This window comes from Physella acuta, unplaced genomic scaffold, assembly GCF_028476545.2.
Source record: "Physella acuta isolate Inbredline_101_S28 unplaced genomic scaffold, ASM2847654v3 ptg001100l, whole genome shotgun sequence".
Classification (NCBI taxonomy): Eukaryota; Metazoa; Mollusca; class Gastropoda; family Physidae; genus Physella; species Physella acuta.
In genome coordinates, this window is record NW_026732617.1 from 996 (window position 1) to 125,828 (window position 124,833).

Below are 124,833 nucleotides of genomic sequence, written 5' to 3' on the forward strand. Positions count from 1 at the left end.
GATTTGTTTTATTGTACTTTTTTGGGGCTCAATGTATCCTAAAATTTTTTTTTTTTACCTTGAAGGCAATAAATCTAGTTTTTAATAAAAGTAAAGTTAAAAACAAAAGTCTAGTCCTCAAGTTTGTTTTTCAAATATTGCAGTTTTCGTTGTTCAATCCATCGCCTGTCCAGTTATATAAACTGTCGCGGCAATTCCTCCACAAATTCCTTCGTATATGAGCTAGCATACAGTTCCTCAAAGTTGCAAGATGGCTGGTAAACAACAACAAAATGATAATATATTCTACAAAGTTTGAGCTTAATGTTGTATAAAGCAGTAAATGTTAAGTTTTATGTTGTAGGCCTACATTAAAGTGGGAGTGATCTCCCCTAAATGCATACGCATACATGTATTTTTCAATTCGTAAGGGGGGGGGGCGGCACTTTCAGTGCAACCGGGCTATAGAAATAGAAAGGTTTGTGACATTACATCTCGTTTGTAGATAGAAAATTTCTTAGAATGTTCTTTTAGGAGAACATTATATAGAACTATCAAATTCTAGTGGTCTTTGAATTGCCCCAGTGTAGATACACAACAGCGGTGGACCAAAAATGTGAAGTCGATTTCAGGAAGATGTAAACTTGACCAAACTATACTTTAGAGGACGAATTTATGTGAATGCTGCTTATGTTCATCTTTTATGTCAAAACCTTGATGCTAAATATAATCTTAGTCATACCACTAACCCTGGAGAAAAGTCGCATTCAGATTTTCTTGCAGGCAACTCTTTGGAAGGAGTGGGGTGGGCTGAGCTGAGCCCCCCCCCCCGACAACGTCTACCACACACTCGAACGAAATAGCATTTATATAGAAAATATATCTTTCTCCCCGGTGACAAAAGTCTGATAGAAACACAGCTTGCACAGAATAAAGATACACCCAAATCAATAATCTAAACCAGTATTCTACTTTTGACAGCTTAACCTAATTCATGCAGACAGTGTTCTTTCAGAATTACTACCTACGGGGGAGGGGGGGGGGTATGGCGCTTGAAATTTTCGAGGGAGCGGATTTAATTCTCAGGGAGATGGGGGGGGGGAGCTGACACTATTAAAAGTATATATTTTTTTAATTATATATTTCTTATATAAATTATATTTCGTAAGATGGGGTGGGGGTGGCGAAAAATGCCTGAAAGAAACTCTTGCATGCAGACAACGATTAGACAAATAAATTAGGCACTATCATGTATCTATAACGTCATTATTATTGAGTATTTTTTCGGAATTGGAATTTTAATTTTTGTTTTTACTCTACAATCAATAACGGCATTTTATGTGTGCTTTTTTCCGACTTTGGAACATTACATATTTCGTTTCGTTTTTAAAATTTCATATTTTTTCCATATGGTTAAATTTCCTCGTGCTTTCTGTAGAGCGTTCCAGGCAGACAGACAGATTAGCGAAACTATTATTTTAGACGAGAAAAATGGCCCGTTGAGGAAGGATACAACGGGCGCTAGGTTGATAGTGCTATTTTCTCTAAACTAAAACCAAAACTAAAATCACCACCTTAACTCAATTTAACCGGAAACGAAAAATGACATTGAAAACGGATTTTTATCCAGAATCGGTATTTAATGTATACGAAATATAGTCATCGGCATATCCCTAAACCATGCACCTAATCTCATTCGTGACAAAAGTCGCATTTAGAGTTTCTTTCAGGCACCTCTACTTGGGAGGAGGGGACTTCGCCCCCCCCCCCACACACACACCAAAACATGTCTACCGAACAAATTCAACGAAATATAATTATATACTTGTTCCAGTGTCCGCCCCCTCCCAGAAAATTCTACCCCCGCCCCCCAAAAAATTCAAGTCCCCCAACCCCTCGCCGGAGAGGAAAAAGTCTGAAAGAAACACGGGTCGCATTTGTAGATTATACAAACTAAAGGAAGAACCTGGGCGGGAAAGAGATGCATGAAAAAAAAACTGTGCACGCTAAACACTTTTTAGATTAGAAAAAGTTCCCCCCTCCGGGGAGGAAAAAGTCTGAAAGAAACACTGGTGTCGCGCTTAGCCACTACCCGAAAAACTACATGAAAGAAACTGCAAGCAAACCACTTTTTAGATTAGACACATTAATTAGGCGGTAATTTTATTATAGAGTATCGATGAAGAAATTTCTTTTCAGTTGGGGGGGGGGGGGGGGGGGGGCTTAGACGTTCTTTCGCGAGGGTGGGGCTTCGCCCCTACCCGAAACTTTGTATGAATGAAACTCTTCACGTAAACCACTTAGATTAGACAAAATTGCCTTTTTATTCAATGTTTACTCGAGAATCAATGACGTCATATTACTGTGTGCACTCTCCGGCTTGATACTATTTTCTACTATATGCTAAATGTGACGTCATATTTCGTTTCCGTTTTACTATGCATGTTTTTATTTTGCTTGTGTTTTCTCTAGAGCGTTCTTGTCAGATAGATACACAGACAGATAGATACATACACAGACAGCGAAACTATTAGTATTGATAAGATATAGATAAACCATTACATAAAAAAGGCGGTTTTTTTTCGAAGGAAATCAAAAGTGTGTGTGTTGCGTTTCTTGTTGTCTTTTGTATTTTGTTGTGTTTTGTGTATATTTTGTGTTGTATTTTGTGTTGTTTTGTGTGATAAATTGTTTTGTGTCGCACAGTAGTTGTGCTTTTTCATTTGTATTCTTCAAAAACTACTTTTTGAATGTACTTTATACCGTATCAAAGAAATGACATAAAGGTAGTATATATATATATATATATATATATATATATATATATATATATATATATATATATATATATATATATATATACATATATATATATATATATATATATATATATATATATATATATATATAATATGGCGCATTTTATCAAAGAAATGACATAAAGGTTTTTATCGACTTGTCCGCCCCTAACCCAAAAACTGGCATACGCCTCTGACTCAGTGACACCCTACGTTTGAGGTACACATTAATATTGGGTAGACTGTTGGAAGTTCAACTGATACCAAAAAACATTTTATTTACTGGTTGGCAATCGAATGGTGTGTTCTATCATATATTGATACGTGTTACAGAGCCTACATCAAAAGGTTCATCCAGCAAGCATACATTTTACTGAAATGTGTGTATGGGAGAATATTGAAATAAGATCATGCTTGATTAACAATAAAAGACTAGCTGTTGCAAATAGATATTTTTTTTTCAACCAACTTAGATGTAATTGATCGTTTCAATTGAGGTAAACAATGCTCGTTTACGTAAGCAGGTGGTCGGGCTAGCTGGCTGGCTAGCTGGCTAGCTGGGTAGGGCTATCTGGCTAGGACTACTGAATAGGGCGATTTGGTAATGGCAAGCTGGCTAGGATTAACTGGCTTGGGATAGCTGACTAAGGCTAGCTGACTGAGGCTAATTGGCTAGCGCTAGAGGGCTATGATAAGCTGGCAAGCTTGCTAGAGATAGCTGGCTAGCTGATATTTTGAATCTTAATATATAAAAGCCCATGTGCGCACTTCTCTCAGTCTGCAATATTTTTGGCAACGTCGCCAACATGTTCAGCGATATATGGAGAACTTAAAGATACGGACTTTTGTTGAAAATAATATGATGGACGGTATAAATGTATAAATTAAATTTTCTTTAAAGAAGGGAAATAAAAAAGATATTCGAATGTAGAAACAGATTTCTAACTAAAGCGTTTATTGTCGTGACAAGAGCGCATTAAACAATGACATCACATGTCATTTGTTTACACTAAAGAAAGAACACAAAACTAATGGCGTCATCTTCCAATTTTAGAATATAAAGAAATGAACTATTTCATTCAAATTTGATTAGATCTACGTACGCTATGAAATGTATACAATCCTTAATTATTTTATATATAAATATTTGTTGGCTTAACTATGGAATTGGTTAATTTAGGATAAAATTTAATTTGAAATAATAGGGTCTATTCGCGTAACTTAAGCGGACTCTATATGTAAACTACACCACTTACTTTATAACTATTAGGAACTTACCAGATAGCTGAGTTGCTAGCGTAATAGTTACCATGTGGTTGGTACGGGTTTGAGACACATCATGTAAATGTAATTTTTTTTTTCTCATTTTTTTTAGATATGAATGATAAAGTTGCTCATCGGGATTTGGCGGGACACGGGGCAGGTGAAGTAAAGTTCACCCGTATCTGTCTTCTCAGCATATGAAGCGATAGTGTGGTCAGACCCATGCTCAGCTGAAATAGGTGTTTTTAAAAGGCAAAAGCAACAAACCTACCATTGAACAGCCGGGATTTTAACAAAATTATTTTAAGCCTCTTAATCAGCGTGTGCATTTAATATGGTGTTGACTAATAATGTATATAATTTGATTTTAATTTTTCTAATAGGTATTGGTAGTCTATGTTAAACAAGTATAAACATAGATCGTACATTCACCGCTCTTCTCCCCCCTCCAGATTGTAGACTCACTAGATGACCTTAGATTGTAGACTCACTAGATGACCTCAGATTGTAGACTCACTAGATGACCTCAGATTGTAGACTCACTAGATGACCTCAGATTGTAGACTCACTAGATGACCTCAGATTGTAGACTCACTAGATGACCTCAGATTGTAGACTCACTAGATGACCTTAGATTGTAGACTCACTAAATGACCTCACATTGTAGACTCACTAGATGACTTCAGATTGCAGACTCACTAGATGACTTCGGATTGTAGACTCACTAGATGACCTTAGATTTTAGACTAACTAGATGACTTCAGATTGTAGACTCACTAGATGACTTCAGATTGTAGACTCACTAGATGACTTCAGATTGCAGACTCACTAGATGAACTCAGATTGCAGACTCGTTAGATATTTGTAGACTCACTTCCTTTCTTCCTTATACGGAAACCGGCTCAGAAGGTTTCCCACACATCGGTCGCTACTTCCGTCGGCTCTCACCGGGCTTTCCTTCCCCACCCACCAGACGCGGGATGTCGTCCTACCGCCTGGTACCCAGCTTGATCGAGGGGGGCGTTCGGTCGTTCTTTGAGCCTTGCGCATACAGCAGCTCTACTCGGTCAGATCAAAAACCTCTAGCTGCTGTTGGCTACCACAAGCCATTCCGCACTCACTATGGGGGGGGGGGGGGGGGGTCATGAGCTTGGTCCGACTAGTGGCACTCTTCCGAAGCCACGTGAAGGCCGCAACTTAAAGTCAAGATATCTGTTTAGGGTCGAGAGCAAACCCTTCTTGGTTCCCGGCAGTCTTGCACCTCTCCTCCCCCACGCTGTTACGTAGGGGACTTGGGAGTCCGACGTACCAGGATCTTCGGAATGTAGACTCACTAAATGACCTCAGATTGTAGACATCACTAAATGACCTCAGATTGTAGACTCACTAAATGACCTCTGATTGTAGACTCATTAGACTGTTTTCTCCTCAGAAACGACTACAATGCACGTTTTACAGGTGATTACAGGTGATTTAAAGTTAAAAGGAACCGAATAGTTTGCCTCGTGATGTGATGTTACAATGTAAAATAACAATTGAATATTCAATTGTCATCCAAAACAAAGCTTCCCTGAAAATTTCAGCGCGCTAGCTAACTGGGAAGTGCCAGAAATTTCGATAGCAAGATTTGATTGGAAAGACAAACAAACAGAGACGAAAGCAAGTTAAAGAAAACGTGGGAATATAGAGGCCGTGGTTTAAGGCCAACCAAACAACAGGCGAAGAGTTATGAATCACATCACGTTATCAGTCTATAGCCATAGCTTCAGTGCAAGGTTGGCTTTGACATATTTCAGTGTACAGTTTAAATAAGAATATAAAGATAGTAAACTAAAATATGTAGACCAAACTAGAATAAACAGAGAATGTCAGCACAATTATACTTTAGGGTGGGGTGAAGGTGAAGGTGACTCGCATGTTGCGTGGTTGTCACGTATTTCTACTGACCTGTATTTTTTTAAATTTCGTATCTTCTAGGAACTAATGTTTATAAATTTAAATTTGTATTTGATTCTGCCAGATTACGTGACACATAACTTTGCTTCAAAGATTAATTTGTCCACCAACCTTGGAACTCCGGCATTCTAACTAGACATACCAGCGATGAAAAGTAATGCAACATACCTTTAATTTCTAAACTATTCGTTTTTGTTTTACTCTGAAACATATAGATTAATTGACAACGTCAAACTGTTTCTGTTTTTACGTGTTTTATTGTGTTGCAGCAAGCAATAATTTGTAAACTAATCGCATTCAGTCATTTTTTCTTTCAGACTTTTATCCGGAGAGGGGGGGGGGGGGTGGGGGGGGGGGCATTTGAATTTTTTTTGGGGGGCGACTAATTTTTCTGGGGTGGGGGGCGTATACTGTGAAAAACATAAATAATTTCCAATATCATTTTTTTTTCGTTCGTGGGAGGGGTGGGGGGTAGCCTTTCTTTCCTACCCCCCCCCCCCCTTTACTCCGACGAGAGGCCTGAATTGAAATCTGCTCCCAAATAATTTGATTGTTTTCTCGTCGCAAGTTGTAGTACTCAGATTAGTCCTACTAACAAACTTAGACTAGTCCTACCTAGCCTACAAACTTAGACTAGTCCTACTTACAAACTCAGGCTAGTCCTACTTACAAAGGTATACGCGTTCATATTCATTCACCTTCTGTTTAGTGAAAATGACTAACATTTAAACACGCATTGACACGTCGCTTTGTATTTTATGGGACCTAATTTAGATTATGATTCCTATAACGCAATACACATTTTTCCGTATGACGTACTGTTTAGTATAAGTTTTAAATGGGCCTAAATCCGGTCACCTGATATTTTATTACAACATAATCCAACCTTGACCTTTGATTTTCTCACCTGACTGCCTTATCTTTCTAATCTACCCTCCCATCTTACACACAATTCCCCCCCCCCCCCCCATAAACTTCAAACCTATTTAAACAAAAAAAAAAACTAGCCATTCTACTTCTAAATATTGATCACCGTTGAAACGTAAGTAGTGAGTTTTTTTTAATAGTGAATATGGTTTAAAGAACATATTAAAATTCAATTTTTAGGGTTTCGGAAAACAAAATTCAGTATTATACATTTCCATACTATGGAATTCCATAAACGGGATTTCATTAAAACGAATAATTTTAATGCATTGAAATGTCTCAATTGAAAATTATTTCATTTTAAGTTGTTTCCACTCTGAATTTTTTGATGCTGTGACTTTTCACACAATTAAGCCACCAATTTTCCTCATTAATTATCTTAATTTTATTTTCGGTCTCTGAAACATTCGCCAGAGTAATAAACTATTCACATCAGTTGATGTGTTGTTATATTAAGTTATCTGTTCAACTTTCACATAATTCACAACAATTGTTGTTTTGTTATGTTGTCTTCATTGTTAAACTTTCACATAATTCACAACAAGTGTTGTTTTGTTATGTTGTCTTTACTGTTAAACTTTCACATAATTCACAACAAGTGTTGTTTTGTTATGTTGTCTTTACTGTTAAACTTTCACATAATTCACAACAAGTGTTGTTTTGTTATGTTGTCTTTACTGTTAAACTTTCACATAATTCACAACAAGTGTTGTTTTGTTATGTTGTCTTTACTGTTAAACTTTCACATAATTCACAACAAGTGTTGTTTTGTTATGTTGTCTTTACTGTTAAACTTTCAGTAAGAAATGTTATCCTGTGTATTGTTGATCATCCCTTTTATGGCGTCATGTGATGGGCTGTACGTACCCCCGGCCCCCGCCACTGATGGTAAGTAAATAACAGCCAAGAAGAAAAACACTTCAAAGATATCGAAGACTTAATTATGCGATCACTTGTGCATGTTTGACCAATGTCTAAGATATCACCCTCGAGTCAACTATCTCACCGCCATTACCACCCTCTCCATCATAAAACATCTGTCTATTACTACACAGGCGATTTCTCCTCCCCTTGTAGAATATGTATTATACCTATAAGTATATTAGTCATTATATATCTCAGTATCCAACTCCCTAATATAAACCTTACGCTTATCCATAACCTCCACATTAAATCCTATTCTCTAAAATCCTAAGACTAACCCTATCTCTAACGTAAAACCTATGCCTTTTCTTTACCTAGCCCTAACTTTAGCCCAATCCCAAACTTATCCTTAACCTATCCCTGTTTTTATCCTGATCACTCAATGACTTAGAGGTGGGTACATTGACCGGTTTTTCGGGAATAATATCCTGCTCCTGTTTGATAAGACAAGAAAACATATATAGCTGTTATATTGACCAACAAACTGTCAGAAAATGCTATAAGACATAGTTTAAAGCTACTTATGTGAAGAAATGTAGTTCTCAAACTCTTAGAGCTTTAAATGTGATTGACAGGACCGCTGGCGACAGACACATACAACTACCACGAAGTTCTAGACGACAACTACAATCTGTACTGGAACTTCAACTCTACACACATCTTGTTCAAGGTCCAGGTCAGGACTAATGGTAGGTTCTAATGGTAGGTTGTAATGGTAGGTTGTAATGGTAGGTTCTAATTGTAGGTTCTAATGGTAGGTTCTAATGGTAGGTTGTAATGGTAGGTTGTAATGGTAGGTTCTAATTGTAGGTTCTAATGGTAGGTTCTAATGGTAGGTTGTAATGGTAGGTTGTAATGGTAGGTTCTAATTGTAGGTTCTAATGGTAGGTTCTAATGGTAGGTTCTAATGGTAGGTTGTAATGGTAAGTTTTCTTGTCAGGACTAATGGTAGTTTTTCTTGTCAAGACTAATGGTAGTTTAATGGTAAGTTTTTGTTTTGTTTACTGCTGGTACAATGGGAACAATTATTTTAAAAAAAATTAAATAACTTTAGACTTACAAATATTAAAATAAGTTTTAACAAAAACATATTCACAGTTATTATTTGTAATAAAGTATTAATATGAAAAACTGTCTTTAAACAATAATTTACAAGATAACAACATAAGAACAGTCATATGCAACTTTATGTTGACACTTTTATATTCGCTTTCTCAGGCTACATTGGTTTCGGGATTTCCCCAAACGGCGCAATGACACACTCAGACGTTGTCATTGGCTGGGTGAAAGATGGACAATCCCATTTTTCTGTAGGTTTATTTATATTTTTTATATGTGCAGCATGGAGATACATACTTTTTTTTTATCTTTATGAATCTCTAACTTATGGCATGAGTGTGAAAGTAAAACTTTTGTATTCGTGTCCCAGGACCGTCACGCCGAAGGAAACTTCTTGCCTGCTATTGATGCCATCCAGGACTGGAGTCTGGTCTCAGCTGCTGAATCTGGGGAATACACGACCTTGATCTTTGTCAGGAAACTCGTGACATGTGACTCTGATGACTTGCCCATCACTGTACGTACTTGAGTAATTTATCTAATCCTAGTCGGTTGTCGCTTTTCATGACTATACTCTTCAATGTGCGTTCTGTTACTCTAAGATGTCTGTGAGTTTGCACTTTTACCAATACTTTCTAGTTATTGCTCTCTCTTTTCCCTCTCATCATATCCTTCAAATTAACTGTGATATCATCTCTACAAAATAATGTGAAAAATGTATCCGTGGCACAACATCCACAGAACGGCACGACCCGTGTTATTTTTAGCTACAACCCGAACGACCCAACCTCCGATACCACGGTCATGTACCACGGGTCGTCCAGACGAGGCGTCAAGTCCATTTTGATGCTGGACCCGCCTTCAAGCGAGGCCAACCAGAAACCACTGCCCGATGACGTTGTGACCTTTGACTTCATGAATGTAAACGTAAGTGTTGGCTTGTTGTGAGCCGACATTGTATACATTTCTCTTACAAAGTTCTAAATAGTAGCACAGTTACGTAATTAGATGGTCCATTAAACAATGTGTTGACACATACATTAAGAACTCTGGCTATTTTAACGTAAGTTTTTATTGAGAAAAGACTAGGTAGTATCCTTGCTGTATTTGTTTTTCTTCTTCTTCTGCGTTCTTAATATTTAGTGTTGGAAGAGATTCCCGAAAAAGATTCCTTACAGACCGCTGACTCCGATTTCAGCCTGCTTTTCTTTTTGGATTTGCTCCTTTTTGTTTTTGTTTTAATAACTTATGTTTTTGTGTTTTTTGTGGAAAAGTTTTAACACCAACACGTTGAAATATGTGAAAGGCTTTTTAAAATCTATGTCGCATGATATAACTACAATAATATTTTCATCCAGTGAACTGGCTCTGATCCCTGCCCTTATTGTACTTTCTCTCACCTTTAGTTTACCGTGCCGGCCATGGGCACATACTACAGGTGTACGATTGTCAAACTTCCTGACCTCGGCCAAAAACATCACATGTTCAAGGTAAGAACATCTCAGTTAATCCATTTCAACTGCAACCACAATATTCACTTGTCCTAATTATCTGTCCAAGTTAATTATTGGTCCATAATGATTTAGACTTCTAAACGATAGTATTGATCGTATAAAACTTGGCAAAGAAATTACAAGAAAACATGTTTCTTTTGAGAACAACTTGTAATTTCTTTTGTTTCTTTTGTGAACGACTTAACTACATAGTAGTCTTTCTACTCCAACTACTAACAAACTCACAAAGGTACAAAAAGCACTAGCAGTATACAATAACAGATTATTTTTTAAAGTTGCTAGTGGTTTGATAAAAACTTGATGTGCACTGAAGTAAACTAAAAATTGCAAGTGATAAGAACTTGATGTTGTGTGTCCAGTACGAGCCCATTGTCCAGCCAGGCCACGAGGAGCTGGTCCACCATCTTGTGGTCTACTACTGCCCCATAAAGGTGGATGACAAGTTCCTAAACACGTCATACATGTGTTACGATGAGACGCCGAGCCAGGAGCTCAATCAATGTGAACACGTCATCATTTCATGGGCCATCGGCGGGAGGGTGAGTCTTTATCAAATTTTCGTCATTTTGGCCACCGTTGGCCAGGTAAATCTTTATACAGTTTGTCCTTTTTGGCCATCGACGGTCAAGTAAATCTGTATACAGTCTGCTATTGATGGCCATCTGCGATACAAGGTTTTTTAACATTGTAAATAACATACTGTTTATGACCTTACCTATAGGCTATACATGTTTTCACCAACCACAGATAATTCAACACCAGCCCACACTAGTGTAACACACAACATCCATAAGATGTTAAAGAAGCATAGCCAACACGGAGGTACAATAATAGGAAAAAAGAAAATCTATAAATTATACTCAAGTTTAAGTTGTTTTTATGTTTGTATATTAATTTATGTTTTTACTTTTTTGTTTGTCTGTTCCATTACATGAGAGCATCTGCACAATGTGTAGAAATGTAAAATACGTATTTATGTAAAGAATAATGTTATTTTTCCCCAAACTGTTATTCACAAATCTATTCATAGAAGTTAATTAATTTATTGATATACTCATTTATAGAAACACCCGTTTAATTATAAAAGTTCAGACCAAGAACCTTATTTTAAGGAAAAAACAACTTTCACTTGATTGATTTACTTATTTTCACAACAAATATGGCGGCTTTCATGGCTTTCAAAAATTTAACGAATTATAAAGCTACATGCACAGTGCAAAAACGCAATACACGTAATTGGTTCTAATTCATTAATACTAATATTAGTTTGACGTCAGCTTTAATAATTTATTCATTTATTATTCAAATGCTCAGAAAATATTATCGAGATAAATCGATGTTTTTAAAAGACAAAAACATATAAACTGAGGTGTGACCTTTAGATGTGAATAATAAAGTTGCCTATCGTGACTTGGCTGGACACTGGGCTGGTGAGGTGGAATTCGGCAAGTGAGGTAGAGTTCACCTGTGACCTTAGCATATGAAGGGATAGTGTGGTCAGACCCATGTTCCGCCGAAATCGGTGTTTTTAAAAGACAAAAACATGTTGTCTGAGGTGTGACGTCTTTTTTTAATGTGGGTTCTAGCTTTTTGTGTCGATGTGTGAGAGTATGGAGGGTGAAACAAAGATAAAAATCGTCAAATAAAGGTGAAGTCTTTAATGGATGACCCCCGAAACCCATAGTTATCAAAAGATAACGGGTAGTCTAGTACAATACAAAATTCATAAAACAAATCTTTCTAAAATAACAAACATTAAATACTTTTACAAATAGACTTATAACTATGATTAGATTTATCCTGTTGGAATATTACACGTCAAATGATGCTCATAAGTCAGGCAACATACCTAAAGTCATTCACCACCCTGACCAGAAACATAAACCTACGGATGTCTTCAGCGTTTAGTGTAACATTACACTAAATCCACACTACATTCCTTTAGCGTTTAAGTAACATAGCACTACAACCACATTACATTCCCCAGACTTTCAACTTCCCAGAGAATGTAGGTTACTCCCTTGGTGCACCCAACGACCCCGTCTATTTTAGAATAGAAACCCACTACAACAACCCCGATCTCAGATCAGGTTAGTTATCATTTTTTTTTCTTTGATTGATCTTAAGATATGTTGTATGTGCCTTGTAGCATTGTCCAGTCCTGTGGTATTTAATGTAGAGGCTTATTTTAAAAGTGATGTCATTTTTTCCAAGATAAAACATTGATGCTAATAAGAGTTAATTTAAGTTTAAGTAAATTACCAGCTTTAATTATCGCAATATCTGTTTCAAATTTTGTTATAAACTAATCTATGTATTAAAAGCATTATGGATGACTGAACATGCACTTGACATTGTGTGTTGGATTAAAGTAATAATTGGACGTCGTGTTTTCCAGATTTTGTGGACAACTCTGGCATAAGGATCTACTTGACCAAACACCTGAGACAGTACGACGCTGGGCAGCTTACAACAGGGGTCAGTGTTGACCCCTTTCAGATGATTCCACCTTTTGAGCCCAGTTTTATCTCCGCTGGTTACTGTACTGCAGACTGCATAGCTAAGGTATTTTATGATTGGTTCTAAAGATTGTAATATCCATTCATGTTTTTTTTTTCTTTAATGTCCCATTGCTGCTACATTTTCCGACACTTTTCATTTGAAACAACAAAACTAAATATGTGTTTAACCTGGTTTCGATCCCAGGGTGTTGGAGATACAGAGATAAAAGTTTTTGCCAATTTCCTACACGCTCACCTACTGGGGAGGAAGATGCGGACACGTCACTTCCGGAATAACGTGGAGTTACCTCCCATCATGGAAGACAACAGCTACGATTTTAACTACCAGGAGACCCGGATGTTAAAAGAAGAGCGAGTGGTCAAGAAGGTCAGTCTAAAGTTATAAAGTAAATAAAGTTTTACGATATATGCATTTACTTCCTTTATGATTAAATCAAAGATATTTGAAGCATTTTAGAACAGGTTTTTCAGTGACAATATTTCAGTTAAATCATTGGGGTAAACTAAACATCTGTTATTTCCTTAAATTTCTCTAGGGCGACATGATTCTTGTCGAGTGCGACTATGAATCCACTGGTCGAACTGACGTCACGTTTGTAAGTTGTTTGTAGGTTGTAGTACGTAGGTTGTTGATCGTATGTTCTTGCACTTTAGTAATTCATTCTATCATTAGTATCATGTATGTATGGTTGACTGCAAGGATGCATATAATCATAAAACCAAATGCATATGTATATAAATATAATTATAATTACAGTTTTAAAATGCTAATCTATTGCTGCATTTTAAGCACTTTACATTTACACATATATACACGTATAAATAAATAAATATATATATATATATATATATATATATATATATATATATATATATACACGTATATTTTGCATACTATTTGATGACGTCTAGGGAGGACTAAAGACCACCGATGAGATGTGCCTCTCGTTCCTGCTCTACTACCCTCGGGTACCTCTCGCCAGGTGTCTGACCAGGTAGGGACATCAACCTCACACTGTAGACTCTAGATATTTGTAGACTTTAACTACTAGGTAATTGTAGACTCACTAGATATTTGTAGGCTCTCTAGATAACCTCAGATTGTAGACTCACTAGAGATTTGTAAGTTTTCTAGATGACCTCACATTGTAGGCTCACTAGATATTTGTAGACTCACTAAATATTTGTAGACTCATTAGATAACCTCAGATTGTAGACTCTCTAGATCAATGACCGCTTCACTATCAAAAACATTTGAAGACACTAGTTGAGAACATAAATCATGCAACTGTCCAAGCTATAGACAGGCATTAGTTAGTAAGATTTTCTAGTTAATATCTAAAGACCTTTGACTCGTTGAGCTTTTTTCCCCCATAGAAACGACTACCAGGCACCTTTTACAGGGGACAACTACTTTAACCTTGTTCAGCAACTGGACTGGTCTAACGACTCAGTTAGGGCTGATTTCAAGCAAGTGTCCGAAAATTCTGGAATCTTCGACGAATGCCTGATCCACACCAGGGTAAGTATAAGTGTATTTTGTAATATGTATTTTCATAGTCTTTATGTAATGTATTATCGTGTGTATAGTGCCCTATGTTTTGTGTGAGTTTTTTGAGTAATTATTTGGTGTAAAAAAGTTATGTAGTATGTTAATTGCATATAGGGCCTATGAGAAGTTCCTTGCCCAATAGTGAAATGTTAGTTAAATTATTTGGTTGCAATATTAGATATAAAGTATTATTTAAACTAACAAGACACATCTATAGATCAATAAACAGAAATACCAGATCCATGTCTACATTTCTACCTATGTCTTTTAGGCGATGGCGTAGGTCGAATACTTTGTCTATCACTACTGGCTCGATAAGAACGCCTTTTAAGTTCTTTTTTTGTTGAAATTTGATTCTTGACAATCATTAATTTATCTTACACTTCACATGGTATAAACAAAACAGCCTGATGGTGTAGAATTTACTGTTTCAATCTGCGCGTTCTGTCATTTCATTCCCATGCCAGAGAACATCTTTAATTTTTTTTTTCCATTGATCTCCAGTTTACTGTAGACCAAAGACAGAAGCCGACCTTGACCCAAGAATATCAACCGCCTAAACAGTGTGGCGTCTAGTGCCTATCCCTCATAGAGACCTCAAATTGTTCATAATTAAGTAATTACATATAGCGTATAATGCCTATCCCGCAAGGGGACTTAAATTGTTCATAATTAACTAATTACATGTAGCGTATTATTCTATTTACACGTAACTTAAATGTTTTGTTCAAATCAGTTTTTTACATGGAAACTTTTCAACAACTTGTTCAAATCTGATGCATAGCGAATGTTATTACTTTGTTTAATAGAGACTTTGTATTTTTCGACATTTTGTGCTATTATGATTTAAACGACAAAATTCTCTCAATACAATAAAAGAACAGAAACTCCAAGTTGTGTATTGATTTGTCTAGTGCTAAAGTAATTTGTTTCAAAAGGACAAAAATATCTCAACACAATAAAAGAACCTCAAGTTGTGTATTGATTTGTCTAGTGCTAAAGTAATTTGTTTTAAAATAACAAAACTCAACACAATGAAAGAACATGAAGTTTGTGTATTGATTCATCTAGTGCTAAAGTAATTTTTTTTTAAATGACAAAACTCCAAGTTGTGTATTGATGTATCCAGTGCTAAAGTAATTTATTTTAAAATGACAATAATCTCTCAACACAATAAAAGAACATACAGTTTGTGTATTGATTGATCTAGTGCTAATGTAATTTGTTTTAATATGACTAAACTCTCTCAATACAATAAACGAACATGAAGTTTGTGTATTGATTCATCTAGTGCTAAAGTAATTTGTTTTAAAATGACAAAACTCAACACAATCAAAGAACATAAAGTTTGTGTATTGATTTGTCTAGTACTAAAGTAATTTGTTTTAAAATGACAAAACTCAACACAATAAAAAAAACATAAAGTTTGTGTATTGATTGATCTAGTGCTAAATTAATGTGTTTTAAAATGACAAAACTCAACACAATAAAATAACAGGAAGTTTGTGTATTGATTCATCTAGTGCTAAAGTAATTTGTTTTAAAATGACAAAACTCAACACAATAAAAGAACATAAGGTGTGTGTATTGATTGATCAAGTGCTAAAGTAATTTGTTTTAAAATGACAAAACTCAACACAATAAAATAACAGGAAGTTTGTGTATTGATTCATCTAGTGCTAAAGTAATTTGTTTTAAAATGACAAAACTGTCATATTACAATTAAAGAACAGAAAGTTGTGTATTGATTGATCCAGTGCTAAAGTAATTTGTTTTAAAATGACAAAACTCAACACAATAAAATAACAGGAAGTTTGTGTATTGATTCATCTAGTGCTAAAGTAATTTGTTTTAAAATGACAAAACTGTCATATTACAATTAAAGAACAGAAAGTTGTGTATTGATTGATCCAGTGCTAAAGTAATTTGTTTTAAAATGACAAAACTCAACACAATAAAATAACAGGAAGTTTGTGTATTGATTCATCTAGTGCTAAAGTAATTTGTTTTAAAATGACAAAACTCAACACAATAAAAGAACAGAAAGTTTGTGTATTGTCTAGTGCTAAAGTAATTTGTTTTAAAATGACTTCCTCTGGGCCGGAGAGCAGGCGAACCAGAAGAGACGGACGTCGAAGGGCAGATAACCGGATAACGTTACCCGGATGTTGAACCCGCTGGTGGTGACATCTGTTGGCTCTACTTGCACGTTGGTCCCCAAAACAAAGTTGTTTCCTGGGGATCACACAATTTATTAACTTAATGATCCCAGGTCACATCCCAATTCGAATTAGTTTCCAGGGGATCACAAAATGTATTAACTTAATGACCCCAGACCCCCAACTTAGCCTATTAGCCTAATGACTCCAGACCACAACAGTTTTATGACGACCCCAAAACATCTAATTAACATAGGTTTGATTAAAAAATAAGTAATTATATGGGGATCACAATATTTCTTATCTCTAGTAATAATCCCGTGGGGTCACACCTAGTATAGATATATTGCCTGAGGTAACTCATTAGAGCATTTCTTACGCTTTAATAGTCTACAGCAGGGGTCTCCAAACTACGGCCCGCGGGCCGGATGCGGCCCGCGAAGTCCTCTCATCCGGCCCGCGGAGATTTTTTTGTCCGAGGAAAAATCGTTTGTTGGTGATGGCTGAGGAACTCTACCCTGAAAAATCAAAGTCATGCCTGAAAGAAACTGGCCCCCGAACTAAAATTTGATAGTTAATGCGGCCCTCATACTGAAAAGTTTGGAGACCCCTGGTCTACAGTTTCATTCATTTCATTATCCGCCCCTTCCCCACCACCCTACGTCCCGCGAATCATTTCCTTCGCCCCCCCCCCCCCCCCCCCCTAAAAAATAAAAATAAATGGTTAATAATTAAGAAAACAAATACTTTAACTAGTGTCAGCGTTATCGCAATTTTCCCTTGCCATTCAGGTGAAAATGTCTGGAAGAAACCCTGCACTTAAATGTTCACAAGTACTTTATAGTCGTGACACAAATGATAACATTACCCTGAAGTTGTTTACAACCACTTAATAGTTATAACACAAATGATAACATTACGCTGAAGCTGTTCACAAGTACTTTACAGTCGTGAAACAAATGATAACATTACGCTGAAATTTTTCACAAGCAGTAATTCAGCCATGACTTACCGTTCAACCCGGAAGTAACAACCGGAACGTCTCTAAAAACGGCGCGAAAGAGAACCGGAACATTATACACTTCCGTTTTGGTTGTGTTGACGACCTTCACATTGCACTCGTTGTAGGCCAGTGGGTCCCCCATGTCGAAGCAGACAGTAATGTTGAGCAGTCCGGCATCGCAGCCGCGGGCCTCTACAGACGACAGCTTGTTGTCCAGATAGTTGAGGTAGTTGTAGATGTAGAGGTTTGGGTCCGTCATCTTGAGAGGGTTGGTGTCTGCCCAAAAGAAACGGTGTGTGTGTGTGCTTACATGTAGATCTATGTGCTGTGAGGGAGAGCGGTAGAGCGCTAGAACGTCCCCGAGTACACCCAGCTCTGATGGGTTCCTAACTCAAGTTAGGGAAAGTAAAGGCGGCTGGGCATAGTGCTGACCACACTATCCCTTTATATGCCAAGGTCACAGAAAGAAGGTGAGCTTTACTTCACTTGCCCCATGGACCGTCAGGTTCGAGAAGGGAACTTGATTTTTATGCTTAGCTTTACGATTAGAGACTGGTACGGATAGGGAAATACCTGGGATTATAATACATCTATGTGAAAAAATTTAGCGATTTCCAAAAGTAGCACATTAAGGGAAATCCTGAAATACGGATAACGAACGTGGTTTGTGCACGAATTGGCATTTTCGAATATTAAAATTCCTTTTTTTTTCCTATCAGAAAAAATATTCAAGCGTTTTCAGCGTTAATGATGGGTAGGTCTTTTTACTTGGTTTAGCAATAAGACACTCAGATAAATTTACCGATGATAAAGTTGTTTTTACGTTATCGTTCTGTGTGTGGACCTGAAAATTCACCGATATGTTTGTATAATGATTGTATAATGATTGTAGATAGTTGATGAGAAGACCGATCTACGATACGACAGCTCAGGGTCCTGACACATGCGAAGATAGAAGAGTGGAAGGAGGTGGTGTAGCAGACAGCCTATAGACGGTAGAGCAACATCGACGACAGCCCACGAAAGTAATCTGTGAATGTTAGGTGGATCTACTTACACTGGTTCGCCCATTTAGAGCTCACTGAAATAATCTGTGAAAGTTAGGTGGATCTACTTACACTGGTTCGCCCTTTGAGAGTAGACTGAAATAATCTGTGAAAGTTAGGTGGATCTACTTACACTGGTTCGCCCTTTGAGAGTAGACTGAAATAATCTGTGAATGTTAGGTGGATCTACTTACACTGGTTCGCCCATTGAGATTTCACTGAAATAATCTGTGAATGTTAGGTGGAGCTACTTACACTGGTTCGCCCATTGAGATTTCACTGAAATAATCTGTGAATGTTAGGTGGAACTACTTACACTGGTTCGCCCTTTGAGAGTTAACTGAAATAATCTGTGAATGTTAGGTGGAACTACTTACACTGGTTCGCCCTTTGAGAGTTAACTGAAATAATCTGTGAATGTTAGGTGGAACTACTTACACTGGTTCGAATGGATGACACCCCACTGAAATAATCTGTGAATGTTAGGTGGATCTACTTACACTGGTTCGACCTTTGAGAGTTCACTGTCCCCAGTAATGTGCAGGCAAAAAACAGATTCCACAATAAACTCATATTTCACGTTGTGTTTGCGTTTGGTTGGTTAGACCTATAAAAAAAAATATATACATATATATATTTATGTAATACCCAACAGAACACATATACAGAACATATAAGTATATTTTATTTTGGACCAAGCTGAACTTCTGTCTAGGCTTAATATGTTTAAGTTTTTAACGACGGAGGATATTCGCAGTATTGTGTGTGCTTATTAATGCCTTTAAGTAAAATAAGAGAATAAAATGCCAAAACCCAATATATAAAAAAAAGCACTGAATTTTAACACTTCAGTGCTGAAACTATTCATTATAATGAGAAAAGATAGGTCTACAAACCCTGTAGATCTAACTAATTGAAGCAGCGAAACAACACAATGTCCTTAACACCAAGCACGCTACTATTTTTTTTTAAGAATATTATCCTTGACATTATTCTTGAACAGCTCTTTCTTCTTCTTCTTCTTCTTCTTCTTCGTTCTTAATTATTAGTGTTGAAGGGGATCGAGATTTATCTGCCAGTGGGTTTGAACTCGAGACTTTTGTTCGAATTTATCAACCATGAGCTTTTGCCGACTCGACCACGCCTCCAACACAATTAAGCGTTACGTGTCAACTGGTTATGCGCCATTGAGGCCATTGACTCCGATTTCAGCCTGCTTTTCTTTTTGGATTTGCTTCCATAGCCTTTGTCCAACCAAGAACAAACTACAAGGAAGCAGTTGTTTAATTTTGGAGTTGTCTCTCCTAGAAGAGTGGCTGTCCCCAGCTAACGAGCCTCATCTGCCCGAGGGTTCGAACTCGAGACTTTTCGGTTTAGCAACCATGAGCTTTACCGACTCGACCACGCCGACATTAGTAATTTTCTTTATTAGTAATTTTCTTAAAAGTAAATTGTTTTATGTTCAAAAGTTATCAGTTGCTTTAATTACTTAAAAAGTAAGATACACTCGTACACCAAAATCGAAGAATTTTGTTTGTAAAGAAAGGCAGTAATAAACAAAAATTGTCTTCGTTTGTAATACTCATACTTTAAATAGAGTAATTAATTTCACCACAATGAATTGTATAGGCAAAAATTTCCATGTGGTATTATTTGTATTATCTAACATACAATACAAGCTTTTATCTTACATACAATACAGAAAAAAAAAGTTACCTTACAGTATGCAGTCACGAGTCAGACGTCGACTTGTTGGCCTTATGAGCGTGTGTCGGTAAAATATCTAACCAATAACTTGACGACTTGCTATGAGATTTAATCTTAAAGATTATAGAATCTACTATAGATCCTAATTAAGACCAATCTCATTTTGTGTTGGGAAGCTAGGTGTAATTATAAGTGATCCGCGGATTTTCACTTCGTTGGTTTGGACGGAAATTAATTGCAGTGCTAGATTTGTATTCTTTTAATAATGAATTGTAGTGTGGGCATTTTTGACAAGAGACAGGATAATTTATGTAGGAGTGAATACAGGAGTGGGGTGTAGGAATTGATGCAGCTGTGTTGATGAAAGAAGGGGTGTAGGAATGGATGCAGCTTTGTTGATGGGAGTGGGGGTCGGGGTGTAGGAATGGATGGAGCTCTGTTCATGAGAATGCAATTGTGCCTATGCATTAAATACACTTTTTTCTAGTTCAACTATCTTGGGGGTCTGCCAAAAAAAAAAATTACCAGCGACAGGCAAAAGTGGAAAGAGCTTTCTGTTTCGGCCCAATGTGACGCTATTGAGGTTAAAGTTTAAAGGTTGGTTCGTTGGCGTCACTTGGTCTGGTGACACACTGTTCGCTAACCCAAGGTGTCACCCGTCATACCCACTCACCTCACCTTACGGATGGTGTCACTCTATTTCTAACAATTTATACTAAACTATTAAACTAACTCGAAAAGTATAATTTCTCATTTAAATTAGTTATATTTCGTTTGGCTAATAATTTTGATAATCACCCACTATATTAAATTATATAATATCTCATACTTTTGTAGATATTTATATCATTCTTTTATAACTTAATTTTTTTTTGTCTACGTTGCTAAGACGAGCTTCCTAAAAAACTATTGAAATAGACGATTTGAAAAAAGATCTGATAGGTGTACTAAAATTAAAATCGGAACAACAGCCATTTGCTGCGACTCTGTCATCTGTCGGGATAGAACGGAAGTAGAAAAATAACAGAAAGTGCAGTTAGTCTAAAATAAGAAGTAAAAAAAATGTTCTTGTGATATGCGCTTTGAACAGTCTCAAATTCTGTTATTTTAATAACCGTATGTTGTTATTTTTCTTTTCTTTATGCTAGGTTTGGTTTATCGTTTATAGAAATAATCTTTTACGGTCATGAAACGTCTTTCATTTTCACTCCCCCAGCAGTGCCACTGGACGTAGTGGTGTTCGCATTTTCAAATTTGCAAGTCAAGCATTTGATTTTGAAGCTATGATTAGGCCCTACCCTACTTGTAACTTGTATGTTTTTAAGAATTCTGATTCATAGATCTATAATCAAGTATAGGGATGTAAAATTGTAAATTTTCCCTTTCAAACCTGGCGGTCTATGGGGCAAGCGAAGTAGAGTTCACTTGGCCCGGGTAATCTATCGTTTTGGGTACGTAAAATCGCCCGCGACTAGTAATGTGAAAAACAGGTGACTCCTTAAATTTTAATAATTATTTCACATTTTGAGGAGGATTTATGTTTTTTAAAATACAAAAATGTTTCCTTGTTTCATTTATGTAGGCCTACCCGTTTTTAAACAATTGAATTAAAACTTTTCCGTAATAAATGAAGACTAGCGATGTTTCCTACAGATGCATCCATGCTCATTTACTATAGCAGCCATCTTGTTTAAGTTTTATTTTTATAAGCTTATAGCGCAGATTCAGGGGGAAGCCACTCTATTTTACAAATGGCTGCTGTTTATATAGAATATATAGCAAATCTTGCTCTCAGACACTGCTGTTTAAAGTTAATTTCTGGCCTATAGGCCTATCGATATATTTAGCCATTGATTTAGGTTTATTATTCATTTATCTATAATATTTGACACAAATATATGACAATAAACTCTTATTAAAGCCTTGACAATGAGGTAACGTTTTCGTACATTAATAGCCGCGGGCGATTTTACGTACCCAAAACGATAGATTACCTTCACTTGTTTCTGTGACCTCAGCATATAGATCTATGACGAGTATGACGAGATAGTGTGGTCAGCACTATCAGTGACTATGCCCAGCCGCCTTTACTTTCCCTAACGTGAGTTAGGTACCCATCAGAGTTGGGTGGACTCAGGGACGGTCTACTGACTTGAACCCGGATTCGAACTCGAGACTTACGGGTTAGCAGTCCAGCTATCTACCGCTAGACCACTCCGTGGTAGTAAATTTGATTTATCTGGATAGTTAATATTTTATTAGTAGGCCCTACATCTTAAAAAAAAGTCACAGGAAAAAAAATAAAAAAAGTCAGTTTTTGCTAGATCTAGGAGTCACAGAAAAGTCACTAAGCAAAAATTTTATTGGAAATAAAGTCACAGAAATCTTCAGTAATCTATTGTTTTAGGTACGTAAAATCGTCAGAGTCTAGTAATGTGCGACAAAGTTGCCTCACTGTTAAGGCTTTAATAGAAGTATATTGTGATATATTGTCAAATATTATAGATAATTGAATAATAAACCAAAACCAATGGCTAAATATATCAATATAGGTCAGAAATCAACTTTGAACAGCAGTGTTTGCGATCAATATTTGCTATATAAACTGCAGCTGTTTGTAAAATAGAATGTCTTCCCCTGATTTTCCCGCTATAAGTTTACAAAAAAAACTTAAACAGGATGGCTGCTGAAGTAAACGAGCTTTGCTGCATCTGATGGAAACATCGGTAGTCTTTATTTATTACTGAAAAGTTTTAGGCCTAATGCAATGGACACCAGCAAGTTGACGAGATTCCTTCCATAATGTTGTTGACATGGAATAAAAACATGCTTTTTAGATTTAGACCGTAAAAGAAAATAAAAAATAAAAACTTAAGCCTAAAATTAATTTAGAAATTTTATATTTTTAGAATAAATGCTATAAAAGTTGCAAATCCAGAGAACTTGAAAATAATTTGTTGAGTTTAAGGCTACATTTCTATTTATTTTCATCAAGCCTAAGTTATAACCTGATGTTTCAGTGACTTTCGTAAGACATATTGATTGGCTGTACAGTAACTTAGTGATTGATAACTATATGTTTACAAAACTTTGCAGATCAAGTTTTTAAATAACAATGCAAATTTAAACCCATGACCTAGTTTTCTTTTTTAGCTTACAATGTGTACAATAAAATTTATGGCGGCCTATCCAATAGCAGGATGCCATTGTTTATGTCGCCATTACATGTGAAAACCAAATTGTTTTTGCTTTTTTTTTAAAATTTTTATTTAGTTACTGAAAATATTAAAAACATCAAATACACCCAATCTTTAGTAAAGTCAGAAAAAAACCAGATAGGCAGGATTTTGTAACCATATTAATTGTAACTACGCCGTGCATGATTTTTAAATTAATTTATGGACCTCTCAAATACCTTTGAGACTTTTCTCGCTGGTGTCCATTGTTTATATAAACAGGTAGGTCTAGATGAATGAAACTTTGAAACATTTTTGTAACTTTCAAAACATAAATCTTCCTTAAAATGTGAAATAATTACTAAAATATAATGAGGCACCTTCTTTCACATTACTAGCCTTGGCCGATTTTACGTACCTAAAGTGATAGATTACCAAATCTTCTAAGAAATATTTTGATTTAGCCTAATTGTAGAGAATTATAATATTTTGAGTAGGCTTAAATTGTAGAGAATTGTAACATTTTGTGTAGGCCTATCTATTTATTAATAAGGGGTCATCCATTTATGACATTCACAATTTTTTTGGATTTTGGACCCCCTCCCCCTGTCCACAAAAATCCACTTATTTTCCTTATATAAGTCCATACGCGTCCGCAATAGTCAATTTTTTTGGAAACACCCCCCCCCCCCCACGTGTGGACGTCATAAATGGATGACCCCTAATGTGGGTGGTTTTTTTTTTGGTAGCATAATCATAAAAAATAGGCCTATGTAAAAATACTATATAATATTTTGCACAGCAATCTCCACGTTTGTTACATATTTAGTTGAATACGCTGTAAAAATTTATTATAAAACAAAATATAGGCACATAATTGTGTTTTGCATGAATTTTTGCTGTAGGCCTTTCTTTTGTTGGCTTCTCCTCAGTCGGCCTTGTCCATTCATATTGTTCTCACTCAACATATTGATTTTAAATTAAGATTTTGTAAAGTTATTTTTCTTCCTAATTTTACCAATTTTTTTGCAACGTTTAAACTATATCAATTAGCCTAAGTTAATAAAAACAAAATTTAGGGTCCACTTAACAGAGTTGATCCTGTTCCGTTTTACAAAATTCAATTTATTGCAAATGAAATTCATTTTCATTAAAACAAATATTGTAAAGTCTGTAATGGCAGCAGGCTAGGGATTGTTGAGTGGTATTGGTTGTGGCTGGAATTGAGGCCCTCACTGAGATGAAAAATTTGCTAATCTCACTAAATCTTAATTATTTTTATGCAGGACCATATCAAAATGGCTGCTTTGTCCAATCTTTGTCAAAGAAAATTGAGTTTTTTCTGTTTAAATTCAATAAAAAAAAATGTTCTTGTCCAGCAAAAATCAATTGCATGTGAACACGAAAGAAGTGTAACACTGCCTCAATGGGGATGATATCACTCACTGAGGTGTAGTGTTAAGAAGGGCCGACCCTGAGAGATAACACAACGAAATGACGCTTTTGTTGTTGTTATTGTCTTGGCTCGATTGCAAATCCGTATACAGCTAATTCATGGCTCTATTGCAAATCCGTATACAGCTAATTCATGAACATCAAAGCCATAAACGGTATATAGCCCTAAAACAAATGTAAACAACAATAGGTTATATCGCTGAATTACACTACAAAGTGTAGGCTACGGCCAGAGTATACAATGATGCCAACAAGTATTACAATTACAAATACTTACCCTAACTAGTCCGCAACATGCAGCACTAGTAGGAATAATATAAACAAGTAATCTAAATAAGATACTTCCCCTACTTAGTCTGCAACATGCAGCACTAATATGATAAACAGTAATATAAAATATAATGTACAATACCTTCATTAATAGGTCTACATGACCAAGTTAACCAAAGCAACTGCACCATTTGTTTCATTAGCAGCCTGGGGTTTTTGCTGCTGACACAGATACAACTAGAGGTCACATGGCATGGGAACACTGGGAACATCGCTCACATAAGAGCATAAAAAATACATCTACAGTTGCGGTCCCACATGGGGCTGCAACCAAGTAAATTATAAATTATCCCCCTTGACTGATAACCATGTTATGTGTTACAGAAGAGTAAATTACTAAGACATCTACTAGAAAACAAAATCTTAAAAATATACCCGCCGCAGGTCAAGTTGAATCAATGTGTTTAAAAAATGTATCTTTAGCAACATGAATGACTAACAACGAAAATTATGGAAGTGCTTAATTAAGTCATGTAAGCCATTTTGGTCAAGGGCTGTCCATATTTAGATTTATTTCTAGGCATACATATTTTTAGAAATTTTAACAGAAAGTTTGATTGCATTTATATGCTGCTGTATTTTGGTTTTTGTTTTTTTCAAGTGTAGACAGAACCAAGAAGGTGTTAGATTCTGAACCAAGTAGAGCTGGGATGTTTTTATTTTGTTTTTAGTGCATATGGTGGGAGAAATTAAATCTAAGCATGGTATTGAGCTGCCACATAGGTAGAATTAACACAAATATTTTCTGTCATACAAAATCAAATTAAATGTCTATTTGCTTTTAGAAAAATGTCAAACGCAGAAGGTTCAACTTGTAGCACACCTCAGCGGAGTGCGTCTGGAGAAGATTCGGACTCTGATTATGAAAATGAAAATGTTAGACCAAGAGGTTAGAACTCATTAATTTTTTTACCATTATCTTGTATTTTCAATAACACTGTTTACAGTTTAAAAATTTTGAGCTTTCATTTTATTAAATTTGTATGGATTTTTCTGACATTCTTTTAACTGTAAACAGTTCCTTTTGATGTTCTTAGAAAAGCTTGAAATCACATTACATTTATTTCATATACTACAAAAGTATTTTAGAAATTACATATTACCTTTCTCACAAACTCATATACTTGACTTTTAAATGTTTAACTAGCATATACTTATTTGTACTGATTTGAATTAGTAAAAAGACTTAAAAAGTCTAATGTTTAAATACCTTCTTAAAATGATTGTTTAGGTTTGACAGGCCTACAAAATCTAGGCAACACATGCTACCTGAATTCAGCCTTACAGAGTCTCTCTAACTGGTAATGATTACCAAAAGATTTTAGTTTTTATTATAGTCCAATCACAAAATAATGAGATACATTTCTAATTTGTAACTTGGTATTTTTCTCCAGTCCTCCACTTACCAGGTACTTCTTAGATTGTCCACAACTTATCTTGCCTGACAAGACTCCCATGCTTTCTCGCAGTTACTTAAAACTAATAACAGAACTTTGGCACAAGAAAAGGTAACAAGAATATTTTTTTCTAATACATTTTTTTAAGCTTTTATAATCTGTTCAAGTACAAAAAGCACATAACAAACATTCAGAACAATCCATGTTTTTAAGTTACTGCTGTCTATTCGTTGATAACCAAACTGGACATTATAAGCATATTCTGTTAACAGATTTACGGCAGCACGTTTTCTTCAGTAATTTTGGTCTTAGCAAATAAGATTCTTTAAATGGTTTTCTAATGATATTAGTGATTATTGTTTAGTTCACCTTAAAAAAATTGTATTAGTTTCCTTGTTATTTATATCGTTCAATGTTCCACAATCAGACCAAGCTATGTCGTACCCAGTGGAGTAGTGACAGGAATAAAAGCTGTGCATCCAATGTTTAGAGGCTACACCCAACAGGTTCATAAAAATACTTTCAGATTTTACTATTTATTTAATTTTGTTAAAATCCTTCAGGTTGCTATTTTTAAAAACACATTTTGCAGTTAGAGTAATAATACTATTTATTTTAAAATATTTACCAGCTTAACATTTTTAGAGCTAGATTTTCATGTTCCCGTAGTTACTTTATGTATAGTGCCTGTGTAGTAATGTTTGTTGTATTTTTTGTAGGATGCTCAAGAATTTCTGCGTTGCTTAATGGATCAGCTGCATGAAGAGTTGAAGGTTCCCTACTCTGATGATAGTGAAAGTGAAGATGAAGATGCTGGTGGGGGTGGGAGAGATGATGATGGTTCCAATAATGCTACTAGTGCTGGTAGTGCGTCAAATGAACAGAAAGTGAGTTTTGTGCTGATCTCCGCTGATTTTTACTAGCTTTTATTTATATAAACAGGAGAGCAAAATTTCAGGCAATACTAACTGATCAATTTCTCTGAAATTGGGTATGTGGGTCAAGACCCGATGTCAATGCAATATGACAATAAATTTGACTTAATTCGATGACTAAATTAATTTTTTATGAATTAACTATTTTATTAAATTAGTAGGTAGTATTATCTAACTATTCCACACTATTATATGCGCATTATCATGTTCATTATGTGCGCAATAGTTTTTAGTCATGCAACCCTATTACATTAAAAATTGTTAAGTACTGAAATTTTTTTAGTAAAAGTATCCAATACATATTATAGCGGCCCACGCTTTTCTTTATAGTTATTTAAATAGTAGAGTATTATAATATATTTAAAGAAAATCATTTATTTTCTCCTTTTTAGGCATTACTACATTCAAGTTTGTTATTAAAACGTTTTTATGCATTTTTTTTTACACTAAAGCCACGTGAAATCACAGTAAAATTAATATTAAATAAAATGCTAAATACTTCCATTTCTAGTCAACCCATTACTGTTGTGGTATAAAACTATTTTGCTTCATGTGCAGCCAAGCACAACACATTTTTCAACCACAACTCAAAATTTTGTACAATATATGTGGTGTATTTAGAAAATCTGATTAACAGCTATAATTCAGTGATCTTATTCCAGGGGAGTAAGGAAGGGCTTCAGCCACAGCTCTCCACCTACTTGGCTCTCCTTCAGGATTGCTCTGGCCTGTCTACTTTTCCCCCTGGGGATTCCAGACGAACACTTGCCTTGCCTCTTCCCTTCTCAGGGCTTGCAGATAAACCCCTATTTGCAGGCTTTAATGTCCCTGTCAATCTTTAGACATCTTGTCTGGGCATCTTAAGGATTTGTCGTAAACATGTTTGTATACGACTGTAGCCTGTATTGGACTTGGTAACACACTAGGTCTCAGAGCTATATTGCAGTATTGCCTTAACAAATTATGTTAAAGATTCTTTGAACATTTCTCCTATTTATTGTAGGTATTGTCAGGTGAAGGTATCAACAGAAGGCCCTCCTTTGATTCCATTAGTAGCCAATCAGAGCTGGACTATGAGACATGTGACTCTGGCCTAAGCAGTGAAAGAAGTTCAAACGGTGGACGGGATGCTGGCTCTAGTGATGAGAACAACAGTGACACCAATGACGGCTCTAGGCCAAAGAAAGTTGAGAGGGCAAGAAAGTCTAGTGCTGCTACCTCCCAGGTTCAGGATGGCACAGATTGTGTAAGATATCCTCTTGGTTTTGTAGTATCATACACTTTATTTGCACATGCTGGAACTATTTTTTTTTGTAACTGGTTACATTTGACTAAGCCAGAAAAAAAAAACTAAGGGAAATAATAAGCGGACATCATTTTACAATGTTTTCTCAGTCCAATTTTTTCATGCTTATTATTTCTCCATACTAATAACTTTTTCTATCAAGCTCCCATATATTATTTTGGTTATCTTTTTTCCATAAAGTAGTTTAAATAGCAATTGAATTTTATATTTGATCCTATAGTTGTGTTTTTAATGAAAAATTCCATTATCAGGTTGCCAATACAAAGGAAATGAAAGAAACAGCAAATTTATTAGAAAAGAAAAGTGAATCTGACACCCATGGTCGGCGCCATTCACGCAACAGACCTGTAATGGAAGGAGGTGATTCACGTGAACAAGGGAGCACATCCTATCTGTCAGTACCAGTTAAAGATGTTGAATCTCCAACCTCGCCTCAGCCACAACAAACTCAGCCTCTTTCTTCCCCATCAAAACCCCGTAAGTCTCAATTTTTTCCCAGGAGTTGTTCCAAAAATTATTTGTAATTAACTCACCAAAGTGTGCTAGTTGTCATGGTAACATTTGATCTGTTTCAGGTAAAGTGAAAAATACAAGATTTGAAAGCATAATCTCTCAAACATTTGATGGCAAAATTCTTAGTTCTGTCCGGTGCCTCAATTGTAACACAGTAAGCTCAAATGTTTTTTCCCTAAATATATTTAGAACTGTATTACATGATCTTATTTCTTACAAAGTATTATTGAATATAGTTTATAATTTAAAATAATAAAACTTAGTTATGTTTGAGTAGTTATTGTAGCTTGTTATAATTATTTTGAAAGAGGAAATTAAAATTTATCTCATTATTATTGTAAGGTATGAAACATTTTTTTAAAAATGTTTCAATAGCTTAAAGAACTTTTTATGATGCTCCATTTGAAAAGTGATTTTAATTTCTATTTCTGCTTAATTTGATGCTAGCCGAGAAACTTAAACAAGAAGTCACTTTTGTTTACCTTAGGTGTCCACGACCAAAGAGACATTTCAAGATCTAAGCCTCCCTATCCCTAGCAAGGATCACCTCCATATGCTTCACTCTGGTTACCCAGCAGGGGGTGTGGTACCACCTAAAGGAGGAACATGTGGAGAGGTGCATCAAGGCTGGCTGGCCTGGATGTATACATGGATGAAAAGGTTCTTTATACTCTCACTTTCATAGTACTTAAGGAAGTGTATCCTCTTCTGCTAGAGGAGTTTAAAATGTGTTAAATGACAGAAAGTGTTTGTTTTTCACCACTAACAGTTGGTTTATTGGCCCTACCATCACACTGCAAGATTGTTTGTTGGCCTTTTTCTCCGCTGATGAACTCAAGGGAGACAACATGTACAGCTGTGAAAAATGTAAAAAGTAGGTGGCATGTCATCTTAGATTTTTTTTTTTACTTAATGTATTAAATTTAGATTTTTTAAGTTAGTTATTAACCTTGGCATTACACCTATCTATTAGTTTTCTTAATGTGAATACTGTACATACAGGTTGCGAAATGGATTGAAATACTCGAAAGTACTCCAGTTGCCAGAGGTATGTTTTTTTAATACCAAAGATTTTTTTTTCTTTATCCATTCATCTGACATTTTAAAGTCATTTTTTCATCGTCCTCACCTGTTTTTTTATTGTTTGTTTTGTAGATTCTATCCATTCATCTGAAGCGTTTCAGACATGAGTTTTATTCATCTAAGATCAGCACTTATATCTCATTTCCTTTAGAAGGCTTGGATATGGAGCCCTATCTTTACAGAGGTTTGTTTTTAACTGCTAAGCATATTATTGTTGAATTAAAGATACAAACGAATTATAGTTGTGTAAATACATTTTTAGGATGCAAATTAATATTTATTTTTAATTATTGAAATTATGGTATCTAATTTGCGCTTATCAAAATTACATATAGGCTCATTCAATGTTTCATTGTGATATAAAATATAATTTATAAACATAAAATAACAGCTAAATTATATATTTAAACAAATAAAAAAAATATTTAAAAAAATTGAAATATTTCTTTAAGGAGTTTCTTTTTCATCTTTTTGTGAATGTTATTTCCATGTATACAACTAACCCTGAGTTTTGTCACTGTGTGTTTGGTTGCCCCCCACTTGCCTTATGTTGTGTACAATGCTTGTTGTAGTCAGTCAATTCTGCATTCATTTTAATTCTTTAGTTTTAAAAAATGGAGTTTGTTGAATCACCATTTTTCTTTCCTAGGAAACATCAGTGAATCAAAGTTCCACAAAGGTAGTTTTACTACTATTCTTTGTATAGAATGGAATTGTTTTATTTTTGTCCTTTCCGTTTTTTTTTTATTTTTTTTTAGTGTTTGATTGGCATGTGTATTTTTTTGTTTTGCCCTCTGTTTATTTTTTTTCATACTAACCTTTGTTGGATTGTATTTTTTATTCTTTCCACATTGATTACACTCCACAAAGCAATTAACTCAATCTTTTAACCTTCCCAACAGCCTGTAAAGACGAGGTAACTTTGTATGATCTTGTTGCTATCATTTGCCACCATGGAACTGCAGGAGGTGTGTGCTATACTTCTTAAAATTATTTACACTCAGTTATTTAAACTAATCTTAAGGGGTAAAATAATTTACCTACTTTGAAACAAATTATATTAAGAGTATATTTTTTTAAATGATTGGAAATAATATGTAAACAGTTTGTGTATAACATACTTTCTTTAATTGGAATAGAAGCTTTTTTTTAGATATAGTTTTTTTTATCTATCTTGCCTGGATGAGGTGAGATGACAAGACACCAAGATGTAATAGTTATTTTATTGACCTCCAGGTGGCCACTACACAGCCTACTGTCTGAACCACCTGAATGAGCAGTGGTACGAGTTTGATGACCAGTACGTCACAGAAGTTGACATCAGTCAGGTCCAGAATTGTGAGGCCTATGTGTTGTTCTACAGGTCAGTTGGCTATCGGCAATCATTTTATCTGATAAAGTATTAAATATTTTACACACTTAAAATTTGTTAAAAGTTTTGTAAAAAAACAAAATCAAACTTAAAGTAACTAAAACACTAATCTGTATAATGTCCATTAATATCACATTATATGAACCAAAGCCTTTAATATGTACATATAAAATGGGATTAATACCTTGTTTAATCTAAAGCCACTTAATATATATCTATAATGTGAATATAATTAAACAAAATTAAACTTATATGTACTAAAACCTTTATCGATATTTTGTAAAAGGAAAAGCAATAAAGCTATTGAGAACGTACGCCAAAAGGTTATGGATATGGAGCACAATGAGGTAACTATTGACCTTAGAGCACTCAATAATTTAACTTTTAAAGAAAATCCAGTGTTTTTTGAATTGTGCTGCAACTTTATTGTTTCAGACAAGTATTCTCCGGTTCTACATCAGTAAACAATGGATGAGCCGGTTTAACACTTTTGCTGAACCTGGACCCATCACCAACAAAGATTTCTTGTGTAAACATGGAGGTAATATATACCCTGTTTTATGTCTGCATGCTCCAAGTAGGTTCAATTGAGATTAATAATTTAAACAAATTGTGATTGTAGCAGAACTTGTGCCATAAGATACTTGACAATATTAGCTCAAGACTTTCTTCAATAATTTAAAGATTGGTATGATATACGCTGAAACTAGGTTTTATTAACTGTACCTAATTCTGTGGTGTGCAGGAGTCCCCCCAGGAAAAGTCAGCCTGATTTATGACTTGACAGAGGAAGTCCCACAGTCAACCTGGGAGCTACTCTACAACAGGTAGCCATTTGCCTCTCAGTAAACAACACTAAAATGATCTCATACATCGCTAAGATTAATCAAATCTATACCCCACATTTAATTTCCTGCTGAAATAAGTTTTACCTTTGATCAGGAAGATAAGTGTTGTGTGACATTTTTGTTTATTATTGTATTTTATTTTGTGCATGTTATTCCATGATATAAAGAGCATTTATTTCTCTGTTCAGGTTTGGGGGTGGCCCAGTGTGCAATCACCTGTACACCTGTAAAATTTGTCACAGTGAACAAGAGAAGCTCAGGCAGAGGCAAAAGATGGAGAAGGAGACCTTTATTCAAGTAAGTCACTCAGAGTAGCTTTTAAAATTTGTGCTCTTATTATTTTTTCAATGTAATTAGTAGTTATAGCAAAAAACTTAAGTAGTACTCATAATAAAGTTTAAAAACTAGTTGTTGGTTGTCAATTAACACCTTTACTTTCTCTTGTAGTTAAATGAAGATTTCCAAGAGGAGCACACAGATACTGTCTATGCTATCAGCATGGCATGGTTTAAGGAGTGGGAAGCTTTTGTTAAAGAAAAAACTGATTGTAAGTTTTTGTATAGCCTTGTTAATGAAATCTAACATCTATGTAAGAGAAAAGCTAAGTTTTGTATAGCCTTGTTAAATGAAAGTTAACATCTATGTAAGAGAGAAAACTAAGTTTTTTACAGCCTTGTTAAATAAAAGCTAACATCTATGTAAAAGAAAAAACTAATTGTAAGTTTTTGTATTGCCTTGTTAAATTAAAGCTAACATCTATGCATCAGGTTAAAATCATGTTGAAAATACAAATACATGTAAAGCAAACTAATGTGGTAATTTGTGATAAATTTCAGTACCGCCTGGCCCAATAGAAAACAGCAGGATCATTGTCTTTAAAAATGCTCAGCCGACTCTAAGACAAACCTCAGATTATGGACAGTTATCCAAGGATATGTGGCTGTTCCTGCATAGAATCTATGGTGGGGGCCCGGAGCTAATCATCAGACAGTCAGCAGGGACTTCAGTCAAGCCTACGTCATCTTCACCCACTCCCACTACTGCGGTGACCCAGCCTGTGACGTCCCCACCAGTCCTGTCATCCTCGCCCTCAGGCTCAGCGCTGTCTCAAAGCCCTCAGTCACCGGCTGTCACCACATCACCAGCGACATCATTTGAGACCACAGCATCACAAACTGCATCAGTTTCATCTGTGTCCACATCAACCTCCACTCACCCTCCCTCCTCCAGTACCTCCAGGTCATGTGACTCTGGGTCACCTGTGAGTAATGAGGTTAGAGACTCCTCCTCCACCACACTGGAGAGCCACGTAGAACCAGACACAACAACCACTGCTCTAGGGGAGTCACATGCCCACACCCCTCTGTACAAAGACTTGGAGCCAGACAGCTCTAGTATCCCTTCAGCTCATAGACCTGCACCAAATGAAGACGTTGAGAAAGCTCTTGATCCCAATGACACTGCTGGAGCAGTCTCCACATCCAGTGCAGCCAAAACTCATTCTACCCCATCCTGCACTCTTCAAGCAAATAAAAATGAAAAAAAGTCGCCAGATAAACATGAAACCAAACCAGCCAGAGATACTTCAGCTCAGCCCAAATTATCCCCTCCATCACAAAAGAACACTAACCCTAGAGGACATTCCAAGCATCCACCAAAAGCTGAAGCTGAGAGCGGGGAAATTGTTTCTTCAAGCATATGTAGATCAGCAGAATGTATCAGGCAGTCAGACTCTAGTACATCACTGTTCAAGTCTAAAGCAGCTTCCAGCGACAGCCTACCAGACAGTGGCTTTGGCACAGACCTCAGCTGCAATGATCTGCTGTCTGTTGTATCAGAGACCTGCAAGGCTGGCGGCAGGGAGAAAGTGTCTGCTAAAGAAAGTCTAAGCGATGTTACTAATTTGGACCTACCTTGCAACACCTCTGAAGAATCATCTTTGCTGCCCACTTCGGCAGGTTCTGAGATATCCCAGGAATCAAAGCTCTGTCCCCCCGCGGAGGCTGCTTCAGCTAAAGGTGCTGCACCATATGTTGCAACTTTTGGGAAAGGTAAACGAAGGAACAAAAAAGGCAAGCATATGGATGTAACAAAGATATGATCTGACTGTAAATTCCAGTTGGATGTGCAGTCACTCCCATCTGTGATTTCACTCGTGTAGAAACGTGTACATAGACTTTAGCTAGACACCCTGTTGATAGTGTTGTTCAAATTAAATGACCTCTTCAAAAATGGTTTCATTAGAAATAATACAAGTCTTGTTTTAATCTGACATTATTCTTTTTCCATTTATTGTATTGTTAACTCTGCATTGTTAACATTATAATTTTTATTTCTCCTCTGCCTTTTAAAAAAAACTAAGTCATGTTGTTAAAATTATCTGAAATTTTAAATGTTAAATACATTTTTAGTACTATTGATTTTTTTATTGCTTTCAATTATTGCATTCAAGTTAAACAATCACTCATTGTAATTAATATTTAAAAAATTTGTTTTAGAGTCACACTTTTTAAAATATTTATTGAAGTTTGTTTCTAATCATGTCTATGATAGCTATTCATTAATCCATACATTCATTTATACATACCTATAGCTCATTGTACTTGGTTAGGTCCAATATATTTTGCCATCAATGCTTATATTTTGCATTTTGTTTGTTATGCTATTGTTTTATTGCTTTACCATTTGCTATTTGGAGAACTTCTTTAAATCTGTTGGACAATTTTACAAAATGTGTAATATTTTTGAGACAAAACTTGATGTTTTTTCTAATTTTGATAAACTAAATTAAAATATCTTGTTTAAGGTTAGCTGATGTTCAAATATATTCTAATAAAAGTCCTAAGTGAAGTTTTGTTATTAGAATTCTTCTAATTTAGTTAAGTGAGAGTTAACCTGAGATTGAGCTATGGTAACATTGGCACTAATATAGTTGAAATGTGAATTGTAAAAAAAAACTAAAGATTAATATTCTTAGCCATACTCTTTTTAATAAATGTATAACTTATTTATTAAAGTGAAGTTTTTCTATAATGTATATAATTTTCAGAGCTTGCTTATTATTTTTGTTCTGTTTTCTAGCATTGCAATTTACAATTTTGATGCAATATTTCTTCAATTATCATGTTATTTCTTGATTATCCAAATATGAAGGAAACTGAATCCTTAAATCTTCATATTTTTTCTTTCTTAACTTATACTAATGCTTTTTTGAGGAGGTAGCATAATTAAAATTAATGTGTAACGATTGCGTCAATTTAATAACAATAAGATTTAAAACATTTGCACATAAAAGAGCTAGAAGTCACTTTGGAATGTTTAATGTACAGGTTGATTTGGCTGTTCACAATAAATCGTTAATGCCAAGCCATAATCTTTACATGAGCTCACTCTTGATAATGCTCAAATTTCGATTCTCGTTTCATTTTGTAGCACAATATTCCAGATATAATCTAGTGCCAGTTCATTTTAAAGAAATCCTTGAATATGTACTTCCTTATTCTAAATTATTTAACCAATTTTGTTTTGCCAGTTTTGTTATTTTGTTTTCCTTTAATACTTATTTCATTTAGCAGTAAAATGATAACTTAAGCTGTATGAAGCTACCCTTTATCAGTATAGTTAACTTGTATTATCAATCATAGAAAAACCGTAACTTATTCTAGATGTAGACAATAAAACTTATCAATCATAGAAAAACCATAACTTATTCTAGATGTGGACAATAAAACTTATCAATCATAGAAAAATAACTTATTCTAGATGTGGACAATAAAACTTATCAATCATAGAAAAACCATAACTTATTCTAGATGTGGACAATAAAACTTATCAATCATAGAAAAATAACTTATTCTAGATGTGGACAATAAAACTTATCAATCATAGAAAAACCATAACTTACTCTAGATGTGGACAATAAAACCTGCCTTATTAATGTCTTCTACTACAGTATTGGTTATTTTTTTTATAACAGTCATCATGCATTTAAAAACAAAGTAGCTAGTAATATCTTATATTTTAGTAACATTAAATAAATGAATTTACAAGTACATATGAGTAACCTTTGATAATCTAATTTAAATGACCCTAATTAAGCTAATTAAAAATTGTTTGAATTGTTCTAAGAGGCTGTGTAAATATTGTTGTGATTTGGACACAATCTCCTAAGTGGTATATTATTCTTTTCAATATTTATATATTTATTTCTCTTTACTATAAAACATCCATCTAGTTGTATTTTTTGTTGTGTTTATTTAAATTATAAAAAAAGGATTCATTTTCCCAGCTGATTGGTATAAAATTCAAATCCTAGTTGTACAATTTCAAAAATCTAAAGCTTTCCAATTGAACTTGAGCTTACATCAAATAATAGATCATCTCTATTTCCTACATTCCAGCCCCCAATGAAATGTGTACAATCAAATTTTTTAATTTAGATTTCCCATTGAATCTGTTCAATCGAATTTTGTGTGGTTCCTCCCAAGTTAGAAACTTTTTTCCAATTGTTATAAGCATGTTCTGTCCAAGTATTTTATTTCAATAATCTTACTGTTGGATTCTCTGATGGGTGTGCCATCTGCCCTCTTGAACTATGGTGGGATGGGAAGGCTGAGGTAAAAGTTAAACCTAAAATTGTTTGTTATATTTACATAATAAATCTTGTAGAAAGTTGCTTATTTTTTTCAATTTTGATCCTAATTTTATTTATTGCATAAAGAATTATATTTTTATACTGTTTATGACAAGTAATTTAATTTATATTTAGCTTTATAGGCTGTTGTTTTATTTTGATAATTTCTGTTAAAAATTATGTTGGTACTTAAAAATAAGTTGTACTTTTATTTTTAAAAATATTACACAAGGAAACAGAAAAAGTTTTTTTTTTGAAAATTTGGATTTTTCAAAATAACCTCTCTTCACTTATATTTTTGTTAGAGCTTTTCAATAACTATTAAGCATGTGATTTATTGAAACTTACCTCCACTTAAAAGTTTTTTTGTAATGTTTCATTTTAAACCATCCTGCTCTAGACATATATATATATATATATATATATATATATATATATATATATATATATATATATATACACGCACATGCACATGCAAGACAAAGTGCTAAAGCAGCGGGTGGAATATGTTGTTAAGAAAACTTTGCTCTTAGTTTTATCTGTAAAAGAAACATAACATGCCTCAAATACTTTAGTTTGTATTTGTATAAGTTTGATTCATGAACTTGTATCTTAGAAAGAATTGTCCTGTATGTCACATGTCTTACTATTGTCAGCGTTAAAGAAAAAACTAAATTATCTGAGGCTGATGACTGCAGGGTAGAGGTATACAGATTAGATGTGTTGTAAACATTCTTAATAAATAGAAAACAGCTGGTGAAGAAAATGTTGATTAGACTACATTGTTCTGAAGATCTGTTGTTATAATTTTTTTTTCACAAGCCTAGCCTAGAGATAAAAATAATAGCTTTAATTTAACATTAATTTTTTATCTGTTGTTTGATATGTAAACACTATAAAGTTATATTTTGTTAACTGTGAATTTTCCTCCTGTGATTTTGTTTACTGTATATATATTTTTTTCTTGCTCTAATTTTTAAAAACCTGATTTTACACTGTTTGGTTGGCTTTAATGACGATAGGGTTGGATTGGTTAGGTGATTCTAGGGGTTTGATGGGACAGGTGACCCTAGTGTTGAGATGGGTCATGTGACCCTAGTGTTTGGATGGGTCAGGTGACCCTAGGGGTTTGGGTTGGTTAGGTGACCCTAGTGTTTGGATGGGTCATGTGACCCTAGTGTTGAGATATGTCATGTGACCCTAGGGGTTGGATGGGTTAGGTGACCCTAGTGTTTGGATGGGTGAGGTGACCCTAGGGGTTTGGGTTGGTTAGGTGACCCTAGTGTTTGGATGGGTCATGTGACCCTTGGGGGTTGGGTGGGTTAGGTGACCCTAGGGGTTGAATGGGTTAGGTGACCCTTGTGGTTGGATGGGTTAGGTCTAGGGGTTGGATTGTTTGCTACTGGTGTATTTCTTTTACAAAGTGATAATCTGTAATTGTAATAAATCTATTTATTTCATAAGTATCTGATATCAAGGAAACCTCCTTGCCCAATGTGTAGTGCCTTGTTTTTATTCTGTAGGGTCAACCTCAGAACTTGTTTCATTACTGATGCTAGTCCTGGCGGAATATCTATGCTGTGGGGTGGAAAGGAGGGTGGGGGGTCACGGGATTTGTGTATAATAAATTGCATCCTTATTTGGGGTTTGGTTATGTTATGTAGAGTTAAAGTTGCTTTGAGAAAATGTAAAGTTACTAGTAATGAATATAAAATGTTTTAGAATTCATGTAACATTTACACTTCAGTCTGTATCATGCAATCTTTTTGAGTATTAAGGAACCAAGGCCACAGGTTGGTTATCTTCACTTGGTAGCTCATGTGCTTCATGTTGTGCTACACACTGTTGCCACACATACTTTTGTAAAGTCAACTACATTTTTAAAGCTGCATTTAACTTCCTCAACAGAGAATGTATTTTGTTTATAAATATTTATCTTAAAATCTTAGTACAGTGACAGCTTTGTTAATTTAGCACAACTGGGTAACCTACACCACTCCTGATACTCAGTGTTGGCATCTGTAAGTCATATGTATGCTATTTTATGCTGTTTTCAACTTCACTTGTTATGTTCTTCAGCACTGTATGCCATCGTTTGGTTTGTTTGGTTGTTTTTTTAAAAGAAACCAGAAATCATCTTAAGACTTTTGAAGGAGTTGGTTGTTTTTTTGTGTGTACCACATCATGCTTTCCTTGCTGATTTAAAAAAAAATATAAACCACCCCTCCCCATGAATACATATCCAACTATTGTAAGTGCCACACGTCACTAGTCTGATCCTCTTAACTAGCACTATACAATTTATATATAGGTGTTCATTCTTAGGGTAAAGGTTATTGCAGTATTCGTACATCTATTCATTCATATAGACTTGTACATACATAGATTCATATAGCAACGTACACATTCACACGTACGTAATTTATACATGTGTGTTTCTAGTGACTCTAGACAAGGCCTCTAACGTGTAGCCTACAGTGTATAATTTGTAGGGATCAATTGATATTTTTACTGCCGGTTGACTGAAGTACCAGTGGTACAACACAATGAGAATGTAATTTCATTCGTTGGTGGATACATTGGTAAGGGTGAGGACGGGCGTGTGTCTATCAGGGTGACACACAATGAAGGAAACACTAACTTTTAAGTCATCAGGAAGTTAATACATATACATCGATACAGGTTTTTTTTTTGCTCTTATTTCTTATTATACCGGATGAATTTTTTCTGTGTTTATAGTAATGTAGTTGAAGTATAAAAAAACATTCATCATTGCGATATGCTCTTAATGGTTTAAGTTTTACAAGTAACTATTAAACATTCAAATTTTATAACTGATAAAACGTTAGTAAAAATTCGAAATTGATCATTTCAATTTTTTTATAATGCAAATGTATACAAATTATTTCCTTTTTTATTTGTATTCAGGTTCAATAGTTCACGAAAAATAAAATAACTGATAAAAATGTACACATTACTTCCCTTTAGTTTAAGGTGAGATTAAAAAAGTAGGAGACTAGTTGGAATTTCCATGTATTTGATAAAATGCAGACTTACAAATAAAGCACGAGTAACACAAAAAATTGAAAGCTGCGCGAAAAAAAAATGCACAAATACAAACTAGATATAATTCTGTACTCATACGCTTAAATTGTGTTTTATTTCGTGGAAAAAATGTTTTACCAATGATTTTAATCTATAATGTTTTTTTGCAATACAGATGTTCTTTAACTTTTATATTTAAAAAAGCAAACATTTGTAAAAGTTTTTAGATGTAATCTACTTCTAACCTTTACTTTTGTCTTTAGAAATAAAATGCTACGTCATTCTTACTAGCGCCTCACCCACACACACAGGTAACTTGTCACAAATTTGAACCATTTTATATGAGGTGTATGACACCTTTTATGAATACCCTCCTAATACAAGATGTCTGTGTAGAGATCTCACATTGTAATGGAGTAGACAGGTAGCAGTTCCTGAAGGTAGACAGGTAGCCCCTCCTGATAATTGAGTAGACAGGTAGCCCCTCCTGACAGAATAGAGTAGACAGGTAGCCCCTCCTGACAGAATGGAGTAGACAGGTAGCCGTTCCTGACAATGGAGTAGACAGGTAGCCCCTCCTGAGACAATCGAGTAGACAGGTAGCACTTCCTGAAAGACCTTGCTACAATACGTATCATACGCTGCTTTCATCTCCCTCGCTGTCGTCATGGTAACGACATGTCAGACCGTTCTCTGCGTAGAGGTCAAGTAAATATGAACTTTGACCCGACGACTCCAGACTATTTAAACAACCGCTCGTGCTCTGGTAAACCCCGTCACTACTGTAACAGTTGGCAGTGACAGGTGTTGGTGTCACCCATGTGTCAGTGTCACTTCCTAATGTCGCACAGTTGGTAGTGACAGGTCCTTGCATGTCAAGCTGGTGACTCGCCTCGGTGTCATTGTTGAGGTCACTGAACTCCTGGCCTGAGATTTTTTGTGCCTTTTTGTGACCAACGCCTCCGAATTCAGACAATGCTTCAACGTTAGAGCCTTCTGTCAAACTATTTGTCAAGACACTGTTGTGGGGTACCATTGGGTCTTTGATGTCAGGTTTGGTCGAGTCATTGGAGCCCGTCGTGCAGAATCTGCTGGAGTCTTGGCATATTTGGTGTGGAGCATCAACATTTTGTAGTGGCAAGATACAAAGAGTTGAGTCCCTGTAATAAGCTGACCACTGGTCGCCGTCCTTAGATTTATCAGGCTGTTGATGTTTCTGTAAGATTGAAATAAAGAATTATTTTTTTTTGCAGATAAAAATTCTTTCATTAATTGTCATATAAATTAATATAAAAGCAAATGTTTTCTTTAGGGAAACAAAAAAGTTTGCCTCTATTGTAAAAGAAGCGATTTTTTTTCACATACCATCACATCTGTGCCCCATACCATCACAGCTGTGCCCCATACCATCACAGCTGTGCCCCATACCATCACAGCTGTGCCCCATACCATCACAGCTGTGCCCCATACCATCACAGCTGTGCCCCATACCATCACAGCTGTGCCCCATACCATCACAGCTGTGCCCCATACCATCACAGCTGTGCCCCATACCATCACAGCTGTGCCCCATACCATCACAGCTGTGCCCCATACCATCACAGCTGTGCCCCATACCATCCCAGCTTTACACATACCATCACAGTCGTGCCCCATACCATCACAGCTGTGCCCCATACCATCCCAGCTTTACACATACCATCACAGTCGTGCCCCATACCATCACAGCTGTGCCCCATACCATCACAGCTGTGCCCCATACCATCACAGCTGTGCCCCATACCATCCCAGCTTTACACATACCATCACAGCCATGTCCCATACCATCACAGCCGTGCCCCATACCATCACAGCTGTGCCCCATACCATCACAGCCGTGCCTCATACCATCCCAGCTTTACACATACCATCACAGCCATGCCCCATACCATCCCAGCCATGTCCCATACCATCCCAGCTTTACACATACCATCACAGTCGTGCCCCATACCGTCACTGCTGCACTACAGACCATACCCCAACAAGTCTTACCTTGACATCTCTGGAAACTGCTGTGATCTTTCTGCTCTGTGTCGCCAACACCTTGTAGAACTGGCCACGTTTTTGAAATCTTCGTGCAAACCATCTGGACAATAGATATAGCAGCACTTAGAATAGGCCGTTACAATATTTGAAGCAATATACAAGGGGTGAAACCATGGTGTACTTACAGGGTAAGGGATGAAACCATGGAGTACTTACAAGACAGGAGCTGCGATCAAAAGCAAGACGGTAATCGATACAGCTGATACAATGATTACACTTTTATTAGTTCGATCATTATTTAGATCATCTGTGAAATCATGTCCATGGGTATAGTACAGTAAATAAAGTAAAAGGACATTATAAACATACTTAAAGTTAACTGACCCACGCCACACATAAACTGACCCACGCCACACATAAACTGACCCACGCCACACATAAACTGACAGACGCCACACATAAACTGACCCACGACACACATAAACTGACCCACGCGACACATAAACTGACCCACGCCACACAAACTGACCCATGTGGCACGTTAACTGACCCACGCCACACATAAACTGGCCCACGCCAGACATAAACTGACCCACGTCTCACATAAACTGACCCACGCCACACATAAACTGACCCACGACACACATAAACTGACCCACGCGACACATAAACTGACCCACGCCACATAAACTGACCCACGCCACGCATAAACTGACCCACGCCACACATAAACTGACCCACGCCACACATAAACTGACCCACGCCACACATAAACTGACCCACGCCACACATAAACTGACCCACGCCACACATAAACTGACCCACGCCACACATAAACTGACCCACGCCACACATAAACTGACCCACGCCACACATAAACTGACCCACGTCACATATAAACTGACCCACGTCACACATAAACTGACCGACGCCACACATAAACTGACCCACGCCACACATAAACTGACCCACGCCACACATAAACTGACCCACGCCACACATAAACTGACCCACGCCACACAAACTGACCCATGTGGCACGTTAACTGACCCACGCCACACATAAACTGACCCACGCGACACATAAACTGACCCACGCCACACATAAACTGGCCCACGCCACACATAAACTGACCCACGCCACACATAAACTGACCCACGCCACACATAAACTGACCCACGCCACACATAAACTGACCGACGCCACACATAAACTGACCCACGTCACACATAAACTGACCCACGCCACACATAAACTGACCCACGCCACACATAAACTGACCCACGCCACACATTAACTGATCCACGCCACACATAAACTCACCCACGCCACACATAAACTGACCCACGCACATAAACTGACCGACGCCACACATAAACTGACCCACGCCACACAAACTGACCCATGTGGCACGTTAACTGACCCACGCCACACATAAACTGACCCACGCCACACAAACTGACCCATGTGGCACGTTAACTGACCCACGCCACACATAAACTGACCCACGCCACACATAAACTGACCCACGCCACACATAAACTGACCCACGCCACACACAAACTGACCCACGCCACACATTAACTGACCCACGCCACACACAAACTGACCCATGTAACACATAAACTGACCCACGCCACACACAAACTGACCCACGCCACACATTAACTGACCCACGCCACACACAAACTGACCCATGTAACACATAAACTGACCCACGCCACACATAAACTGACCCACGCCACACATTAACTGACCCACGCCACACATTAACTGACCCACGCCACACATTAGCTGACCCACGGCAGACATAAACTGACCCACGCCACACATAAACTGACCCACGCCACACATAAACTGACCCACGCCACACAAACTGACCCATGTGGCACGTTAACTGACCCACGCCACACATTAACTGACCCACGCCACACATAAACTGACCCACGCCAGACATAAACGGACCCACGCCACACATAAACTGACCCACGCCACACATAAACTGACCCACGCCACACATAAACTGACCCACGCCACACATAAACTGACCCACGCCACACATAAACTGACCCACGCCACACATAAACTGACCCACGCCACACATAAACTGACCCACGCCACACATAAACTGACCCACGCCACACATAAACTAACCTGACCCACGCCACACATAAACTGACCGACGCCACACATAAACTGACCCACGCATCACATAAACTGACCTGACCCACGCCACACATAAACTGACCCACGCCACACATAAACTGACCCACGCCACACATAAACTGACCCACGCCACACATTAACTGACCCACGCATCACATAAACTGACCTGACCCACGCCACACATAAACTGACCCACGCCACACATAAACTGACCCACGCCACACATAAACTGACCCACGCCACACATTAACTGACCCACGCCACACATAAACTGACCCACGCCACACATTAACTGACCCACGCATCACATAAACTGACCTGACCCACGCCACACATAAACTGACCCACGCCACACATAAACTGACCCACGCCACACATAAACTGACCCACGCCACACATTAACTGACCCACGCATCACATAAACTGACCTGACCCACGCTACACATAAACTGACCCACGCCACACATAAACTGACCCACGCCACACATAAACTGACCCACGCCACACATAAACTGACCCACGCCACACATTAACTGACCCACGCCACACATAAACTGACCCACGCCACACATAAACTGACCCACGCCACACATAAACTGACCTGACCCACGCCACACATAAACTGACCCACGCCACACATAAACTGACCCACGCCACACATAAACTGACCCACGCCACACATAAACTGACCCACGCCACACATAAACTGACCCACGCCACACATAAACTGACCCACGTCACACATTAACTGACCCATGTGACACGTTCACTGACCCACCTTTGTACCCATCTACATGGATGACCTTGACATCTGACTGAACCTTCTCACTGCTGCCAACAGCCCTAACACAGACATAAGGGACATCACCCGGAACCTCAACCTCAACGTCAGCAACAGCAAACACGTCATGGATGACCTTCTGGGTCATGACCTCTGTCAGTGGAAGGTCAGCAGGTAAACAATGCGCAAGTGTTTCAGAGATTAACACGGTAGTCCACACAGTGGTTCAGATGGTGTAAGGGTGGGTTGTTATTGGTAATTAGAATCAATAAATGTTTAATCAATAAAAATTGATGAAGAACAGGTAGATCAAGTTTTATCTAAAAAGTTAATAACTCGATTATGTATATTTACTAGCCTATGTATATTTACTAGCCTGTGTATATTTACTAGCCTACACAATATGAAGAAACAACTTACTTGTTACTCTACAGTGCATGTCAGTTGTTGAATATACGGTAAAATATTCAGCAAGAAACTGTGTTGGGTTACTTGTCTCGCATTCTTGTTTAATTTTGAAAACATGTCTGCTGTTCTCTACATGTTGGGTGATGTTCAAGATAGCTCGGTGCACGGCTAGAGAACAAGAAATATGGCAAACACTTTTTTTTATTGGTTAGGTTCTTTGATGATCAAGAAATGTTATCAAAATCATTAGCATGCTTGCAGGTTTTAATTTATAACACAGCATGGATAATACCTCAACTGGATATAAAAGCTGATCCTGACCTACATAAAGGGTAACGGACTGTTTACAAACAACGTCACACTCGGATAGATAAGGTCAAGAAATTGTCACGCTTATGAATTTATAAAATTTATAACAAACTTTGTTTTTAAGTCAATTTAGCTAAAAAAAAACATTAAATAGTAATTACCCCCTTACCCACCCCTAGAAAAAATCAACCTAAAGTTATGTGTACAAAGGGATAAAACATTTGTTGCAAAGGGGGTGGGGGTTGGTAAAACTTATTGTGACGATGTGTGACAACAATGGTAGGTAAAAATAATCTGCAAATTTTAAGTAACGTTGAGGCCGAGGTGAAAGGGTGGAGCTATCTCTCCAAAAACCCGCCCCATCTACGTCAGAAATTAGCATAATCAATACTCGTCAGGTAAAATAAAGCAGTAATGTGTAGAAGACTGACCTGGATAACTTGTAAAATAACATTCTGATGGTATCATCCCCGTCCACCTGCCGTCTACCAGCAGTGAAAAGAACACATTGAGATTACTCGTGCCCGTTCTCACTGAGCTGCTGTCCGTTCTAGAACTTGGCGCCATGTTTACTTGCCGCAGGTCAGTGACCTCTGACTGACCACCCAGGAACATACACAAGCAGAGGCGTGTCCATGTGTGGAGACATGAGGCTTCAACATACTGGGCACAGTCGAACACATCTTCCTCTGTGACGCTTTCTACACGAGCACTGTTTGATACAGGGGCGATAACACCTTGATTGTTTACATCAATTTCCTGCCAGTCAACATAAACAGGGTTTTGTCCCTTGTATACACCACTGCTTTCATTCCGAGAAACATTCACCAAAAAATTAGTGTCCAAATTTGTCCGCTTCGTTTCTGTTATAGATGTTCTGGTATAATCCTGGAAATTGAGATTCAATGATCTAGGGTACATACTTTGTCTTGTGCAAATTTACGTAATTTGAAAAAAAAGAATGGTAAAATTTATGTTGCGTTACCATATATATATATATATATATATATATATATATATATATATATATATATATATATATATATATATATATATATATATATATATATATATATATGTATATATATATATGTATATATACTAACCGAACATAAAAGTCCCCTAAAGCCTCCTCTGTTGCACCAGAGGATGGCAACTTTGGTCAGATTTCTTTGACCCCTCAGTCGCAAGTGTGCGACCATTGTCTGGGTGTCCAAATAGTTTACTACCATCCTGGCTGGCGACGCCCCTGAAAATAAAATGTGCGGATAGTTAAACATGTGATTGAATGTTTATAACCAATACTATAACAGGATCGTTACAGTAGCTAACTAAAAGCTCCGATTCCTTAGAAGACATTACCGATGAGATTTAAATTTTTTTTTCTTAAGAACATAATTTTAAAAATCTTATTTTTTAAAACAATAATTATCTTAAAACAATAATTATCTAAAAAAAAAAAAAAAACAGCACCTTTTGTAGTGTGTAAGGTTATTTCAGTAAAATTTAGAGATTTTCCTATTTCATTAGCTGACCAGATTCGGAATGTGAGTGGTTTATTTGGCAAGTGTTCGAACACTTTGCGAACGTGACTATTATTTGTAGTAATGGGTGCCTCGTTGTTGAAGCTAATGACGTAAGAAATGTTGCTGCCCCCAATAGCGGATTGTGGTAAAGGCTGAAATGGAAATAATATTATTTCTTGATACATTTACCTAAGGTATGGTAAGATTTTTTAAAGATATTTGAAAGAAAATGTAACTTTCCTGAAACAACAGTTAAGTCAACTTTTATTATAGAGAATCGGTTAACAAAACAATCTGTAGGAACGTACAGCACACAGTATAGCCCCTGTAATGTACTTTTCTACAACGGCGAAACATTGACTCTACTTCCCCTGCTACCAACCTGCCACAAGATCCAAAGTGAAACCTGTCCCTGTCGACTGTGGTTGCTCCACATCCACATGTGGTTGAACACGTCCAGTTTGGGTGGCGATGCTGGAACTGATAGAGACATGTTTTGGAACAGTTAATTAATGGGGGTCTCTAAAACATAAGGGGGCTGGCTGGAACAATATATAATATATATATATATATATATATATATATATATATATATATATATATATATATATATATATATATATATATATAAATGAAACAATTTGTATTGGATAAATGTACTAAAAGCGATGTTCGTCTTTACCAACTGTAGTGAAACAAGAACAACTATAGTTTATGACACTCACCTGCCTTGCTGGTCGTAAAGTGGAGGGTGCTGGTCATCCCACCCCCTCCCGCGGCCACACCTGTCACAACAACTCTGTAGTCAGTGAATGCTGTCAGGTGTTGGAGTCTGACTACGGTCAGTGTTCCAGGGTGAGTCTTCGTGATCTTCAGCTGAAATATTCAGGTCAGTCTAATTTAGTTGTCCGCCAGCTGTCATCACAGAGAGCAACCACCTCCAATCGTACACATAAAAAACATCTTGTCACTATCAAAGGGCGACCACTCACATTCAAAGGGCGACAACTCACGCGCAAAGGTCGACAAATAACGTGCAAAGGTCGACAACTCACGTGCAAAGTTCGACAACTCACATGCAAAGGTTGACAACTCACTTTCTAAAGGCGACAACTCACGTGCAAAGGTCGACAACTCACTTTCTAAGGGCGACAACTCACGGACAAAGGGTGACAACTCACGTGCAAAGGGCGACAACTGAACCCTAACGATCTGTAACGAACTTCAACTCACCTGTACAGATTTCCCACGATCGCTCATGTTTTCCAGCACTATTCTATAGGTGAGCGGAACTCCGTACCCAGCCAACGTTTCAACGAGCTTATCCGTATCCTTGTCCACCCCAAACGTGACCGTGGCCTCGCTATCAGACACATCGGTCAAGGTCAAATTCACCACGCGGGATGGGACAACTACAAAAATTAAAACACAACAGGTAATTAAGTAATCACATTATTTCACGTTATTTTGAAAACGAAACCTACCAAAAGAAATAAATAGTTCTATTCTGAATCTATATGTAGTCTTTAGCTCAAGACTGCTTAACAATGTGTAGAGGAGTTAAAACGATATGTAACCGTGATTAAGAAGGCTACAACGATACCTACTCGGAACCAGACGATACTAAAAACTAAGTATCGAGGATAAAACGATACTTAACTGTGAGTAGCGTGGTTGAAACGGTACATGTAAACCAGGTTAACACGATACAAAATTCTGAGTATCGAGGATAAAACGATACTTAACTGTGCGTAACAGGGTTGTAACGATACATATGAACCAAGAGCAGTGTTTCTTCCAAATTTTTTTCTCCGGGGGGGGGGGGGGGCATTTGAAATTTTCAGGGGGAGGGGGGCGGTCTAAAATCCCCCCCCCCCCATGAAGAGATGCCTGGAAGAAACTGACCAAGAGGTTAACACGATACACAATTCTGAGTATCGAGTATAAAACGCTACTTACCTGTGAGGTTGAGAGTTCGATTGGTCTCAAGGTGGTACACACGTCTGCTCAGTGACGGTCGAAACAGTTCAAGTCTGATTGTGACGTCAGCAACATTGACCAACTCAGCTTGACCAGAGGTCATGCAATAGCACAGGCGTGTGGAGCAGGTCATCTGACATAGGTGAGTGACATGTCTGTAGAGAGATTATACACAGGTGAGTGGCACAGGTGAGTGACACAGGTGAGTGACACAGGTGAGTGAAACAGGTGAGTGACATGTTTGTAGAGAGATAATACATAGGTGAGTGACACAGGTGAGTGACACAGGTGAGTGACATGTCTGTAGAGAGATAATACATAGGTGAGTGACACAGGTGAGTGACACAGGTGAGTGACATGTTTGTAGAGAGATAATACATAGGTGAGTGACACAGGTGAGTGACACAGGTGAGTGACATGTCTGTAGAGAGATAATACATAGGTGAGTGACACAGGTGAGTGACACAGGTGAGTGACATGTCTGTAGAGAGATAATACATAGGTGAGTGACACAGGTGAGTGACACAGGTGAGTGACATGTCTGTAGAGAGATCATACACAGGTGAGTGACACAGGTGAGTGGCACAGGTGACTGACACAGGTGAGTGACACAGGTGAGTGACACAGGTGAGTGACATGTCTGTAGAGAGATTATACACAGGTGAGTGACATGTCTGTAGAGTGATAATACACAGGTGAGTCACACAGGTGAGTGACATGTCTGTAGAGAGATCATACACAGGTGAGTGACACAGGTGAGTGGCACAGGTGACTGACACAGGTGAGTGACACAGGTGAGTGAAACAGGTGAGTGACACAGGTGAGTGACACAGGTGAGTGACACAGGTGAGTGACATGTCTGTAGAGAGATTATACACAGGTGAGTGACATGTCTGTAGAGAGATTATACACAGGTGAGTGACACATGTGAGTGACACAGGTGAGTGACACAGGTGAGTGACACAGGTGAGTGACACAGGTGAGTGACACAGGTGAGTGACACAGGTGAGTGACACAGGTGAGTGACACAGGTGAGTGACACAGGTGAGTGACACAGGTGAGTGACACAGGTGAGTGGCACAGGTGAGTGACATGTCTGTAGAGAGATCATACACAGGTGAGTGACACAGGTGAGTGGCACAGGTGAGTGACACAGGTGAGTGACACAGGTGAGTGAAACAGGTGAGTGACACAGGTGAGTGACACAGGTGAGTGACACAGGTGAGTGACATGTCTGTAGAGAGATTATACACAGGTGAGTGACATGTCTGTAGAGTGATAATACACAGGTGAGTCACACAGGTGAGTGACATGTCTGTAGAGAGATCATACACAGGTGAGTGACACAGGTGAGTGACATGTCTGTAGAGAGATCATACACAGGTGAGTGACACAGGTGAGTGACACAGGTGAGTGACACAGGTGAGTGACATGTCTGTAGAGAGATCATAAACAGGTGAGTGACACAGGTGAGTGACACAGGTGAGTGACACAGGTGAGTGACACAGGTGAGTGACACAGGTGAGTGACACAGGTGAGTGGCACAGGTGAGTGACACAGGTGAGTGACACAGGTGAGTGACACAGGTGAGTGGCACAGGTGAGTGACACAGGTGAGTGACATGTCTGTAGAGAGATCATACACAGGTGAGTGACACAGGTGAGTGACACAGTGAGTGACACAGGTGAGTGACACAGGTGAGTGACATGTCTGTAGAGAGATCAAACACAGGTGAGTGACATATCTGCTGACAGACAAAAACTGACTTAGGTGACATGTTATAAACAGGTGAACTGATACAGTAGAGTGACATGTATGAATGATAAAGTGACAGTACTGTAGACCATTCTGTGGTCAAGCTGCGGCTATGTAATCCTAATGTTACATGCACAGCTTGGACTTGATTGGGTGATTTTTATTACATTAAGTCTGGCTCAATGTCAATTTGACTCGAGCGCCATAGTTAAGATACAAAGAGGGTAGGAGAGGGGAATCGGTCTTCCCCCGCCCACCCCAACACACACTCATACACCAAGACAAAAGCAACAGGCCGTGAATATCTAGTTCACAAATATTCAGGGAAAATTGAAATCGCCTTTATTCCTAAGAAAAAAAAAAAGTTACTTATGAATGAAACCAATGGTCCCGGATTGATGGTAACTTTACTGTTGACTATCTAATACACATACCTAAACACACATCAGAACCCCCCTCTCATGTTCATAGGTTAACACACACACAATCAGCACATATCACACTCACCCACACACCAGATTAGACCCATTGTTCGTCGGTTAACACACACATAAACACACACATCAGACCCAAACCCCCTCCCCATATTCATCGGTTAACACACACATAAACACACACATAAACACATATACTTCACACACACACACTAGACACCCCCACAGTCATATGTTAACACACACCCACACACCAGACCCCCCCCCTCACGGTCCTAGATTAACACACACACACCCAACCACCGGAGACTTACCCGCCCCTCCCACGGTCATAGATTAACACACAAGCACCCAACCACCGGAGACTTACCCGCCCCTCCCAACCATCTCCACCATCAACACATCCGTGTAGTCCTTGTGTGGCTCCCGTTCTATCACGACCAGCAGGTCCAGGGTAGGAGCGACAAAAACGTACCGTACGTCTGGTGGGGCTGGTCTGTCTGGAACACAAAACATAGGAAATGGGAAAATGACCATTTGATATTTGACTTAGACCAAACACAGGAAATGGGAAAATGGCCATTTGATACTTGACTTTACAGAGTAACAACAAAACAGACACGTTTATGTTTTGGTTGGGGAATGTTTTTGGAGGGGGCTATATCGCGCTCGACGGAATGGAGTGACACAAAGTTCCAACATTCTCTGTCAACAATTTCTGGTAAAAATGTGCCATGTAATATTGACCAAATGATCAGACATTGTAAAAAAAAAATGCGAGACACCAATTGACCAGTCATTGACTAAACACCGACTAACCACATAGACTAGAACTTACCGACTAATATAACATTCTGATTAACAAGACTGGTGCCATTTTTACGACATTCAAACAACCAATTAGATCGCGCCGTGGGAAACTCATTCACCGTGACCACGACAGAGCAGTTGTCAGTTCTATTGACATCCACGTGTGTGTCATTCAGCTTGACATCTTGTGGCAGCAGTGTGATGACATCTGTGGCACTGGTTGTGCTACACTCACTAGACAAGAGATGACATCGAAGACAAACTGGCGAATCTCTGGCGAAAGTAAAATCTTCAGTGCTGACGCAGGCGGATATTTCTGAAATTCGTGTTACAAAACTGAACGTGAGTCAGTATGTATGTATATATGTATGTATTCACAGATTACCTTTGTGTAATTTGTCAAGCACTACTAGGGAGGTATGAACTAGCGCATGTAGTAAACAAGAGAAATGAACTAAAGAAAAGATAACATCGTATGATGTAGAGATGTTGTAAATGCAAGAATTCTAGACAGGTGCCAACATTTGTTTGTCAGATCTATTTCAAAACATCAAAGTTAAGTTTGAAAGCGTTTAAATCAAATACTGGTTATTTAGAGAAATGCATCTTCGCTATTTCCTAAAAAATAGTTCTTAAAACGAATCAAATGACCAATTATACTCAAATTAAAATAATATGTAATGATTTCATATAATTCAATATTATTATCAAACAATTATCAGAAAAACTTCATAAGTATACATACTATTGCGTCCATTGACTCGTGATGTTTAGTTCTATTGTATCATTGAATTAAAGGGATTCTCCCAACTTGTGATAAACATTAGACTACCACCACCACAAAGTACCAACATGTGATAAACATTAGACTACCACCACAAAGTACCAACATGTGATAAACATTAGACTACCACCACAAAGTACCAACATGTGATAAACATTAGACTACCACCACAAAGTACCAACATGTGATAAACATTAGACTACCACCACAAAGTACCAACATGTGATAAACATTAGACTACCACCACCACAAAGTACCAACATGTGATAAACATTAGACCACCACCACAAAGTACCAACATGTGATAAACATTAGACTACCACCACAAAGTACCAACATGTGATAAACATTAGACTACCACCACAAAGTACCAACATGTGATAAACATTAGACTACCACCACAAAGTACCAACATGTGATAAACATTAGACTACCACCACAAAGTACCAACATGTGATAAACATTAGACTACCACCACAAAGTACCAACTTGTGATAAACATTAGACTACCACCACCACAAAGTACCAACATGTGATAAACATTAGACTACCACCACAAAGTACCAACATGTGATAAACATTAGACTACCACCACAAAGTACCAACTTGTGATAAACATTAGACTACCACCACCACAAAGTACCAACTTGTGATAAACATTAGACTACCACCACAAAGTACCAACTTGTGATAAACATTAGACTACCACCACAAAGTACCAACATGTGATAAACATTAGACTACCACCACCACAAAGTACCAACTTGTGATAAACATTAGACTACCACCACAAAGTACCAACATGTGATAAACATTAGACTACCACCACAAAGTACCAACATGTGATAAACATTAGACTACCACCACCACAAAGTACCAACATGTGATAAACATTAGACTACCACCACAAAGTACCAACATGTGATAAACATTAGACTACCACCACCACAAAGTACCAACATGTGATAAACATTAGACTACCACCACCACAAAGTACCAACATGTGATAAACATTAGACTACCACCACAAAGTACCAACATGTGATAAACATTAGACTACCACCACAAAGTACCAACATGTGATAAACATTAGACTACCACCACCACAAAGTACCAACATGTGATAAACATTAGACTACCACCACCACAAAGTACCAACATGTGATAAACATTAGACTACCACCACCACAAAGTACCAACATGTGATAAACATTAGACCACCACCACAAAGTACCAACATGTGATAAACATTAGACTACCACCACAAAGTACCAACATGTGATAAACATTAGACTACCACCACCACAAAGTACCAACATGTGATAAACATTAGACTACCACCACCACAAAGTACCAACTTGTGATAAACATTAGACTACCACCACCACCACAAAGTAACTTACGTGCAAGCAAGAGACCTGCGCCTGTGTGCATCCATGTGGTCCACAACACCAGCAGAACTAACAACCATGTTGGCGGGTGCATTTCGTCACAACGACGGGAGTCACGTGACTGGTCACTGCCTGCTGATTACACGACTTTGTAAAACGTTTGTCTTTAGGCAATAATTTCAAATAAAAAAAATAGGCCGTGTGTGTGTATGTGTGTGTGGTGTGTGTGTGTGTGTGTGTGTGTGTGTGGTGCGTGTGTGGCGTGGTGTGTGTATGTGTGTGTGTGGCGTGGTGTGTGTGTGTGTCTGTGTGTGTGTCTGTGTGTGTGTGTGTGAGATTCACCGAATCCACAGAACTTTGACTTTACTGAAGACCCCCCCCCCCCCCCCCCCCCAGAAGTTTGACAAAAACTGCAGTCGCAAGAAATGATACAATTGATAAGCGCAATGACCAAGGCTAAAATGCACGTAAATGTTCATTTTTTCTCCACTGATTATACATTGGTTTAAACACATTGATAAAAGTCAAAATACTTTCCCTAAACTTGCGCTTCTTAAAAAGACAAGATTAAATACTTGCATAAATAGGTTATGGAAAGGAATGGGGATATTCTCTATAAATTTAACAAAGTGACAATAGTTTAATTACATTTAAAAACATTTATTGGGGGAGGGGGATGTACTGGGACTACCCCTACTAACACCTCAGACTACGCCCCTGGGTGCCACTCAAGCCTTTAGTTCCAGATTTTGTTTTCTTTTAATCTGGCTCACAGTGATGCCACAGAAACAGCAAGTTAAAATTGTGTCCTCTAAAAAAAACTGCGTTTCAAAACCCCAGGCTCTAACTATCTAACTAGCCTCGTTTTAAATCTTCTTTCCCGTAAAGCAGTTTGATTTTAAAAAAATGAAAGCCCACTTTTAATTCGCCGTGTATATTAGAACTAATGTAGACTTTCCTGGAAACTGAGCAGCCGAATGTTTGTTTACATGACGATTTGTACAGACATCGTCTGCTAGCTATAGATCTACGAACTCTAGATGTGGGTCACCAGCGTGGCAGTGGGGAGGGGTGGGGGGTAAGGCGATAGGTTGGTGACATGTATTGAAAAGGTGAAGTGTCTTTCACAAACCGACACGGCTCATTGTTTTGACGAAAGAAAAACTCCAGGTTTGTCTAGATCGTCTACACAGTATCTGTGTATGCTAGAGAGGTGGTGGGGGGGGGGAGGATGTGTTACCTCTGCATGTGTTATCTGCCATATGGTTCAAATCCTGTCGTCAGGTAAACCTTTCAGATAACTTGAACAGGTCTTGGGTGGTCAATTGACACAGCTGTCTGATGTGGTGATACACTGTTGAGTTGTGTGGTGATACACGTGTTGTGTGGTGTGGTGATACACAGCTGTGTGATGTGGTGATACACAGCTGTGTGATGTGGTGATACACAGCTGTGTGATGTGGTGATACACAGCTGTGTGATGTGGTGATACACAGCTGTGTGATGTGGTGATATACTGTGATGTGACTGTCATAGCTGATGCTATCTGCCTCTAACATTAATGTCAAGTCTATAAAACCTACTGAATGTCAAGTCTATAAAACTTACCGCATTTCAAAACAATAAAATGTCAAGTCTATCAAACTTACTGAATGTCAAGACAATAAAACTTACTGAATGTCAAAACAATAAAACTTACTGAATGTCAAGACAATAAAACTTGCCGAATGTCACGTCTATAAAACTTACTGAATGTCAAGACAATAAAACTTACCGAATGTCAAGTTAATAAAACTTACTGAATGTCTAGCATGTGCCACATCTGCAGTACTGTCTATGAAGAAAACAGAATCTTGCTGGTGCCGCAGCATCCGACCACCCGCTACCACATTGTGTAACCATCCCCTCGATAGTTAACTAAACAAGCAGGCTAAAGTAAACATGACAAGATAACAGCAACCATCTTTTCTTATTCGCTATCTCTATTGAGTGGCTGATTAGTCATACGGGAATTTCCCATTCGCTATGTATAGTCAAATACGTTTCGCTTTCGATGTTTCTTGGAACTTGATTTTAAAATTAATAGGTTCCAAGTTTTAACAATTTTCAGTAAAAGCTAAAACAATTAAAAGTCTGCTTTCCTGAGATGGAAATTAAAAACACGTTGAGGTCATTCCGCGCTGAGCACAACAACATAAGCATCAGTCATATATACATTAAGAGGGACCGGTACTTAATAGTTTGTTTTTTTTTTTAAATTCAAGATAAGCAACTTAACATTGTCAACATATCTAAAACAAAGATACCGGTAATTAAGATCATTTACCTCAAACGGATTAAGAACACATTTTGAACACAAACAAAAAAGAGTTTTTATGTATTTTTAATTAAAGTTTTGTACACTATATTCTATAACACATACCATGGTTACCGGTCAGAGGAGATAATTTGTAATTTATTTGGTTGCGGCCCCTGTGGGACCACAACTGTTGATGTAGTTTTTCTGTGAGCGATGTTCCCCGTGTTCCCATGTCATGTGACCTCTGGGACTCTGGGTAGTTGTACCTGTGTCCGCGGCATTCAAACCCCAGGCTGCTAATGACATCGACGGTGCGGGTTGCTATGGTTAACTTGGTCATGTAACCTAATGAAGGGCTATATGTCGTGTATGGTTAACTTGGTTATGTTGACCTAATGAAGGGCTATGTGCCGTGTATGGTTAACTTGGATATGTAGACCTAATGAAGGGCTATATGTGGTGTATGGCTTTGACGTTCACGACTAGCCGTAGGCCTATAACGAGTTGCAGCATATGCAGTAAAGCCAGGATCTTTCAACAACAGCGTCATCGATCGTTGTGTGTTATCTCTCAGGGTCAGCCCATAAAAACATTACACCTCAGTGGGTGATATAACACCACATCCACATTGAGCCAGTGTTACATCTACTTAACTATAAGACTTACTTGATATAAAAACAACAGACACATGTAGGAATAAATGCTAAACACACAACATTATACATGGATTTTTAGAAATAATGCAAACTTCTAAAATATTTTTTTTTCAAAGTTACTGATTAAAAAGATAGAGACATAAATTTTAAGTGACCATAACAATACAACAGGCTAAAAAAAAGGCCAGAGTGCCTACTGTTGTTACCTTTATTGAAGAATAAATAAATGAATAAAATTAGGTATAATTAAATGCTTTCACTTTCTCCCTTGATGTATACTTGATGTTGATCTCAGGCGTTCAGTCCTCCAGACGTGAGTCAAACTTGTAGAGAGTGGCGTCAGACATGAGTTATTTCCCCGTCTGTTAACTTTATTAGAACTGCGACATCTCGTTTCATTTGAGTCAAATGACGAAAAGCAGTGCCACTTTAAAAAAAATATTCTCATAAAATTAATAAAAAAAACTTTTCAAACATTATACTAGAACGTGTATAAAATAAGAGAACCCTATAAAGTTAGACCCAATTTTTTAAAATTAAAAGTTTTAGTAAACTTAAATACAAGGGAAGAAACCCTGTTAATATTGTCTGTATGAAATTGATCCGAACAATTAATAGGTTATCGCCCCTGTATTAAAGTTGCGTAGAATGACGGGCGCTAGTTTTATTGAGGAGCACAGTGTAGACTCAGCAGTTTGCTACTGTCTTGCGTCTGGCCAAGACGATTTGCACTGTAAGAATTTGAAAGTAAGAATCTTGGTAAACATTGTTTAGCATGGAATGGTAAACTGTTAAAATTTGACACTAAAGGGCTGTAAAGAATTCAAACGACGGACGGTATACCCTGAGTGACTATGTGCAGGCTTGTTTTCTTTTCTTTTTGTCTTTAAAATATACGAGCCGACCCGCGGCGTATCATCGCCGCTATTTAGTTGTTTTATTTTCTACTTTTCAGTAATTCATAATTTCTGAATTCGACAGTACCAATGCTGCCACTGAAAATATTTTTTTTAAAATACTATCAGTTGGTCGTTGAGGACGATACCCCCCCCCCCCCCATCATTTCCCCTATTCCCTATCCTACCCCCCCCCCTGTAAAAGCAACCTCCTCTTAATTACCTCCCCTAAGTTTAAAATAGTTTCAAACTAAATTATCTCCCCTAATAGGCATCACTAAACCCGGCTATACGATTGTAAACATTTAGCGTGAACCACAGCTCACCAGACCATGTGGGGGTGGGGGTGGTTGATTTATGCCTAGTGAAGAAAAGAGGGGACTGCAAGGCGCGCTTACAGCTTGTTTTCTTGGGTCTCCAAGAAGAGAATTATATATATATATATATATATATATATATATATATATATATATATATATATATATATACATATAGAAGATACACATGCCCGCATACTCACGTTCACACGCACCTTCACGTACACATACGTACACTCACACATCCACGCAACGTACAAACGCGCACGAATAAAAAAATACGCTAACTTCAGAAATGCCTACTTTAAACTTAGTTGCACGTTATATGTGTTTAAACAAACTGATAAGGCCTTACAATAAATTCTAAGAGCAGTCTTATCGATAGATAGGTCATGTGGACATTTGATCAAGGTAACGGTATCAGCCACATATAGTCAAATAGGATTTTTTTAGATTTCTTTAAGTGAGTTATTACGTATAAATGATAGTTTTTATATGTTTTATACCTTTGTTTTCAGTAAAGCCAGAAAATTGTAAGATTCCAATGTTTGTTCTTAAGATATATAGGCCCTATCTGAAGAGGGTGATTAGGATCTCATACGCTGACGATAAGGGTACAACACGAGTGGTTTAGAGATATCGATTTTGTTATAAAACTGTTATAAAAGTTTTTTTTTGCTTCGTATGGAAGGTATTAACGAGAGATATGGGGTATTAGGGAGGGTTCGGTGGGGGCGTGTGTTGGGTGGGGTGGGGGAGAATTCAGTATGGTTTGTTTTGGAAGGAATCAGTGTGTCTGTGAGTGGGGGAGGGTTCCGTTGTGGTTGTCTATGGGGTGTGGGGCTAATTAGCTGATGCGTCGTGTGCTGACACGTCACTTTGGCTGAGTTCTTTAGACTTCACGCATCACTGAGCGCACGGCAACACAATAATCCCATTCCGACATATTTCTTAGAAAAAGATTCTCACACACATATCTTTGGACCTGATTGATCACGGCTGATAACAAAGGAAGCGTATGACGGCGTGAAGCATTCAAGTTCCAACTCGGTAATGTTTGTCTGGAGTTCCAGTTTGATATTGGAACTCCTACCGTTAGCTCAGGTGTGTTTCCGTTATCGTAGCGTCAAGCGGATAAATCAAGAGTTTAAGGTAGGTGCAGATGAATTAGAGTTCTAAATTATCTGTATATTTGGCTGTATTTGTTGTATATAAATTCTCTGTACTGTATTTATTATATATATAATTTTGTTTGATTGTATATATAAATATAATATGATCTAATAGGGTGATTTATATAGCGAAATATAGTCTTACGTAATGCTATTCGCTCGTGTACTTCGTACCTGACCAAATGTTAAGTGCCTGGGGTGGTAGGTAGGTGTGGGTCACGTGGTCGGTCACATGGCCAGGTATCTGGATGGTTGACCTCTTATGTCGAGATTAACTACTAGCCTCACTACACCATTTTCGTCTTACCAGTTACCTTAATTAATTAATTAATTAATTAACAAACCAGCGTCCGATTCAGCTAAACTACCTACATAGTAAATAGACATTTATTTCACCAAGTGACTGATGCCTTTTTTCAAACGTATAATTCAAATTTAACGTAACGAAGGGACAAAGGGAAATGTTTTTATAGGCCGAAGTTTGTGAACGGGTGTATAGCTTTAGCCGTCAGACACTCAATAGCTAGTTAATAACACGATTATTGCTTTGAGACACAGTCATGTAGCTCCAGTGACGAACGTTGTGTTTACATGGTACCGTATGTGGAGCAATCCAAGTTAGCTTTGTTGGGTTATGTTGGCCCACTTTAGTTGTCGACTTCAGTGTCGTTGAGTTTTATCAACAAACTTTTAACATTAAACATGAGACTTCGTCAACATTACTGTGTCTAATACAAGTACGCTGACACAATGTCGCTCTGATACACCGACACACCTTCATTGCGACACACCGTTACTGCTGCACATCGACACACCGTCACTATGACTTATCAACACTCCAACTTAGCTACACACCTACACACTGTAACTGCGACACATCGAAACGGCGACAAACCGACAGAACATTGACACCCCGACACCCCGAATGCCATTGCTGACTTGCATTCAAATCCGATTGAAACAAAACCTAAACAGGATCTCAGGTAGATCTGCAGGTAGGCCTACACAGCCAACCACAACATACAAGAAATCTAATAAACGAGCTAAACTAGATGTGTCAACCACAACATAAATCTAATCAACAAACTAAACTACATCTGTATAGATCTGCAGGTATACAGACAGCCACACCATAAAACTACGCTAGATCTTGGACAAAAAAAAAACGTCGACATGTTCATCAAAGAACAAGTTTGAGCGTGGTTGGACGGGTACAATGTACCAGACCGTAGCGACAGCAGAAACGTGTCCTAACGGCTCTTCCCGTTATGTGATATCTTTATAACAGCAGGGGCTGTACCACGTGATTGTCTCGGCTTACCAGTATGATCCTGAACTTCTACTTTTAAAAAAATTGGTAACATCATGATGTGTAAACATGAATAATTTCCTCTCAAATAAATACTACACTAGACGCTGAACAAACAAACTTAAAGTTCATGCAGAAACCTTAGTATCTAACATTTAGAGTTAGTAGTTATTAACTAAACCCCAGTAATTAGCATTGAAGCTTAGCTTTAATTAGCGCAACCAACCGTGACATTCATACGAACGTACATGGACCCACGACCAACCAAGAATACATGAGAAAGAATGTCTGTTAATCCAGCAGTTCATTAAATAAATCCCCCCCCCCCACCCCATCTTTTGTGTGTTACTTGCTGGGAAATCCCGAAGTTTCGGTTCGTGTCAAAGGTTAAATTTAAAAATAAATCCATGAATCAATGCTTAATTTTTTCAGAATGTATTGGCTTACATTCATGCTCCACTTGATCGCGTGGTCAATGACCCAAATATAACAGTGAGTAATATTTCTCAGCCTAGTTATGGCTACCCCTTGAACTTCGCTTATTTAAGGGTAATCAGATTATTTGTATTGAGCAGGAACTGAATGGTTGTCATAAAGTAAGTAAATACCGAGTGAGTATATAGTGATATATGTCGCCGTGCGCAAACATCAGCTTGAACAAGTTTAGTAGTGGTTTGAACTGGTCAGCAGATGAAGAGATCGTCCATCTTAGCTGCAGAGTTTCTTCCAGGCACCTCTTCGCCCCCCCCCCGAACGAAATAAAATTTATAAAATTTATATAGAAAATATATACTTTTAACAGTGTCCGCCCCCCCCCAAAGAAAGTCTACCGCCCCCCCCCCCCCCCCCCCCCCCGAAAATTTCAAGTGCCCCCCCCCCCTGGAAGAAACACTGCTTAGCTGGGGGTTTGTGCTGGCGTCTATTTACACTACTAGCTAAAACAGTTTATTATTAATTACATATTTCCCATTCACAACTATCTAAACAAGTTTATTATTAATTAAATTTTCAAAGCTGGATCTAAATTTAAAATTTCACAAAGGGGTAAAAGAATTCGCATTAATATTTAGATTACTTCTATTCAACAAAGTTTATTTAAATTCACAACGGAGTAAAAGAATTCGCATTAATATTTAGACTAGCTCTATTCAACAAAGTTTATTTAAAAAACCAACAGCAGTAAAACTAAAACTTGAAAAAACAACCTGACGGTCTTTCGTTGATTTCCACCGAGCATTCATTGGATTCATAGCCTGTTACTATTTATAGATCTGTTTACCCAAACTTCAATTATCTTTGTCATTTTAGTTCTCGTTTTTTAAAATATGACAATAGTATAAATCTTAGAAAATATTCTGCAATAACATTACATTTGTTTTATTAGCGATTCATACATAATTCACTTATTTTACGATCAAGATTTTGATTTGTATAAGCCAGTTTGGTTTAAGTTGTTATGTGTGAATACTATTTTTTAACATTATTTATTACCAAACACTTTCTTAGAATTGGATTTTGTTTTCTTATTCAGTCGACCCATTTTAGAATGGATACAAGAACAACAGTCGTCCTCACTTGTTGAGGGTAATGTATTATTATTATCTCATTGTACTCAAACCCAGTCTTAGTTTGTAAGACCAATCAAGCATTAAATGAATATACCACGAATTTTCTAACAAGAAACGTAGTGGTGTATTTTGTCGGTTTTCTATAGGACAACCAAAGGCTAGAGGACATGCTAGGACATTTATAGGTCACAGGACAAGTTGTGCCGAGGACAACTTTATATAAAGGTTCCTATTCCACAGAACTTCCATTGTGCCAGATATCCAGAACCTAACGGTTGTTTCAACATCCTGATCTGCTAGACGTCTAGAATCTACAGCTGATATTTCGAGCATGTTGCTACAAGTTTTCATGTTAAGTCAGATATGGTCTTATGTGAATGCAGGTAGGTTTCTTTAAATAAACTTTGATGTTTTATTTCAATTCCTAATGCTCAAACTGTCTTACACTATCGTCATTTTAAAAATATAAATGACAATTGTTTAACTAACTAAAAGATATAACCCAGTTCTGAATGTAATTTCTTATAATTTACTTCAATGAAATGTAGGCCTATAAGCGAAATTATTTAATTATCTTACTAAGAACTCTAGTTTTCATGACTTTCTTCTAATTTGTTTCCATAGAAGGTATCAGTGTTTCTTCCAGACTTTTTTTTTTGGGGGGGGGGGAGGCACTTGATATTTTCGGGGGCACGGACTACATTTTCCGGGGGGGGGGGGCAAATGGTATAAGTATATATTTTCTATATAAATTCTATTTCGTACGAGGGGGGAGGCGGTAGAGATGCCTGGAAGAAACTCTGGAAGTTGTGGGAACTAAGAATTAAAGTCTAGTTTTTTATTATCTTGCTTCTGACTTGATGCCCTGACTCGCTGCCCTGACTTGCTGCCCTGACTTGATGCCCTGCCCTGCTGCCCTGACCTGCTGCCCTGACTTGATGCCCTGACTTGCTGCCCTGACTTGCTGCCCTGAAGACATCAGACACTGCGACAATAGCACCAGCCAGTACAGCGTTGAAGGCACCGACGTCAGCCTGTGTTGTTACCTGAGCGAGGCGGCCTGTAACGAGACGACAGACAATGACACGTTGGTCCTGAGACCGTTGAACTCTGGCACCGGTTCCACCACCTTGGGGCATGTGCGGGTGAGCACGTGCGCGGCACGACTGGACATCACCAATGTGACGTCAGAGTTCTACGAGTACACGTGTCTTAGAAACAACGTCTCGCTCAACATCACATACATAGTCACACTTCGTAAGTTCACTAGTATTCGTTATGTACTACATAATATATATGTTTACCGACATACATATAAATAGATAATTAGCATAATGCTTATTTTCCCACATTTTAAGTTCCTTAAAACCTAACTTAATCCTAAATATTAAACGATTACTAAACTTACTTAATTACTAAACAAAACTATATTATTTTTATCTAACAACCATTAAAGCAGGAGAATACGATGTTAGTTTTTTAAAAAAAACAAGATTGTTTACTGTATAGACAGTTCCGGGGTATTTTTACATATTATATATATACTGTATAGACAGAATTGACTAGTGCTTAATATTCATTCGAATTCAAATGTAAATCATTTTCTATAGTTTTTGTCTGTAATATTGTGTTTGTGTTTACATTTTGCTCACGTCCGTGATTGTACGCGTCTGGTTGTTTGTTTATATGTGTGGGTACAGGGCTGGTAAGTAGGTCACCAACCAGTTCTTTGGCTCATGCAGGTTTTATTGAGCCGTAGAACTGGTTGGTGACCTTCTTACCAGCCCTATAGCTGTCTATTCATCACATTTTTTGTTGTTTGATAGCTCGGCCCCAGACACCTGTGATACGATCCATCGTCTGCTCAGTGAACAAAGACATGACCTTGACATTCGACACCGGAAAGGCAGACAACTTCTCCACGTCATACGTCATAACTTTAATCGAACCTAGAAGGTACGTTTTAATTTCTTCACGTCATACATCATAACTTTAATCGAACATAAAAAGTATTTTTTTTAACTTCTAGCATGATAAGTAAATACGTTTTTTTTATCTTACACGTGGAAGAACCCACATCTTGCTTATATCAAACTCTACATTTGATCGTATTTTAATAATATATTTCTTGCCACGCCCCTCCCCCCATACCACCATCACCTCCCCAGGACCTACATACTGTGTAATGGCAGTATTCTATCAGGAGAAACTGGGACGTGCAGGTACACAAACACGGACATATCAAACACTTTTAGGACAACAAATTCAACAATCTCCATTGTGCTAGCTAGACCGAGCATGAACAACATCGTTGTTTCAACCGTGGTCAACAGTAGTGTTCTTCTGTATCATTATGGTGAGTGGTGTCTGGTGTTGTATGTATCATGGTGAGTGGTGTCTGGTGTTGTATGTATCATGGTGAGTGGTGTCTGATGTTGTAGGTATCATGGTGAGTGGTGTCTGGTGTTGTATGTATCATGGTGAGTGGTGTCTGGTGTTGTATGTATCATGGTGAGTGGTGTCTGGTGTTGTATGTATCATGGTGAGTGGTGTCTGGTGTTGTATGTATCATGGTGAGTGGCGTCTGGTGTTGTATGTATCATGGTGAGTGATGTCTGGTGTTGTATGTATCATGGTGAGTGGTGTCTGGAGTTGTATGTATCATGGTGAGTGGTGTCTGGTGTTGTATGTATCATGGTGAGTGGTGTCTGGTGTTGTATGTATCATGGTGAGTGGTGTCTGGTGTTGTATGTATCATGGTGAGTGGTGTCTGGTGTTGTATGTATCATGGTGAGTGGTGTCTGGTGTTGTATGTATCATGGTGAGTGGTGTCTGGTGTTGTATGTATCATGGTGAGTGGCGTCTGGTGTTGTATGTATCATGGTGAGTGGTGTCTGATGTTGTATGTATCGTGGTGAGTGGTGTCTGGTGTTCTATTTATCATGGTGAGTGATGTCTTTGTATGTTATATGGTGTGTGGTGTCTGGTGTTCTATGTATCATGGTGAGTGGTGTCTGATGTTGTATGTATCGTGGTGAGTGGTGTCTGGTGTTCTATTTATCATGGTGAGTGGTGTCTTTGTATGTTATATGTTGTGTGGTGTCTGGTGTTCTATATTATATGATGAGTGGTGTCTGGTTTTGTAGTATATCAACATGGTGGATGGTGTCTGTTGTTATATATCAACATGGTGGATGGTGTCTGGTATCAACATAGCTATTTTTACAAGTCGTTATACACTAACAATACAGCATGACCTCCAAATGACCATGACTTATGACCTTTGACCTGCACACCTCCATACCTAGTAGATTCAACTCTCCATGACGCTCGTATAACTAGGACTGAATACGTTTGTTTACATTACAGTCCAGCCAAGCCCAGCTGAAGGTTTGAGACTGTTGAACATCAGCGCCACTGAAGCCGTCGTGATGTGGCGACCGTCCGATGCTCTCCGGGATTTGATCAAATTTCTCAATTTATATGGGTGTTCCTTGATGTACCAGATCCTACTGGAGAGTGGGCGGGAGACTAGACAGGTAACACGATCAGGTTCTCTTCGGGGTGGAAAGGGGGGGGGGATGTTAAGAAGGGCAATGCCCTAGAAGCTCTTGCACCCTCCCCAGAACAAAATGTAAGTGCCTCCCTCCCCCACCGTTAAGTTTTCAATTGCCCCAACCCCCATATTTTTAGAAAAATGTCTAAACAAAACCACTTAACATGACAACGTTACAGTAACCCTTATGTCAAGATACCTGGCCCTAGCACTGACTTAAAACATTGCCTGTGTTGAAGTAGAGAAGATGCATTGACTCTACTGTATTCGCATTCAATCCAAATCATTGTAATATATGTAGAAAATTATACGCTCTAATTTAAAACGATTTAAAACGTTTTGAATTTTATCAGAAGTGAATTATTTCTAAAAAATGTGTCGTGTTTTGAAATGTAGGCAGTTTTTAAGAAATATTTTGACAATCAGCCACGAAAGTATCAGTATGTTGTCATACGACTGGACAATCTGACGTCATTCACTGACTACAACTTGACCGTCACGGGCAGATCGTGCTGGCAGAGCAGCGAGGCCAGACAGCTGCCCTTCACCACACTAAAGTCAGGTACAACACGCTTCTCGACTATTAAAATATTTCTAACTCCAAGTACTTCCCGGAAATTGTATTCTAATTTGCTTAACAAAATCCTAAAAAAACATAAAAACATTTCTTAATTAAACTATTTCACAAATCCATTTATTAAATTAAAAGTTCTTTTAAAAAATCGTCCTAAGACTACTTACTAAAAGTCTTTTCCTTAAGCCTTCAAACACAAATATTGACTTAACACATTCATGTATTAAAATACAGAGATTTTCTGCTAATCACGGAAATAGATTTATTTTTAAAAGATTCAATGATCTTTTGTTCTTCAACAGTTTCTGAATACAAACACCCTCAATAACCCGACGTTCAAACACCCAAAAACATCTTGTGCCTAAATGATCATTTGTAAATGGACACACTTTTATACACCAGTTAATGCCACACCTCCACAATTTTAATTTTCTACACCAGTTCCAACCGTACCTCCATAAATTGACACAATTTTCTACACCAGTTAATGTCACACCACCACAATTTTAATTTTCTCCAAACATTAAGACAATTTTCTACACTAGTTCCAACCATACCTCATAATATTGACACAATTTTCTACACAAGTTCCAGCATTAACTCCAAAATTTTAATTTACTACACCAGTTCCAACCATATCTCCAAAAATCGATGACTTCAGTTACGGCTGGCTGGATCCCACAGACACGTCACAAAGTTCAATCCCGAAACTCTGGGTCACGTGGGAGGTAAGGTCACAGACAGGTCACGTGGGAGGTAAGGTCACTCACAGACAGGTCACGTGGGAGGTAAGGTCACTCACAGACAGGTCACGTGAGAGGTAAGGTCACTCACAGACAGGTCACGTGAGAGATAAGGTCACTCACAGACAGGTCACGTGAGAGGTAAGGTCACTCACAGACAGGTCACGTGGCAGGTAAGGTTACAGACAGGTCACGTGGGAGGAAAGGTCACTGATAGACAAGGACAAACATAAAGCTAAGGTTTTTTTGAAAATTTAGGAAAAGGAATTCACCAATGAAGAGAAAGATACAAATGTTCTGTTCGCTGATGACTTGGGTGCATTCGTTCATTGACATTTCTTTTAGTACTATAAGACTTCACAACAATCAGTGTAACACTAATTAAAATTACCTGCCTGCATTTTTGGAACAAAACAGTTTAACTGTATTAGACTTTTCGTTTTCAATTTGGTGTTTACAAAAACAGAGCACCATTTACTTGAAACCAAACATACAATGTATATTAAAATAAACCAATGACAACCAAATATAAAATAAACCAACGACAACCAAATATAAAATAAACCAACGACAACCGAATATAAAATAAACCAACGACAACCAAATATAAACTAAACCACGACAACCAAATTTACAGTTTACAATTACTTTCAAATGGTTTCAGCCTCTGGCCCAGGAGGAGAAAGGCGACACTAACGTCACGTATGACGTAACAATCAATGACAAGCAGACGCTGACGACATCTCGATCTTTCTTCGTCACACCAACGTCAGAGACTGGTCAGATGAGAATTCAAATACGTGCAGTTAATTCTATTGGTCAGTCGGTTAACCAATCGGTGATAATCATCCCCCCATATACAGGTTGGATTTATTCTTTACTCTTTACTGTAACAACACAGAACAGATTATATATATATATATATATATATATATATATATATATATATATATATATATATATATATATATATATATATATATATACATAAATAAATAAATAAATAAATAAATATATATATATATATATATATATATATATATATATATATATATATATATATATATATATATATATATATATATAATAGCATTTTTACTTTCTCGTATATACGAAGTATAGAGAAAGTCTTGTAATCGTGCAAAAAAAAAAAATCGAGATTTTTGCAAATCTCGACGTTTTGCATCTCACTGATACGGAAAAACATAATTTTGCAATCTTGTCCGTATGTCTGTGTGTCTGTGTGTGTGTGTGTCTGTGTGTGTGTGTGTGTCCGTGTGTAAACACGATAACTTGAGTACCGTTACAGCTAGGTTGATGAAATTTCATATATAAGTATTTTATCAAAATCGTAGATCCGTATCAACTTTTGAGCGATTTCCGACAACCGGAAGTGGTACTTTTTCTACTTTGAATTTTTCAAAAGCCTATAACTTGAGTACTATTTCAGATAGATAAATTAAATTTCACATGTAAGTAAAAGATCTAATTCTCTACCTTCTGTTAAATTTTGAGTAATTTCCGTTGACCGGAAGTAGTAATTTACGCTACTTCCGATTTCTCAAAAAACTAATGTAAATTTTTAAAGTACTAATAATATTGCGCACTATTATGCGCTTTTTTATTCGCGTTCACTTGGTGTGCAATTAATTTGTCTACGAGATTTTATTCTATTTTTAAAACTTTAAGTATTTAAAATGGATTAAAAATCATGTCTAGAAGTCTATAGCCCGAGTTCCCATCCCCTGTTATTTTATATAAGAATATTCGAGAAAGTTTAGGGGAGATCACTACCGGTTTATTTAATAGTAAAATTTCCCAGTAAACTGTAAGCTATAAAGATAAGTTTTTAAAGAAAATCAATGGCTTGCGATCAAATATATCTTCTGCGTCTTAAGAAATCGAAACTCTACACACGAAGTAAATGGCGTCACGCCAACACACTTAACCCCCGGGGTATTTGCCTGACCTGACAAGGCAATGATTTGTAGGCGACACGTCAAACTGATTTGACAAACAACCTGTTAGTGCCAGGGTGACTACGATTCAGGTCAAGGCCGGTACCTTTCACCGGAAGTCTGACTATAAGGCAGGCATTTAAAATTAGAAGCACACACACACACACATTCGCATTTTAATATAAGTTGTATTTACAACTATACCTAACCGTGTCGTCTAATTGAGTCACACTTGGTTAGTTCGTCCCACATAACTCTTATATTTCTTCCGTTTGATTAATTTTTAAACAAATATTATTCGACACCGCAGCAACATTTTATTAAAATTAAACCAGACAACGGTTTCCTGTTGTGGAAAAAGTTTCCTGCTCTGATTAAATCACGCGGTTAACGTCCATAAATTACTGTAGTCAACAATAAGGTCGCCGTTGTTGTGATTTACTTCCCTGCAAGAGAAATGTCTTGATATTCCTGTGTTTACGTTTGACGAACTGTTTACTTCCCTGCTAGTGAAATGTTTAGAGGCTCCTGTGTTTACGTTTGACGAACTGTTTACTTCCCTGCTAGTGAAATGTTTAGAGGCTCCTGTGTTTACGTTTGGAGAACTGTTTACTTCCCTGCTAGTGAAATGTTTAGAGACTCCTGTAAGTTTGGTGAACTGTTTCAGCCCGTGTAGGCCCCGGTGTGGTGGTCGACGTGGACGGCGACACGGCCAATGTATTTGTTAACATCAGCAGCACGGAGGTCGTTGATCTGATCGCTATACACTGGTGTGAAGGGGATAGAACCGAGGAAAACCTGGACCTTTGTAAAGTCAGTCAGAGTTAAGCTTCATAACATACTCCACATTTTTCATGGCAACATTTCTTTGTACCATTTTAAAAGTGTCCTTGTCAAATTCTAATTTATACCTTTTTTTTACGTTTAATTATCTTAAGTCGTAGTTTACATTTACCCACCCAAATTTTACATCTCTCTTTTTAACCATTTCATAAAATCCTCAAATAGTGTAAAATATAACTTCATAATACTTTGTCTATCAATTAGCTCTACAATACTGGCGATTTTAAAACTTCTTTCTGTAAAAGAATGTGATTATAATTTGCCTAGATCTGTCCAGTTGAGAGAAACAGTACTTCACAGAGAAATAGCACCTACCCCAGCAATACATGGGACTGGGTGACATGTTAGAGCTTACGATAACCAACCCTACCTCCTCGAGATTTGTTCTTTGGCTCATGTCTTGAGTATACTCAGCTCTGATCAGTACCGAACCCGAGATGACATTGAAGCATGTGCTGACCATATACACAGAAAACCAGATTGCACTAAAGTAGATGAACTACCTAACATGTCTCATCTACCGGCTGGCTTAAAAATTATTTTACATTTCTCAAGAAAATGTTTTCACTCTACCTTATTGAAAGAGGGGGATAACTCTTAGCTATGAAAGAGTAGATGTGTCAAGCAGTATTAAGTCGATAACATGTGTATCTTTGTCAAACAAACTCCACAGGGCTACCCCCAGTCCCAGACTAAACAGCTGGTCTCTACCAACCTAGTGGACACAAACACGTATTCCATTCAAGTCACGCAACCCCCTGTAGACCAACAGGTAGAAATTAACAGGGAGATGGATTATTATGATATTGAGAATGTGTCTGAACTAGGAACAAACTCACCTCAGAAGGTGAACGTGAACATCACGATCCGACCCAGGCTACTCACAGCAGAGTACAACCAGTCAAGCAACTTCACGCAGGAGGGTGAGCAATTAACAGGTAAATCAAAATGTCTGGTTCTTACACATCTAACTTTATCTATAGCACACACTTGCTTTGTATTCCCTTTTAGTTTTTTTCCCACGTTTTCTTTAACGTGCTTTCGCGTCTGTTTGTTTTTCCATCAAATCTTGCGATCGAAATTTCGGGCACTTCGCAGTTAGCTAGCGCGCTAAAATTTTCAGGGAAGCTTTGTTTCCGATGATAATACAATATTCAATTATTATTATTACTAAATTGATCCATGGAAAACTTTTATTGATCATTTTAGACTGCTATTGATTTGTACAAAAAGGGACATAACCTAGTAATTGTAATTTGATAAAAACAAGTTTCGGTACTTTCCCTTCAAAAAGATCGAAACCGAAAATCTGCTGCTTTAGCGATGGAGACAGAAGAACAAAGTGTCTCTCGTAAAGCAAAAGATAGAGTGCGTCATGCTACAAGCTCGTGCGATTGAGACAGAACAAGAAAGGGTCTCTCGTCTTGCTAAGCAGAAAGAACGAACCTCCAGCTGATCCTGAATAATAAGCGTGTCATGCCTGGTATAAGTCCCTTTTATCTTTGTGTTCGTCCTTTGTGAGTGTTTGTCTTCGTTTACCCAAAAAAGTGAATGCGAGGAGATAAAATCGATAGCAAGTTTTGAATTCAAACAAACAGACACAGACTAAAAAGTAGAAAATAATTATCATTTAAAAAAAAAACCCACGTTTTCTGATTGAACTAAAAAGTAGAAAATAAATGCTGTATATCACAATAATGCAAGCGATCACTCTACTATAAGCGATTGCAAACTGCTTGCGCATTATGACAAAAAATGAAAAACGTGGGGCGCCGTGATTTTCTTTTACTTTTACTTCACATATCTGTTACAGCAAGGTGTATTGTTGTTTTTCACACCGATAATTCAGGTGTCTACACAGCACAGTTTAGTGAGACACTGAGGTTCTACGTATCTGTCAAGTCAGGTGGACTGTGGCGCGGGATGACGTCATCTGGTTGTTATTTTAATAGGGATAAAGGTGAGTCAAAGCCCACTCAGGTGAGTTGTAGGTCAGTGGTAAGTTTTTAGCTGGGTCATGTGAGCTGTAGGTCAGATGAGCTGTAGGTCAGGTGAGCTGTAGGGCAATGGTAAGTATTTAGCTGGGTCAGGTGAGCTGTAGTTCAGACTTGACTTACTTGACTTAGTCCTCTTTGCTCCTTATGGAACATAGGGCCTCCACCATTTCCTTCCATTTCTTCCGATCCCCGGCTATTAATTTTGCCATCTCCCAAGACATCACTGTTGGCTTCAGTTCTTCAAGAAGACTCCGCCTCCAGGTCTGTCTTGGGCACCCTGTCTTCCCCTTTCCCTCGGGGTTCCACTCAAGCGCTTGGCGTGTAACATTTCTGTAGGTCAGAGGTAAGACCTTAACACTAGCGAGGTCATGTAAAATGTACTTTTTTTTTTTTTGTTGTTGACAAGGGAATAAATATGCTACGTCTAGTAGCTAAATGTGTGCTACCACGAGCGTGATATTTTATATACTATATTGAAGTTGTTTTTTTTTAGTGTCTTGTAAAAATGATTTATACCAATCGTTTTTCTCGCTCCAGAAACCTTAAAATATGTTGGTTTTTCATAATGTTAATAGACAACATTAGTCCTAAATAATGTTATGTATCCCAGCCATTAATCCTGAATGATGTTTAGCCTGTCTGTATTCCAGACCACATTGAAGTGGTGTCGAAGTTGTTTGGTCAGGATGGAACTACAATGTTCAGGTTCCAGCAGAGATGTGACCCCACGACCCCGGTACAGTTTAGGGCTGAGTACTTCGGTGTGTTTTCTGCAACAGACGAGAACTGTCGAGTCAACAGTGAGTAAATTAAATGTTGAGTATATTGTTTCAACAATGAGTGGGTGTTTGATTCAAATGTTGAGTACATTGTTTTATCGTTAGGATTACGTCATATATCCAAATATTGACATGTTGTGTTATCCTAAGCACCATATGTCATATGTCCAAATACTGACATGTTCTGTTGTCATTAGCAACAGATGTCATATGTCCAAATACTGCCATGTTCTGTTGTCATTAGCAACAGATGTCATATGTCCAAATACTGCCATGTTGTGTTGTAATTTGCCCCAGATGTCATATGTCCAAATATTGACATGTTGTGTTGTCTTAAGCACCAGATGTCATATGTCCAAATACTGACATGTTGTGTTGTCTTAAGCACCATATGTCATGTCCAAATACTGCCATGTTCTGTTGTCATTAGCAACAGATGTCATATGTCCAAATACTGCCATGTTCTGTTGTCATTAGCAACAGATGTCATATGTCCAAATACTGCCATGTTCTGTTGTCATTAGCAACAGATGTCATATGTCCAAATACTGCCATGTTCTGTTTTCATTAGCAACAGATGTCATATGTCCAAATACTGCCATGTTCTGTTGTCATTACCACCATATGTCATATCCCCCAAATACTGCCATGTTGTGTTGTCATTTGCACCAGATGTCATATGTCCAAATACTGCCATGTCATGTTGTCTGTAGGAGCGAAGATCTGTAGCACCAGGAGCCGAACATTCAACTACTCCCTGGTCCAGTTGCCACCTGACCTGCAGTACGTCTGTCTGGAAGCTTCCAACCATGACAACAGTTCCAAGAAAATGGTGGCGGTGACCGCTGTGGACAGCTACACAGGTGAGATAGCCCTATAAGTTTTTAACACTCCAGTAATTCAGTGCCGCGTAGTTTGGTAGCTTTGATCCCGTCTTAAACTTGCCTGTCTTTACTTGAACTATAATCTCTACCTCTTTATACCATTGGTATTACCATAACATTCCTTGTAAAGTACGCTATAGAAATAGTCTTTAATAAACCGGGAGTGATCTCCCCTAAACTTTCTCGAATATTCTCATATAACTTGGAATATAGAAATGATTTTTAATTACTTAAACTTTTAAAAATAGAATAGAATCTCATAGAAAAAAAGAATTGCGCACCAAGCGAACACCAAAACAAAATGTGGATAATAGTGCGCAATATTATTAGTACTTTATAAATTTACATGAGTTTTTTGAGAAATTGGAAATAGCGTAAATTAGTACTTCCGGTCTATGGAAATTTTTCAAAATTTAACAGAAGGTAGAGAATTAGAACTTTTACTTACATGTGAAATTTCATTGATCTATCTGAAATAGTACTTAAGATATAGGCTTTTGAAAATTTCAAAGTAGAAAAAGTACCACTTTCGGTTATCGGAAATCGCTCAAAAGTTGATACGGATCTACGATTTTGATAAAATACTTATATATGAATTTTCATCAACCTAGTTGTAACGGTACTCAAGTTATCGTGTTTACACACAGACAGACAGCCACACAGACAGACACACAGACATACGGACAAGATTGCAAAATTATGTTTTTCCGTATCAGTGAGATGTAAAACGTCGAGATTTGTAAAAATCTCGATTTTTTTTTGCACGATTACAAGACTTTCTCTATACTTCGTATATACGAGAAAGTAAAAATGTCTATATATTTTAGAATATTATATTTTACACACACCTATAACCAAACGTTAGTTCCGAATCATCTTTGAATGGGGATGTCTTCACTTTGAAGTTTGTTTTTGTGCTGACTTGTAAATATCTCTTTAGTTTTGTGATAGGTATGATCCATATATTTAATACAATTTAAAACATATATAGGAGATGACAAGAAATTGTATTCACAGGTAGCTATAAAATCTGGGGGGGGGGGGGGGGGGGGACATTCCTGTGATAATTGATAATTTTTCAATTTTTTAATGTTTTCTAAACTCTTCAGGTGACGTATCAGTTGACAACTTTAACAAGAATTATCTTTTTATAATTATCGGCGTTGTTGCTTTCGTGATAGCAGTCGTAATACTTGGTTTGTAAGTATTTAGAGAATATTCAGAAATGATAAAATCTTAATTTATAAGTATTTAGACATTTTTATACTATTTCAGTGCCGTAGTTGTCTGGCTATTCGTCCTTTAACGTTTGTTTTTGTGTGCTTAGTTGCGAGTCTTTTAATTTAGAGAATTTGATACGTATTTCTGTAGATTTCAACAGATTGTAAAATTTGTATCGCTGTAAAAAATAATCAAATGATTGTATCACTTTAAACAGTGATGAATTTTTTTTTTATTTTACAGTTTTATAAGGCGATGTTTCAAGAGAAGAAAGAATTTTCAGGATTTTCTTGGCTATGATTGTGTAAGATCTCTACACTATCTCATGTGCATGCTTTTGTGAGAAACATTGAAAGTAGTCTAAAATTTCACAATAACAGAACGTGAAACAAAATAATTGACATGATCAGACCAGTCACCTGACCAGCAGACAGTCACATGACCATAAGACAGTCACATGACCAGTAGACAGTCACCTGACCAGACGACAAAACGGCTATCACATGTTTACCTAATTTAATGTTTGCTTTTTACTTTGTGACCTCTGTTTTGTTGCCATGGTGTTACAGGATTTCGAAGGTGGCCCGAGCTACACAGACATCAGTGAAGCAGGGTACAGCTCCGGTACCCAACACTTCTATTTCATGGATGAACTATCTGGCACTGGGGAAACACACCTGAGTTCCACACCTGGTTCCTCTAACGCTGCCTCTAGCCCCATACACTGCCAACCTGGTGAACTATCTGCCACTGCGGAGTCACATCTGGGTTCCACACCTGGTTACTCTAACGCTGGTGCCTGTAGCACAATACACTCTCAACCTGGTGAACTATCTGCCATTAGGGAGCCACACCTGGGTTCTACGCCTGGTTATTGTAACTCTGGTGCCTGTAGCACCACACACTGTCAAACTGACGAACTTTCAAACACTGCTGATAGCCGACAGGTTGAGATAGAGACTTCCAACTCGACTGAGACAGAAAACTGTACCAACACGACCAATGGTTCGGCAGGATGTGCCTGTGCTTGCAGTCAAAGCACCAGTGATATTAACTTCTACATGACGGTGACTAAGACGTTAGGTTTAACTTTTGATCCCAGCACACCATCAACCAACACTGACAGCTCGCAACTACATGAGATGAGTGTAATCGTTGATCCCAGCACACCATCAACCAACACCGATCAAAACACACCATCAACCAGCACCGATAGTTCACAATTATAAGAGATGAGTGTAATCGTTGATGTGAATTCTGGGACTTCCATATTCGTAAAATAGAAAGTCGACTGTTTTTGATTAAACAGACAATATTTATTTTCAAATTGAGAAATAATTTAACTTCAGAAATGTGAATCCTGCCTCTGCAATATTAGGATAAAAATGTGTAGTGATTTCGGAAGAGAGCAATTTTATTTTACAGCAACATGGTATGGTGAATCGTGCTTATGATATTTAATCTAGTGAACGAAATAACAATAATGAAACCCATCGGGGGTGTTCTGCAGTACAACACATCGTTATTTATAACACTCGACAGCAGTATAAAATGTAGGCAAGTTACAACACACGATTTCCCCATAGACCCACGTCAGATAGATACAGAGGTCCGTGCTTTGATGTATTGGCACTAGCCCAACCCCAGGTGCTGTAAGGGTATGGATAAACCCATGCACACTAAAGAGATCTTTCAACATTCATCATAATTCATGTTCACAAAAATGGCAAAGGGATATAAATGTGGGTTTAAATACTTCGCGACACACATTGTTGGACATGATTGGCGTTTCAAAGTATTTGGTCGGAAGGTCAATGAAAGCTGTTGTCTCCACTCTCATATATATATATATATATATATATATATATATATATATATATATATATATATGTGTGTGTGTGTGTGTGTGTGTACATGTATAAATAATCATCAGCGCACCAACAAATCGAAAGACTGTCCACAAAATTACCTTAAGTAAACATTGCCATTAAAGTGCCTAAACTAATGAATAGCATGACACGACCTTTCATTAATTGTTTCATGTCTGATCTACGATAATACATTCAAAGTATAAAGGCTTATACTATTACATTATACTCACGCACTTTTAAAAATTGTTTATTTACATTTATGTTTGTATATTTTAACAAAATTCATAGTTGTTCTCACTTAATGAATGTATAGTTGTACAGCTATAAAATTTAAACCTTGTTTGGAAGTTGTTTTTCATCATATATTTAAATTTTGTTTAATAACACCACGTGTTCATTGTGAAGCTGAATAAAAGTTATTTAAAGATATAATTTCCAGCATCGTTAGACGAACATTTACAGGCAATATCTAAGCCTATTGTCTCCTATTATTATTTAAGATCAGGGGCGGAACTACAGTGCCGCCAGACCCCGCAATGCGGGGGGGGGGGGGGCCCACGCCATTTAGGGGCCCACGGCCGACCATATAAAAAATTGTTATAGTTAAAAAAATGTTCTTGCATTTTTGACTTAATGTTTGTTTTGTAAAAAAGATTACCGTGGCTGCGGTTGGATTATCTTTATTCTATAGACACCACCACACGCTCATTTTTCCTTCGTTTTTAAACCACCGTGAAAGCCGAGTCCTCTTTCTCCTACAATGAAACTTATCAAAGATAAGCAAACGTTCAAACCAATTCCATGACTTATTTCCCTTTTTTAAATAGTCAAATTGTGATGCTCATTTTTAATAGATTTGTACTAAACAAAATTAAAAAGAAATTACTTCTCATTATTATTATTTGTTTATAAATTACTTACTAAAGAATGACACTGTATAAAAAGAAAAAGTATTTAAAATTAATAAAATAAATACGAAAAACATAAAAATAAACATGACACGAGACACCATTATTTACAGAAAGCTTTCATGTTTTATATTCTTTTGACCGATAAGAGGTTAGATGTTGTTCGGCAGAGATAATATAAAACTGATTTTCACAAAACAGACTAATGCACTTACACTCGTGACATGATGTTGTAATTTGTTTTAATTTAAAAAACCCACGTATTTCTCATAACACGAACAGGCCAGCATGAATAAGTATCCTATGTTCGTATGTTGTGTTTAAGTATATATATATATATATATATATATATATATATATATATATATATATATATATATATATATATATATATATATATATACACATATATATATATATATATATATATATATATATATATATATATATATATATATATATACATATATACATATAGAGGCCTATATATTTATATGGGGGGGGGGGGGGGGGACCTAAAAAAATTTTTTGCGGGGTGGCCCCTTTTTTCTAGTTCCGCTACTGTTTAAGATTAGTTAAGATTAAACAAAAAAAAATAGTGATCTAATCCTGAACCTATTATTTGTGTATTTTAAAATTTGAATACTTCAAACATCTACACCACTGTTCCGTCTAATGACTGGAACATCAAATATTTGTTTACATCAGAATCTATATAATGTAGTTAGCAGTAAGAAATTGAGTGTTATATTACACAACTATTCAACATTCCGGAAAATTAAACTGTTATATAGCATGAGCATTTTGTAAAATAGTATGTAAATTATGTACATAATCTCCGATGGCCGCAAAATGATGTATTTATACAGCAGATTCTATGAAAAATGCCGCATATATAATATTTTTTTAAAAGTGTTCATTCCTTTTATCAGCTTTCGTTTAACTGCTTTACAAACGCTATGATGAATAACGATATTTTACGCTGATTTAAGTTTAATTTTATCATTTGCTGTATTTACCTATGTCAATGTGCAACAAATAAATGATTGTATCGCTTGGTTTCTTTTACACTCTTGTAGTTTTTTATTTTATTTACTTAATTTTATAATTTTTATTTTTATTTTTATTTCATCAGTATATTAAATATTTTCCTTGAAGGAGTTATTTACTGCATCAGTAGATATTCCCTCATGGGTTTACTATCAAAGATAAATTCATTGCACTCAGCTTCTAAGGGGGGGTGCTTTCAAACCCTCTGACAATTAGATTTTCTTAATTAGTGGTATTCATGCTTTAAACTTCATTCTTTAATTAGAAGAATCATAGATCCTAAATAGTTTTTAATTGTATTTCTTTAGTGGGTGTTTTAACTGTCTTTGATGCAAGCCTCGATCCAATTGTTTTTTTTTATTTTGGTATAAACAAACGCTGACGCTCCGGTTTGTGGTTAAAAATGTAGAAGGGCTTTTGTCATGGTTTCAGTCAGTTAACATCAAAGGCAAAGTGGTGAACTTTTAAAGAATGATGGTGTTTTAGGTCAATGGGTCGATCAGTCAGTCAGCCAGTTAGGCAGTCAGTCAAATCGACAACACGTCAGAAGTCAGTCAGCTAGACAGCCCGTCTAAAAACGCATTATCTTTTACCGCTGCTAGAATTTTCTGTGCCATCTCTTTGTGAAGGTGGGGGGAGGGTACTCAACCCCCCCCCCCCACCCAACACAAATATATACTTCTACCAGCGTCCAGCTTTAACCCGGAAATTTAAGTCCGCTCCACAACCACCCCTCCCTTCCGAAATAACAAGTGCATACCCCCATGAGGAGAAAAATGTCTGAAAGAAACACTTCTTTCCCTTTAATCATTGACTCTGACGCCCACTAATGAATTAATTAGTTCCATCAACAAACACAATCATTGAACTGATGAGTTTCTTCTATCTTCAATGGCACCGCCACTTACATTTGTATCCACTGTGTAGTAAAGTAGTGACGGGGTTGTGGTTTAGTTGTATGGTTGCTATGGTAACCGCCATAGCTGCAAGTGTTTAGTTCGTGACGTTTTAAATAAACATAAGATTGTTTTAATAGTTTGATGTAAAACTTGAATTCAGAATGGATCTGGCCTGGCAAATAAAATCAATAACAAACCTAATGGTCGGGGGCCGTCTATAAGAGCTGCTGTTGACGGGTTTAATTAAATTTAATTGTGATACATAAATTAGTAACAATTGTAGGAAATATTAGTTGTGTAGTCCAAATATTTACCATTTTAATGTGGAGATTACATCTATGAATGATAAAAAAATGACCAATAGCTAATTTACGATAGAAACATTTGTTTTTATTGACAACGAAAATAATTTAAAAATAACGATATAGAAATACATTTAAATAGACCTCTATGTCATAGAAAAATCAATAGATCTAGTAAAAAAAATTAATTGCTTTATTCTTTATACCTGATATATTAAAACATTATAAGACAAGGTAATCGAACCCGAATTTTTAAATTATTATTAAATTTGCCTTTAGACATATATATATATATATATATATATATATATATATATATATATATATATATATATATATATATATATATATATATATATATATATATATATATATATATATATATATATATATATATATATATATACAAATCACCTCGACACTACCGCCTACCCCTCCTTATAAAAATCTATGTTCGAGTCAGCGGTGAGTGAGACTGGGATGCGTGGGTCAAGGCTGAACATCTGGCACTGGCTCGAGGTTCGAATCCAGTTGAAGGCGGTGCAGGTGTGGCTGTCACGACGTTCCAGACATTCCATGGAGCAGGCCAGAAAACTGACCTCTGTGCTGGTCAGAAATGGCGCCATATTCAGGGCGGAATTTTTATTTTTTCTGAAATTGTTTTCTCTGAACGTTGCTTGACTGGACATGACCTTGACCTCACAAATGTTCATAATGTCTTGCTCGTACCTGTGAAAATACAACTTCTTAAACTCACATGTTCTTTTATTAAACATTACGTTAAGCTGATTACGAAAAGACCAGTCTTCTCTCCAATACATTCAAGACAAAACGTATATTTTTTTTTTGTACAGCGATTCTAACAATGGGAATAATTATTGTAATTTAAAACGTTTCCCTACTCAAAAAGTAACTTTAGTTTGGGTAAAGATAACTGGCTTGTTTAGTTTATATTGTAGTCTGAAGAAAACTTATTATGACAGGGGTAGTTAAATTCGAAGTAAAAGTTCAATGAATAAATACGAATGATTTGTACCGTTTTTTTCTGCGCACTGATTGAGAATAAAACAAGAGCCTACTACCAACCTGATGAACCTGACGAACCTGCCCACTATGGGTGTGCTACAGTTCTGTGTGAACGTCTCCCCCACCCCTAGCGTGCCCACAATGGGGGTGCTACAGTTCTGTGTGAACGTCTCCCCCACCCCTAGCGTGCCTACAATGGGCGTGCTACAGTTCTGTGTGAACGTCTCCCCCACCCCTAGCGTGCCCACAATGGGGGTGCTACAGTTCTGTGTGAACGTCTCCCCCACCCCTAGCGTGCCCACAATGGGGGTGCTACAGTTCTGTGTGAACGTCTCCCCCACCCCTAGCGTGCCCACAATGGGGGTGCTACAGTTCTGTGTGAACGTCTCCCCCACCCCTAGCGTGCCCACAATGGGTGTGCTACAGTTCTGTGTGAACGTCTCCCCCACCCCTAGCGTGCCCACAATGGGTGTGCTACAGTTCTGTGTGAACGTCTCCCCCACCCCTAGCGTGCCCACTATGGGTGTGCTACAGTTCTGTGTGAACGTCTCCCCCACCCCTAGCGTGCCCACAATGGGGGTGCTACAGTTCTGTGTGAACGTCTCCCCCACCCCTAGCGTGCCCACAATGGGTTGTCTACAGTTCTGTGTGAACGTCTCCCCCACCCCTAGCGTGCCCACAATGGGGGTGCTACAGTTCTGTGTGAACGTCTCCCCCACCCCTAGCGTGCCCACAATGGGGGTGCTACAGTTCTGTGTGAACGTCTCCCCCACCCCTAGCGTGCCCACAATGGGGGTGCTACAGTTCTGTGTGAACGTCTCCCCCACCCCCAGCGGGGCTGTTCTCGTGTAGCACACTTGACCTGAGGCCATTGGGAAGTTGGGGGACAACCTCGGGTCAGTTGGAAACACGTCGATTTGGTAGTTTTGGGCTCGGTCTGATGAGATTTGGTCGTCGCCCCTGTGATATAGAGCAATGTGTTCAGGTATAGTGTTAAAATCTGGTTTTAAGTGCTGTTTCAACCTGTTTATTGTTTAAAGATAATAAAGTAATTAATAATTCAATAATAATTTAGCAAATTCTCTGGCTCTCGATAAAACTATAATGTCGACGCCCGCATTAGTGGGACGACGTGGTCGGCAGGATAACGGATGATTGCTAATTTTAAAAGTCCCGAGTTCGGACCCAGTGCAGCTTGATGCCAGTTAGCAGGAGAATTCTTAGGACAAAACTCAAAAATCAAAGAACCGCTGCATGCAGATTGATCTTGGGTGGACCAATGCTATGGAAATAAATCCTAAAGGAATCAGCTGTTACTTTACTTGATTCACATGTGCCACTCAACCACTCTACCACTCTACCACTCTGCCACTCTACAACTGTACCACTCTATCAGTCAGCAACACTCTATGTATTTGAGCCCGTGAATTGGAAACTTTCGGTGACGTCATCAAGTTTTCTACCATACGCCTCTGTCGTCCCGTCATTTAACACAGTACTCTTTCATGACTAACTGGATTAGTTCTTCGTTTATTATCTATTGCTTCAAACGAAAATAAAACCAGTGTTTATTTTAGACATTTATATCCGCAGAAAGTGAGTAGGGTGGGGGGGGGGAACTTTAAACTTTCGGGGGGAGGGGGAGCAGGAGGAACTTAAATTTCATTTGGGACGAAGACACTGGTAACACAGTTAAAGTATATTTTTTCTATAGAAGTTATATATTGTTTTCTTTTTCGTTTGGGGTGGGGGGGGGGGGGTGGGAGGGGGGTAAATAGTAAATTTATCATAGACGGATGTCATGTGTACAATGAATATAATTTTAAGGTAATCTTATGGACAAACAAATCTACCTGTTTGTGACAACAACCTGTACCACACTACGAACTAACGTACAAATAAATCTACCTCTGTGTGACAACAACCTGTACCACACTACGAACTAACGTACAAATAAATCTACCTCTGTGTGACAACAACCTGTACCACACTACGAACTAACGTACAAATAAATCTACCTCTGTGTGACAACAACCTGTACCACACTACGAACTAACGTACAAACAAATCTACCTCTGTGTGACAACAACCTGTACCACACTACGAACTAACGTACAAACAAAATCTACCTGTTTGTGATGACTATCTGCTCCACTCTGTAGAGACCTCGCAGATCCACCATCCACCAGGGTGGATTGTCGCTGTATGTCGTCTGGCACGTTCTGTGGTTCCAATCACTGTCAGCATTGCCGTCATTAGCCAGATCTGCCGTTAGGAAGCCGTCGTTGTGAAACGGAAAATCCGAGCTTTGGTAGGCAGGTTTGTACAGAGCAACGTTGTAGAGAGCTGCTGACACCAGACAAGTCGTCAAGACTGGGAGAAACATCCAGAACATGGACGCCATTTTGACTCCACGACTTCAGTTGTCGGAATACAACTATACTGTGACCCCGTTTCAGTGCAGTAGTACTCACAACTGAAGTGTGACCACGTGTAAATTGTGCCCCATTTTATCGGATACAACTCTAAACTGACTATAACAATACATCATTAGAACATGTTATTCCTTAAGTAAATTGTTACTGTGACAAAATGTATACGCACTTTGTTGGCATATGATGTTGCACTTTCGAAATGGTTCCTCATTCGTACATACTATACTATATATATATATATATATATATATATATATATATATATATATATATATATTTGAGTTTTTTTTTTTTTTTTAAAGTTGTGTTGTTAGGTTTCTCTATCAATGCCACATTCAAAATTTGCAATCAAATAAAATTTTCAACTGAAGTAATGCATCTTTTCCATTATTATAAACATTGATTTAATTTTTTTTTCGACAGTACCTGCGATCTGCATAACGTGTGATTTTCTACAGTCACATACATTGTAGTCAGTGTTTCTTCCAGACTTTTTTTCTCCGGGGGGGGGGGGGGGGCACTTGAAATTTTCGGGGGAGGGGGCGGTAGACTTTCTTCAGGGGGGCGGACACTGTTAAAAGTATATATTTTCTATATAAATTATATAAATTTCATTTCGTTCGGGGGGGGGGGGGGGCGGTAAAAAATTTTCGGGGGGGCTTAGCCCCCCCAAAGAGATGCCTGGAAGAAACTCTGATTGTAGTTTGTGATTCATTTAATATCTCAATCATACTCCACGCTTATGTTATACTTAACATTGTAATTAGTGATAGATTTAGTAACTCAGTCCTTCTCCATACTTATGTTAAACTTAGAATTAACAAATACATAAATATTTTAAATATTTTACTTATGCCCTAAATTTAGTTCACAAACTCAGGTTAAGAGCATTTTAATTTTAACAGAAAACTCGTTTAATTAAACATCGTGCTTTTTATTTCTAAACTTGATGCTTTTATCCGTTAGTCGTCATTCTTTACAAAATTACTGATCCGGGTACCGCCTAAATAGTTCTCAGCTGGTGCAGTAACTCTTTATAGTGGTGGTCTGAATGGTGTTTTACGTTTTAGTATCAACTACCGCTGGCGTTATGTCTCTTTATTTATAATCGATGGTTGGTGCAGAAGTTTTGTGGTTAAAAATACATAAAGGGTTCTTTTTATCTTTTGGCACGAGGCTTTGACTTGGAACTATTTCATCCTAGTCTATTTTTTGGACAAGATAACTCTGACATTGGGGTGTGGGTAGGGATGGAGGGTGGGGGGGATGTTGAGTGAGTAGATGATTAATCGATACAGTGAATGGGTTAAACTAAACGTTTAACCTCGGGTTTAGCTGCACTTGGTATAATCATTTGTTTGTTGTTGTTTTTAAAACAAAATGAATTTGATGTTGATTTTGTGGCTGAATGTCTCGGGATTAATCGGCCAGTCTGTGAGTGTCAGCCTGGGCGATTTAAGACATGATGTCGAGTACAACTGTCGGTCAGTCGGTGAGTCGGTGAGTCGGTCAGACAACTTGTGTGTCAGCCAGATCAACAGGCATGTGGGTTGGCAGGTAGGCAACTGCCCAGCTTTATTGTTTGGCAGGTAGACAGCTATCCAGCTTTAGGGTTGGCAGGTAGGCAGCTGTCCAGCTGCCCAGCTTGAGGGTTGGCAGGTAGGCAGCTGCCCAGCTGCCCAGCTTGAGGGTTGGCAGGTAGGCAGCTGTCCAGCTTTAGGGTTGGCAGGTAGGCAGCTGCCCAGCTGCCCAGCTTGAGGGTTGGCAGGTAGACAGCTGTCCAGCTTTAGGGTTGGCAGGTAGGCAGCTGTCCAGCTGCCCAGCTTGAGGGTTGGCAGGTAGGCAGCTGCCCAGCTTTAGGGTTGGCAGGTAGACAGCTGCCCAGCTGCCCAGCTTGAGGGTTGGCAGGTAGGCAGCTGTCCAGCTTTAGGGTTGGCAGGTAGGCAGCTGCCCAGCCTTAGGGTTGGCAGGTAGGCAGCTGTCCAGCTTTAGGGTTGGCAGGTAGGCAGCTGCCCAGCTTTAGGGTTGGCAGGTAGACAGCTGCCCAGCTTTAGGGTTGGCAGGTAGGCAGCTGTCCAGCTTTAGGGTTGGCAGGTAGGCAGCTGCCCAGCTTTAGGGTTGGCAGGTAGGCAGCTACCCAGCTTTAGGGTTGGCAGGTAGGCAGCTGCCCAGCTTTAGGGTTGGCAGGTAGGCAGCTGTTATAGCTATTTTAACAAGTAACCAAGTGGGGGGGGGGGGGGTCTGTTATAGCTATTCTATTAAGGGATCAAGTGGGGGGGGGGGCTGTTATAGCTATTCTCAGATGATAAAATGGACGGCCGTTATAGATATTCTAACAAGTGACCAAGTGGGGGGGGGCCGTTATAGCTATTCTATTAAGTGACCAAGTAGACGGCCGTTATAGCTATTCAAACAGATGATGAAATGGACGGCCGTTATAGTTATTTAACAAGTGCCGTAATATATGACTGCCATACGCAGGTTATCAAGTAAATAAAGACCAAACCATCTAACAATTCAGAGAAGTATTAAACAAGTGATTATTGAGTTTTGTAGTAATTAGTGTTGCTTGTAAATCTTTTAAAATAGATTTTGTTTTGTCAGATGCGCAATAACAGTAAAACGTCCATTTGTTCTAATAAATCATTATTTAGTTCATTCCAGTGCAGTATTTTTTATTACATTTCAATAATTTTGTGCATTATCTCTGGTTGGCTTATATCTACATTGCTAATGAGCAAGTGAGCATTAAATATAAACCAGTTTATTGTTAGAAAGAATGTTATGTTAAGGTGTTCCCTTTGAATCCAGTTTGTGATATTAATGAAATAACCTGCATCCATTTGTAATTAAAGTAATAGGATTTATAATCTTAAAGAGACTGAGCTTTACATACAACAAAATGAGTTTCCTGTCTAATCCCTGTTTGATTAACTGCAGACGCAAATATTTTTCGGGGGAATAATATATTCAAACCTGATTCAACTGATACACGAGCAAACACCCCCCCCCCCCCCACACACACACCGCAATCACGCACCTACGCACTCAGACACACTTGCAATCAAACAGAAATACAAACGAACACATCCTCAGCCAGTGAGGGATTAAGGGGGGGGGGCTAGTAAAGCAGCAGCCTGGAGACCCCGATTGTGTTTGGGTCTCACAATTTCTTTTACAGACTATAATAAAGTAAATTTGTATAATGTATTATTTTTATACTTGTTCAATGGTCATGGAAAGCATTGTTTCTGCCAGACTTTTTCTCGGGGGGGGGGGGGGGGGCACTTGATATTTTCGGGGGGGGGGGGGGCGGTCAACATTTACCGGGGAGGCGGACACTGGTAAAAGCATATATTTTCTAAATAAATTCCATTTCGTTCGGGGGGCGGTAGACTTTCTTCGGAAGAGCCCCCTCCCCCCCCTCCCCCGTAGAGATGCCTTGAAGAAACTCGGAAAGATAAAAGCATTTTTTTTTTTAAATTAAAAAACAAAAATCACCTAAAAATCACAGAACATTTAAAAACAAACACGATTTAATTATTTTCTGCTTGCACATGGTTTACTTAAAGCGCAGGAGCCTAAACTAATATATGTTAATTATGACGTAGCATGCTCACAAATTAATCTCCCTCAATAATTAATCTAGCTTTAACGGCCGTCCACTACCTCACTAATTAATATAGCCGTCCATTACTTCACATTTAGCTATAGATCCTGAGTGTTTTTTTGTTTGTTTATAATGTATTTGAATTTCACATTGGCTTTGAATGTTAAAACGCATTTTATCGCTGCTGATTCTAATCAGAAAGTGATGGGCAGTGCCACTATAATTAAACTGCCGTTAACTTCCCGTTTGTTTCCTCTAGTCTGTTTCATTATACCATCAACCAGTCAACGAAATGCCATTGTCGTATTCCAATGCGAACAATTATTGTTTCTGATAAGTTGCTATTGTATGTCACTTGTATGTCCTTATTCTAACAAACTTATAATCCAACTATGTACCATATCATAGCAGAGACGTTTCCAAAAATAGAACATATATAGGCTGGCCTAAGAGCGAAAGAGCGCATGCTTCAAATTTCCCTCTAAACTCTAAACTCAGACGAGGCTTACTTTTTCTGACAGTACTAATCTTTTCTAAAAGGACTACGCATCTTAAGGAAATTTAATGGACGCGAGAAAGGTATTTGAGAGGCCCATTAAATATTTAAAATAATAAATACATAAAAACGTTTATAATTACAAGCTTTTAAAAATGCACTAAAAAGAAGAAAATAATACAATGCTCCATACGTGTGTATGTAGGGGAGGGGAGGGAGTAGAGTGCACTGCCACCCCTCCCTACCATCAAAGAGACGCCTGAAATAAGCTCTGGGTGTCTATTGTCAAGAAATAAACATTTTCATTTATATTTTCAAAAGATTTCAGTGTTTTATAATATCCAGGCTGAACAGCACATAAGCTAGGCTACATTAGGTGTATGTGTTAGAATGCCCGTCCAAGAAGAGATATTCTCACGTTAAGAAAGTGAGGTAGATCTATTGCGAAATAAATATCAAATGTTTGACATGAAGCGATGACAGCTGTTTTTAATACTGTCCGGGGAAAATCTAAGGTTTGTGTTTGAAATTTAAAAAAAAAAAAAAACTTTTATGATTTTAGCGTTAAAACATTTAATTAACTAGAATAAACAAAAAAAGTCGGTACAACGTCAAATTCAGTATTGATAACAAGTTTGGGGCCCTAAAACTGCAGCTTGTTGGGCTTTATCCCCCATTTCCCATCTCTTGATATTCAGTTGTTGTTAGCCTTTAGTAGAATGAATCTTAAGAACAAGTGTCGGAATAAATACGTTACGTGTCACATTCAGCGAGCACATTTTCTAAAAGTAGGTGATCAAACCATTATTATGCCAGAATTAAATTGTAGGCTATCATTTTAGGGAAAATCGCTTTAAGTAAAAATTGTCTGAACATAGGCCGTGACAGGGGTCGTCCATAAATGACGTCACACTCGTAGGGGGGAGGGGAAGGGTCCGTAATTTTGTGACGGTCTGTGATGAGGGGGAGGGGGTGGGGGTTCAGATGGTGCGACGTCACACTTTTGCATTATAAAAAACAATGTTAGAAAACGAATTTTAGCCGTTATTTCGCGTTTTAGAAAACACTTTTAATAAACTGTAATAGGAATTGATTAAAATACTCTATTTTGATAGAGTTCAGACAAGATTTTGGAAAAATATCGATGTTTAAAAAAAATTAAACTGCAATTTTGAGGGGGGGGGGGGGGTTGTAGGCTGAGGTGTGATGTCATTTTAGGGGGGTCTGGCTTTTTGTGACGATGTGTGACGGAGGGGAGGGGGGAGGTAAAAAACGTCCAAAAAAGCGTGACGTCATTTATGGATTACCCCTGACAGCTAATGTTAGCAATAGTGGACCATTGAACTAGTTAAGCAAAACAAGATGTGACCATTAAATTTACATGTTTTTGATAAAAGAAAATTGAGGGTGGGGGGCTTTTAAGATCGGAACCCCTGCTGGTGTCCTGTCAGCCCCCTCCTCCCTTCCAATTTTTTCATTCGCTACTGATTGTAATTATCTACGCCTTCGTATCTCATTGGCAGTAGTAACATTTGCGTGTATCATATCGATTCAGAGCAGTGGCGTAGCGAGGTTGGGTGTCACCCGGGGACAAACTTTCAATTTTCGATTTGCACCCCCCCCCCCTCAAACCTTCGATTTGCACCCCCCCCCCACCTCTTAAAAGGCTATTTAACACTCTAATTAATCACTCTATTAAGTGGAATTATCATTTTTCTCTATATATTTTGCTATTTTTTGCCTTGGTGTCACCCCCCTAAATGGTGTCACCCGGTGCGGTCCGCACCCCCCTCGCTACGCCCACGAGTGGGGTTAATGGAGTGGGTGGTTGGACAAAAGACATGTCCTGAAGAACACATCATGTTTCTGTATAAACATTGTTACAGTGATAGTTTACCATTGGGCATATGCTGGGTGGCTGTTGGAAATGTTTGCTTCACTTAGTTTCTTGTTTTGTCTCCTATTGAGCCACAGACTACTGGGGTAAGTTTGTTAACGAACGTTCGTTAGCTGGAATACGATCGTTAGTTAAGGCTAGTTTGTTAGCGTGCAGAGGGTTCATTAAAAGTGGTTATTATGTTATTTAACTAAGGTAAACGGAGGTGTGTTCGTTAGCTGGAATACGATCGTTAGTTAAGGTTAGTTTGTTAGCATGCAGAGGGTTCATTAAAAGTGGTTATTATGTTATTTAACTAAGGTAAACGGAGGTGTGTTCGTTAGCTGGAATACGATCGTTAGTTAAGGCTAGTTTGTTAGCGTGCAGAGGGTTCATTAAAAGTGGTTATTATGTTATTTAACTAAGGTAAACGGAGGTGTGTTCGTTAGCTGGAATACGATCGTCAGTTAAGGTTAGTTTGTTAGCATGCAGAGGGTTCATTAAAAGTGGTTATTATGTTATTTAACTAAGGTAAACGGAGGTGTGTTCGTTAGCTGGAATACGATCGTTAGTTAAGGTTAGTTTGTTAGCATGCAGAGGGTTCATTAAAAGTGGTTATTATGTTATTTAACTAAGGTAAACGGAGGTGTGTTCGTTAGCTGGAATACGATCGTTAGTTAAGGCTAGTTTGTTAGCGTGCAGAGGGTTCATTAAAAGTGGTTATTATGTTATTTAACTAAGGTAAACGGAGGTGTGTTCGTTAGCTGGAATACGATCGTTAGTTAAGGCTAGTTTGTTAGCGTGCAGAGGGTTCATTAAAAGTGGTTATTATGTTATTTAACTAAGGTAAACGGAGGTGTGTTCGTTAGCTGGAATACGATCGTTAGTTAAGGTTAGTTTGTTAGCATGCAGAGGGTTCATTAAAAGTGGTTATTATGTTATTTAACTAAGGTAAACGGAGGTGTGTTCGTTAGCTGGAATACGATCGTCAGTTAAGGTTAGTTTGTTAGCATGCAGAGGGTTCATTAAAAGTGGTTATTATGTTATTTAACTAAGGTAAACGGAGGTGTGTTCGTTAGCTGGAATACGATCGTTAGTTAAGGCTAGTTTGTTAGCGTGCAGAGGGTTCATTAAAAGTGGTAATTATGTTATTTAACTAAGGTAAACGGAGGTGTGTTCTTTAGCTGGAATACGATCGTTAGTTTGTTAGCGTGCAGAGGGTTCATTAAAAGTGGTTATTATGTTATTTAACTAAGGTAAACGGAGGTGTGTTCGTTAGTTGGAATACGATCGTTAGTTAAGGTTAGTTTGTTAGCGTGCAGATGGTTCATTAAAAGTGGTTATTATGTTATTTAACTAAGGTAAACGGAGGTGTGTTCGTTAGCTGGAATACGATCGTTAGTTAAGGCTAGTTTGTTAGCGTGCAGAGGGTTCATTAAAAGTGGTTATTATGTTATTTAACTAAGGTAAATTCGCGTGATTAGGTATGTTCTTTGAGCTAAGTTCGGTAGCGGGGTGGGCTCAGTATCTGCTATATCTGCTATGCTATATATGGTTAGTTCGTTAGCTGGAGAATGATCGTTGGCTAGGGTTCTTCTTCTTCTTCGTTCTTAATTTTTAGTGTTGGGAGGAATCGAGCCTTATCTGCCAGAGGGTTTGAACTCGAGACTTTTTTCGAATTTATCAACCATGAGGCCATTGACTCCGATTTCAGCCTGCTTTTCTTTTTGGATTTGCTTCCATAGCCTTTGTCCAACCAAGAACAAACTACAAGACAGCAGTTGTTTGATTTTGGAGTTGTCTCTCCTAGAAGAGTGGCTGTCCCCAGCTAACGAGCCTCATCTGCCCGAGGGTTCGAACTTGAGACTTTTCGGTTTAGCAACCATGAGCTTTACCGACTCGACCACGCCGACCCCTTAATTGTAATTAAATAACGACAAAATGTAAAACACAAAAAAAACGAAATAAACTCAGCTATAACTGTCTCTTCCAGATTAAACTCTTACGCTGAGATAATAGACAATTCAAAATGCAAAGAGGTCTCCGACAGCGAGCGATTCCCAGGTCTTTTTCTAGACAGCGACAGCCTCTACAGTCTGATACAGAACCACAGCAGTTTTATGAGCGGTATATTCCAGATTCAAAATGAGAGCTTGACTTCGCACTGGCCAAAAGATAGCAACGATGTGACCAATCAACATAGCCGTAGAGGAGCGGATCCATGTTGTGTCACGTTAGTGAAATTTGATTGGTTCACTTTAATTGTACGCTGTTAAGTGGTCCACCTCAGCTAGACGTAGTGTGGTTCACTTTAATTGTACGCTGTTAAGTGGTCCACCTCAGCTAGACGTAGTGTGGTTCACTTTAATTGTACGCTGTTAAGTGGTCCACCTCAGCTAGACGTAGTGTGGTTCACTTTAATTGTACGCTGTTAAGTGGTCCACCTCAGCTAGACGTAGTGTGGTTCACTTTAATTGTACGCTGTTAAGTGGTCCACCTCAGCTAGACGTAGTGTGGTTCACTTTAATTGTACGCTGTTAAGTGGTCCACCTCAGCTAGACGTAGTGTGGTTCACTTTAATTGTACGCTGTTAAGTGGTCCACCTCAGCTAGACGTAGTGTGGTTCACTTTAATTGTACGCTGTTAAGTGGTCCACCTCAGCTAGACGTAGTGTGGTTCACTTTAATTGTACGCTGTTAAGTGGTCCACCTCAGCTAGACGTTGTGTGGTTCACTTTAATTGTTAAATTGTTAATGTAATTGTTAATTTTTAAGTTTTGAAATAATAAAAAAAGGTTTAATAGCAAGCTGTATATAATTATGCAATATTAAGAAAAATGAATCCTTTTCTTTAAATACATAATAAATAACTACTATTTAAATAATAAAAAAGAAAAGCGCGAGTCGTTAATTAATTTTTTAAATAGTATTCTATAGGGCTACATCATATAGTGATGCAGAAGGAGATGTGGGGGGGGGGGGGGGGATTCTAGTTCCGCCATTGTGCACGTCCTATCCCACTTTAAAACCAACTTTGTGTTGATACCGCAGCGTCATGACTGTGACCACACCATTCTACGTCACATCGGTGTATAACAACCTAAGTTACAGAGTCAAACACCTCACCTCGACCTATCAGTTTCTAAATCAGGGACAGTGCGTTGCGTAAGTCTCTTTTTCACGCACATACACATACGAATACGCAGACATTAATATATATATATATATATATATATATATATATATATATATATATATATATATATATATATATATATATATATATATATATAGCCAATATATATACAGAGAGAGAGAGGGAGAGAGAGAGAGACGACATATACAAAGAGGCCTATATGAGTACACTAGTTAAAGAGTATACAGGTCACAGGGCATAGAATGATTATAACATCTTTGAATATCCCAATCACATAAAATAATACGTCAAATCTACTTCTGCCCGATTGACCTAAATTAAGACTGAAATTGTAACTTTACTTGACATACATTCTGGTGGAAGTGCAAACAATTTTATCCGGTTCGTGTCACCCTTTGCTCAATCCTGTTTTTAACTTTCAATTCTTTCTTAAAACAACTAGACAAGGAGATTTATCTTTGGGTTTACAATTTTCGTTTAGGTGTCTCCCCCCATCTTGGATGATGTCACACGCTATGGTGTCCCGTCCCCCCCCCCCCCCCCCCCCCGCTCCGACTGTTGTGAGGCGGCTGCTTACTTCCCTTACAGATCGCGACAGTGGTAAAACGCAGGCTTGCTAACCCAAAAGTCGCGAGTTCGAACCCGTTCTCGAGGCCCACATTCTTCATTCAACCTACTGTCCCTTTGTCTAGTTCAACCTGAAGTGATGTTCTGGCAGTATTGAGGGATACCCTGGTGTTCATTCAACCTACTGTCCCTTTGTCTAGTTCAACCTGAAGTGATGTTCTGGCAGTATTGAGGGATACCCTGGTGTTCATTCAACCTACTGTCCCTTTGTCTAGTTCAACCTGAAGTGATGTTCTGGCAGTATTGAGGGATACCCTGGTGTTCATTCAACCTACTGTCCCTTTGTCTAGTTCAACCTGAAGTGATGTTCTGGCAGTATTGAGGGATACCCTGGTGTTCATTCAACCTACTGTCCCTTTGTCTAGTTCAACCTGAAGTGATGTTCTGGCAGTATTGAGGGATACCCTGGTGTTCATTCAACCTACTGTCCCTTTGTCTAGTTCAACCTGAAGTGATGTTCTGGCAGTATTGAGGGATACCCTGGTGTTCATTCAACCTACTGTCCCTTTGTCTAGTTCAACCTGAAGTGATGTTCTGGCAGTATTGAGGGATACCCTGGTGTTCATTCAACCTACTGTCCCTTTGTCTAGTTCAACCTGAAGTGATGTTCTGGCAGTATTGAGGGATACCCTAGTGTTCATTCAACCTACTGTCCCTTTGTCTAGTTCAACCTGAAGTGATGTTCTGGCAGTATTGAGGGATACCCTAGTGTTCATTCAACCTACTGTCCCTTCGTCTAGTTCAACCTGAAGTGATGTTCTGGCAGTATTGAGGGATACCCTGGTGGGGAAAAAAGTGTATGCTTAAAAAATAATGTATTCTCTCTCTCTCTCTCTCTCTCTCTCTCTCTCTCTCTCTCTCGCTCTCCTCTCTCTCTCTCTCTCTCTCTCTCTCTCTCTCTCGCTCTCTCTCGCTCTCTCTCTCTCTCTCTCTCTCTCTCTCTCTCGCTCTCTCTCTCTCTCTCTCTCTCTCTCTCTCTCTCCGGCTGCACTCTCGATAATTTCATTGAGTCTTACATAGAAAATAGTGTTTGATCGGCTGCACTCTCTGTATATCTACTTCATAAATTAATTTAACTTTAAGCTGACAGCAGGTTTTCTGCGAATATTTTTTCTCATAGTCTAGGCTCCCCTTGTACACTATCTGGTACCTGCCAGCTGAGGAACCGAGTCCAGTGGATCCTTGTAGAGAAGGACGACGGCACCGACACGTTTGTCCCGGTTCACGTCGGCAACGACTGTTACTGTCAGTACCATTAAAATGTTACTGTCAGTATTATTAAAACGTTACTGTCAGTACCATTAAAATGTTACTGTCAGTACCATTGAAACGTTACTGTCATTATTATTAAAATGTTACTGTCAGTACCATTAAAATGTTACTGTCAGTACCATTAAAATGTTACTGTCAGTATTACTAAAACGTTACTGTCAGTATTACTAAAACGTTACTGGTACCATTAAAACGTTACTGTAAGTGTCATTAAAACATTAATGTCAACACCTTTGAAATGTTACTGTCATTATTATTAAAATGTTACTGTCAGTACCATTAAAATGTTACTGTCAGTACCATTAAAATGTTACTGTCAGTATTACTAAAACGTTACTGTCAGTATTATTAAAACGTTACTGGTACCATTAAAACGTTACTGTAAGTGACATTAAAACATTACTGTCAACACCTTTGAAATGTTACTGTCATTATTATTAAAATGTTATTGTCGGTGCTTTTAAAACACTGTTACACCATGGCTAAACAAAATATATCCGGACATAGATCGAATCTGGACACACGACTTGTATCACAAAGAGTGAAGTGGGAAAAAAATAGTAAGTTTCAACCCTTTATTTACGGAACTAAGTTCTGAATTAAATTTGTTCTTAAACAATGCGTTATGATATTGCTTTTGGCACTCTTAAAGCATATGTAAAAGGAAATTTAGTTTCGTTAATTTTAAATGGTCCAAATATATATCGGTACTTATAAGTACCGTCAAGAATGTAGAACTTTTTTTTTTCAAAAAATAAAAAAAGTTACAAAACAGGAATAACTTGTAAAATGTATTAACTTATACCATGGCAATCGTTATAACAATTATATTTGTAATTTTCACACATAAACACAACACAAAAGCATATTTTTAATGGATTTTCTATGGGATCACATCTAAGACCTCCTGACTGTACCAAACACAACAAAAGGTGCCGACATGTCCTACTCCCTTATCTATATATATAATTCTCCTCATGAGACCATGCGAGACACCACGTAAACGCACGCCGTTACTCCAACGCTCTCCAGGCAAATCGCTACCACCCCAACCCCAACCAGTCTGGTGAGCTTTGGTACACGACGAATGTTTACAATGATAGAGCCGGGTGGGTGACGGCTATTAGGGGAAGATAATTTAGTTTTTAAACGATTTGAAACTATGGAGAGGAAACAATTTCTGTTTGATCTTTTCATTGTCGTCTGTAAACTGTCGTCACGAACGGCTGCTTTCATGGGCCTGGGGGGAGGGGGGGGGGGGGGGCTAGACAATTTTTAGCAATACTTATATTTAACAAACCTTAATATTAGAGCTAGAACTAGACTTAGGCATACAAACAACTTTACTAAACTTAATAAACTAGCCTGCAACTGCTATCTTCGTTTTTGTTATACATTTACTAATATAAATCTAAATTCAGTTACAATATTTGTTATGTAAACCATACGCTAACCTTCTTCTAATTTCAATAACTTATTATCAAAATAATAGTTATGTCAATCCACGTGGTAAAACACATAGACACCCCTGTCTTTTAGTGCGGATACTGACTAACAAACCTATACACAAAAAATAAAATAGAACAATACCTTAGTGACCAGCACCCTAACAACGACGTCTGTCATGAAATCTTCTACACAATGAACCCAGAAAAATAAATATCTTACGTATACGCCAGTAGTGTACGCAGGGGGGGGGGGCAGGGGGAGCTGCCGCTCCCCCTCTGGTCATTTTCAGCAAAGTGGCGCCTTTTTGGAAACTTTTTAATCTCAAAGTTTTAAACAATGATATTTGTTAAAAAAATATTTTTGGTCGGCAAATCTATGTAAATCACAAGATTTCTTTTCATCAGTAATTAAGCATTATTGTACTAGTCTAGTAGTGTCTACGTTTACAACACGTATTAACAGCTGCATCAGTTTGCCATTCTAAAAATAACCATTATGATGCATTGCAATGTTTAAAAAACCTCTACGGGTAGTACCACTTGGCAAGAGTGGTGTTAAGTTTAAGGCAACTGTATAATGTATTTGCTTACGAATAATTGAATTAGAAAATGTTATACATAAAACTTCACACATAATTACTGTATATATATATATATATATATATATATATATATATATATATATATATATATATATATATATATATATGCATTTTGAATCGTGTGATTAATTTTTAAAAAATTACAATACAGAAACAAATACAACTGATGTGGCAATTCTATTTAAATTTACGTATGAGCAAACTGCGTACTGGTGGGGAAATTTTGACAAGGTCAACAGCGTCATCACGATGAAGTAGTAGTATTCTTACAGTTTGGGCGATAGTGATTACGATTACAAATTATATGAAACAGTTACTACCCCCTCCCCCATGGACCCCTCTGTAAAAAAAATTGTCATAATACCACTGCTACTTATTTAAATCTATTTCTGTAATATATATTTGTGTAATATATATTTGTATAATATATGTTTAGAACAGTCATCTAAAAACTGACGCTATGTTCACTCTGAGTTGGTTATCTCTCCCCCCGACCCCCCACCACCCACACACACATATCACCACCACAATTGTGTAGAGCGACATTAATGTCACACGTAGGTATACACTGGGTTGGATAATTGACCTAAAGTGACCGGACAGTGGTGAATGAAGTTGAACCCACCCCTCCCCCCAATCCACCCCGAACTGATCTTAAGTACATGTAGAAAAACGCGTAATGATGTACCAAAGTACCATGCCGCCAGAAAATTAATTAGCTTTTTTAAACGTAAAACTCTGTGAATATCATTTTCGCAATTACTAGTAAAAAGGTGTGTGATCAATACAGTGATCTAACCCAAACCTATCACTATGTTAAAAAATAATCTTTAAATAACACAAAGAAGCAGTAGTTAATTAATATATATGATCTGAACTAAAAGACCAATACTTAGTTAAATGTAGGCTGTTATTCCGAATGTTTTTTCTATTATATCGAAAAGCGTGGTTTTATACCAACTGTGATTTTAAAAACTTTCATTATGCTATAATACTTTGGCATTTATAATGACGATATATTAAATTCTGATTATAGACAAAAAAAATTGTAAACACGAATAGTGTTAAACAATTCCATTATATTCTAAAGTAATTATTTATTTGTTTTGACATTATAATTAAATGTTTAGATATATACATATTAATATTAAGAGATTGATTATTTCCCCTATTTCACTTGTCTAAAATAATTTCCCAGGCATTATTATGTAAGAAATTTTTTTGCAAGAATTACAAAACAGATTGTGTTACGTTCATTGTTTTTGGTTGTAGTGTGTGTATATATTTATTTTTTTTAGATTGATAAAATTTTTGTTTTGTCGGCCTATATTGTGTGTTTTTTCTTATTTCTTCAGAGTGCTACTTTCAATTTATTTTACATCATAGCGAAGTAATGACATACAGCTAGTAATTATATATATATATATATATATATATATATATATATATATATATATATATATATATATATATATATACACACGTATATAGAACGTGTTAAAAATTCGACGCCTTTCTTTGCTTTTTTCGCTCCCCTTACAACTAAAACCTGGATACGCCTCTGGTATACGCTGACGTCAGAAGATATGACAGACAACCATCTCCAAACCGAGTAACTCATTCAAGTTCAGACAACTCCATCCTTTACCCACTTTCATGTATTTGTTTCTATTAAATCCACGTGTTTTATAAAATGAAAATAAATCTGAAATATTATGATTTAACGTTACAATTTTTTTTTAGTTAAAAGAAAAAAATCTGTACATTGGAAAAAAAAAAGAAAGACAAAATAAATAAGTGTACTCTTTGCCTTCAGAAATTTCTTTCATGCAACACTATTTCCCGCTAAGTTCCCCACACCCGGACTCCACCCTTCCCTTCACACATACGAACACAAACGTCCCTCACACACGCACAACAACAAACCACGTTCTAATGTAATATAAACTTCTTTTGTCAAATCATTGCTTAAGTTACCAACAGTTACAATGTTACTGTTACCCAGTTAGAGTACCGACACTTTATCACGCTTTGTTGGCTGCACGTTGTCATCAAATCAATTTCATAGTGTCGTGGCCAAGGTGGTCAACTCGCTTCCCTTGAGGTCTAGGGACTCTCCCCCCCCCCCCCTCCCCTCCGAAGTTGTTTAGGTAAACAAATCGAGCCTTTGAAACAACTCAGGCTCGTTGTAAATTTTTTAAATTACTGGTTTTGTAAAGAGGTGTGCGATCTGGCCCATTTTTGTAATACACATTTCTTAAAAAAACGTAACAAGCTGCTTTTGGTGTAGTAAAGATTAATGTTAAAAACTACGACCAGTTAAAATTAAACGGGTCAGGCAGTATGGGATTGCGTGAACTAAAAAAAGAATTTATTTTAAAAAAAATCTTTGTGGATAATTCAATTGAAGTGTTTGAATAGTATTATTCTAGTTTTGACCTTCCGCCCCTCTAGGGTTAGGAATAAATCCACATGTCCGTGCCTATGAGACCAATTTTTCTTTGTGAACTCCTTCACAATAACATACACGTTGATCGAGTGGACAGACAACATACACATACATAGAGACGTTTGACATTACACATTTTTAACACTGAAAGCACATATTGAAACAATTACTACTAAAAAGGTTTAATAATTACTAGAAGCATTTACAAATAAAAATATATCATTCAATATAAGTGTCCTATTCTATTTGACTGCTACTCTTTATATTACATATTATAAGCAATCTTGGCTCTGACAAAAACAAAACCAATTCTCGACATGCATCAGAATAGGATGGAACAAACATATACATTCTCTAAAGAAAGGGATGAAATGTGTGTATGTGAGTTTTCTTTTTCCTGCTAACTTGTACATGAAATTATACTGCAAATTAAAATATTTTTAATTAAAAAAAAATTGAGATACATTTGAAAATGGGATATTAAGTACCAAGTGATGAGCACTTAGCACACAATGTGGACATAAACACATGAGATTAGTTAAAATGTTAATAGATGCAATGTTGAATGCTAACTTAGATTTTAAGAAACAATAAACTTAATTTAAGACTAATGATGGGTAAAACAAATTATAATATTGTTGGGTTAAACGAGATAAACAGAAGTCTTAGCTGACGGGATGATGTGACAATTTAGTTATTAAAATAATATTCCTAATTTGAACAAATATAATAGACAAGTATAAATAAAATCTAAATAACTTGACAAATAATTTAGCTATAAGAATTGCATTCATAATTTGAAGTAAAACAATAAATGTAATAGTAACAGATATACATAACGTCTACGTGACTTGACAAATAATTTAGCTATAAGAATTGCATTCATAATTTGAAGTAAAACAATAAATGTAATAGTAACAGGTATACATAACGTCTACGTGACTTGACAAATAATGTAGTTATTAGAATTGTATTCCTAATTTGTAGTAAAACAATAAATGTAATAGCTACATGTACACATAATAACAAAGTGACTATACAAACAATTTATTTATTAGAATTGTATTCCTATTTTGAAGAAAAGCAAACATGATGGAAACATTTGCACAAAATAACATGTACGTGTTTAGACACACTAATGCTGGCGGAATGAAACAGATCAAGACGAATAAATCTCTTGACATGACTGTACAGTTTTGCGTGTACACTAGTGTACAGTGTCTTTGGCCATTGTGTCAACTTGGTGTGTACATCTAGGGCCATTGTGTCAACTTGGTGTGTACATCTAGGGCCATTGTGTCAACTTGGTGTGTACATCTCGGGCCACTGTGTCAATTTGTGTCAATTTGGTGTGTACATCTAGGGCGACTGTGTCAACTTGGTTGTACATAATTCTGTTATGGACCACTTGCTTATTAGTCAGCTGGTTGATTTTCTGCTGGTGGGTTGTCAGCTGGTTGGTTGGGGTAACTGGGTTGGTAGCTGGTTGGTTGTTGCCTGCCAGTTAGGATGTCGGCTAGGGGCTGGCTGCTGTATGCTGATTTGTTTCGGCTAGGGGCTGCTTGTTTTGTAAACGAATTGACTGGCGGTATGGTTCTCTTCTGTCTAGCTGGAGTTGGTGCTAGATGATTGTGGGCTTAATGCTGGATTATTTCTGGCAATAGGTTTTTCGTGGTTGGTTGTAAGGTCATTGCGCTGTTGGCCCCTGGGCTGCATGTTCAGTCGTTGGCTCCTGGGCTGTTGGTTGGCTCCTGGGCTGCTCGTTCAGTCGTTGGCTCCTGGGCTGATCGTTGGCTCCTGGGCTGTTGGTTGGCTCCTGGGCTGCTCGTTCAGTCGTTGGCTCCTGGGCTGTTGGTTGGCTCCTGGGCTGTTGGTTGGCTCCTGGGCTGTTGGTTGGCTCCTGGGCTGTTGGTTGGCTCCTGGGCTGTTGGTTGGCTCCTGGTTGGCTCCTGGGCTGCTCATTCAGGTGTTGGCTCCTGGGCTGCTCGTTCAGTCGTTGGCTCCTGGGCTGTTGGTTGGCTCCTGGGCTGCTCATGGGTACTGGGCTGCTCGTTAGTTAGTTTGTGTTCGTTGGTTGGTTTTTGTCCGTTGGTTGGTTTGTCTGTTAGTGGGTTAGTTGTCGTTCGTTGGTTGGTTCTTTGTCGATTAGTGGTTTTAGTGAGGTTCGTTGGTTGGTTTTGTCCGTTGGTTGATTTGTCTGTTAGTGGGTTAGTTGTCGTTCGTTGGTCTGTTGTCTGTTAGTGGTTTTAGTTCATGTTCGTTGGTTGGGTTTTGTCCGTTGGTTGATTTGTCTGTTAGTGGGTTAGTTGTCGTTCGTTGGTTGGTTCATTGTCGGTTAGTGATTTTAGTAAAAGTTTGTTGGTTGGATTTTGTCCGTTGGTTGATTTGTCTGTTAGTGGGTTAGTTGTCGTTCGTTGGTCTGTTGTCTATTAGTGATTTTAGTGAGGTTCGTTTGTTGATTTTGTCCGTTGTTTGGTTTTTCTCCGTTGGTTGATTTGTCTGTTAGTGGGTTAGTTGTCGTTCGTTGGTCAGATGTTGGTTAGTTGATTTAGTAAGGTTCGTTGGTTGATTTTGTCCGTTGGTTGATTTGTCTGTTAGTGGGTTAGTTGTCGTCCGTTGGTCTGTTGTCTGTTAGTGGTTTTAGTTTATGTTTGTTGGTTGGGTTTTGTCTGTTGGTTGATTTGTCTGTTAGTGGGTTAGTTGTCGTTCGTTGGTTGGTTCTTTGTCTAGTAGTAATTTTAGTTGTTTGGTTTTTGTCAGTTTGTCGATTTGTTTGTTAGTGGGTTAGTTGTCGTTCGTTGGTCAGTTGTCTATTAGTGGTTTTAGTGAGGTTCGTTTGTTGATCTTGTCCGTTGGTTGATTTGTCTGTTAGTGGGTTAATTGTCGTTCGTTGGTCAGTTGTCTATTAGTGGTTTTAGTGAGGTTCGTTTGTTGATTTTGTCCGTTGGTTGATTTGTCTGTTAGTGGGTTAGTTGTCGTTCGTTGGTCAGTTGTCTATTAGTGGTTTTAGTGAGGTTCGTCTGTTGATTTTGTCCGTTGGTTGATTTGTCTGTTAGTGGGTTAGTTGTCGTCCGTTGGTCTGTTGTGTGTTAGTGGTTTTAGTTTAAATTCGTTGGTTGGGTTTTGTCCGTTTGTTGATTTGTCTGTTAGTGGGTTAGTTGTCGTTCGTTGGTCAGTTGTCTGTTAGTGGTTTTAGTTTATGTTCGTTGGTTGGTTTTTGTCCGTTGGTTGATTTGTCTGTTAGTGGATTAGTTGTCGTTTGTTGGTTGGTTCTTTGTCTGTTAGTAATTTTAGTAAAAGTTTGTTGGTTGGTTTTTGTCCGTTTGTCGATTTGTTTGTTAGTGGGTTAGTTGTCGTTCGTTGGTCAGTTGTCTGTTAGTGGTTTTAGTTAAAGTTGGTTGGTTTTTGTCCGTTGGTTGATTTGTCTGTTAGTGGGTTAGTTGTCGTTCGTTGGTCAGTTGTTGATTAGTGGTTTTAGTGAGGTTCGTTTGTTGATTTTGTCCGTTGGTTGATTTGTTTGTTAGTGGGTTAGTGGTCGTTCGTGGGTCCGTTGTCTGTTAGTAGTTTTAGTAAAAGTTTGTGGGTTTGTTTGTTTCCTTTAGCTTGCTTGTGATTTAATGGCTTGTTGGTTTCTATTGTTAATTAGACGGCTAGTTTGTTTGCTGCAGGTGACTTCATGGCTAGTTGGCTTGCCGCTGGTGAATTGACGGCTAGTTGGCTTGCTGCTGGTGACTTGAATGCTGTGTGGTTTTATAATGGCTAGTTGGCTTGCTGATGGTGACCGGACGGCTGATGGCTTGCTCCTGGTGACTGGACGACTCGTTGGCTTGCTGCTGGTGACTTGACGGTTAATGGCTTGCTGCTGGTGACTTGACACCTAGTTGGCTTGCTGCAGTTGATCGGACGGCTAGTTGGCTTGCTGTTGGTGACTTGACGGATTTGTGGTTTTATGGTGGCTTGTTGGCTTTTTGTTGTTGACTAGATAGCTAGTTAGGTTGCTGCTGATGACTTGTGGGCTAGTTTGTCTGCTTAATGTTTATGAATTGGGGGCGGCTAATAACTAATTTTGATAAGACTTCTAATTGGTTTGATGCTGTTGCCAAAACTGCTATATGGCTCAATGTTTATGAATTGCTGGCTAGTTGGCTTGCTGCTGGTGACATGACGGCTAGTTGGCTTGCTGCTGGTGACTTGACGGATAATGGTTTGCTGCTGGTGACTGGACTGTCTCCTGGTGACTTGACGGCTAGTTGGCTTGCTGCTGGTCATTTGATTGTTAGTTGGCTTACTGCTTGGTGACTTGACGGATAATTGCTTACTGCTTGGTGACTTGACGGATACTGATTTGCTGCTGGTGCCATGACGGTTTTGTGGTTTTATGGTGGCTTGTTGGCTTGCTGTTGTTGACTAGATAGCTACTTTGGTTGCTGCTGATGACTTGTGGGCTAGTTTGTCTGCTTAATGTTTATGAATTGGGGGCGGCTAATAACTAGCTACTGTTGATAAGACTTGTAATTGGTTTGATGCTGTTGCCAAAACTGCTATATGGCTCAATGTTTATGAATTGCTGGCTTGTTGGATTGCTGCAGCTGACTGGATAGCTAGTTGGCTAGCTGCTGGTGACTTGACGGCTTTGTGGTTTTATGGTGGTTTGTTGGCTTTTTGTTGTTGACTAGACAGCTAGTTAGTATGCTGCTGATGACTTGTGGGCTTGTTTGTCTGCTTAATGTTTATGAATTGGGGGCGGCTAATAACTAGCTAATGTTGATAAGACTTGTAATTGATTTGATGATGTTGACACAACTGTTATATGGCTCAATTTTTATGAATTGCTGGCTAGTTGGCTTGTTGCCGGTGACCGGACAGCTAGTTGGCTAGCTGCTGGTGACTTGACGGCTAGTTGGCTTGCTTTTGACTGATTGCTGGTATCTTGACTGATAATGGCTTGCTGCTGGTGACTTGACGGCTAGTTGGCTTGCTGCTGGATGCTGGACGGCTAAATGGCTTGCATGTGAATGGACGGCTAGTTGGCTTGCTGCTGGTTAATGGACGGCTCGTTGGCTTGCTGCTGGTGACTGTACGGCTAGTTGGCTTGCTTTTGACTGAATGCTGGCGACTTGACTGATAATGGCTTGCTGCTGGTGACTTGACGGCTAGTTGGCTTGCTGCTGGTGACATGACGGCTGGTTGGCTGGCTGCTGGTGACTTGACGGCTAGTTGGCTGGTTGCTGGTGACTTGCTAGTTGGCTGGCTGCTGGTCACTTGATTGTTAGTTGGCTGGCTGCTGGTGACTTGACGGCTATTTTGCTTGCTTCTAATAAATAAAAGATTAAATAGATTATTAATAAAGCTCTAACGACTTTTCTATTTGCCCAGGTGACTTAACGGCTAGTTAGCTTGCTGGTGATGACTGGATGGCTAGTTGGCTTGATGCTTGTCTCTTGGCGGCTAGTTGGCTTGCTGATGGTGACTTGGCTAGTTAGCTTGCTGATGATGACTTGAAGTCTAGTTGGCTTGCTACTAATAAATATAAGATTAATTAGCTTATTAATAATGCTCTGACGACGTTTCTACTTGCCCAGGTGACATGACGGCTAGTTGGCTTGCAGGTGAATAGACGGCTAGTTGGCTTGCTTTTGACTGGACGGCTAGTCGGCTTGCTGCTGGTGACTGGACTGCTAGTTGGCTTGCTGTTGATTCGACGGCTAGTTGGCTTGCTGCTGGTGACTTGGCTAGTTAGCTTGCTGATGATGACTTGACGTCTAGTTGGCTTGCTACTAATAAATAAAAGATTAATTAGCTTATTAATAATGCTCTGTCGACGTTTCTACTTGCCGAGGTGACTTGACGGCTAGTTGGCTGGCTGCTGGTGACTGGACGGCTAGTTGGCTTGCTGCTGGTGACTGGACGGCTAGTTGGCTTGCTGCTGGTGACTGGACGGCTTGTTGGCTTGCTGCTGGTGACTGGACGGCTAGTTGACTGGCTGCTGGTGTTTGATGGCTAGTTGGCTTGCTGCTGGTGACTTTATGGCTAGTTGGCTTGCTGCTGGTGACTTGACGGATAATGGCTAGCTGCTGGTGACATGACGGCTTTGTGGTTTTATGGTGGCTTGTTGGCTTGCTGTTGTTGACTAGATAGCTACTTTGGTTGCTGCTGATGACTTGAGGGCTTGTTTGTCGGCTTAATGTTTGTGAATTTTGGGCTAATAACATGCTACTGTTGATAAGACTTGTAATTGGTTAGATGCTGTTGCCATAACTGCTATATGGCTCAATGTTTATGAATTACGGGGCTTGTTGGATTGCTGAAGCCGACTGGATAGCTAGTTGGCTAGCTGCTGGTGACTTGACAGCTAGTTGGCTGGCTGCTGGTGACTTGATGGCTACTTGGCTTACTGCTGGGTGCTGGACGGCTAGTTGGCTTGCAGGTGAATGGACGGCTAGTTGGCTTGCTGCTGGTTAATGGACGGCTAGTTGGCTTGCTGCTGGTTAATGGACGGCTAGTTGGCTTGCTGCTAGTGACTGGACGGCTAGTTGGCTGGCTGCTGGTGACTGGACGGTTATTGGCTTGCTGCTGGTGACTGGACTGTCTCCTGGTGACTTGACGGCTAGTTGGCTTGCTGCTGGTGACTTGACGGATAATGGCTTACTGCTTGGTGACTTGACGGCTTTGTGGTTTTATGGTGGCTTGTTGGCTTGCTGTTATTGACTAGATAGCTAGTTTGGTTGCTGCTGATGACTTGAGGGCTAGTTTGTCGGATTAATGTTTATGAATTTTGGGCTAATAGCATGCTACTGTTGATTAGACTTGTATTTGGTTTGATGCTGTTGACAAAACTGTTATATGGCTCAATGTTTATCAATTGCTGGCTTGTTGGCTTGCTGCTGTTGACTTGAGGGCTAGTTGGCTGGCTGCTGGTGACATGTCGGCTAGTTGGCTTGCTACTGGTGACTTGACGGATAATTGCTTGCTGCGGTGACTTGACGGATAATGGCTAGCTGCAGGTGACTTGACGCCTTTGTGGTTTTATGGTGGCTTGTTGGCTTTTTGTTGTTGACTAGATAGCTAGTTAGGTTGCTGCTGATGACTTGTGGGCTAGTTTGTCTTTGTTGACTAGATAGCTAGTTAGGTTGCTGCTGATGACTTGTGGGCTAGTTTGTCTGCTTAATGTTTATGAATTGGGGGCGGCTAATAACTAGCTACTGTTGATAAGACTTGTAATTGGTTTGATGCTGTTGCCAAAACTGCTATATGGCTCAATGTTTATGAATTGCTGGCTTGTTGGCTTGCTGCAGCTGACTGGATAGCTAGTTGGCTAGCTGCTGGTGACTTGATGGCTACTTGGCTTACTGCTGGATGCTGGACGGCTAGATGGCTTGCATGTGAATGGACGGCTAGTTGGCTTGCTGCTGGTGACTTGATGGCTAGTTGGCGATGCTGGTGACTTGACGGATAATGGCTTGCTGCGGTAACTTGACGGATAATGATTTGCTGCAGGTGACTTGACGGATAATGGCTAGCTGCAGGTGACTTGACGGCTTTATGGTTTTATGGTGGCTTGTTGGCTTTTTGTTGTTGACTAGATAGCTAGTTAGGTTGCTGCTGATGACTTGTGGGCTAGTTTGTCTGCTTAATGTTTATGAATTGGGGGCGGCTAATAACTAGCTACTGTTGATAAGACTTGTAATTGGTTTGATGCTGTTTCCAAAACTGCTATATGGCTCAATGTTTATGAATTGCTGGCTTGTTGGCTTGCTGCAGCTGACTGGATAGCTAGTTGGCTAGCTGCTGGTGACTTGATGGCTACTTGGCTTACTGCTGGATGCTGGACGGCTAGATGGCTTGCATGTGAATGGACGGCTAGTTGGCTTGCTGCTGGTGACTTGATGGCTAGTTGGCTTGATGCTGGTGACTTGATGGTTAGTTGGCTTACTGCTGGTGACGTGACGGCTAGTTGGCTTGCTGGTGAATTGACGGCTAGTTGGCTTGCTGCTGGTGACTTGACGGCTAGTTGGCTTGCTTTTGACTGGACGGCTAGTCGGCTTGCTGCTGGTGACTGGACTGCTAGTTGGCTTGCTGCAGGTGATTCGACGGCTAGTTGGCTTGCTGCTGGTGACTTGACTAGATAGCTAGTTAGGTTGCTGCTGATGACTTGTGGGCTAGTTTGTCTGCTTAATGTTTATGAATTGGGGGCGGCTAATAACTAGCTACTGTTGATAAGACTTGTAATTGGTTTGATGCTGTTGCCAAAACTGCTATATGGCTCAATGTTTATGAATTGCTGGCTTGTTGGCTTGCTGCAGCTGACTGGATAGCTAGTTGGCTAGCTGCTGGTGACTTGATGGCTACTTGGCTTACTGCTGGATGCTGGACGGCTAGATGGCTTGCATGTGAATGGACGGCTAGTTGGCTTGATGCTGGTGACTTGACGGATAATGGCTTGCTGCGGTAACTTGACGGATAATGATTTGCTGCAGGTGACTTGACGGATAATGGCTAGCTGCAGGTGACTTGACGGCTTTATGGTTTTATGGTGGCTTGTTGGCTTTTTGTTGTTGACTAGATAGCTAGTTAGGTTGCTGCTGATGACTTGTGGGCTAGTTTGTCTGCTTAATGTTTATGAATTGGGGGCGGCTAATAACTAGCTACTGTTGATAAGACTTGTAATTGGTTTGATGCTGTTGCCAAAACTGCTATATGGCTCAATGTTTATGAATTACGGGGCTTGTTGGATTGCTGCAGCTGACTAGATAGCTAGTTGGTTAGCATAAGCCGTGCCTCATGTTCCGTGCCTCATGTTCCGTGCCTCATGTTCCGTGCCTCATGTTCCGTGCCTCATGTTCCGTGCCTCATGTTCCGTGCCTCATGTTCCGTGCCTCATGTTCCGTGCCTCATGTTCCGTGCCTCATGTTCCGTGCCTCATGTTCCGTGCCTCATGTTCCGTGCCTCATGTTCCGTGCCTCATGTTCCGTGCCTCATGTTCCGTGCCTCATGTTCCGTGCCTCATGTTCCGTGCCTCATGTTCCGTGCCTCATGTTCCGTGCCTCATGTTCCGTGCCTCATGTTCCGTGCCTCATGTTCCGTGCCTCATGTTCCGTGCCTCATGTTCCGTGCCTCATGTTCCGTGCCTCATGTTCCGTGCCTCATGTTCCGTGCCTCATGTTCCGTGCCTCATGTTCCGTGCCTCATGTTCCGTGCCTCATGTTCCGTGCCTCATGTTCCGTGCCTCATGTTCCGTGCCTCATGTTCCGTGCCTCATGTTCCGTGCCTCATGTTCCGTGCCTCATGTTCCGTGCCTCATGTTCCGTGCCTCATGTTCCGTGCCTCATGTTCCGTGCCTCATGTTCCGTGCCTCATGTTCCGTGCCTCATGTTCCGTGCCTCATGTTCCGTGCCTCATGTTCCGTGCCTCATGTTCCGTGCCTCATGTTCCGTGCCTCATGTTCCGTGCCTCATGTTCCGTGCCTCATGTTCCGTGCCTCATGTTCCGTGCCTCATGTTCCGTGCCTCATGTTCCGTGCCTCATGTTCCGTGCCTCATGTTCCGTGCCTCATGTTCCGTGCCTCATGTTCCGTGCCTCATGTTCCGTGCCTCATGTTCCGTGCCTCATGTTCCGTGCCTCATGTTCCGTGCCTCATGTTCCGTGCCTCATGTTCCGTGCCTCATGTTCCGTGCCTCATGTTCCGTGCCTCATGTTCCGTGCCTCATGTTCCGTGCCTCATGTTCCGTGCCTCATGTTCCGTGCCTCATGTTCCGTGCCTCATGTTCCGTGCCTCATGTTCCGTGCCTCATGTTCCGTGCCTCATGTTCCGTGCCTCATGTTCCGTGCCTCATGTTCCGTGCCTCATGTTCCGTGCCTCATGTTCCGTGCCTCATGTTCCGTGCCTCATGTTCCGTGCCTCATGTTCCGTGCCTCATGTTCCGTGCCTCATGTTCCGTGCCTCATGTTCCGTGCCTCATGTTCCGTGCCTCATGTTCCGTGCCTCATGTTCCGTGCCTCATGTTCCGTGCCTCATGTTCCGTGCCTCATGTTCCGTGCCTCATGTTCCGTGCCTCATGTTCCGTGCCTCATGTTCCGTGCCTCATGTTCCGTGCCTCATGTTCCGTGCCTCATGTTCCGTGCCTCATGTTCCGTGCCTCATGTTCCGTGCCTCATGTTCCGTGCCTCATGTTCCGTGCCTCATGTTCCGTGCCTCATGTTCCGTGCCTCATGTTCCGTGCCTCATGTTCCGTGCCTCATGTTCCGTGCCTCATGTTCCGTGCCTCATGTTCCGTGCCTCATGTTCCGTGCCTCATGTTCCGTGCCTCATGTTCCGTGCCTCATGTTCCGTGCCTCATGTTCCGTGCCTCATGTTCCGTGCCTCATGTTCCGTGCCTCATGTTCCGTGCCTCATGTTCCGTGCCTCATGTTCCGTGCCTCATGTTCCGTGCCTCATGTTCCGTGCCTCATGTTCCGTGCCTCATGTTCCGTGCCTCATGTTCCGTGCCTCATGTTCCGTGCCTCATGTTCCGTGCCTCATGTTCCGTGCCTCATGTTCCGTGCCTCATGTTCCGTGCCTCATGTTCCGTGCCTCATGTTCCGTGCCTCATGTTCCGTGCCTCATGTTCCGTGCCTCATGTTCCGTGCCTCATGTTCCGTGCCTCATGTTCCGTGCCTCATGTTCCGTGCCTCATGTTCCGTGCCTCATGTTCCGTGCCTCATGTTCCGTGCCTCATGTTCCGTGCCTCATGTTCCGTGCCTCATGTTCCGTGCCTCATGTTCCGTGCCTCATGTTCCGTGCCTCATGTTCCGTGCCTCATGTTCCGTGCCTCATGTTCCGTGCCTCATGTTCCGTGCCTCATGTTCCGTGCCTCATGTTCCGTGCCTCATGTTCCGTGCCTCATGTTCCGTGCCTCATGTTCCGTGCCTCATGTTCCGTGCCTCATGTTCCGTGCCTCATGTTCCGTGCCTCATGTTCCGTGCCTCATGTTCCGTGCCTCATGTTCCGTGCCTCATGTTCCGTGCCTCATGTTCCGTGCCTCATGTTCCGTGCCTCATGTTCCGTGCCTCATGTTCCGTGCCTCATGTTCCGTGCCTCATGTTCCGTGCCTCATGTTCCGTGCCTCATGTTCCGTGCCTCATGTTCCGTGCCTCATGTTCCGTGCCTCATGTTCCGTGCCTCATGTTCCGTGCCTCATGTTCCGTGCCTCATGTTCCGTGCCTCATGTTCCGTGCCTCATGTTCCGTGCCTCATGTTCCGTGCCTCATGTTCCGTGCCTCATGTTCCGTGCCTCATGTTCCGTGCCTCATGTTCCGTGCCTCATGTTCCGTGCCTCATGTTCCGTGCCTCATGTTCCGTGCCTCATGTTCCGTGCCTCATGTTCCGTGCCTCATGTTCCGTGCCTCATGTTCCGTGCCTCATGTTCCGTGCCTCATGTTCCGTGCCTCATGTTCCGTGCCTCATGTTCCGTGCCTCATGTTCCGTGCCTCATGTTCCGTGCCTCATGTTCCGTGCCTCATGTTCCGTGCCTCATGTTCCGTGCCTCATGTTCCGTGCCTCATGTTCCGTGCCTCATGTTCCGTGCCTCATGTTCCGTGCCTCATGTTCCGTGCCTCATGTTCCGTGCCTCATGTTCCGTGCCTCATGTTCCGTGCCTCATGTTCCGTGCCTCATGTTCCGTGCCTCATGTTCCGTGCCTCATGTTCCGTGCCTCATGTTCCGTGCCTCATGTTCCGTGCCTCATGTTCCGTGCCTCATGTTCCGTGCCTCATGTTCCGTGCCTCATGTTCCGTGCCTCATGTTCCGTGCCTCATGTTCCGTGCCTCATGTTCCGTGCCTCATGTTCCGTGCCTCATGTTCCGTGCCTCATGTTCCGTGCCTCATGTTCCGTGCCTCATGTTCCGTGCCTCATGTTCCGTGCCTCATGTTCCGTGCCTCATGTTCCGTGCCTCATGTTCCGTGCCTCATGTTCCGTGCCTCATGTTCCGTGCCTCATGTTCCGTGCCTCATGTTCCGTGCCTCATGTTCCGTGCCTCATGTTCCGTGCCTCATGTTCCGTGCCTCATGTTCCGTGCCTCATGTTCCGTGCCTCATGTTCCGTGCCTCATGTTCCGTGCCTCATGTTCCGTGCCTCATGTTCCGTGCCTCATGTTCCGTGCCTCATGTTCCGTGCCTCATGTTCCGTGCCTCATGTTCCGTGCCTCATGTTCCGTGCCTCATGTTCCGTGCCTCATGTTCCGTGCCTCATGTTCCGTGCCTCATGTTCCGTGCCTCATGTTCCGTGCCTCATGTTCCGTGCCTCATGTTCCGTGCCTCATGTTCCGTGCCTCATGTTCCGTGCCTCATGTTCCGTGCCTCATGTTCCGTGCCTCATGTTCCGTGCCTCATGTTCCGTGCCTCATGTTCCGTGCCTCATGTTCCGTGCCTCATGTTCCGTGCCTCATGTTCCGTGCCTCATGTTCCGTGCCTCATGTTCCGTGCCTCATGTTCCGTGCCTCATGTTCCGTGCCTCATGTTCCGTGCCTCATGTTCCGTGCCTCATGTTCCGTGCCTCATGTTCCGTGCCTCATGTTCCGTGCCTCATGTTCCGTGCCTCATGTTCCGTGCCTCATGTTCCGTGCCTCATGTTCCGTGCCTCATGTTCCGTGCCTCATGTTCCGTGCCTCATGTTCCGTGCCTCATGTTCCGTGCCTCATGTTCCGTGCCTCATGTTCCGTGCCTCATGTTCCGTGCCTCATGTTCCGTGCCTCATGTTCCGTGCCTCATGTTCCGTGCCTCATGTTCCGTGCCTCATGTTCCGTGCCTCATGTTCCGTGCCTCATGTTCCGTGCCTCATGTTCCGTGCCTCATGTTCCGTGCCTCATGTTCCGTGCCTCATGTTCCGTGCCTCATGTTCCGTGCCTCATGTTCCGTGCCTCATGTTCCGTGCCTCATGTTCCGTGCCTCATGTTCCGTGCCTCATGTTCCGTGCCTCATGTTCCGTGCCTCATGTTCCGTGCCTCATGTTCCGTGCCTCATGTTCCGTGCCTCATGTTCCGTGCCTCATGTTCCGTGCCTCATGTTCCGTGCCTCATGTTCCGTGCCTCATGTTCCGTGCCTCATGTTCCGTGCCTCATGTTCCGTGCCTCATGTTCCGTGCCTCATGTTCCGTGCCTCATGTTCCGTGCCTCATGTTCCGTGCCTCATGTTCCGTGCCTCATGTTCCGTGCCTCATGTTCCGTGCCTCATGTTCCGTGCCTCATGTTCCGTGCCTCATGTTCCGTGCCTCATGTTCCGTGCCTCATGTTCCGTGCCTCATGTTCCGTGCCTCATGTTCCGTGCCTCATGTTCCGTGCCTCATGTTCCGTGCCTCATGTTCCGTGCCTCATGTTCCGTGCCTCATGTTCCGTGCCTCATGTTCCGTGCCTCATGTTCCGTGCCTCATGTTCCGTGCCTCATGTTCCGTGCCTCATGTTCCGTGCCTCATGTTCCGTGCCTCATGTTCCGTGCCTCATGTTCCGTGCCTCATGTTCCGTGCCTCATGTTCCGTGCCTCATGTTCCGTGCCTCATGTTCCGTGCCTCATGTTCCGTGCCTCATGTTCCGTGCCTCATGTTCCGTGCCTCATGTTCCGTGCCTCATGTTCCGTGCCTCATGTTCCGTGCCTCATGTTCCGTGCCTCATGTTCCGTGCCTCATGTTCCGTGCCTCATGTTCCGTGCCTCATGTTCCGTGCCTCATGTTCCGTGCCTCATGTTCCGTGCCTCATGTTCCGTGCCTCATGTTCCGCGCCTCATGTTCCACGCCTCATGTTCCACGCCTCATGTTCCACGCCTCATGTTCCACGCCTCATGTTCCACGCCTCATGTTCCACGCCTCATGTTCCACGCCTCATGTTCCACGCCTCATGTTCCACGCCTCATGTTCCACGCCTCATGTTCCACGCCTCATGTTCCACGCCTCATGTTCCACGCCTCATGTTCCACGCCTCATGTTCCACGCCTCATGTTCCACGCCTCATGTTCCACGCCTCATGTTCCACGCCTCATGTTCCACGCCTCATGTTCCACGCCTCATGTTCCACGCCTCATGTTCCACGCCTCATGTTCCACGCCTCATGTTCCACGCCTCATGTTCCACGCCTCATGTTCCACGCCTCATGTTCCACGCCTCATGTTCCACGCCTCATGTTCCACGCCTCATGTTCCACGCCTCATGTTCCACGCCTCATGTTCCACGCCTCATGTTCCACGCCTCATGTTCCACGCCTCATGTTCCACGCCTCATGTTCCACGCCTCATGTTCCACGCCTCATGTTCCACGCCTCATGTTCCACGCCTCATGTTCCACGCCTCATGTTCCACGCCTCATGTTCCACGCCTCATGTTCCACGCCTCATGTTCCACGCCTCATGTTCCACGCCTCATGTTCCACGCCTCATGTTCCACGCCTCATGTTCCACGCCTCATGTTCCACGCCTCATGTTCCACGCCTCATGTTCCACGCCTCATGTTCCACGCCTCATGTTCCACGCCTCATGTTCCACGCCTCATGTTCCACGCCTCATGTTCCACGCCTCATGTTCCACGCCTCATGTTCCACGCCTCATGTTCCACGCCTCATGTTCCACGCCTCATGTTCCACGCCTCATGTTCCACGCCTCATGTTCCACGCCTCATGTTCCACGCCTCATGTTCCACGCCTCATGTTCCACGCCTCATGTTCCACGCCTCATGTTCCACGCCTCATGTTCCACGCCTCATGTTCCACGCCTCATGTTCCACGCCTCATGTTCCACGCCTCATGTTCCACGCCTCATGTTCCACGCCTCATGTTCCACGCCTCATGTTCCACGCCTCATGTTCCACGCCTCATGTTCCACGCCTCATGTTCCACGCCTCATGTTCCACGCCTCATGTTCCACGCCTCATGTTCCACGCCTCATGTTCCACGCCTCATGTTCCACGCCTCATGTTCCACGCCTCATGTTCCACGCCTCATGTTCCACGCCTCATGTTCCACGCCTCATGTTCCACGCCTCATGTTCCACGCCTCATGTTCCACGCCTCATGTTCCACGCCTCATGTTCCACGCCTCATGTTCCACGCCTCATGTTCCACGCCTCATGTTCCACGCCTCATGTTCCACGCCTCATGTTCCACGCCTCATGTTCCACGCCTCATGTTCCACGCCTCATGTTCCACGCCTCATGTTCCACGCCTCATGTTCCACGCCTCATGTTCCACGCCTCATGTTCCACGCCTCATGTTCCACGCCTCATGTTCCACGCCTCATGTTCCACGCCTCATGTTCCACGCCTCATGTTCCACGCCTCATGTTCCACGCCTCATGTTCCACGCCTCATGTTCCACGCCTCATGTTCCACGCCTCATGTTCCACGCCTCATGTTCCACGCCTCATGTTCCACGCCTCATGTTCCACGCCTCATGTTCCACGCCTCATGTTCCACGCCTCATGTTCCACGCCTCATGTTCCACGCCTCATGTTCCACGCCTCATGTTCCACGCCTCATGTTCCACGCCTCATGTTCCACGCCTCATGTTCCACGCCTCATGTTCCACGCCTCATGTTCCACGCCTCATGTTCCACGCCTCATGTTCCACGCCTCATGTTCCACGCCTCATGTTCCACGCCTCATGTTCCACGCCTCATGTTCCACGCCTCATGTTCCACGCCTCATGTTCCACGCCTCATGTTCCACGCCTCATGTTCCACGCCTCATGTTCCACGCCTCATGTTCCACGCCTCATGTTCCACGCCTCATGTTCCACGCCTCATGTTCCACGCCTCATGTTCCACGCCTCATGTTCCACGCCTCATGTTCCACGCCTCATGTTCCACGCCTCATGTTCCACGCCTCATGTTCCACGCCTCATGTTCCACGCCTCATGTTCCACGCCTCATGTTCCACGCCTCATGTTCCACGCCTCATGTTCCACGCCTCATGTTCCACGCCTCATGTTCCACGCCTCATGTTCCACGCCTCATGTTCCACGCCTCATGTTCCACGCCTCATGTTCCACGCCTCATGTTCCACGCCTCATGTTCCACGCCTCATGTTCCACGCCTCATGTTCCACGCCTCATGTTCCACGCCTCATGTTCCACGCCTCATGTTCCACGCCTCATGTTCCACGCCTCATGTTCCACGCCTCATGTTCCACGCCTCATGTTCCACGCCTCATGTTCCACGCCTCATGTTCCACGCCTCATGTTCCACGCCTCATGTTCCACGCCTCATGTTCCACGCCTCATGTTCCACGCCTCATGTTCCACGCCTCATGTTCCACGCCTCATGTTCCACGCCTCATGTTCCACGCCTCATGTTCCACGCCTCATGTTCCACGCCTCATGTTCCACGCCTCATGTTCCACGCCTCATGTTCCACGCCTCATGTTCCACGCCTCATGTTCCACGCCTCATGTTCCACGCCTCATGTTCCACGCCTCATGTTCCACGCCTCATGTTCCACGCCTCATGTTCCACGCCTCATGTTCCACGCCTCATGTTCCACGCCTCATGTTCCACGCCTCATGTTCCACGCCTCATGTTCCACGCCTCATGTTCCACGCCTCATGTTCCACGCCTCATGTTCCACGCCTCATGTTCCACGCCTCATGTTCCACGCACTTGTAAGTGACGGAGAATGCAAGACGTACAACGAGCTTCTGTCTCTGTCACCTTATGATGTGCCTATAACAAAAGAGGAGTGCACCAAACACGTGTTCAAGAGATTAGGAACGGCACTTAGAAACCTAGTGGCTGCAGAAGCGAAGAATGGCAGGACGATAGGTGGACGGAAAGCTGGAAGCCTTACACAAGTTAGTACCCTTTTCAAATATTGTCAGAATTTTCAATTTTATGTTCCTTGCTACAGTGACAATTTATTTTGTAAACATATTTTAATTTTTAAAAATATTCCTCAATTTACAGGCAAAGATGAACCTTCTCCAGAGGTATTATAAGAAGGCAGTTGCCAGTAAATGTGCAGATGTAGAAGAACTGAGGAAAAAAATCTTCATGAGCTTCTACCATGCAGCTTCCTCTGACGAAGTGCCCAACCACGATGACTGTCCCGCAGGAGTTGAGTCTTGGTGCTTTTGGCAGAGAGCCATGGCTCTCAAGCAAACACCCCCTTCACACACACAGGTAAAAGCAGCTGCTTTCTGTCAGAGTTTGTGCTGGCTGAGAAGGTAAAGCCCATATATGAGAGGCCCACCTCTGACAGTTTGCTTGAACGCTGCTTATCTGGCATGGTAATATGTTGTTTATGTTTACTGTGTAAATATACACGCAAGCTACGCACTTACTGATTTTTGTCGTGTCTGATCATCGTGTTGATGGGTCCTCTAGAAGAAGGGTCCTTTAGCTGATGGGTCCTTTAGCGGAAGGGTCCTTTAGCTGATGGGTCCTCTAGCTGATGGGCCCTCTAGCTGATGGGTCCTCTAGCTGATGGGTCCTCTAGCTGATGGGTCCTCTAGCTAATGGTTCCTCTAGTTGAACAGTCCTTTTATTAATGGAGCCTTGTTAATGTTTTCTCATGTTGTTGGGTTTTTTTCTTGCTGGGTCCTGGTGATTACATAGAGAAGATGTTAAGAAATAAAGTCCATGCTTATTCCAGGAACAAATCATAATCTAAAAACACAATCCACACACAGAAACCACACAATTTTACACAATTTAATTTGTGTATTAAAGAAGACTATTTATTTCTAATTAATCATTCATTTAACTGGAACGATCTATATATTTTCCAATTTTTTCCTTGGTGTCACCCCACAAAATGGTGTCACCTAGTGCGGTCAGCACCCCCATCACAACGCCCCTGCCTAGGGTATAATTCGGAAATCTTTCTCGTTACTTGTTTTAAAAATGTAATACTACATCACATAAATACAACGCGTTTCTATACGTATTCTTTTCTTTGATATGTTTTAAAATGATGGTGACCCCCCATGCTTCTTAAACAACTCGCAAAGAAAGAGATAACTAGTCTTTGAAACTTGTATTTTATTAGATAAATAAGATGCCTCTAGTGAGAAAGCTTATTTTACAGTTGTTGTTTTTTTTACCTCAGTCACCCCTCCCTCTCCCCCCCCCCCCCCCCCCCACGCACACACCACTCGCCCCATCCATTTACCTTAGTGTGGGTGGACGATGATTAAATTATATATTTCATATTTTATTTTAATATTGCGTTCTATATTGTCCGTGGAGGGGTGTGTGTGTGTGGGGGGGGGGGGGGGGGTGTTGCATGACACATATTCAAATATTATCCTCTATTAAGAGGAAGTAACTAAGCTTGGATGACGCTGTTGAAAGTATTAATAGAGTTGTCGCGCTTGACAAAGAAAATAAACATTTTTATTGCCCCTGTTAATTTTATGACAGTAGGCTACGGCCCTAGCGGGATTAGAGAAAAGGGGAGGGGGTGGGGATCGAACAGTTATGAGTAGTGGTAGATGGTTCAAGTAGTGTGATGTTCCACTCTCGCATTTTAAAAAAAATGTAGAATTGAATAAATAAAAATTTAACATGTTTTATTTTAAGTCGAAATAAAAGCAGATCTGTCTTACTCAATGTTGGTCCTAATTAAAGACATATTGATAGAAAGATAATTTCATTTTTAAAATAAACCGGGAGTGATCTCCCCTAATCTTTCTCGAATATTCTTATATAAAACAACAGGGGATGGGAACTCGGGCTATAGACATGATTTTTAATCCATTTTAAATACTTAAAGTTTTAAAAATAGAATAAAATCTCGTAGACAAAAGAATTGCACACCAAGTGAACGCCAAATAAAAAAGTGCACAATAGTGCGCAATATTATTAGTACTAATTTGGTGGCCGGAAAGAACCGCAACGGAAAAAAGCGCAACGGAAAAAAGCGCAAATCAAAAAGCGCAACGGAAATAAGCGCACACGGAAAAAAGCGCAAAGAGAAAAAAGCGCACACAGAAAAAAGCGCAAAGAGAAAAAAGCGCAAACGGAAAAAAGCGCAAAGAGAAAAAAGCACACACAGAAAAAAGCGCAAACAGAAAAAAGCGCAAACGGAAAAAAGCGCAAAGAGAAAAAAGCGCACACGGAAAAAAGCGCAAAGAGAAAAAAGCGCAAACAGAAAAAAGCGCAAAGAGAAAAAAGCGCACACAGAAAAAAGCGCAAACAGAAAAAAGCGCAAACGGAAAAAAGCGCAAAGAGAAAAAAGCGCAAACGGAAAAAAGCGCAAACAGAAAAAAGCGCACACGGAAAAAAGCGCAAACGGAAAAAAGCGCAAACGGAAAAAAGCGCAAACAGAAAAAAGCGCAAACGGAAAAAAGCACAAACAGAAAAAAGCGCACACAGAAAAAAGCGCAAACAGAAAAAAGCGCAAACGGAAAAAAGCGCAAACGGAAAAAAGCGCACACAGAAAAAAGCGCAAACGGAAAAAAGCGCAAACAGAAACAGAAAATGCGCAACCAGAAAAAAACACAAAGAAAAAAGTGCAAAAGAGAAATTTAGCACAAAGACCATATGGACAAGATGACACATTTATACATGACTGTTAGGGCTGCTGTCAGAGTGTCGTGTTTGATCACGTGATCTACTACCATTTAAAGCGTACCACTACCATCTGCATTCCCATCACCACGATACAGGCGATAATCACTTTACACAATGCCTATTATTTTCTTGGTCAATAATTATTCAACTACTATTCTCGTATAAACATAAAACTATCGACATTACACGAAGTATCTTTCACATTCTCCCTAGTCCGAACTACCTAGCTTGCATACTATAACAACCCGTTCCTATGGCAAAACTTCACTCTCTTTCATCCGCGTCATCAAACATGCATTCGTCATATCTCTCGTAACAACATTCATTCGCACCAAAATAACAATTTTGTATTTAATATTTTTTCACATCATGACGCACCTACCTACCTACCTACTACCCACCTACCCACCTACCTACCTACCTACCTAACTACCCACCTACCCACTTACCCACTTACCCACCTACCCACCTACCCGCCTACATACTTACCAAACTACCCACCAAAAAAGTATCGGCGAAGTTCGTAAGTTTCGTAAACTGTACTAGACATCTTTTTTTTAAAATGAAAATTCATTGACATCATTGACATATGTTACATATATGTTACATTTTGCGACAACCTTAATTAAATGTCACTTCCCTCCCAATCGTTCCTATTCTACAGAATTGTGTATACTATTTATTTACATTCTTTAATCTCAATATAACTAAAATAGACTTTTGTTTGAAGGGTAATGAAAACATGTAAACAAAAGGGACGCTACTCTAAATCTATGCGAATACTTATATGCAGTGGCGTAGGCAAGGGGGGGTTATGGGGGGTCATAACCCCCCCCCCCCCCATAGACCCCTCGGTATATATATATATATATATATATATATATATATATATATATATATATATATATATATATATATATATATATATATATATATATATATATATATATATATGGTGGGGTTAGGAAAGTTAAGGGGTCCATTCTCTAATAGGCAATCTATGTCTCTTTCGTACTTTCGTGTTGGTTTATTGTCGAACCTGTCCTCACCTCACATCACAACAGTTGGGTGACGCTTACCGTGTAATGTTAAAATAAATAGCATGTAATTGAGTTAATTCGAAGTGAGTGTTCACACTAGCCCAACGCACTAATTAAGGTTGTCGCAAAATATAACATATATGTAACATAATATGTCAATGAATTTTCATTTAAAAAAATATGTCTAGTGCAGTTTACGAAACTAACGAACTTCGTCGATACTTTTTAGGTGGGTAAGTGGGTAGGCGGGTAGGTGGGTAAGTGGGTTGTTGGGTAAGTGGGTAAGTAAGTAAGTGGGTAGGTGGGTAAGTGGGTAGGTGGGTAAATGGGTAGGTGGGAAGGTGCGTAGGTAGGTGCGTCATGATAATATTAAATACATAATTGAGAGATACTTCATGTAATGTCGATATCAATGATATTTTGATGTTTATTTATACGAGAATAGTAGTTGAATAATTATTGACCAAGAAAATAATAGGCATTGTGTAAAGTGATTATCGCCTGTATCGTGGTGATGGGAATGCAGATGGTAGTGGTACGCTTTAAATGGTAGTAGATCACGTGATCAAACACGACACTCTCACAGCAGCCCTAACAGTCATGTATAAATGTGTCATCTAGTCCATATGGTCTTTGTGCTAAATTTCTCTTTTGCACATTTTTCTTTGTGTTTTTTTCTGGTTGCGCATTTTCTGTTTCTGTTTGCGCTTTTTTCCGTTTGCGCTTTTTTCTGTGTGCGCTTTTTTCTGTTTGCGCTTTTTTCCGTTTGCGCTTTTTTCTGTTTGCGCTTTTTTCTGTGTGCGCTTTTTTCTGTTTGCGCTTTTTTCCGTTTGCGCTTTTTTCTGTTTGCGCTTTTTTCCGTTTGCGCTTTTTTCCGTTTGCGCTTTTTTCCGTGTGCGCTTTTTTCTGTTTGCGCTTTTTTCCGTTTGCGCTTTTTTCTCTTTGCGCTTTTTTCCGTTTGCGCTTTTTTCTGTTTGCGCTTTTTTCCGTGTGCGCTTTTTTCTCTTTGCGCTTTTTTCTGTTTGCGCTTTTTTCTCTTTGCGCTTTTTTCCGTGTGCGCTTTTTTTCTCTTTGCGCTTTTTTCCGTTTGCGCTTTTTTCTGTTTGCGCTTTTTTCTGTGTGCGCTTTTTTCTCTTTGCGCTTTTTTCCGTTTGCGCTTTTTTCTCTTTGCGCTTTTTTCTGTGTGCGCTTTTTTCTCTTTGCGCTTTTTTCCGTGTGCGCTTATTTCCGTTGCGCTTTTTGATTTGCGCTTTTTTCCGTTGCGCTTTTTTCCGTTGCGGTTCTTTCTGGGAACCACTAATTTACATTCGTTTTTTGAGAAATCGGAAGTAGCGTAAATTACTACTTACGGTCAATGGAAATTACTCAAAATTTAACAGAAGGTAGAGAATTAGATCTTTTACTTACATGTGAAATTTCATTTATCTATCGGAAATAGTACTCAAGTTATAGGCTTTTGAAAAATTCAAAGTAGAAAAAGTACCACTTCCGGTTATCGAAAATCGCACAAAAGTTGATGCGGATCTACGATTTTGATAAAATACTTATATATGAAATTTCATCAACCTAGCTGTAACGATACTCAAGTTATCGTGTTTACACACGGACAGACAGACACACAGACATACGGACAGAATTGCAAAGCCCAGTTTTTCAGACTGGATTACGCATAAAACCTCTTAATTTTGATAAATCTGGATTGATAATTTTTGCCCGATTAAAATAAGTCCTCTATACTTCGAATGTGATGAAGGACTGAGGAGTAAAACGGTGAAAACTGTCAAAATTTCATGTTATTTTTGTGCACGATTACAATACTTTCTCTATACTTCGTATATACGAGAAAGTAAAAATCCAAGTATGCTAGGATGTGCAATGACGTCCTAATTGTATGCTGGGATGTGTAACATTTTTCTAATTGAATGCTGGAATGTTTAAAAAAAAACCATTTATTTGTATGCTAAGATGTACAATGACGTCCTAATTGTATGCTAAGATGTATAATGACATCCATATTTAATGCTGGGATGTGAAACGACATCCTAATTGTATGCTGTAATGTGTAATGACGTGCTAATTGTATGCTGTAATGTGTAATGACGTGCTAATTGTATGCTGTAATGTGTAATGACGTGCTAAATGTATGGTGGGAGGTGCAAGTTTGACTTACATTTATGCTGGAGTGTGGAATGATGTCCTACTTGTAAGCTTGGAGGTGTAATTACGTCTTAATTGTATGCTGGGATATATAATGACGTCCTAATTATGTACTGGAATGTCTAATGACGTCCTACGTGTGTGCTGTAATGGGTGATGAGGTCCTAATTATATGCTAAAATGTGCAATGACGTCCCTATGGTTTGATGGAATGTGTAATGTCGTTCTAATTGTATGCTTGAATATGTAATGACGTCCTACATGTGTGCTGGGATTTGCAATGACGTCCTTCTTATATACTAAATGTGTAATGACGTCCTATTTGTAAGCTGGGAAGTGTAATGACGTTCTACTTGTAGGCTTGGGGGTTTAATGACGTTCAAATGGTAAGCTGTGAGGTGTAATGACATCTTAATTGTATGCTGGGACGTCCTAATTATGTACTGGAATGTGTGATGACGCCCTACTTACATGCTTAATGTGTAATGATGTCCTACTTGTAGACTGGGAGGTATAATGACGTCCTAATTGTTTGTCATTTGAAAGTTAGTGATTTTGTGGTATATGTTTAGTTGGTTGTCTGTTAATGGGTTAGTTGTTGTTCGTTGGTCTGTTGTCAGTTAATGGTGGTAACTTATGTTCGTTGGTTTGTGGTAGTTTGTTTATAATATTTTCTTTTTGTTTACTGTATACATATACAAGCCCGCTACGCACTTACTGATTTTCATTGTGTTTGATCATCTTGTTGATCTAGCTGATGGAGCCTCTAGCTGATGGGTACACTAGCTGATGGGTCCTCTAGCTTATTGTTCCTCTCGTTGATCGGGCCTTTTATTGATGGAGCCTTGTTGGTGTTTCCTCTGTTGTTGGTTTTTTTGGTGATGGGTCCTATTAATTACATAGAAGCACTGTCCAGAAATAAACAGTCCTTGCTGATCCCACGAACAAATAATAATCCCCACACAGAATCTACACACACAGAATGAACAACAGAATCCAGTCAACTTACACAATTTAATATGTCTACCAAAAACAGCAAAGCGATACAGTTGAGCTAGTTTATCTTGGGAAGTCTTTTCAATAGTCAACACACGTTAAGAAATTTCCCATATCAAAAATAAAAAGTAAAATAGCTGTTGAACACACCATGTCATAGGTTTTGACATGCGTGTTTAATCTATTCTCCTTCACACCCCCCTCCCTCCATAGTCCGTGTCACCAGTTGTTTCCCTTTTCCCATCTCTCATTGTTCGTCCCCTGAACACTAGCTCAGCCACCCACATGTCAAAACACACCAACACTTGTTAACCTTGCACTAGACACTGTCCTACACCCACCCATCCAAAATACACGAATGTCAGACAATCTCACTACACATTGTTTACACGTAGCACTTTCACGTACACACCAAACTCCGTCATCACACAACCGATCTAACTGTAGTCACCAGGCAACATACACATATATCAGTATATATTTGGTAACAAGCTTAGAACTTTTTAAAACTATGTTCTATATCACTAAAGCATCCATCGACATTGTGAAGTACATAGGGTATAATTCTGAAATCTTTCTCGTAACTTGTTTTAAAAATGTAATACAACATCACATAACTTCCAGCGCGTTTCAATTTATGTATTATTTCTTTAATATGTTTTAAAAGGAAGGTAGAATTTTTCCCATACGTTCAAACAATATTGAAAAAAGAGAACTAGTCTTTGAAACTTGATGTTATTTTATTAAATAAATAAGATGCCTCTAAGGAGGAAGCTTATTTTACCGATTGTTTTTACTTCATTGTCACCCCCCCCTCCCTCCTCCACACACACCACTCACCCCATCCATTTACCTTAGTGTGGGTGGACGGTGATTAAATTATTTATTTCATATTTGATTTTAATATTGTGTTCTATATTGTCCGTGTAGGGAGAGGGGGGGGGGGGTGGCATGACATACCCTCATCACATAGTCACATATTCAGATATTATAATCCTCTCTTAAGGGGAAGTAACCAAGCTTGGATGATGCTGTCGACAGTATAAAAGAGTTGTCGCGCTTAACAAAAAATAAACATACATGTTGCCCCAGTTAATTTTTATGACAGTAGGCCTACGCCTACAAGCGGAGGGGGTAAAAAAATTCATTTAAAAAAACGTTTTAATAACAAGCTTTTATGTAATAATGCACTAAAAAGTAGAAAATAAATTATAGACTACTATTTAAATAACTATAAAGAAAAGCGTGGGTCACTTTAGCACTTTAGTACCTACGAGCTGACCCGCAGCGTATCATACGCCGCTATTTAGTTGTTTTATTTTCTACTTTTCAGTAATTCATAATTTGTAAATTTGACAGTACCAATGCTGCCACTGAAAATATTTGCTTTAAAACACTAACCCCCCCCCCCCCCCCCACTTTCCCCTAACCCCGACCCTACACCCCCCCCC

The 124,833-nt window shown here is 39.4% G+C and overlaps 6 protein-coding genes across 18 annotated transcripts; 4 read left to right on the forward strand and 2 right to left on the reverse strand.

Annotated features, from left to right (window-relative positions):
- Positions 1-7,771: 7,771 nt before the first annotated feature.
- On the forward strand, positions 7,772-15,357 carry LOC131955755 (DBH-like monooxygenase protein 1 homolog; the record flags this gene model as incomplete). Its single annotated transcript, XM_059320001.1, is given in 14 exon segments — positions 7,772-7,811; positions 8,423-8,536; positions 9,066-9,157; positions 9,277-9,423; positions 9,648-9,833; positions 10,313-10,396; positions 10,780-10,959; positions 12,408-12,510; positions 12,819-12,985; positions 13,127-13,309; positions 13,479-13,538; positions 13,855-13,937; positions 14,320-14,464; positions 14,999-15,357. Coding segments are annotated over 14 exon segments (1,656 nt in total), but the record flags the coding sequence as incomplete, so codon positions are not given.
- A 1,200-nt stretch (positions 15,358-16,557) lies between these two features.
- Positions 16,558-20,471, reverse strand: LOC131955769 (uncharacterized). Of its 3 annotated transcripts, none has more exons than XM_059320024.1 (5): positions 20,424-20,471; positions 19,214-19,309; positions 19,080-19,090; positions 17,666-17,932; positions 16,558-16,729 (listed from the first exon to the last, which is right to left on the reverse strand). In XM_059320024.1, exons 2-5 carry the CDS (start codon positions 19,273-19,275, stop codon positions 16,575-16,577), a joined length of 495 nt encoding a protein of 164 aa, XP_059176007.1. In that variant the 5' UTR covers positions 19,276-19,309; positions 20,424-20,471; the 3' UTR covers positions 16,558-16,574. The 3 variants fall into 3 exon arrangements, with proteins under 3 accessions (XP_059176007.1, XP_059176004.1, XP_059176005.1); XM_059320021.1 differs by having other exon boundaries at positions 20,419-20,468; XM_059320022.1 differs by lacking the exon at positions 19,080-19,090 and having other exon boundaries at positions 19,203-19,309; positions 20,419-20,468.
- A 951-nt stretch (positions 20,472-21,422) lies between these two features.
- Positions 21,423-37,873, forward strand: LOC131955764 (ubiquitin carboxyl-terminal hydrolase 20). Of its 2 annotated transcripts, none has more exons than XM_059320009.1 (22): positions 21,423-21,525; positions 26,156-26,259; positions 26,602-26,671; positions 26,765-26,878; positions 27,195-27,273; positions 27,487-27,654; positions 28,706-28,948; positions 29,260-29,485; positions 29,584-29,675; positions 30,009-30,181; positions 30,291-30,395; positions 30,524-30,569; positions 30,677-30,788; positions 31,254-31,283; positions 31,507-31,572; positions 31,841-31,967; positions 32,263-32,323; positions 32,412-32,517; positions 32,722-32,803; positions 33,013-33,121; positions 33,272-33,371; positions 33,661-37,873. In XM_059320009.1, the coding sequence occupies exons 2-22, from the start codon at positions 26,160-26,162 to the stop codon at positions 34,923-34,925; spliced, it is 3,474 nt and encodes a 1,157-aa protein (XP_059175992.1). In that variant the 5' UTR covers positions 21,423-21,525; positions 26,156-26,159; the 3' UTR covers positions 34,926-37,873. The 2 variants fall into 2 exon arrangements, with proteins under 2 accessions (XP_059175992.1, XP_059175994.1); XM_059320011.1 differs by having other exon boundaries at positions 21,423-21,462.
- Positions 37,874-40,587: 2,714 nt separating this feature from the next.
- On the reverse strand, positions 40,588-56,821 carry LOC131955766 (uncharacterized). 8 transcript variants are annotated; one of them, XM_059320014.1, is made up of 17 exons: positions 56,671-56,821; positions 56,112-56,209; positions 54,884-55,003; positions 52,725-53,012; positions 52,257-52,386; positions 49,677-49,852; positions 48,951-49,129; positions 48,443-48,593; positions 48,100-48,197; positions 47,665-47,869; positions 47,298-47,440; positions 46,623-47,079; positions 45,895-46,050; positions 45,472-45,627; positions 42,744-42,834; positions 42,534-42,627; positions 40,588-41,718 (listed from the first exon to the last, which is right to left on the reverse strand). In XM_059320014.1, exons 2-17 carry the CDS (start codon positions 56,131-56,133, stop codon positions 41,137-41,139), a joined length of 3,048 nt encoding a protein of 1,015 aa, XP_059175997.1. In that variant the 5' UTR covers positions 56,134-56,209; positions 56,671-56,821; the 3' UTR covers positions 40,588-41,136. The 8 variants fall into 8 exon arrangements, with proteins under 8 accessions (XP_059175997.1, XP_059175995.1, XP_059175996.1 ...); XM_059320012.1 differs by having other exon boundaries at positions 54,884-55,006; XM_059320013.1 differs by having other exon boundaries at positions 54,884-55,006; positions 56,112-56,225.
- Positions 56,822-60,121: 3,300 nt separating this feature from the next.
- On the forward strand, positions 60,122-77,484 carry LOC131955753 (uncharacterized). Of its 3 annotated transcripts, XM_059319996.1 has the most exons (19): positions 60,122-60,191; positions 61,953-62,012; positions 63,052-63,104; positions 63,329-63,471; positions 64,064-64,345; positions 64,915-65,044; positions 65,257-65,444; positions 66,458-66,627; positions 67,041-67,206; positions 67,846-67,946; positions 68,626-68,824; positions 70,587-70,732; positions 71,436-71,700; positions 72,612-72,722; positions 73,410-73,559; positions 74,252-74,401; positions 75,532-75,622; positions 75,887-75,947; positions 76,213-77,484. In XM_059319996.1, the coding sequence occupies exons 4-19, from the start codon at positions 63,420-63,422 to the stop codon at positions 76,870-76,872; spliced, it is 2,922 nt and encodes a 973-aa protein (XP_059175979.1). In that variant the 5' UTR covers positions 60,122-60,191; positions 61,953-62,012; positions 63,052-63,104; positions 63,329-63,419; the 3' UTR covers positions 76,873-77,484. The 3 variants fall into 3 exon arrangements, with proteins under 3 accessions (XP_059175979.1, XP_059175981.1, XP_059175980.1); XM_059319998.1 differs by lacking the exon at positions 76,213-77,484 and having other exon boundaries at positions 75,532-75,618; positions 75,887-75,948; XM_059319997.1 differs by lacking the exon at positions 61,953-62,012 and having other exon boundaries at positions 60,158-60,191.
- A 4,302-nt stretch (positions 77,485-81,786) lies between these two features.
- On the forward strand, positions 81,787-82,551 carry LOC131955754 (uncharacterized). Its single transcript, XM_059320000.1, has one exon. The coding sequence runs from the start codon at positions 81,787-81,789 to the stop codon at positions 82,549-82,551; it is 765 nt and encodes a 254-aa protein (XP_059175983.1).
- The last annotated feature ends 42,282 nt before the right edge of the window (positions 82,552-124,833 follow it).

Coding starts and splice junctions, on each gene's coding strand:
- LOC131955769 (XM_059320024.1), bottom strand. CDS start 19,275: ATGAGTTTATTGTGGAATCTGTTTTTTGCCTGCACATTACTGGGGACA. Junction 16,730..17,665: donor TGTTACTTCCGGGTTGAACG/GTAAGTCATGGC, acceptor TGTGATCCCCAG/GAAACAACTTTGTTTTGGGG.
- LOC131955764 (XM_059320009.1), top strand. CDS start 26,160: ATGTCAAACGCAGAAGGTTCAACTTGTAGCACACCTCAGCGGAGTGCG. Junction 26,672..26,764: donor TTACAGAGTCTCTCTAACTG/GTAATGATTACC, acceptor ATTTTTCTCCAG/TCCTCCACTTACCAGGTACT. Junction 31,968..32,262: donor GCCTATGTGTTGTTCTACAG/GTCAGTTGGCTA, acceptor ATTTTGTAAAAG/GAAAAGCAATAAAGCTATTG.
- LOC131955766 (XM_059320012.1), bottom strand. CDS start 56,133: ATGGCAGATAACACATGCAGAG. Junction 48,198..48,442: donor CTTTACGACCAGCAAGGCAG/GTGAGTGTCATA, acceptor TGTCTCTATCAG/TTCCAGCATCGCCACCCAAA. Junction 41,719..42,533: donor CAGTTTCCAGAGATGTCAAG/GTAAGACTTGTT, acceptor TCAATCTTACAG/AAACATCAACAGCCTGATAA.
- LOC131955753 (XM_059319996.1), top strand. CDS start 63,420: ATGTTGCTACAAGTTTTCATGTTAAGTCAGATATGGTCTTATGTGAAT. Junction 68,825..70,586: donor AATCATCCCCCCATATACAG/GTTGGATTTATT, acceptor GAACTGTTTCAG/CCCGTGTAGGCCCCGGTGTG. Junction 70,733..71,435: donor AAAACCTGGACCTTTGTAAA/GTCAGTCAGAGT, acceptor CAAACTCCACAG/GGCTACCCCCAGTCCCAGAC.
- LOC131955754 (XM_059320000.1), top strand. CDS start 81,787: ATGGGTGTGCTACAGTTCTGTGTGAACGTCTCCCCCACCCCTAGCGTG.